Source organism: Camponotus floridanus, unplaced genomic scaffold (genome assembly GCF_003227725.1).
Source record: "Camponotus floridanus strain SB8 unplaced genomic scaffold, Cflo_v7.5 scaffold63, whole genome shotgun sequence".
In the NCBI taxonomy this organism is placed as follows: Eukaryota; Metazoa; Arthropoda; class Insecta; order Hymenoptera; family Formicidae; genus Camponotus; species Camponotus floridanus.
Genome location: NW_020229803.1, coordinates 358,249 through 481,010, shown reverse-complemented (window position 1 = coordinate 481,010; position 122,762 = coordinate 358,249). Strand labels below are relative to the sequence as shown.

At 30.7% G+C, this 122,762-nt stretch overlaps 2 protein-coding genes across 3 annotated transcripts in view; one reads left to right on the top strand and one right to left on the bottom strand.

The window, feature by feature from the left end:
- Positions 1-6,570: 6,570 nt before the first annotated feature.
- LOC105248897 (serine/threonine-protein kinase tricorner) lies at positions 6,571-69,176 on the top strand. The gene is made up of 10 exons (XM_011253959.3): positions 6,571-7,252; positions 56,564-56,640; positions 59,017-59,250; positions 60,441-60,648; positions 60,727-60,844; positions 61,354-61,493; positions 61,575-61,775; positions 62,098-62,250; positions 62,352-62,510; positions 63,588-69,176. The coding sequence occupies exons 2-10, from the start codon at positions 56,575-56,577 to the stop codon at positions 63,701-63,703; spliced, it is 1,395 nt and encodes a 464-aa protein (XP_011252261.2). The 5' UTR covers positions 6,571-7,252; positions 56,564-56,574; the 3' UTR covers positions 63,704-69,176.
- A 20,203-nt stretch (positions 69,177-89,379) lies between these two features.
- LOC105255912 (steroid receptor seven-up, isoforms B/C) overlaps positions 89,380-122,762 on the bottom strand; it is a 186,641-nt gene continuing 153,258 nt past the window's right edge. The window contains exon 4 of one of the 2 annotated variants that reach the window (XM_025413234.1): positions 89,380-91,110. In XM_025413234.1, the coding sequence (XP_025269019.1) occupies positions 90,833-91,110 (278 nt within the window). In that variant the 3' untranslated portion in view covers positions 89,380-90,832. The remainder of the gene's footprint in view (positions 91,111-122,762) is intronic. The other variant, XM_025413235.1, reaches the window with a different exon arrangement.

Sequence of the window (122,762 nt, the reverse complement as noted above, 5' to 3'; positions counted from 1 at the left end):
CCAATATACAATGCGTCGTTTCTTCTATATTTTGAAGTTTTTTTCGTTACAAAAACTAATCTCAAGAAAGATAGAAAAAGAAATATTTATTTTTAGATTGAAATACGCACTGAGAAAAAATCTCTAGTTGCATTAATTAGAATTCTGATAGATTCAACCAGTATGTCTGTTAGAAAGTGGACGAATCAGAATTCTTATAAGAATTACTAGATGAATATGATTAATTTTTCCTGTTAAATTTATCAAATTTTCTCGTTAATAATACTAAACTCGCCAGCACCAAGTCGTCTAAAATTTTTCCATCTAATTTCAAAAGTCTATTTAATATTCTCTAAATTCCAACAAGATTATTAGATAAATTCAATCCAGATTATTGAATAAATTATTTTAAATTCAGGTTGTTAGAAATTAAACTGATAAACAGTGCACTGAGAAAAAAATCTGGTTGCATTAATTAGAATTCTGGTATATTCAACCAATATGTCTGTTGGAAAGAATCAGAATTCTTGTAAGAATTACCAGATGAATATGATTAATTTTTTCCTGTTAAATTTACCAAATTTTCTCGTTAATAATACTAAACTCGCCAGCACCAAGTCGTCTAAAATTTTTTCCATCTAATTTCAAAAGTCTGTTTAATATTCTCTAAATTCCAACAAGATTATTAGATAAATTCAATCCAGATTATTGAATAAATTATTTTAAATTCAGGTTGTTAGAAATTAAACTGATAAACAGTGCACTGAGAAAAAAATCTGGTTGCATTAATTAGAATTCTGGTATATTCAACCAATATGTCTGTTGGAAAGAATCAGAATTCTTGTAAGAATTACCAGATGAATATGATTAATTTTTTCCTGTTAAATTTACCAAATTTTCTCGTTAATAATACTAAACTCGCCAGCACCAAGTCGTCTAAAATTTTTTCCATCTAATCTCAAAAGTCTGTTTAATATTCTCTAAATTCCAACAAGATTATTAGATAAATTCAATCCAGATTATTGAATAAATTATTTTAAATTCAGGTTGTTAGAAATTAAACTGATAAACAGTGCACTGAGAAAAAAATCTGGTTGCATTAATTAGAATTCTGGTATATTCAACCAATATGTCTGTTGGAAAGAATCAGAATTCTTGTAGGAATTACCTGATGAATATGATTAATTTTTTCCTGTTAAATTTACCAAATTTTCTCGTTAATAATACTAAACTCGCCAGCACCAAGTCATCTAAAATTTTTTCCATCTAATCTCAAAAGTCTGTTTAATATTCTCTAAATTCTAACAAGATTATTAGATAAATTCAATCCAGATTATTGAATAAATTATTTTAAATTCAGGTTGTTAGAAATTAAACTGATAAACAGTGCACTGAGAAAAAAATCTGGTTGCATTAATTAGAATTCTGGTATATTCAACCAATATGTCTGTTGGAAAGAATCAGAATTCTTGTAGGAATTACCTGATGAATATGATTAATTTCTTCCTGTTAAATTTACCAAATTTTCTCTTTAATAATACTAAACTCGCCAGCATCAAGTTGTCTAAAATTTTTTCCATCTAATTTCAAAGTTTTTAATATTCTGAAGTTCAACAAGATTATTCGATAAATTCAATTCAGATTATTGAATAAATTATTTTAAATTCAGTTGGTTAGAAATTAAACTGATAAACAGTGCACTGCTAAAAAAAATGGTTGCATTAATTAGAATTCTGGTAGATTCAACCATTATGTCTGCTGGAAAATGGACGGACCAGAATTCTTGTAGGAATTACCAGATGAATCTGATTAATTTCTTCTTGTTAAATTTACCAAATATTTTCGTTAATAATACTAAACTCATTAGTATTATTAACCAATTGTCATTTCTTCCATCTAATTTCAAAAGTCTGTTTAATATTCTGAATTCCAACAAGATTATTGGATAAATTTAATCCAAATTATTGAATAAATTATTTTAAATTCAGTTTGTTAGAAATTAAACCAATAAACAGTGATGCAAGAAGAGGATGCAGCTCAAACACACACAATCAGAGAGCCAGCGTCCTCTTTCTGGCACTACTGCTCATAAGAGAAAGAAATATACTTTGGATTTAATGTTAATACTAGTAGTTCTTTATATACATTTTATGGCAAATACGAGTTAAGTTAAAAGTGTCTTCTGCCTAACGGCAAGCAAAGAAGTTAATGTAACAAGAAATTTTATAGATTCACTCAGAAAATACTAATCATATCCTTATAGTAAAATCTGTTAAACATTTTAGTTATAAAAAATCGAGTCTTATCATGATAACTAGAAATTCTTGTTTGATGTAACCAAAATGCCTTCAATCATATACGTCTTGTTGATACAATCAAACGATTTTTCTCATTGTAGTATCCACGATAGATGGGGGAATAGATAAGCGAATGTATTTCACTCTGTCGAAGTAACGGACGTTAATCCGCGTTAAGATATTACACGCAATCCAACGGACTCTGACATCTTGGATTTATACAAGAAGAATTTATAATTTTTCATTAATTCCGCCAATTCATTTTTTGTCCTTTCCAGAAGAGAAAAATTTTGAAAATTACCCGGTTTTAACGAAAATTATTACCCGGTTTGTCGAAAATTATATTCGTTTCCTTTACGTTGATGAGAATTTTAAGATTATTAATGTGATATTTTGCACTTTATTATGCAATAAAAATTGCAATGTGTATTGATTATTTCTCTGTCTTCAGTTGATTTCATTAACATCCGGACGCGAGATTCTAATTTCAGGAAACCGATAGCGGTTGCTACGAAGAACACGATAATTTCTTTTTATCTGCTTATTCAAGCAGGGCGTGAAAAGTTTGCGGTATTCCTTATCTCGTCGCTATATTAGACGACCACGTGGTCATTGATAATGCGATCAAACGTGTATTTCAGAGAACGAAAGCGTACGTTTCCTATAAGATATAATTGATAAATTGTTTTCCACAAAGCAAATCCTTGCGCTGTTCGATAGAGAAAATAAACAAAATTATTTGCGTAAATCTGATCGAGATTGATTCATCCAAACATATGTTCAAACTTCAAAGTACCATACATCTGTTCTCTCTTAAATGTCTATAATCGCAGATTATGATCAAATAATGATGTATTCCTAGAAATGTGGAGATTGTAAAAATAGAATAGAGATATACTTGTTCCCACAGCACTAATTTACATTTTATGATCCTGTTCAACATACACATACATACATTCTCCAATAATATAAATAAAGAGAAAAATTGACTTCTAAATACATAATTATATTAAATACATAAAAATTGATTTTTAAATATATAATTAAGTTTATCTTATTAAGTAATATTTTAATTATTTTAAATATATAATTAAATATATTAATTTAAATATATTTTTAAATATCGTATATGCACATATAATTTCAAAAATATTCGTCGATTATACAAGTCTAATATTTACCAAATCATTTATAAAATAATTTGTCGACTTGCTACACTTTTAATACTCATCACGTAATTATCAATGAATAATAACGCTTATTAGCTATCTCTGAAACGTGTATCTCTAAAAAAAGGTTTATCCAAAATTACTCTGTCCAACGATCTTTCCCAAATCGCACATATTGTTCACAAATGTGGATCGATCGATCAATGAACAATGGCTATTATTTATCGTATCTGGGAAACGCATAGTGTTTATCCGAAATAATTCCGGTCTCGATAATCGGCATCGCTACTAATGATCGTCACCTTTCCCGGGTCCCGGATGCACGTATCGTTTGCAAGCATGGATCGATCCATGCGTATGCTATATACGCGTACACGTGAGAATATTGATTCCACCGTGTCAGCTGCTTGCTTGCTTCCTCGTCTGCTATCTGCTTATGCCCGTCGTGGCTCGGTTACCCTACCGCATTCTAACCCACATTCACGTGCTCCGCCACGCGACCGCGCACAAGTAACCGGACTAGGATATCGCTGTTCCGGAGTGCCTGATACTTTCCAGTGTATCGGATTTACCAAAGAGACGGATATCGCAATTCCGATACTCCCAATCGCACGATCGCGATTTAATCCTTTCAAACGCGAAATTTCAGCCACGTTTTTCCGTCAAGGGATATCGCAAAATTGTCGCGGGATATAATTTTTCTCCATCGCCACTGAGAAAAATCGTTTGATAGTACCAACAAGATATATGATTGAAGGCATTTTGGTTAAATCAAACAATTTCTATCATGATAAGACTCGATTTTTTATAACTAGAACGTTTAACAGACTTTACTATAAGGATTTGGTTAGTATTTTTTTTTAGTTGAATTCTATAAAATTTCTTGTTGCATTAACTTTTTTGCTTGCCACTTTTAACTTAACTCGTATTCAATATTTGCCATGCAAAGTATATAAAGAACTAGTATTAACATTAAATCCAAAGTATATTTTTTTTCTCCTACGAGCAGTAGTGCCAGAAAGAGGATGCTGGCTCTTTGATTGTGTGTTTGAGCTGCATCCCTCTTTTTGCATCACTGTTTATCAGTTTAATTTCTAACCAACTGAATTTAAAATAATTTCTTCAATAATCTGAATTGAATTTATCCAATAATCTTGTTGGAATTCAGAATATTAAACAGACTTTTGAAATTAAATGGAAAGAATTTTAGACGACTTGGTACTGGTGAGTTTAGTATTATTAACGAGAAAATTTGATAAATTTAACAGGAAGAAATTAATCATAATCATCTGGTAATTCCTACAAGAATTCTGATTCGTTCACTTTCCAACAGACTGGTTGAATCTACCAAAATTCTAATTAATGCAACAATTTTTTTCTCAGTGCACTAGTTATCAGTTTAATTTCTAACAAACTGAATTTAAAATAATTTCTTCAATAATCTGGATTGAATTTATCCAATAATCTTGTTGGAATTCAGAATATTGAACAGACTTTTGAAATTAGATGGAAGAAATTTTAGATGACTTGGTGCTGGCGAGTTTAGTATTATTAACGAGAAAATTTGGTAAATTTAACAGGAAAAAATTAATCATATTCATCAGGTAATTTCTATGAGAATTCTGATTCGTCCACTTTCCAACAGACATACTGGCTTAATCTACCAGAACTCTAATTAATGCCACCAGATTTTTTTCTCAGTGCACTGTTTATCAATTTAATTTCTAACAACCTGAATTTAAAATAATAAATAATCTTGTTGGAATTTAGAATATTAAACAGACTATTGAGATTAGATGGAAAAAATTTTAGACGACTTGATGCTAGTGAGTTTAGTATTGTTAACGAGAAAATTTAGTAAATTTAACAGGAAAAAATTAATCAAATTCATCTGGTAGTTCCTACAAGAATTCTGATTCGTCCACTTTCCAACAGACATACTGGTTGAATTTACCAGAATTCTAATTAATGCAACCAGATTTTTTTCTCAGTGCACTGTTTATCAGTTTAATTTCTAACAAACTGAATTTAAAATAATTTCTTCAATAATCTGGATTGAATTTATCCAATAATCTTCTTGGAATTCAGAATATTAAACAGATTTTTGAAATTAGATGGAAAAAATTTGGTGCTAGTAAGTTTAGTATTGTTAACAAGAAAATTTAGTAAATTTTACAGGAAGAAATTAATCATATTCATCTGGTAATTCCTATAAGACTTCTGATTCGTCCACTTTCCAACAGACTTACTGATTGAATCTACCAGAATTCTAATTAACGCAATCCGATTTTTCTCAGTGTATCCCACTTATATTTCGTCGCGCATCGAAACAGCCGATTGATAAATCCCCTCGATCAAGTAGGCGCACCCGCCTGCCATCGGAGCTGCGCTAATTTTTAGAAAGCGCGACGAGAAAGGCTGGATCCTTCGCGTTTGACCCCCTTCGCATTTGACTCGTTAACGTGGCATTCGCGTATATACAGTTCCCCATCGTAAATCGCGCTGTGTCCCGGATCCTTAAGCGCGCTTACTTTCAAATCTCGACCGGCCAGAAAGCGGGAGGAGGAGACGGACAGAAACATAGAAAAGAACAAGGTACTCGCCTCAACGAAAGAGAGCGAAGCGAAGCGAAACCCGACGCGACCTGACGCCTGGATGATGCGTTATCGGGATACTCGCGCCATCGCGCGCGCCGCGCATAGGTGTCCGTCCGTCCGCGCCCCGCCATTGGACCGCGACCGGCGGGAGTGGGGGACGACGGCGCGGGCCGATTGGCGGCGCGCGTTGGCGCCGACGGAAATAAGCGCGAGAGGATCGCTCGCGTGAGACCAGGTCGCGCATCGGCGCTCGACTCAGATGCCCGAGGACCGTGCATCCCGTTGCGTCGCGTCTTCGATTCGCTCTCCTCTTCCACTCCAGCGTCCTTTCGATCATCGGAAACGCAACACCGTCCCGGCTCTTCAAGTTGAACGAACGCGACGTCCGACTCGACAACGCCACGTGGTTGTGCGCGGAAGCTTCCAGAGAACGTGCCCTACTACACCAAGTGCAACGAAGATAGAGAGAGAGAGAAAGAGAGAGAAAGAGAGAGAGAGAGAAAGAGAGAGAGAGAGAAAGAGAGAGAGAGGATTAGGAGAAGGAAGAGCGACGCGCGCGCGCGCGCGTGCGATCAGGTGACGCGGTCGTCGGACGTTTTCGGGTCTCCTCGTCTCCCCTCGGGGAGGGCCCCCCCCCCTTTACCGTACGCGCCGAAGAAATCGGAATAGTCGGCGCTTGGCATTCGCGCGGGTCGTTTCGTTTGTACGTGTGTGAGTGTGTGAGCGTGCGTGTATGTGTAAGTGTCTCTACGCGCGCACGGACAAGCTCCATCTCCTCGCCTCGAAGCTAACGGACACTTTCGGATTCCTCGTCTTAAGATATACAGATGTATACCGTGGCGCGAAGAATACTTTCCAGTGTCTCTCCGATCTGTCGTAAGTGACGTAAGATACGATATCGAACGAAAGGAAGGAAGGAAGGAAGGAAGGAAGGAAGAGACGCTGCGAGTGACGTGTTGATGAAAGGGTAGAGGTAAAGAGAGGATCGAGAGCAACAGCATCTTCTTGAGACGAGGGGCGACTTGAGACGAGTCGGTGCGCATCGCGCGAGTTATTTCGACAAGAGTGCGTGCTATCTGACACTGACTTGCGCCGAGAGAGTCGCGCTAAAATTGGATATCTTGGTCGCGCCGAGTTTTCGTGCAGCTGACCGCGCCAACCGGACGACGATGCACCACGTCGTGAGGTCTCTCCGCGGACGATAACGAAGGTACGCACATTTGCATTGGCTCTCGCAAACGAGGGAAATACACCGACGATGCTAATTAAGGATGTTTTGTATGTACAATCCCAGGAAAAAATAGCTGAAAATCAATATTGAATATATCCACTTTTGGTGTATTTTGAGTAAGAAATTGCGTGGATATTACAATTTGATACAATTAGCTACAGTGCAGAGATGTATTTTTTAATATTTATTGAATAGTAATATTGAATAGGAATAAGTATTCCGAATTTTGTTAATCGAAATGATTAACTTTTGGCAGAGAATTTCGCCTTGTGACAGATACATGGCTAACTTCATTGAGTTATATTTAATATTTTTTTAACCAGTTAGTACTTGTATAATATTATTTAACCAAATATTTCCTCCATCTAAACTTTTGCAAATTTTAAACAAATTCTGAATATTATTTCCATGTGTTTTTGTCATTTGAATCAACGTGGTTATACGTTTCCCATAAGAACACGTGTTAATTCGGTGCAAATTAAAATTCTTATAACTTATCAACGCTTTAGTGAATCGATTTAAAAATTGTACTGAAGATTCTAAATATATGTAAGGACATTCTGTACAATTTTCATTAAATTCTCAATATTTTGAAAATAGGTACAAAACATCCTTAAAATAATTTTATTCATCTTTGAGGAGATAAAAGATAAAATATTCATGTCGTATCTAAGAAGCTTATAAAAATTATTTATTATATTCTTTTATTATTTTTTAGAATCTTTTATTATTTATTATTGCTTTTCATAACATATAAGTATTTTTATTTGAAGTAGATCGATTTGAAAGAAAAAATGTATAACAAGATTCAATTACATTTGATCATTAATAATTTGCATTTCGTTTTAAGGATGTTTTGTGTGTACAATCCCAACAAAAAGTAGCTGAAAATCAATATTGACGAATATATCCACTTTTTTTTTTGAGTATGAGAAATTGCGTGGAATATTACAATTTGATCTTAGCTACTCTGTAAAAAAGTTTTTGTATAAATTTACAATTATTAAAAATCAACTATTAAAGGTGTATATTTACATATATTAGTAAATTTACATTTCATAGATAAAATTATTATCTTAAATGATGAGTAAGCATCTTGTACTAATAAATTTACATGTTAGAAGTAAATTTCTAGAAATGTTTATGTAATAATACATTTTGTATATGTATTTATTTATACAATTTCACATATTAAATTTAATTTAAAATTAAAAAATTACATAATTACATACATGTTAATTCGATGCAAATTAAAATCCTTATAATTTGTCAACGCTTCAGTGAATCGATTTAAAAATTGTACTGAAGATTCTAAACATATGTAAGGACGTTCCGTACAATTTTCATTAAATTCTCAATATTTTGAAAATAGGTACAAAACATCCTTGAAGGTGACCGACGCTTCGTTCGCGAGACAAAAAACACGCTTATGAAAGCTCGTATAAACGTGAATATGTCGATCTTTGTAGATATAATATTGAAATACTATAATATTGAAATATTTAATGTGTGATAGTACTGTACGTGAGCGTGAATAAAAAACATACTGTAGTAAACAGTTTTTTTTCCACCTGAGAATGAGATTTTACGTCGTGAAATGACTTGAATTCTTTTCGAATAATTTACAACTGCTCTGCTTGTAATTCGAATAAATCACTTTATAAATATAATTTAATAATTGTTTAGATATTACAGAAAATCTTGTGTAAATAATTGCTATTTTTGTTTCAAATTAACTGTTGTAATAATACTTGTCTAATAATATTTTTTTAGATTATGTGGTATCACGTAAATAATAATTTTTTTTTTATTTTCCTCTTCGTAAATGACTATTTTTAATTCAATTATCTTAATATTCACGCAATTTAACATGAAAATATTTAATATCTATCACGGGTACTTATCATGATAATTATTACTAGATTAATTCATTATGAATAATCTATTATCACAGATATTCTTTCGTTCTCTCTCATATGAATAACCTATTATCTCACACGTATTGTAAAATATAATAATTAGTGCCTAATTATTATACCATAAAACATTAATTTATTTTAAATCGTCTTCATTGTAGCTCTTAATTGGCTTAATTTAATGAAATGTCTCGTTAAAATTCCTAATTCGAAGACTCTTAACGCAAATGGTAAATTATTACACAATGTTACAGCTATATTATTATATCTATTCTTATATCTATATTATATAAAAAAGTGATTTACTTGAGACTCATTCGTACTAACGACTTAACACGTGTGCACGTAGAAAAGCTGATACACCTGGCGTACATTATAGTCCTCGGTTTCACAAGCAATGCAATGGCTCGATCACAAGTGACATAAGATATTCTGCTTATGGCAAGTTGGAAAGAGAGCCAATGTTAACGTATACATACATTAAAGAGTTTCAAATGAACGAAATTAAATGTATTATATCCATTACGTGAATCTAAATATCTATAGATCTACAGGGTGGTCCCGAACGTTCCAGCCAGACTTTGAGATCTTATAGGAAATTTAATTTCGAATAAAAAATTTCCCATAAACATGGGTCGAAAAATGCTTCCTTAAGAAGTTATCGCTCAAAAACCTCTGATGAAGGAAGAGCAAAAGGTGAAAAGAAAATGAAATGAAAAGAAAATGAAACTAAATAAATTTCTTGAAAAAATCGATAAAAATAAAAAATAAACATCTTTTTCTTTTATGAAAATAAAATAATTTTTTTTTTAAACTAATATTTTAGTAATAGCACGTAATAGTAGAAAATGAATAAAGACGTTTTTCAAGAAATTTATTTAGTTATAATTTCTTAAGGAAGCATTTTTCGACCCATGTTTATAGGAAATTTTTTGTTCAGAATTAAATTTCCTATAAGATCTCAAAGTCTGGCTGGAACGTTTGGGGCCTTGTTCGGGGCCACCCTGTATATGTAATATCATGAGTATTCCTGAAGCTATGTTAGATCTATAGATATTGTTATGTATTTCTTCATCATACTATTTCCGGGAAGTACGTATCTCTAATTATATAAAACGTTAGTGATTTATTATTATCAATGATAATGATAAAAAAAATTTATCATCAGAGAAATATTCAAAGAAGTAATTCGAGAAAACTATTCTTGAAAATATCGATTTATTCTATTATATATATATTAATTATTTAATACTTAAATATCATTATAATCGTATTATTAATTATTAATATGAAATTAATTATTAATAACTTGAAAGAAAATTAGAGAAGTATAAATTAATAATAACATATTATTAATTAAGATATTATAAATAATTAAATACTTAAATACTTATTAATAGATATTATTAATGTATAATATATTATATAATTTTAAATAAATTTAATTAATAATAAAATTATATTATATTATATATTATACAGGGTGACCCATTTTAACTTAGGCAGCCAAATAACTCGAAAAATAAGCACACTACGAAAAAATGGTTGGAATCAAAATTTCGTCATTTCGAGGGGGACGTACAATGACGTTAAAATCAGCCCCCCCACCCTTCCTCCTGGGCGGTGAGGGGGGGCAAGTTTGAAATCTTAAATGGAACCCCCTATTTTTCATTGCATATTCTTGTAGCTTATCTCGAGAGCTTTCCAAAACACTATAATTAAGTACCTTTTTATTAAGTACTTTTTGAGTTATAAGGCTTGAAATAATTTCTTAATTTTACATAAACCATAAAATATCTAGTAAACCATTCATTTTTCGATTATCTTACCTTCATACTTTTATGTACAAAATAATGAGAGGAATCAATTGGTGTAAAGAAAACACATAGTTGTTTCTAAGAAAAAATATGTAATTTGCAATTAACAATTCCATATTTTTTCTTAAAAACAACTGTATGTTTTCTTTACACCAATTGATTCCTCTCATTATTTTGTACATAAAAATATGAAGGTAAGATAATCGAAAAATGAATGGTTTACTAGATATTTTATGGTTTATGTAAAATGAAGAAATTATTCTAAGCCTTATAACTCAAAAAGTACTTAATAAAAAGGTACTTAATTATAGTGTTTTGGAAAGCTCTCGAGATAAGCTACAAGAATATGCAATGAAAAATAGGGGGTTCCATTTAAGATTTCAAACTTGCCCCCCCTCACCGCCCAGGGGGAGGGGGGGGGCTGATTTTAACGTCATTGTACGTCCCCCTCGAAATGACGAAATTTTGATTCTAATCATTTTTTCGTAGTGTGCTTATTTTTCGAGTTATTTGGCTGCCTAAGTTAAAATGGGTCACCCTGTATATTATAGACGATGGAAAAACTTATATTTCTTTTTTATTACTAAATTCAATGAAGCATGTCAGATATTTATATGTGAAACTTTTACACGAGAAGCATAAGAAACTTTTTAATATATGTGTATCATGAATGTATTTCTCCTCCAGATGATAGACTTAAATCGTGTCGATTCTCGGTGTAAAGAAAACGTTTCTAAATCACGATTCAATCTGCGCGGAAACATGAATTTCCACGATTCAATTGCCAAATACTTTGTTTATCTCGGCCGCACGCCAAGATCTCGCGCGCTTTCGTCGATTTGCAAAATGCTTATGTATCTGCGATCATCATACGGTCTGATTTCTCTCTCCCAAGCGACATCGGTTTCCCTTCGTCGCGATACGCGCTTTCCCATAGAATAGAGAGCGATTTCTGAACGAACGTCGTGCATTCTTTGCGACTATAATAATAGAAAAACGCGTGTAAAGAGCCCCTCACAGCTTCGTGATTTAGCAAGCAATCGAAAGATACACTGAGGAAAAAATTATGTTGAAATAAAAAAATTTTAGTTAACTCAAGAAAGCTACTTATTCGGTGGGTGTCAATCACGTATTTACTTGTATTCAAAACGTCTGTTTGCTTAAGTTAAGTATTTATTTACATATGTTTAAAAAAATATATATACTTAAAAAAATATAATTTTTAATTCAATATTTTTATTTTAATTTTACAAAATATTTATTAAAATGCATCTTTTATTCCCAAACATTTTTAATTTTTCAATTTAAAAAAATAATATATTTAATTTAATAAATTATAGTATATATTTTACGAAAATAATATTTAAATATAAAAAATATATAAATGAAAATAATGTACTTAATATAACATGTATATTTAATTAAAGTTAAATGCTTTTGCTTAAATGAAATAAATAATATCTTCCATTTAAAGCAAAAGTTTCAAGAAAACAAATTTATTTGATTTAAAAAAATTTTTCCCTCAGTGTATTAACCCTTTCAAATCAAATTTTTAATTTAAGAGAACACATTTTATGTTAGTATTTATATTCTAGTTTAAAAAAATCGTGATCGAAAAATTCTTCGTTAAAAAAAATATTGCGTAATATAATTAATATTACGTATTAATCGAAAACGTTCGGCTAAATTTGAAAGGATTAAACAAATATACACGTATTTCTGTTTTATACAATTTAATTAAATTAGAGAAAATATTTCTGGTTTAATTAAATTGAGTGAAAATAAATCTGTATCGATCGACATCTGATCGATACGATTGGTATTCAATTTTTAAGCTTTTTATTAGTTTATTTGTAGATCATAAATAAGATGAATCCCAGTATCGACCATGTGAAACGCAGGTCACGCACTCGATGACTGCGAAGTAGGCATTATTGTCGACCGGGACCGGCGTTCCTTTCCTCTGTGCCAGTCGGCGGGAATTGTCGCTTCGAGATTTTAAAGCCGTTAGCATAGAGGTTCCCAAACCGCTCGATTTCACATTCTTTTTGATACTCTGACTTTTGCGTGATTAAATATTTAATTGTCTGTAGAATCAAAAATTTTCGTTGTAGATACTCATTATAATAAAAAAGAAATAAAAATAAAAATAAAAAATTCAAATTTTCAAAAAATATATTATGTTGTTTTCCTGCATTACTTGGGATATAAATACATACAGGGTGAGGAAAAAGTATGGAAACCCCTAAATTTTTCGAAAACTATGCATTTTAGAAACAAATGTTTCAGACAAAAGTTGTAAGGTTTCAAGTAATGCATTACGTAGCAATATCAGTATAACCTTGAACAGCATCGTCAAGGTCACATAAAAATCACTTTGAATTTTTTAAATGGAACCCTCTATTTTTTATTATATATTCTTGTAGCTTGTTTCAAGAGCTTTCCAAAACACTATAATAAAGTATTTTTTCAGTGAGTACTTTTCAAGTTATATGGGTCGAAATAATTTCTTAATTTTACATAAACCATAAACAATAAAAAATTTTTTCTTCAAAACTATATTTTTTCTTTACACCAATTGATTCTTCACATTATCTTATGCATAAAAGTTTGAAGGTGAGATAATAAAAAAATGAATATTTTATTAAATATTTTATGGTTTATGTAAAATTAAGAAATAATTTCAAGCCTCATAACTCGAAAAGTACTCAATGAAAAAACACTTTAATATAGTGTTTTGGAAAGCTCTTGAAACAAGCTATAAGAATGTGTAATAAAAAATAGGGGGTTCCATTTAAAAAATTCGAACTGACTTTTATGTGACCTTGATGGTGTTGTTCAAGATCGTACTGATATTACTACATAATGCGTTACTTGAAACCCTACAACTTTTATCTGAAACATTTGTTTCTAAAATGCATAATTTTCGAAAAATTCAAAAGTTTCCATCTTTTCCTCACCCTGTATGTATTTATATCCCAAGTAATGCAGGAAAACAACATAATTTATTTTTTGAAAATTTGAATTTTTTATTTACCCTACAACTTTTGTCTGAAACATTTGTTTCTAAAATACATAATTTTCGAAAAATTCAAAAGTTTCCATCTTTTCCTCACCCTGTATAATAGATTTTATTTTTCGACATACATTTTATATGTCGTTGGAAAATTTAGTTTTTAAATGAAAAAAAAAATAAAAAAATAAAATTGTTCGAACTTTTCCTTCATTTTGAACATCTTTATTTTACATCTGTGCGTTCAGTTTGGGAACCGATATGTTAGGTGAAAGATCACAATGCAGAGCGACTGGTCGAGCGAACGAGCGAACCCGAGTGACTCAGAGTTGGAGTATCCGTGGCACAGAAACTCGTGACGGCCATTGTGATCACCTTTCTTTCATCGAGCTTCGCAATCTATTCGTGGAATTCCTAATATCGATCGCGACGTACGAGTTTGCCGTTATGACGTTAGGAATGAGACAATCTCGTCGTCGATGCAGCTTATGCGAGATCGTTGCTGAATCACATTCGATTGCTCGGAAATATTTTGCGCGATTCCTGTACATTTAGGATGGTATATTAGCTGGCGATTTATTCGAAATTCTTTAAATTGACAAAATCTCTATCTTTTCCGAAGCATCGAATAACAATCGGAATTTTTTGGAACATCCTACAGAGATCCTTCTTCTGTCCTCGTTACACGAAGTATTCCCCAAAGTGTTTCCCCTCTCGACCTAAATAACGATTCTGAACTTAGAAAAGGGAGAACGATGAGCATAACGATAGAGAATCTTTTCAAACGTCATCCCTCGCAGAGTTTCGCTCTGGTTTTCTCTACATACGAGGATTACGTTTGACCTAAATACAGAATTATGCCTGTCTCGCTGTCGGAAGTACTATGCAGCGATATCGCTATCAGGAAGATGTCGTCGTGACGATACAAAAGACAGGAATATCGATAACGCTGTCAGACTATTCGCCCGAGTAACATAGTGTAAGTGCCTCTTCCATTTTCATCGGCTTTTTCAGTGTGTGCGAGTGTATAAACGTCTAGAATAATGATAACGTCGCTATAGCACAGACTTGATTGCTACCGTGTGAAAATAGCACGAAGAATATAAATAAGTAACAAGGATATAGCATCCTAAAAAAAGATTGCTTTTTAATATATATGGAATTGTAATTCAAAGCATATTTTTTGGTAAATCGAAGAATTGACACAATTTTTATTTAATAGATCTTACAGATGATAACTTTTATTTACTCTGCATATGAATATTTTCATAGATTTAATATTGTGAAAACAGCACAAATATATTTATCAACAAATTAAATATTTCAAAAATTGTTAGCAGTTGTTAAATCGTAAAAAAAATTGCAGAGGAAAGAGAAAGAAATTTTGACGTTAAGAAAATTCCATAAATTCTGTCTAAATTATTTCATGAAAATTCTACCGCGCAATGATTTCTTTTCGCAACAATGCTTTCGAAAAATTGATATGTAATAGATTTTACAGATGATAACTTTTATTTACTCTGCATATGAATATTTTCATAGATTTAATATTGTGAAAACAGCACAAATATATTTATCAACAAATTAAATATTTCAAAAATTGTTAGCAGTTGTTAAATCGTAAAAAAAAATTGCAGAGGAAAGAGAAAGAAATTTTGACGTTAAGAAAATTCCATAAATTCTGTCTAAATTATTTCATGAAAATTCTACCGCGCAATGATTTCTTTTCGCAACAATGCTTTCGAAAAATTGATATAATCGATATGTAATAGATCTTACAGATGATAAATTTTATTTACTCTGCATATGAATATTTTCATAGATAATATTGTGAAAACAGCACAAATATATTTATCAACAAATTAAATATTTCAAAAATTGTTAGCAGTTGTTAAATCGTAAAAAAATTGCAGAGAAAAGAGAAAGAGATTTTGACGTTAAGAAAATTTCATAAATTTTGTCTAAATTATTTCATGAAAATTCCACCGCGCAATGATTTCTTTTCGCAACAATGCTTTCGAAAAATTGATATGTAATAGATCTTACAGATGATAACTTTTATTTACTCTGCATATGAATATTTTCATAGATTTAATATTGTGAAAACAGCATAAATATATTTATCAACAAATTAAATATTTCAAAAATTGTTAGCAATTGTTAAATCGCAAAAAAAATTACAGAGGAAAGAGAAAGAAATTTTGACGTTAAGAAAATTCCATAAATTCTGTCTAAATTATTTCACGAAAATTCTACCGCGCAGTGGTTTCTTTTCGCAACAATGCTTTCGAAGACGATCGATATGAAGTTCTTAAGTTAGCAATATTATAATACGTGAGAATAATTTTGGTTAATAGAAATATACCGCGAATTTTAAAGCGCATAACGCGAAAGCTACAAACTGGCATGGAAACCGTAGATGGAGAAAGAACCTTGCCCTTTCTCCTTCCCTTGACGCTCGTAAATTTTTCGACGGAACGCAGCAGTCGGACTTATTTATTGAAGAATTTTGTGACTACCGGGCAGAATATGATCAGATAAAATGGTTTTTTATAGCAATATTTTTTATTTGCCTTTTAGAGAATATAGGATATTTTTTTATATTTATTCATGCTAGATTAACGATTATATATTTTTTTGTTGCAGTTGCAAAAGAGATAATAACATTTAATAATAACAATATTAGAATTTAATAAATTAATAAATTGATGAAGAATTAGGCTCTTAATATTAGAATTATTAAATAATAATTTTATTGTACATACTATTATTATTATTATTATTATTATTATTATTATTATTATTATTATAATATATATATATATATATATATATATATATATATATATAATTTATTAATGTAATTTAATATAATATGAAGTATAACACAGCTATTATATCATTAGGCTATTGAATGATATTTATATTACATTAAAATTAAGAAATAATGAAAACGTCAAAGATGAGACGCGATATATTATAAGCTAAGAATAATCTACAAAAACAAAGCAAAAAGAAAATTTCTATGTCTATTTCTATTTCGCGACATTTACGTAACATCAGTGAGATGAAATTTTTATCTTTGTAATTTTTATTTAGTCAATTTTCTTTCACCAAGTTTCGTTTATCAAAGGCAAAGCGAGATTCTTTGGCATTATAAACTGGCGCCTCGAAAACAGGTAAAGCACGTAAACAGGTTCTCCGTTGATTTTACACGCAATGGCGTGAAAATGCGAACGGCTTGGTCGTAAAATTGGACATCTCGATACGACTATTCCACGAAACGATCGCGTCTAAAAATACATTGACTCCCAATTGGTTTATTATATGAGCTGCGAGAAAAAATGTCCAATCAGATAAAAAACACAGTCTGATCTATTTCCTAATACAATAGTTTCCACTTGCGTGTCTATCTATTAATTCTTAGATAGAAGTGATATTTTTAATTATATGTACACATTAATTATAATTATATTAATAATTAATTTGTCAATTTCATATTAATTATAATATTAATTATAATATTATATATTATATTATTTATGAATAATTTTTTATTAACTTAAATCAACAAATGACTGACTTATTTATTTTTTCGTTTTTTTATTTTACGCGTAGAAATTTTCAAAAATGTCGACTATCATGTATGTGCATACATTTCTATCAATTGCTTTCATCAGATACCAATAAAGTTTCACATATTGCGTTGCATATATTATGAGAATCGAAATTAAAATCGGTTTTCAAATGTAAGTAAATGTTACATATCACGTGTCATTTTAATATGTATTCACATTAGTTAAGTTGAGTATGCGAACTCGGGGATATTATAAAAGTCAAACAAACAGCTGACTTTTATTTTGATGTTGACACGGGATATGCTGTGAAAGCCGTTCCATCAAATTAAACATCATTACGTAACAGATCATCGATTACATCGGAAACAAGTCTTTTTCTCTAGAAATTTCGAAAAAGGATAATAGATAATATTTATGATCTATTTTTAAAACATTGCTTTCATGTTTTTGGCATTATTTTTAATGGACAATTTTTATTTATACTAAACATGTTACTCTATATATTTTATATATTAAATATAATAGTATTATAGTATTATTATTTTTTTCACACAAAATTATATTTATTATTTTTATATTTATTATTAAATTATTATTAAATTATTAAATTATTATTAAATTATTTATTATTATTATTTTTTTTTGTTATTATAAGTTAGAATTATTCGTCAATATTTATATATACTCAGATCTATTAGAATCTACATATGAGGAGAAATAACAGTTTAACAAAATAATTTTTAAAAAATTTTTAAGTACATATTCAAAATGTACAATATAATTTCGAAACTGTAGCGAATTAAAATTAATTCTAATTCGGTAAAAAATTTTCGTTGAAGTTAAATTTATGAAGTTATACATCATTTATTCCTTACACATTTGAAATCGTTAGCTTTATTGTACGCAAAATTTTTTATCCTGTAGAAGTTTCGTTTGCTAAATCTAATTTTACGCGTTATTTTCTTTCACGAAAAATATGTAAAGGTTAAAGCGTTGAAACAAATATTCAGAGTGTCGATATTTGAAACGTATGTATATGTCACTTTGCGAAATGTTCGGCGAAAATTTTGGTCATAATTAACATTCTGCCAACTGGACTTCATCCTCCTTTTTTCATCTGCAATTTGTTGAGGCATAAATTATATATCGTCGACGGTGAAATGAACGATGACAGAGTTATTACTGTCAGAATTTCGTTATGGAGAATAAAATTACCATGCACGCTTTCGCTTTATCTCGTAATAATATATTAATATGCTTAAAGTGGTAGTTTTCATAAACGTTATTTATATTTTTTTAAATTTTATATTTTTTATAATTTTTATAATAAATTTTATTATTAATGAAACAATAGAGAGAGTTGCAATATAACTTGAAGAAAAATTTTATAAATTTTATAAATAATATATTCTTCTTAAATCTCACACATGTTTAAATAATTTATATATGTATATATATAAATTCTTTCGAAAGTTTTTAGAAATAAGTATGTTATGTTTGATAGAAATCATAAAAGGTAGATTTAAAATTTTATTTAGCATTATGATATTAATTTTTAATGCAGTGGAAACGATATTGATACATTATTATTTGCAATATATTTTTATTTATTACACATTTATTTTGCACACTGTTTACTCCACTAATTCATATTGTATGTCTTTGTATAATTCCATAATTATTTTTTCTAATTATATTATACTCTTTTATTGATCTTAAAAATTTTCTAAAAAATGTTACAAGTAGTCGATTTGTTTAAATTGTTTAAATTTTGATTTGATCAAATAAATACGATGATTACAATTTGATAGTTTTTAGTCAAAGAATATTAGTTCAAGCATTCGAAAGTTTTTAGAAATAAGTATGTTATGTTTGATAGAAATCAACAGCAGATTTAAAATTTTATTTAGTATTATGATATTAATTTTTAATGCAGTGGAAATGATATTGATACCTTATTATTTGCAATATATTTTTATTTATTACAAATTTATTTCGCACACTGTTTATTCCACTAATTCATGTTGTATGTCTTTGTGTAATTCCATAATTATTTTTTCTAATTATATTATACTCTTTTATTGATCTTAAAAATTTTCTAAAAAATGTTACAAGTAGTCGATTTATTTAAATTGTTTAAATTTGATTTTGATTTGATCAAATAAATACGATGATTACAATTTGATAGTTTTTAGTCAAAGAATATTAGTTGAAGCCGTGAATCATACGAATGGCTATCGAAGTGCCGATACATGTACCCTTTTTCATGTAACTTTTGGCACTTGGCCAAAAGCTTCCGATATTAGAAACTTTATCATTTAGTTTCTCCACAAAGGACAAAGCGGCCATTTGTCGAATGGAAACTCTTCGCTTCCACGCTCACCACGTATCGACTATTACCGTTCGAAAAACTTTTTCAATTATTTCGCGTGCCATTTGAAGGAATGCGGTCTTTTGATCGATGGCAACTACATCGTATCTGATATTATTGAGCATCGTAAAATTATCCAATGTATTATACGTTTTATATGTGACATAATAATTTCCGTAATTTAATTTAAAATTTAATTCAACGGATGCAATCGAGTCGTCGAACTATTGTAGAAATTAATTATTCAATGGCATTGGTTAACATGGCAGATCGATAGCATCTCGCTGAGCCAACTGAAAACGCCATGTATACGATTGTTCGTCTGACACAACATGTCAAGCTCGCCTGTGATATGGAAACAATCAATAGTTTATCAAATAAGCTTCGGAGAAAGCAGTAGAATATTCCTATCGACTAATTTAATACATTTGTAAATAATGATGTGCAACATTATTTGTTTTGCCTATAATTAATGCATTTCGCAAAAGTTTTGCTCGAAAAGAGAAACATGGATTTGAAAAATGTTTAAAGAAAAATTTTTAATTAAATTATATGCAGAGTGAATTAAATATCACTTTTTGATTTCTTTTCAATTTATCATATTTTCAGTAGATGATTTATAAAAGTTTATATTTCTTAATTTTTATTTAGCTATTATATTAAATAATTGTTAAATAAATCATTAAATTTCGATATTTATAATAGAAAAAAATCTCTAAATTTAATCTAGAGTTTCACTTCTTTTTACTCAACCTGTATGCAATTGTTCGAAACTTCGTAATGCATTTTTTGCAAGATAGAACGTGTTTTACTTAAGTGGAGACCGCACGAGCATTCTCCCTGTTTGGAGGTAGTTATAGTTTAAGTAAGATGCCAGTCGTAAAATCTTTCTACAGAGAATATCGTGTACTGATGTATTTACATCTCCAAAGGATGAGCCACGTCGGAATCGCTCACGAAGAGACCACCAAGCGAGTGAGAGCATTTTTCTCATAAACTCTTAAAGCGAATTTATATAGTTTACTCACAATTATTGTCGTGAATGAATCTGCCAAATTTGTTAATTTTAGTTGACTTTTTAAATAAAGGAATTTTCGCGTGTATATATTTATTATAAAAATAAAAATGTTATTAAGTAAAAAGAAGAGAAATAAAAATACGAAAAAAAATATATATGTAAATGAGAAATTAAACTTTTCATTTTTATTTAATTTTATATTTGATTTTTATATGTTTTATTAAAAAGTTTTTAGAGACTACTTTTTATGAAATTTTTAAAAAGAAAAAAATCCACTCGTAAAAATTATTACATAAAGAGTTTGGGTCTGATATATACATATATATGAGATCTCAGATTACATTATAAAATAATTTAATATTTATATTTAATAATTACATTATATTTAATATTTAAATATTATATTTAATATTTATATTTAATAATTTAATAATAATTTAATATTATATATAGATTATTTCACATTATCCTTAAAAGTTTAATTAGTACATTCGTGTAATTTTTCTGAGAATTACACATTATTTACATATTCTATCCGGAAGCATGGTGGATGTTTATCGAAAGTGTGAAAACGAAAGTATATTTTGAGTTCTTTTAACGCCGATGAGAGATTATTTTTGTGAAAACATTCATTTATCTTTCATCCGCTTTGAACGTTTCATTCAAGATATCGTCAAAAGTGAACCAAAAGTGCAAATTCGCCTTTACCTTGTATTTTCCATTTCGCGCTCTCTACCTTTGCCCTCTCTCGTGGATCTTGAACGCGGATCCTGCGATCCGTGAGAAAATCAAACAAGACCGAATGCCAAGACCTATTCCACGTCGAGTCGATCCGACAGGGCTCGAAGATCGATCGTGACCTTCGACTTTCTTATCAAAGAAAAGTAATCCGACAGGTATACACACCGTTACGTAAGGCGACTTTTATTCCGTTTTACGTCACATCCGGACTGAATTTGGTACTCTTGCAATGCGAATATTTTTCCGAGATAAATTTAAAGTAAAACTTGCGAATGTGTTTTATTATTTTATTATTTTATTGTGATATTTCACAGCAAAACAAATTGCAGTTTGCAGATTTATTTCAATTGCATTATTATATGTAAATATTAAAATTATGGAATAAAATAAATTAATAATAATTTAAATAATTATTAAAAGTAATTATTATTATTTTATTTTTAAATAATTACTTTAAAAATAAAATAATAATAATTACTTTTAATAATAATAAATGATAGCTTGCAATAGAGATGAAGACGGTCATGTTACACGTAATCATATCATGATTATAATTATGAATATTGAGTCTTAAAAATCATATTCATTTTCTATTGTTAATTTTATAAAATTTAATAAACTGACATTATGGTTAAATATTTACAACGCAAAGTATTGATTATAAGCATTATCTTTAACTTTATTATCTATTATTATTATTATTATTTTTTTCATATTTTATTCTCTGTTTACGAATTTCAAACAAGAAGCATAAGATAAAATAATTAATATATATCCTGAATAAAAATGTGCGACAAATTTTTCAAATGACGTATGTAAAGTAGCACATATTGAATATTAAATAAATTAATAAAATAATTTATTAAATAAAATAATTAAAAAAATAATAAAATAAAATAAATTAATAAAATAATTTATTAAATAAAATAATAAAAAAATAATAAAATAATAAATTAATAAAATAATTTATTAAATAAAATAATATTATAAATTATTAATACATACACATGACTCAGATAATTAAAATATCCAACATAGGACGTAAAATTTAAAAACCTTCACAATTACGATTACTATTAATTTTTTATTAAACGAAATGTGTACGTAATTTCATATTTTTCAAACAACACGTCATTAAAATTTATTTCTACAAGATAAAATCGGGTAATGAATATTTAAATTCCAAACACATTTTTCAGAGTAAAATTTTGCGAGGATATCTTGTATCGAAGAGGGTGCGTATACTTTCTTATCAAATATTTCTTCCGTGCTCATATCAGCCGCGATATGTCACGTTTTCTTTAAAAGCATGGGGGAGAAGTGATATTTACGATGTCTACGTTATTTATGCCTACTTGCTTTCGTTTTATCAATCTTTTTCTAGTACTACCGAAAGAAACTATGTCAAAGGATGCATACTTCTAGCACTTTCATTGGTACGATCGACGAGATTTGCACAAAAACATGTGAGAGCGAAAAGTTTTCAATAGACGTCCACTTTTCCCAGCGGGTCGACCGCTTCGGTCGGTTGGTACTTGGAGCTGCAGTTAATGGAAATCGCTTTTAACGATAAACGTCCATTATAATGGCCGTCTGCCTTTCCCTCCTCTCCTCCTCAATCGGTTAAGTTAAGGGGAAAGTGAAAACTGGGGATTGGTCGCGCTAGTAAAAACAAGAAGAATGTTCCATCCGAACAAACAACGCGAACTCCATTATCGACGTAGGGGACGAAAAGTTAATTAATGTCTTCAAATTAGTGTCTCGTGTGTGTGTGTGTGTGTGTGTGTGAGAGAGAAAGAGAGAGAGGAGAGGAGAGGAGAGAAATTAAATGCATTAGAGTAGCCTCGCAAGAGCATCCGCCTCGTTACCAGCGAAACTGTCTATTAATTATAATCGGGGATCGTAATGTCGGTGATAATAAAATGAGATAATAGCACTAATCGCAGCGCGTAATATTAATGGCGCAACGAACGTGACGGATGTGAATTAAATGCATCACTGCTTCGCGTTAGCTCGGAGATATTTAAACAATAGGCATTAATTAACCTATATTTTCGTTGCAAGGTGCATTGTATTATATCGCGATGCTCGCGACGTATGTAATACGTCTTTTATATCTATTGTTATCCTTTATTACTCTATTGCACTGAAAAAAAAATCTGGTTGTATCAATTAGAATTTTGGTAGATTCAACTAGTATATCTATTGGAAAATGGACGAACCAGAATTTTTGGAATTTATGGGATTTAGGAATTGTCCAGATAATTTATTATTATGGAATTTAGAAATTACCAGATGAATATAATTAATTTCTTCCTGTTGAATTTATCAAATTTTCTCCTTAATAATACTAAACTCACTAGCACTAAGTCGTCTAAAATTTCTTCCATCTAATTTCAAAAGTCTGTTTAATATTTTGAATTCCAATAAGATTATTGGATAAATTCAATCCAGGTTATTGAATAAATTATTTTAAATTTAGTTTGTTAGAAATTAAACTGATAAACAGTGCACTGAAAAAAAATGGTTGCATTAATTAGAATTCTGGTAGATTCAACTAGTATGTCTGTTAAAAAATGGACGAACCAGAATTCTTGTAGGAATTACCAGATGAATTTGATTAATTTCTCCCTGTTAAATTTACCAAATTTTCTCGTTAATAATACTAAATTTACCAGCATCAAATCGTCTAAAATTTTTTCCATCTAATCTCAAAAGTCTGTTTAATATTCTGAATTCCAACAAGATTATTGGATAAATTCAATCCAGATTATTGAATAAATTATTTTAAATTCAGTTTTGTTAGAAATTAAACTGATAAACAGTGATGCAAGAAGAGGATGCAGCTTAAACACACATAATCAGAGAGCTAGTGTCCTCTTTCTGGCACTACTGCTTGTAAGAGAAAAAAATATACTTTGGATTTAACGTTAATACTAGTTCTTTATATACATTTATATTATTATATATTTTATATACATTTCATGGTAAATATTGAATACGAGTTAAGTTAAGAGTAGCTAACGGCAAGCAAGGAAATTAATGCAACAAGAAATTTTATAGATCCAACCAGAAAATATTAATCAAATCCTTATAGAATCCTTACAAAATCTATTAAACGTTTTAGTTATAAAAAATCGAGTCTTATCATGATAACTAGAAATTCTTGTTTGATCTAAAATGCCTTGAATCATATACGTCTTGTTGGTACAATCAAACGATTTTTCTCAGTGTGATTTACGTCCCAGGTTTTTTATTGCTCCTCATCGCTGCGTAACGATGCCCGCAAAATTGCGTTACTGTATCTTTGCTGCGCCAGTAACTGGAAAATTCATTGTGCGGAGCGATGTAGCATTCATTTAGTGACTTTTATTCGGGAACTGAATGAGATTGATAAAATGGCGAAATGGAGCGAATGGGGAGAGAAATAATAGATCAGAAAGAGATGCGATTAAAAAAAGAAAAGACTCGATTCGCGCGTACCATTTTTTCATTCTATTTGACAAGATGATCGAAGAACTGCTGAACAAATGGAGGCAAAGCTCTTATTCAGACAGATCGCGCTATTCTCAACTTCCGACGATTTAGAGGCAGAGATTTATCTCGCTGTAGCCTCTCGCGTAATTAGTTGGTCCATTGAACATTTTGTTTGCCTTTCAAAAGGAAAATCGAGTGATTTCTAGCGTCAAATATTATATCATCACGTAAATTACGAGAAGATTAAATAGTATTAAAAATTTCTTCGAAAGTGTAGAACTTCAAATATATATTATTAAGGCTGCAGAGAGAGTTTTGTTAGCATCAATTATCTCGAATGTTTAATCGAGAATTTTTTTCCCTTTATTTACAAGAATTTTTCATTTTTTCTTTTTATATTACAATCATAAAAATATTCATATTGCGATTTGAAATAAATAGAAAATTAATTAAATATGTAAGAAATATAAAAATTTATTAATATTAATGAAATGAATAATATAAACTACATGAAGTTAAAAATATTTTTCCGTCATTTTTAAAATTTAGTTTTTTATAAAATTTTCAATAGCTTCTAATTGAAAAATTCATAAAACATTCAATGTATAGGTATAATTAGAAACTATAGAAAGGTCGAGTTTTAGGAAATTTTGTATGGAATAATTTTATTAATCCACTAATATTCACTTATAATTTTGTTTTAATTCACTTCTCAGAGTCAACGAAATTTGAAGTAAATGATACCTTTTGATATCTCACAGATTCGAGTGCAAGACTTATGATCAAATTCATCAAGTTTCTTCAAGCAGATAACGGCCGTTTCATCAACGTCCACTGACGATTGTTGAAGTCGTTTTAACGAGCCACTAAAAATCGAATTTAACCCTCGTTAACGAGAATTTAAGGGAGATTAATGAAATCAGTCCATAATTTTTATTCTTCGGAAGAAATCTCATTTCTCGCAGCAATCTGAAACCGATCCTTCTCTTATCACAATTTTACTATCTCCTGTATTAAATATTGCTTGTAACAGTCAGAAACATCTTTAATAAAGTAATAACTAATATAATAATCTTTAATAAAGTAATAACTAATATAATACATTATATTTAACATTGGAAGACCAATATAAATTTCTATTACTTGATCATCTTCTCGAAACTTACCTATAAGTTCCAGTAGTTAAAAGTGAGATTAATCTTTATTGATGGAGAAATAGATATCGATTATGTCAAAGAAAGTTTCTATCCTCTGATATTTTTTTATAGGATATTGATGTTACGTGCAAAGTAATCTCTCTTAAGCTGACAATTGCACCAATCTCGTAAATAATCGCTAAATGCAATTAACAATTTATATCCGCATGCGATGATTTAATACCATGTAATCGAGAATGCTAATCGCCCTCGAATATAATTTTCGATTGAGTCAATCGGTCGATTAAACTCGATATTTACGTTATTTAATCTACGGTTAAGACGCTAAATATGTGCCTCTCCTAGGGTTGCATGAAATACCAAGATTAGTCTTGATATTGTCTTGTCTTGTCTTGAATTTCAAGATTAAGATTAAGACAAGATCTTTAATTAATTATCAAGACAATACCAAGACTAAGACTGTCAAGATTATTAGTCTTGTCAAGATTATTGGTTCTCAAAAAAACTAAAATATTTATATTTGTAAATGAAAAAAAATCACTATATACGAATTTTAAAAAATTTTATTCAATAAAAACATTTATATTAATAAATTTAAAAACATTTAATATTAATACAATATAACATTTTTATAAATTAGAAATTAAACTTGCAAATTTTAGACATTAAAGAGCATTTCATTCAGAAATTGATGCTCATTAGTGCTTTTAAAGATTTACTTTGTAATTTGGTTCTATTTTTTGACATAATCAGAGTTCCTATTGAGAAAAATCTTTCTACTAGCACGGACAAGACAGTTGAACTTAAAATGTCTCAAACCATTTACAATTTATTTGACAATATGGGATAAATATGAACCTGATTTTTTTATCACTCCAAAATATTTATATCTGCACATTCCCTTGGAGCCTGTAAATAGTTATTAATTTCTGTTTTCCATGAAACAGTAAATGTTTTTTTATGTAAATAGACGTCATTTATATCGATTACATAGTAATAATTATAATTAAAATATAATACAATAGTAATAATTATTTCAAATTATATTACAAAAATTATGTTAAATATTATTTAAATAATTTTTTAATATTAGATAAAAAATTATTAATAAAATCGAGACAAGACAATACGAGATTTTTGTTACCAATATTCATTCAAGACCAAGACAAGATTTAAATTTTTCAAAATTTTCAATACCAATACAATATTTTTACGAATATTGTCTTGTCTTGGGTCTTGTGCAACCCTAGCCTCTCCCGAGGCTAACGCACTTGCGACATCGTATCGTTGTTTACTAAGCCATCGAACGAGTATAATCTCACGTAAAACGCACCGATAAAGATAATGGCATGACAGTTGTGGGTGGTGAATCATGCTGTTGCCATCGTCGCGAAGTGCAACGCAGGTGCGCTGCATCGTACGATCGATATACTGTAATATTCACTTGCGAATTTCTTACGTAAGAAAAGATTTATTATACGTCAGCGTGAAATCGCGCGACGATTGCTAAAATTCCGAGAAATAAATTTTCACTCAGTTGACTAACAGCATTTCCGTGCTGGAAGGCTTATTTAATATCGTTTCATCCATTATGAAGAAGACCTACATAGAAGAAGAGTATAGACTGTAATTTAAGAAGAGCATTACACAATTAAGTAAATGGTTTAATACTTGATTGGATTTTTTTAATAGATAATGGAGCGCAGGAAAAGACGAGTAAATATTTACAACTTTAATTCTTTTTTCAGATTTAATTAATTTGATGATCACGTGTGTTTATAATATTAAATACAATATTAAATATAATATTTTATAATATTAAATATAATTTAAAAAAAATTAAATGTTACACAAGTATATTTTGCTTATAAATTGAGAGATATAATTTCAGCAGAGCATATTATGTAGGGCGTTTTTTTCTCACGTTTGATTTATGTTCACTTATATAAGTATCGATATCGCAGCAATAAAATAGAAAACCCGAGAAGCCTTCTCAAGTGTATCTCTCTCCACAGCTTTACGGATTATCCTCGTAGAAAATCGTTACAACGGCAACTGTGGATTAAAAATATCTTTTCATTCATAAATTTATTACACTCCCGTCTCGTCTTCCAATGCATGCTGCAAAATAAACTACCTGCGCGATGATAAGCAAAAAATGCATAAAAATAGATTTGTGCTTACTTAAGGATGTTTCCTACCTATTTTCAAAATATTGAGAATTTAATGAAAATTGTACAGAATGTCCTTACATATGTTTATAGAATCTTCAGTACAATTTTTAAATCGATTCACTAAAGCGTTCTCTCTCTCTCTCTCTCTCTCTCTCTCTCTCTCCCTCTCTCTCTCTCTCTCCCCCCTCCCTCCCTCTCTCTCTCCCTCTCTCTCCCTCCCTCTCTCTCTCCCCCTCTCTCTCTCTCCCTCTCTCTCTCTCTCTCTCTCTCTCTCTCTCTCTCACGTTATAAGGATTTTAATTTGCACCGAATCAACATGTGTTCTTATGGGAAACGTATAACTACATCGATTCAAATAACAGAAACACATGGAAATAATATTCAGAATTTGTTTAAAATTTGCAAAAGTTTAGATACAGAGGAAATATTTGGTCAAATAATATTATACATGTACTAACTGGTTAAAAAGATGTTAAATATAATTCAATGGAATTAGCCATGTGTCACAAGGCGAAATTCTCTGCCAAAAGTTAATCATTTCGATTAACAAAATTCGGAATATTTCATTAAAAACGCAATAAATATTAAAAAATATATCTCTGCACTGTAGCTAAGATCAAATTGTAAATATTCCACACAATCTCTTACTCAAAATACATCAAAAGTATATTCGTCAATATTGATTTTCAGCTACTTTTTACTGAAATTATACATACAAAACATCCTTAAATGCACTCGTGTGCGATTGCACCATCAGTCGAATTTGTCATTAGCTTTTCTATTGTCTGAGAACAATGAGAAACGCATCGAAGCGTTATTTAACGTGAGAATAGATTTAATTTTCGATGAGTCGTCGTTTTATTTGTTCTGCAATGACGGAAGATATAAAATTGGTTTTTTTACTTTTAATTATTTAATTTTTGCATGATGTTGCAGAAGTGCGTATGAACAATTCGATTATCATTTTAAAATTTGCTGTGTCAAAATTGAATTTTTATTTGAAATTCTAGTTGATACTTTAACTTTCAAATAAGGTACTATGTGAATAATGCATGCTAGAAATAAGTTATCCACATAGATACAGATGCATGATCCGCAGGAGTCGCGCTTCTTAGCGAAATTTTAAGTAAAAAATGTTTCGACGAAAATTTCAATTAATTGTTAGCTTTTCTCTCTCTTTTACAATTTTCCTGCAATTTTTATTTTTAATATTAAACACATTAATATATATACAGGGTGTCCCAAAAATCCCGGACCGGTCGAATATTTCATAAACTATGCATTTTAGAAAAAAATGTTTCAGACAAAAGTTGTATGGCTTGAAGGGGGCATCAGATAGTGGCAATGATTTGACATGGAAGAGTCATTTGAAAGTCACGTGAAGATCACTATCAATTTCTTAAATGGAACCCCCTATTTTTTATTACATATTCATGTAGCTTATCTCGAGAGCTTTCTAAAACTATAATAAAGTATTTCTTCATTGAGTACTTTTCGAGTTATAAGGCTTGAAATTATTTCTTAATTTTGCATAGACTTTTCAAGTCATACAACTTTTGTCTGAAACATTTCTTTCTAAAGTGCATAGTTTATGAAATATTCGACCGGTCCGGAACTTCTGGGACACCCTGTATATATAAACTGATGCAGACTAAAATTATATAATATTATAAATTATATAACATTATAAATTCGAATTTTCTTAAAATTAATTGACAGATAGTTTCGCTTATTCTGCAATTATAAATCTCCAACGAGCGATTTTTTAAATATCTTTTTTCATATTTTATTATCATTTTATTTTTATATCATTATTATTTTTATATCATTATTATTTTTATATCATTTTTATGTTTTATATTGTTTATTTATAGATTTCCGTTACACACATATGTTATTATATTCAATATAATTATAGCTCGTCTTCGTCGAACAAGAAATAGATATCCATCTCTCTCTCTCTTCATTTTGCGTCTCTCGCGCTTCTATGTTGCTTTTTTATATTTGTAACCATAAATCATTTCCTTGTCAAAACCTGCTCCGATCATCCGCGATCGCACGGAGATGCGTCTTTGCGTTACGTGGCTTCGATGTCGAAACGAGACTCGCGCGCGCGCGCACGCGCGCGCGCACGCGCGCGCGCGAGTCTCGTTTCTAATTCAAGCGGGCATTAATCATAGGGACACTATCGCGCTCACCGCCATTACGTTGTTCCTGGCATCGAGATATAGTACATCAGTAATATCTCTACGTGCAATTACGGCCGCATCGTTGTCTTGCGATGTATCTCGATGTCCATCACCTTTTCTCAGCCGGTTGGATAAGACCTTGTCGCTACATATGTGTACGTCCGCTAGGATAATGTGGCACGCTCACGAATGATGACGTAAAATCTGATATAATCGTAGAAACATCTTTGTGTCGGCGAACCTCAAACATTATTTCATTCGAATTTCATTTGATTTTTGTTCGATTTTTTCAGGATGAAATTAAAGTTTCTTGTAAGTCAGTGTCAAGATATTTATGTGAAATATGATTTGATCTTATCTTTGCAATTTATAATTTTGAGAAATTTTAATTTTTTATACAACTCTTTTTATTTTCTTTTCTCTCTATCTTTGAAATTTTTGGATATTGTATTTTTTAATCTTGTGTTCAAAAAAATTGTTTGATTGTATCAACAAGACGTACATGATTGAAGGCATTTTGGTTAAATCAAACAAGAATTTCTAGTTATCATGATAAGATTCGATTTTTTATAACTAGAACGTTTATAATTGATTTTACTATAAGGATTTGGTTAGTATTTTCTAGTTGAATCTATAACATTTCTTGTTATATTAACTTTGTTCCTTGCTTTTAGGCGGCGAGCTACTCTTAACTTAACTCGTTATTCAATATTTGTCATGAAATTTATATAAAGAATTAGTATTAACATTAAATCCAAAGTATTTTTTTTTCTTTTACGAGCAGAAAGAGGACGCTAGTTTTCTGATTGTGTGTTTGAGCTGCATCCTCTTCTTGCATCACTGTTTATCAGTTTAATTTCTAACAAACTGAATTTAAAATAATTTATTCAATAATCTCGATTGAATTTATCTAATAATCTTGTTGGGATTTAGAATATTAAACAGACTTTTGAGATTAGATGGAAAAAATTTTAGACGATTTGATGCTGGTGAGTTTAATATTATTAACGAGAAAATTTGATAAATTTAACAGGAAGAAATTAATCATATTCATGTATTAATTCTTACAAAAATTCTAATTTGTCCATTTTCCAACAGACATACTGGTTAAATCTACCAGAATTCTAATTAATGCAACCAAATTTTTTCTCTGTGTGGAAAAAAAGAAAAATTATATGTTTATTAATTACTTTTTCTTTCAAGTGATGTATCTTCTATCAGTTCTGGAATTTTATGTTGCTTGAATTTCTCAAGCCGTTAATGTCGAATGATTTCAATTTCCCGTTTTGATATTAATAAGTGTCCCTTATGCACATGCGAAGAAGTCGATATCACATGCTCACGCATTACATAAAACGCGCTGCTGAAAATATAGCGCAAAAGGTGCAAAATAAGATTTTCGAGGTTGCGACGCGTGTCTATTTATTTCCACCGCTGTAATTCGATGCAGATCTTCCTTCCCTCTCTCCTCGGTGATTTCGAACATTTGCATTTATTGCCGTCTGCCTATTTCCCCCCTCCCCTCCACCTATCTTTCCTCCTTCCCCTTTTTCCGCGTCTATTCATACTGTCTCTTATACAAGTCGTTGGAACGTGATCAAACCGAGGTTTCACTTTCACACGATTTCTCGTCGAAGTTCAATGAGTCGTCATCCGCGTATCCGCGTTGCATTCAAGGTGCATCTACCGCACGTTCACAATGAACGTAATTGTGAACGATATACTTCCGGTACGCTTAGCGTGTAGTATCTGGGCTGTGAATGTATCGACTACACTGAGGGAAAAATTTGTTTGAATCAAATAAATTTGTTTTCTTGAAACTTTTGCCCTAAATGGAAGGGATAATTGTTTATTTCATTTAAGCAAAAGCATTTAATTTTAATTAAATATGCATGTTATATTAAGTACATTATTTTCATTTATATATTTTTTATATTTAAATACTATCTTCGTAAAATATATACTATAATTTATTAAATTAAATATATTATTTTTAAAAATTAAAAAATTAAAACTTTTGGGAATAAAAAATATATTTTAATAAATATTTTGTAAAATTAAAATAAAAATACTTAATTAAAAATTATATTTTTTTAAGCATATATATTTTTTTAAACATATATAAATAAATACTTAACTTAAGCAAACAGACGTTTTGAATACAAGTAAATACGTGATTGACACCCACCGAATAAATAGCTTTTTTGAGTTAACTAAAATTTTTTTATTTCAAGATAATTTTTTCCTCAGTGCACGCTGCTTCTTCTCTCGTATGAACGAGAAAGAGAGATTGGTCGGGCTCCAACTTTCTGCACTCGACATAACGTGCGTTGCCGTTTGCGATATTAATTAAGATGGCGTCGCGAATGCGACAAACAAATTTCGCCGACTGAAATTAAATGGCCGACGACAGAAATACATTTGCTTCGATCGATACGACTGAGCGCAGCATCCGGTGATTAATATTCATACCCACATTTGATGCCGTATTTAGCTCCGGCTAATTTCCGACTCCGAGTCTTTCTACATTATCTATTAAGGATGTATTGGACGGACCGTCTGTCTCAAAAAGTTAATCCAAAGTACCAAAAAATTAAAGTTGGGCAGAATACGAATTCTAATTGATCAAAAATTTTTTAAAAATCACGAGATTATACTTCAGAATATTCTTTCATATAAATAGGTCTTAATTTCCAAGAAAATGTTGCCACGTTTTATCATCAATATTGCGTCAAATTGATAATCACAGTTATTTTTTAATAATAATTTCAAAACGAGCAAGTAAATCGTTTTAAAACTTTGTGGGAACATTTTTACATGTATGAAGAATATAATATTACAAAATGAAATTTTTATCATTGTTTTTTTATAGTTTGTGAATAATTTATTACCTGTCTCTTGAACGTTTACATAAGATTCTATGTTAAAATCGCAAAATTCAAAAATTAATAACTTTTAAAGGAGCAAGTAAAAAAATTTGAAATAATTCATGACGATTTAGAATGTTATTAAGAATGTTAAATTAAAAATTCACGGCGCTCTCATTGATCGTAATATATCTCCAATACATCCTTAATTTTATCCTACGGACCTTTATTTCATTATAATAATTTTGATATCTCCAATACATTCTTAATTACTCTGCGTTATTTTTTTTCGTTCCTTTTTCCGCAAAATTAAGCTGTTAGTTGCGTATAAAATAAACAGTCGGCAAATTTTTCATGCTGATCCTTTAAATCTAATTGCAAGAGGCTTGATCGCCGAAATATTTAATTAAAAAAAAATTTCCACGTAAAAATCTGTGTTATTAGCAAATTTTACGTCAAAAATATGGAATGTATGTTTGGGGGAAAAATATTCGGTGCTTCGAAAAATTTAATTTCATGAAAACACATTTTTCTCTTTCGCTCAAATACCTTTAGCTGCGTAATCTTATGTAAACGTAGCAAATTTTTCGTTAATCTTGTTGAGAAGGTATACTTTTGTATATCACGCCTTTTGCTAATTTAATAAGCTTTAATTTAATTAATTAGTATCTAACAGTTAATACCAAGTGGTCGCGACGCTATCCTCGGCTTCTTTCATCATCGTCGAATGTATTCACGATTAGCATCGTCGTCGTCGGCCAGTGTCTATTTTCGCATGCTCCACCGGTCGATAGTAGACTAGATCCAATTACCGGTTGCCTCGCACGTGGCTACGTTCATCAAGTATAACCACGCGTGTAGTTACACACACACACACACACACGTGTGTGTGTGTGCGTGCGTGCGTGCGTGCGTGCGTGCGTTGGACTCACGTGGCAAACGCAACACTCGCGAGTTATTAAACAACTAATTATCATAATTAATAGTTACATTGTACATCACGAAATATATTAAATCGCGCACAGTGTTTTCTGTTATTAAATAATTTGTAGGAAAACACGAAACCGATGAAATTAATTCGATGAGCAATTATTGTAGAAATGTACAGTCTTTTTTATTATTTTGACTTAAGGATGTTTTGGATGTTTTGTTTGTAATCGATTTAAAAATTGTACCGAAGATTCTAAACATATGTAAGGACATTCTGTACAATTTTCATTAAATTCTCAATATTTTGAAAATAGGTACAAAACATCCTTAAAATAATTTTATTCATCTTTGAGGAGATAAAAGATAAAATATTCATGTCGTATCTAACAAGCCTATAAAAATTATTTATTATATTCTTTTATTATTTTTCACAATCTTTTATTTATTATTGCTTTTCATAACATATAAGTATTTTTATTTGAAGTAGATGGACTTGAAAGAAAAAATGTATAACAAGATTCAATTACATTTGATCATTAATAATTTGCATTTCGTTTTAAGGATGTTTTGTATGTACTATCACAGTAAAAAGTAGCTGAAAATCAATATTGACGAATATATCCACTTTTGGTGTATTTTGAGTAAGAAATTGCGTGGAATTACAATTTGATCTTAGCTACAGTGCAGAGATGTATTTTTTAATATTTATTGTGTTTTTAATGAAATATACCGAATTTTGTTAATCGAAATGATTAACGTTTGGCAGAGAATTTTGTCTTGTGACAGATACATGGCTAACTTCATTGAATTATATTTAATATCTTTTTAACCAGTTAGTACTTGTATAATATTATTTGTCTAAATATTTCCTCTGTATCTAAACTTTTGCAAATTTTAATCAAATTCTGAATATTATTTTCATGTTTTTGTCATTTGAATCGACGTGGTTATACGTTTCGCATAAGAACACATGTGAATTCGATGCAAATTAAAATCCTTAACTTGTCAACGCTTTAGTGAATCGATTTAAAAATTGTACCGAAGATTCTAAACATATGAAAGGACATTCTGTACAATTTTTATTAAATTCTCAATATTTTAAAAATAGATACAAAACATCCTTAATTAAAAAACGCACATTTGTGCGCGATATATCTATTCACAATTAAATACTTCTTCATGAATTATGTAATGATTGTTTGACTTTTCTCTCTAATCACAAATTAGATTTCTCTATTTCACTGAACTTCCTTGATTCCGTTAGCACAATCAGCTCAATTCTAATAATATTATCACTTACACCGTGAATCCATTTCTCCGACGCGGTATATCGATGTTTAACAAGATTAGTTTCACATTTTCCGCTTTCAAATTAAATTACTTATATCCAATCCATTTCACTTATCTTGTTTATTTCCATGTGCGTGTAAGCGATCCGGAAGAACACGGGAACGCGTTTCTTCATGGTCAGTTTTCATTTCATCGCAGTTTGATCGACACTATTTGTGCACACCGTAGCGGAAGGGATATGTTTTTACTATGTACACCTAGTCCCTCGTATTTCGCACGTGAGCGCTCTTTTTTGTCTGCTCAAAGCGAAAGCACGAACGATATTTATCGATGCTCGCGAGATCTGACGCGATCTAGTCTCTTTATTCCTTTTTTCTCGTATCACTCTATATCCTCCTCTCTTTCTTTTTTTCCTTTCGTTCTCCCCGCATTTTTGTTCTTCTCTCACCTCAATTGCAGGTATCGATGTCGCCGGCTATTATCTGCTTCTGCGATGGAATGTGAAATGTTCCACGGAAATAGACTGCCGCGGAATTCGTATGCACGCATTAAAACGCGAAAATAGTACCTGGCTTTTCTCACAATAATCGCGCCAGCAATATGCTTAGCCATTTCATTTTTTTTTTCCATTTCTTTTTTCAGCTTCGATTTATCAATGAGATGTCGCTTGTCCAGATTTGCATTATCTTCTAATTCTGTAAACATGATTTTAATTATGAACATGATTATTTAATTGAATAAATAATCAATAATGTAATCAATTTTTAATTGTCGTGTAATTTCCATTATATTCGGAGAAAAATCTGTTACTTTGGAAAAGATATTTTATTTTGAGAAATAATTTTTGTCTCCCTTTTTTTTATGCGATACGGTTCGATTAAACAAGTGAAAATTTCCAATATTAAATTGGGATAGCTATATATTTGCTCGTGGAAAGAGATATTTAACGATATTCGCGCTGTTCAATATATAAAGCCAGCCATTCCGCTGGAAGAAAACTATTGAACATTTTACTGCAGCTTGTACAAATAGTATTACGCAGTCCAAATGCTCGCCGAGAGTCGTGATAAACATAGACTCACGTGCCTGCGAACTAATTAAGCCGGTTCCTCTCGTTGGCTGCAAATAAAATAAACTAAAGTTTGTAACATGCGGTATATTTCGGTGATCGTCTCTACGAAATAATGTGTACGTTATTCAAAATTAGTTCGATTTTTGGAATTAACACTATCAGTACTTTGTAGGATTGCATGAGATACTAAGATTAGTCTTGATATTGTCTTGTCTTGTCTTGAATTTCAAGACAAGATCAAGACAAAATTTTTAATTAGTTATCAAGATAATACCAAGACTAAGACTGTCAAGATTATTAGTCTTGTCAAGATTATTGGTTCTCATAAAAATTAAAATATTTATATTCGTAAATGAAAAAAATTATATATATGAATTTAAAAAAATTTTATTCAATAAAAACATTTAGATTGATAAATTTAAAAACATTTAATACTAATACAATATAACATTTTTATAAATTAGAAATTAAACTCGCAAATTTTAGATATTAAAGAGCATTTCACTCAGGAATTGATGCACATTAGTGCTTTTAAAGATTTACTTTGTAATCTGGTTTTATTTTTTGACATAGTCAAAGTTTTTATTGAGAAAATCCTCTTTCTACTGCACGGACGAGGCAGTTGAACTTAAAATGTCTCGAGCCATTTTTGTCAATGTGGGATAAATATGAACCTGATTTTTTTACCACTCCAAAATATTTATATCTGCACATTTTCTTGGAGCCTGTAAATAGTTATTAATTTCTGTTTTCCATGAAACAGTAAATGTTTTTTTATGTAAATAAATGACATTTATATCGATTACATTATAATAATGATAATTAAAATATAATACAATAGTAATAATTAGTTCAAATAATATTACAAAAATTATGTTAAATATTATTTAAATAATTTTTTAATATTAGATAAAAAATTGTTAATAAAATCGAGACAAGACAATACAAGACGAGATTTTTGCTATCGATATTCACTCAAGACCAAGACAAGATTTAAATTTTTCAAAATTTTCAATACCTATACAATATTTTTACGAATATTGTCTTGTCTTGGGTCATGTAAATGTAAATTAAAATTATAATAATCTGCAAAAATTTAGGAATCGTGGTTGATATTTAAAGTAAATTTGCAGTAGAAATAATAATTTCATTTAGTAGTAGAATTAATTTTTTAATGATCTGATGCTCTCATGTACTCTTGCACGTGCTTCTTCAAAGTACGAAGCGTATTTCTCATTTCAATGATGGAATTTGATTGCGACTATTGATTAAGTCATTGTCACGTTATCGAGTGTATTCTGTCTTCATGAATGGCCGTGCAGAAATAATCTTGTTGCTTCTCGAGTGTGTGCAAAGTATTCTCAGTGGAACTCGAATTGTATTATTCTTCCTAGTGTCTACTAGTAGTGTCGTCTATAATATGATAGACAAATGACCATAGTACTGACAAAAAGCATTATGTTGTGAACAACGTAATTTAATAAGAATCTCACGAAATATACCTCGATTTAAATATCTTTTTTTTTTTTGATGATAATTATAAAAATATTTTTTATTAATATAATTATATAAAAAGTATATATAATTGTATTAATAAAAAATATTAAAAATATTTTTATCGTTATAATTTATAAAAATAGATTAAATATATTTAAATACAAATCTTAATTTCATGGAAAATAAATATCTATTTATAGATAATTTTGTTATTATATTAACATTGAGATTTATATACTCTATTTTTAATAAAAAGTATTTTTATTGTTATAATTTATAAAAATAGATTGAATATATTTAAATACAAATCTTAATTTTATGGAAAATAACTATCTATAAATAGATAATTAATATATTAATATATTAATATATTAAATATTTATAGATAATTTGATTATTATATTAACATTGAGATTTAAATACTCTTTTTTTGAACGTAATACATGCTTTATAATTTGGACCAATTTTAGATATATATTATATCTTGCAACTTAAAAAAGAAGTCCATTGCATTTCTTAAGATTTAACAAGATCTCCTTATAAAAAATTTATTCTATAAAAGAAAAATTAATTCTTCCCTCTACTTTTTATTAAACGCTCCTATAAAAAAAAATGATGAAGATCAGGCTTGCGATTGTTTCGTCGATTGCACGGCGATTTCGATGATTTAAGCGAGATCTCTCGCGAAGAATTTTCCATCGTAATCGTATGATTCCCACGGCGGTTTTTATGGAGTACCGACATTTCGTGACGAGAGGTCTAACCGAGAACGGCAGGGTTAAGATGCTGTCATAAGAAAGGGAAAAGAAATAGAAAATGAGAAAAGAGAGTAAAAAGGCGGGACACGCATCAATGCTCCTTGTCTGCCCCGTGCTCTCTCTCCCTTTCTTTCCCGTTCCCTCTCTTTCTTCTCCTCGTGTTATCCATTGTTCCTCGAGATGGATGGTGGTAGTCGCGCCATCATGTCGCACTCTCGGCTCTCGCCAAAGATTCGCGTTCGTATACTCGGCAAATTAAACTTCAACTCAACCCGAAGTGTTCCTCGCTAGCCTGCCTAGTGAGACGCTCGCAAACCTGCACTCAATTTATTCGCGTAATAACCAAAGTTTCTCCGTTACCGAAGAATTCGGCGTTTTCGAAGCAGATCTGATGAGATACAATCCGCGGTATTAATTCTGGAATAACGAGAGAAACGCAACATTGCCCCTCATTGAAATATTGCCGAATAATAATATATTATCGATATTAAATCGGTGTTGAACATTAATTTAATTACGATTCTAACATAATTATAAATACTTGATCTTAAGAAGAATAAAATATTGATAAATTTTAAAAGAATGAAATATTGATAAATAATTTACATATAAGTTGTAAATACTTGATCTTAATAAGAATAAAATATTGATAAATAATTTTAAAATAATAAAATATTGATAAATAATTTTAAAAGAAAAAATATTGATAAATAATTTACATATAAATTCTAAATACTTGATCTTAATAAGAATAAAATATTGATAAATAATTTACGTATAAATTGTAAATACTTGATCTTAATAAAAATAAAATATTGATAAATAATTTACATATAAATTATAAATACTTGATCTTAATAAGAATAAAATATTGATAAATAATTTTAAAAGAATAAAATATTGATAAATAATTTACGTATTTAAAAAAAGGAATGCACATCAAACAGCAGAACTGGAAGAGAAAAATGAAGACTATTAAAATAGTAAAAATTAATTTAACGATGCTTTATATAAATGTCAGCCGCATATACGAAATTATTTTCCATAAAAGTAAATTTAACATCGACTGAAATGTTAGTTGTTTTATGAATAAAATTCTTTTCCATAAAATGTTCGAGTGATTAAATAGATTGTATTAAATATATATATATATATATATATATATATATATATATATATAAATCTGAATATATAAAATTAAATTAATTTCTATTTTATGCTCGAAATATAAAAATAAATGCCGTATCTGCAGCGTTATTCTATAAAACGCAAGTGTTTGCTATTTTTACAGTTGCAGCTCTACGATTTCTTCAGCTCGATTACAATTCTCAATATAATTTGATAGAGTTCTCGGGAAGTAATTAATCGAGCTAAATCATTCATCGATGAATCCACGCAATCTATTTTTACATCCATCCATCAGGGAATACTATTATTCGAAAACAATGAATTGAAAGCGTTCCTTGGAAAGATAAATATGCGAATTATTTTCACTAATTAAAATAATCCAACACAATTTTCACAGTTATAATTTTAACTCGCATTGTTGTAGCAATTACTGCAATGAAACAACATGGAATAACATGTAACAGTTTTCCAATGGAACTTTACAAAAACATTGAGTGAGGGAACAATTTCCCTAGTGCAGAAAAAATTATATTGTATTTTAATTATATATTTTTCCTCGCATTTGTTCAACATACACGAGATATTCTGCACCTAATTAGTGACGTACAAATAGTTCTTTAACTTCGTGAATTGAATCTAAATAATATCGTATGTAATCATATACAGGGTGATCCCGAACGTTCCAGCCAGACTTTGAGATCTTATAGGAAATTTAATTCTGAACAAAGAATTTCCTATAAAAAAATTTCCTATAAATAAAATGGGTCGACGAAAAATGCTTCCTTAAGAAGTTATCGCTCAAAAACCTCTGATGAAGGAAGAGCAAAAGATGAAAAGAAAATGAAATTAAATAAATTTCTTGAAATAAAAAACGATAAAAATAAAAAATAAAAATCTTTTTCTTTTATGAAAATAAAATAATTTTTTTTAACTAACTTTTATTTTATTTTCATAAAAGAACAAGATTTTTATTTTTTATTTTTTTCAAGAAATTTATTTAGTTTCATTTTCTTTTTATCTCATTTTCTTTTCACCTTTTGCTCTTCCTTCATCAGAGATTTATGAGCGATAACTTCTTAAGGAAGCATTTTTCGACCCATGTTTATAGAAAATTTTTTGTTCGGAATTAAATTTTCTATAAGATCTCAAAGTCTGGCTGGAACGTTCGGGGCCAGCCTGTATATTCACGTATAATCGTAGATATTCATCTCATTAGGTAGTGGAAAACATATCTATGCATATATCAGGAAGTAAAAAGCTTTTTCCATTTTGTTAATGTACACTAGTTAATTAAATATCTCTTGCACTCTACTATTTTTTTTTCCAGTCGTTACGTTTGCATTCGTCTGTGGAACTTAACACCAGCGCGATCGTGTATTATGTAACGGATGTCGCAGAGAAGCCCTGCTTCGGTGTTAACCAATAGAGAGAAAGCTAGTACTTTTGCGCGTATGTGTGTATATATGTACACGGTGGCGATTTCTACCGGCCTTGGTATTATTTGTTCGATAATCGTGTTACAACATGTCCAAACTAACCGCGTTACATCATTGACACGAAAATATTTCAGTGTGAATGCACTTCTAGAAAATTGTTAAAACGCAAACGATGTGAAATTTTAAGTGGCCAATCAATAATTCAAGAATTTTTTGTTGAATTAGCTTTGAAATATTGAAATTTTAAAATCGTGTAGACCGTATTTCCTTCGTTTTTATCTGCTTTTTAAGAGTTTTCGTTTCTTCTCTTTTCAAAAATAGATCTATTCATTTGTGATATAATTACTCCCTTTTTTCAATTTCTTTTCTATCACACACGCACATACGCTTTTTTTGTTTATTTTCAAAAATTTATTAATTTATTTTTAATTTATTTTTAAAAAGGATAATTAATTTATTTTTAAAAAGGATTAATTTATATTTAAAAAGGATAATTTATTTTATTTATTTATTTATTTTTAAAGAAGATAATTAATTTATTTTTAAAAAGGATTAATTTATTTTTAAAAAGGATAATTTATTTTTAAAAAGGATTAATTTATTTTTAAAAAGGATAATTTTAAAAAGGATTATTTTAATTTAAATAATTAATTTTTGAATAATATTTTAAATCATTAATTCCTTTAATACTTCTTTTTTGATATAATAATATTTTATATATATAATTTATTTTTATTGTAAATTCAAAATACTTTAGATATACATCTATGTCCGAATGAATTGATTCTCGACAAAACCGCACTCATCCTTATTTCTCTTTATATAGTTCTGTTATTCCGATGTTCTTGAATGTCACTCCGCTGAAAATAGACGAGAGACAAGCAAAGGATCCGTGATCCTCTTCGTCTCTCGTGCATCCACCGATTTGTCCGACCGATCCGGCAAGAAGTGTTGTGACCGTTATTTACGGTTATCCTCGCTCCGAGCAAGTAGGTTGATCGTGTGCATAATGCGCACGCGATATGCGAGGGATCGTCTTTTTGCACCATAAAATCGATTTTCCGTATCTTTCTTTCTCTCCCCCTCTCTCTCTTTCTTTTTATCCCTCTCTTTATCACGAAGAAGAAATCACCACCGCGTGAGAATCGTCACGTTGCATGGTGAACTGACGATTAACGAAATGTGGGTTAACATACCCTTAAGCAAATTCTGAGAAAAAAATCTGGTTGCATTAATTAGAATTCTGATAGATTCAACCAGTATGTTTGTTGGAAAATGGACGAACCAGAATTCTTATAAGAATTATCAGATGAATCTGATTAATTTCTTTCTGTTAAATTTATCAAATTTTCTGGTTAATAATACTAAACTCACCAGCACTAAGTCGTCTAAAATTCTTTCCATCTAATTTTAAAAGTCTGTTTAATATTCTGAATTCCAACAAGATTATTGGATAAATTCAATCCAGATTATTGAATAAATTATTTTAAGTTTAGTTTGTTAGAAATTAAACTGATAAACAGTGCACTGAGAACAAATCTGATTGCATTAATTAGAATTTTGGTAGATTCGACCAATATGTCTGTTGGAAAATGAAATGAACCAAAATTCTTACAAGAATTACCAGATGAATCTGATTAATTTCTTTCTGTTAAATTTATCAAATTTTCTGGTTAATAATACTAAACTCACCAGCACTAAGTCGTCTAAAATTCTTTCCATCTAATTTTAAAAGTCTGTTTAATATTCTGAATTCCAACAAGATTATTGGATAAATTCAATCCAGATTATTGAATAAATTATTTTAAGTTTAGTTTGTTAGAAATTAAACTGATAAACAGTGCACTGAGAAAAATCTGATTGCATTAATTAGAATTTTGGTAGATTCGACCAATATGTCTGGTGGAAAATGAAATGAACCAAAATTCTTACAAGAATTACAGATGAATCTGATTAATTTCTTTCTGTTAAATTTATCAAATTTTCTGGTTAATAATACTAAACTCACCAGCATCAAGTCGTCTAAAATTTTTTCCATCTAATTTCAAAAGTCTGTATAATATTCTGAACAAGATTTTGGATAAATTCATCCAATTATTGAATAAATTATTTTAAGTTTAGTTTGTTAGAAATTAAACTGATAAACAGTGCACTGAGAAAAAATCTGATTGCATTAATTAGAATTTTGGTAGATTCGACCAATATGTCTGTTGGAAAATGAAACGAACCAAAATTCTTACAAGAATTACCAGATGAATCTGATTAATTTCTTTCTGTTAAATTTATCAAATTTTCTGGTTAATAATACTAAACTCACCAGCATCAAGTCGTCTAAAATTTTTTCCATCTAATTTCAAAAGTCTGTATAATATTCTGAACAAGATTGTTGGATAAATTCAGTCCAAATTATTGAATAAATTATTTTAAATTCAGTTTGTTAGAAATTAAACTGATAAACAGTGCACTGAGAAAAAATCATTGCATTAATTAGAATTTTGGTAGATTCGACCAATATGTCTGTTGGAAAATGAAACGAACCAAAATTCTTACAAGAATTACCAGATGAATCTGATTAATTTCTTTCTGTTAAATTTATCAAATTTTCTGGTTAATAATACTAAACTCACCAGCACCAAGTCGTCTAAAATTCTTTCCATCTAATTTCAAAAGTCTGTTTAATATTCTGAATTCCAATAAGATTTTTGGATAAATTCAATCCAGATTATTGAATAAATTATTTTAAATTGAGTTTGTTAGAAATTAAATTGATAAACAGTGATGCAAGAAGAGAATGCAGCTCAAACACACACAACAAGAGAGCCTAGCATCCTCTTTCTGGCAATAGTGCTCGTAAGAGAAAAAAAATATACTTTAGATTTAATGTTAATACTATAATAGTTCTTTATATATATTTCATGGCAAATATTGAATACGAGTAAGTTAAGAGTGGCAAGCAAAGAAATTAATGTAACAAGAAATTTTATAGATTCAATCAGAAAATACCAACCAAATCCTTATAGTAAAATCTATTAAACGTTCTAGTTATAAAAAATCGAGTCTTATCATGATGAACTAGAAATTCTTGTTTAATTTAACCAAAATGCCTTCAATCATATACGTCTTGTTGATACAATCAAATGATTTTTCTCATTGCGGAAACAAGATTGTGTCTTATCGTAAATAAAGTTGAATAGAACGTACGACGTTCGGTAAATTGATATCGAATTATTAAGAACATCGAAGAAATACATGCAAGAGATATACAGATATATTTTACATCTTCTTCGCGATCGCTTTTATACAAGGGTAGAACAGCGGAGTATTATTCAAACGAATAATAGATTATCCATTTCATATGTTATGTCTCCGTAAAAGAACCATTATACGTGGATTCTAAAGGAAGCGATTTTAAACTTTCACGCCACTTTTGTTCGACTTGAATTCTTTTATCTTCCAAAGTTAAAAAAGTATGACGTGGACCAGTGTTCTGCGTAAAATTCGCTGCTTTATTCATTCGTTTCGAGCAAGAGAGCGCTTATCTACACGTGCATTCATTTTTATTTAACGATATACTTTACGAAGATGATGAACCTACCGTTTTCTTTCTCGTGCCATTCTTATCGCGACTTTTTCATGATGTCCCTTCTCGCGCACGCACGCAATAAATAGAGCAAATAGACATGTATCTTCTGGGGCTGCGGCTTTAATGTAATTCGTAATGTAATCGCGTTATAATACATTGTTGCATGCCAAACGAATTGGCAAATGTCACGGGAGTTTCGGTCCAAAAATTGCGGGATGGAAATAGCGAAATTTTAACGGTGCAAAATTTTAGGGTTACACGAGATACCAAGATTAGTCTTGATATTGTCTTGTTTTGTCTTGAATTTCAAGACAAGATCAAGACAAGATTTTTAATTAGTTATCAAGACAATACCAAGACTAAGACTGTCAAGATTATTAATCTTGTTAAGAATATTGATTCTCAAAAAAATTAAAATATTTATATTTGTAAAAAAAAAATCACTATATACGAATTTAAAAAAATTTTATTCGATAAAAACATTTATATTGATAAATTTAAAAACATTTAATACTAATACAATATAACATTTTTATAAATTAGAAATCAAACTCGCAAATTCTAGACATTAAAGAGCATTTCACCCAATTGATGCACATTAGTACTTTTAAAGATTTACTTTGTAATCTGGTTCTATTTTTTGACATAGTCAGAGTTCCTATTGAGAAAAGTCTTTCTATTGACACGGACGAGGCAGTTGAGCTTAAAATGTCTCGAGCCATTTTTGACAATGTGGGATAAATATGAACCTGACTTTTTTACCACTCCAAAATATTTATATCTGCACATTCCCTTAGAGTCTGTAAATAGTTATTAATTTCTGTTTTTCATGAAACAGTAAACGGTTTTTTATGTAAATAGACGGCATTTATATCGATTACATAGTAATAATTATAATTAAAATATAATACAATAGTAATAATTATTTCAAATTATATTACAAAAATTATGTTAAATATTATTTAAATAATTTTTTAATATTAGATAAAAAATTGTTAATAAAATCGAGACAAGACAATACAAGACGAGATTTTTGCTACCAATATTCACTCATGACCAAGACAAGATTTAAATTTTTCAAAATTTTCAATACCAATACAATATTTTTACGAATATTGTCTTGTCTTGGGTCTTGTGCAACGGTGCATTACATCATCAGAATTGCCACGCGAATCTGTAAAATTGCGCGGAATCTATAAAATTGGAGATTGAACGGCGGGAGGGGGGGGTGGAATAAATTCATTCTATTGTTGCGAAATAAAATTGCAAAAAACAATGAGAAAAGCTCTCTTTAAATTAACAAAAATTAGAAATTCGGTAGGAAATAGAGAGCATGATTAACCATGCTCCCTATTGCCTATCGAATTTCTAATTTTTGTTAAAATTGCAAAAGTTTCGCGATTTGCGTCGACGCGACAATTATCGTTTGAACACGTGTTTCAAAATAACACTACCGCGTGACGTTTTATGAAGGATAACTACCACTATCGACGGAGTGTTATTTTCCGAGTGCACAGCTGCACAGGCAGCTTTAATCGCGCGCTGACGTCGACGTTTTACGGCGGCAATTATTTGCATGAGTCCGCGACACGAAAAAAAAAAGTCGGTGCAATGCGAAACGCCTCGCGTCCGCATAAATATCGGACTGTCGTCGTTATTTAATGAGCATCAAGGCTAAACATCACGGCGTAAATGTGCGGCATTGTTGCATGCGACTCCGGTCAAATGCTGTTGTCCCTGTGATTCACCCACGCTTCGTTGCCATTTAAGGACTGGAGACTCGCTTTACGGTTCCTACGTTCTACTTTGGAGGCACACATATGATTCTTTCTCTCCTGAAACGTGACCCGCTGAAACGTGTCTCCCTGAAATTATTGTGACGTGACGTCTCGGTTTACTCTGCTTCGATAACGGAACGCTCCGTCATATCCTGCTAAAAGAATTCGCGCATTCCGCATATATCTTTATTATATACATTCGTTATTCAGTATACAAAGAGTGTTTGCCAGGAAAGCGAAAAAATATCTCCTTTCAAAATAGATATGAATACATTAGATAATTATCAGAGAAGTTAGGATATTTTTTTAATAAATTATTTTGAATGATTATTAATTTTGTAATAATAATAATAATAATAATAATAAAGAGAAGAATGTGCGAATATATATTACGAAATAATATTTTCTAATATTTCAAATTCAGTTCTCAGATTCTTTTTTTTTATAAGATTTTTAATATTTCAAATTCATTTTTCAAATTCTTTTTTTGTAGAAATTTAATGATTTTTTACAACTTTTTCATTTGATTAAAATTTTCAATCTTTGCAGACTTAATTAATGAAATCTTTTAATTTTTAAGTAATTTTATAATTAAGCTTCTTAAGGATGTTTTGTATGTACAATCCCAGCAAAAAGTAGCTGAAAATAAATATTGACGAATATATCCACTTTTGGTGTATTTTGAGTAAGAAATTGTGTGGAATTTTACAATTTGATCTTAGCTACAGTGCAGAGATATATTTTTTAATATTTATTGCGTTTTTACTGAAATATTCCGAATTTTGTTAATCGAAATGATTAACTTTTGGCAGAGAATTTCGCCTTGTGACAGATACATGGCTAATTTTATTGAATTATATTTAATCTCTTTTTAACCAGTTAGTACTTGTATAATCTTATTTGACCAAATATTTCCTCCGTATCTAAACTTTTGCAAATTTTAAACAAATTCTGAATATTATTTTATGTTTTTGTCATTTGAATCGACGTGGTTATACGTTTCCCATAAGAACACATGTTATTCGATGCAAATTAAAATTCTTGTAACTTGTGAACGCTTTAATCGATTTAAAAATTGTATTGAATCGATTTAAAAATATTATTGAAGATTCTAAACATATGTAAGGACATTCTGTACAATTTTCAATAAAATTCTCAATATTTTAAAAATAGGTACATAACATCCTTAATCTATATTTATTGCGAAAAAATAAAATAAATGAAATCCCTCGATAAAATTTAAATCTGTAACGAGCTACATTTGATATCCTCGACATTGTTTATAAAAACTTTTGCACTCATTGACTCATGACGGATTGGAAATGAATAAGCGTATTATAGTTTACATGATAAAGCGGAACATACGTGCCTTTATAACTTGCTTTTATCATTCGATAACATTTCTTTCTCGCTGTTGAATATTTTCGTATATTATTCGACATTTGTCAATCTTTAATAATTCGTCGATATTTTTAGAATACCAATAAAATAAATAATTCTGCAATAATTTATAGCAACTAAGATCGCGCAATCTTGATTAATTCTCGATACATGATAGCATATGAAGATGATGTATACACAATCCACACTATGCACATATGTGCTTCACGTCATCGAATTTGTTTACACGTTCTATAATCTCATGTTACTCGCGTGATGGCAATTAATAGACATTTATCCCATCATTTATAATGAATTACGCCCACGTGATAGACGCAAGGAGCCTTCTTGAAAACGTATATAAAATTTGTAAGAACCTGTTGACTTCCAGCAGATCCATAGATCTTTCTCGTGAAACGCAAGGATCTTATGCTATTTTTAATTCACTTAAACACGCCATCATTTATATCACACGTATGTTTAAATGTATATATCAAAACATTTAGTTACTGACTAATTTTATTTCAGATTCGTTATCGATAGCAGTAGATAAAAATAGATAAAAATAGAGAAATATGATAAAAATGAAGAATAAGATCGTGTATAATCTAACTAATTTTCTAAATCACATAAAGTTCAATATTAATATTAATAAACTATTAATTAAATTTAATATTAATATTACTAAACTATTAATGAATTTTAATATTAATATTACTAAACAAATTTTATCAAACTAATTTTAATATTAAACTTTATTGTTTCGCAAATATTTTGTATTTTTATATCTTATATTTAAAATATATATAAAATTTGAAAAACATCGAGAAAAAATATAATGGTAATGTTATAAATAATGTTAATGTAATAAATAAAAATATAAATAAATGAAGTATTTTCAATTTGGCTGTCACATGAACGTTCTTTTCGAATTTGTCGATATATAAAAGTGTCTGCGAAACCGGAGCAATCAATATCATTCTGAAAGGACAAATGTCATACGTCCACGTATATGATATTAATCAATCCACCTACAGATCCCAACGAAACATATTCTGAATATACAAGGTGTCCCAAAAGTCCCGGACCGGTCAAATATTTTATAAACAAAAGTTGTATAGCTTGAAGGGGGCTATCAAATAGTGGAAAATGATTTGACATGGGAGAGTCATTTGAAAGTCACGTGAAGATCACCGTCAATTTCTTAAATGGAACTCCCAATTTTTTATTACATATTCGTGTAGCTTACCTCGAGAGCTTTCCAAAACACTTTAATAAAGTATTTCTTCATTGAGTATTTTTCGAGTTATGAGGCTTGAAATTATTTCTTAATTTTGCATAAACCATATAATATCTAGTAAAATATTCATTTTTCGATTATCTTACCTTAATACTTTTATGTACAAAATAATGAAAGGAATCAATTGGTGTAAAGAAAACACATAGTTGTTTTTAAAAAAAATATGCAATTGTTAATTGCAAATTACAAATTTTTTTCTTCAAAACAACTATGTTTTTTCTTTACACCAATTGATTCCTCCCATTATTTTGTACATAAAAGTATTAAGGTAAGATAATTGAAAAATGAATATTTTACAAGATATTTTACGGTTTATGTAAAATTAAGAAATGATTTAAAGCCTCATAATTCAGAAAATACTTAATGAAAACTAACTTAATTATAGTGTTTTGGAAAGCGCTCGACGTGAGCTACCAGAATATTTAATAAAAAATAGGGAGTTCCATTTAAAAAATTGACGGTGATCTTCACGTGACTTTCAAATGACTCTCCCATATCAAATCATTGCCACTATCTGATGGCCCCCCCCCCCCCCTTCAAGCCATGCAACTTTTGTCTGAAACATTTCTTTCTAAAGTGCATAGTTTATGAAATATTCGACCAGTCCGAGACTTTTGGGACACTCTGTATAATATACATGTAATGTATAACATCATGTGACTATCTTTCAAAAGTTTCTCGTTAATACGAAGCGGCAACGGTTGTTTTAGATTTATTTTTTGCTACAAAAGTCAGAAATGAAACGCGTCGAATTAACCGGGAAACAAGCGTCCGCTTTTAGTTGAACGCATTGTTTCCCGGGCATGTATCATATAATTAATACGATGTCCGAGATAATTAACGTCTGGTATAGTTATAATAGCGCGATATTCCTGACACGAACGCGTCTAATCAACGCTCATAAAGTAAACCGCAAGGGGAAACTCTCGTATCGGGGTCCACCAGGTTGCACCTCGGGCCATCGAATCTTTCTCTACTGCATTGCAGATGAAATTATGTATTAATGCCGAAATGTGGCAATTTCTATTAATTTCTCTGCTGGTTTATCTCGATATTTTAAGGATCTTTTTGAATTTAAAAACTTCAAAGAATGTTAATTGCAAATTACATATTTTTTCTTAAAAATAACTATGTGTTTTCTTTACACCAATTGATTCCTCGCATTATTTTGTACATAAAAGTATTAAGGCAAGATAATCGAAAAGTGAATATTTTATTAGATATATTACGGTTTATGTAAAATTAAGGAATGATTTCAAGTCTCATAACTCGGAAAGTATTTAATGAAAACTAACTTAATTATAGTGTTTTGGAAAGCTCTCGAGATGAACTATAAGAACATGCAAAAGCATATAGGGTGTCCCATTTAAAAAGTTGGATGTGACCTTCACGTGACCTTCAGGTGACTCTTCAATGTCGAATTAATGACACCATCTTATGTCCCCCTTCAAGCCGTATAACTTTTGTCGGAAACATTTTTTCTACAATCAAAATTAAAAAAGTTATGAGGGTGGAACTTTTAAAATCGGACATCCTGTATATTACACAAATATTAATGATATTACATCACGTTTTAGTTGCACATCGACTATATAATCTTCTCGTACGTAGAACTATGTGTATTAATTGGCAATTATTTCGCGATAACGTTAGTGGGATCAATACTGCTTGCTAAGTATCACTGATCCTATTGAACCAAGAGTCCCGAAATAGATACACGGCAAATTAACGCAAATTAGTGTACTTTGTCGTTAAACTAACAGAGTTGGTGTGTTATAGCCATTAAATCAATGCACAGAGTTTCTTTTATTATTAAAAAAAAGACTTAGCCAAGATACGGGGTGTTTCTAAAAAATCAGTATTTGTCTAGTTTCATGAATATTTATACGAATCAAATTTTTTGGCAAGTGCGTCAAAGCACATTTACGGAAGCGTAAAATATTGTCGTGTTTACGCAAAAGAAATATACACTGAGGAAAAAATTATCTTGAAATAAAAAAATTTTAGTTAACTCAAGAAAGCTATTTATTCAGTGGGTCACGTATTTACTAATCACGTATTTACTTGTATTCAAAACATCTGTTTGCTTAAGTTAAGTATTTATTTACATATGTTTAAAAAAATATATATGCTTAAAAAAATATAATTTTTAATTCAATATTTTTATTTTAATTTTACAAAATATTTATTAAAATGCATTTTTTATTCCCAAAAATTTTAAATTTTTCAATTTAAAAAAATAATATATTTAATTTAATAAATTATAGTATATATTTTACGAAAATAATATTTAAATATAAAAAATATATAAATGAAAATAATGTACTTAATATAACATGCATATTTAATTAAAATTAAATGTTTTTGCTTAAATGAAATAAACAATTCCTTGCATTTAAAGCAAAAGTTTCAAGAAAACAAATTTATTTGATTTAAAAAAATTTTTTTCTCAGTGTACGATATTATTTAACAAAACGGATCTCCTTGTAACTCATTTATATATTTGTAATATCTGCAACGTACATGTGTGTGCGCGTGTTATGCGTGATTGCGTAATAATGATTCATTCGATGACACCACGCGATGTCCTCGAAATAAGTGTCCCTCGCGAAGAACCATCGTTTACGTTATGGTAAACATACTTGGCATGTGATTATGAGATATGTCATTCTTTTAAGCCGGACGAGAGATTTGTCGCTCCATCAATTCGACTGATAACGTAATGACACTTCCGTTGTTGCTTTAAGTGTATCCAGCAAGGACTCACTTTGTACAGCATCAAGAATTCGTGCAGCTCCGCCAGGCTTTTATATAAATATAATTTATATGATATAATTATATAAAATATTATATAAAATATAATTAAATTATAAAAATTATATAAATTATATAAATTATATAAATATAAAATTATATAAATTATATAAATTATAATTAAAAATTAAATTATATAAAATATAATTTAATATAATTATTTATAACATGATGTGTTCACGCATTTATTTCTTACTGCATAATTTTATTGTGCACTCTTTTTTAGCTACATTTTATTCATTATTATTTTTTAAAACTAATCTTTATTTCTCTCTTTTTTAAAAAATGCAGAAGCTCAATTCAGAGAGTATATAATTTGATTAAGATTGCTAATAATTAATAAGAATTAAGGGAATATTTTATGACAAGATAAAACATCACGCATGTATAATGTAATGATTATTATTTTATTAGCTACATTATTAGTATTATACCTCTTTTATTCACTCTAAAAGCGATTGTTCTAAATATAACTATATACATATTTTAATTATTTACAACCACAAAACTGCGAAGATAACGAGTTAGGATAATAGCTTCGCGCAACACAATTGTGAATTAACATCTGTTGTAAAGCTTCACGGTTGGCGTCATTAACTTAAAAATTTAACATGAAGTCATAAGCAGATCCCTGCTTATTATATAATATTATGAAACACGCAATTAACAAAAGATCTCTTTGAATTGCGACAAACCTGTTCTGTCGAGCATTAAATCGTAATTAGGTCATTTTGAGCACCTGTCATGAGCCACTTAATTCTGAATTGCACTCTAGTGTCAAAGGAAAGCGAGCTAGTGTAGAAACAATGTCGCGATATATCAGATTGAATCACAAGGAAATATATTCCATTAACTCCCTTTACTTTTCTGTTAATGAAAAGGATGTATTCACTTGAAGTATTCAATAATAGGTTTTTCAATGAAAAAGAATAGAAAGTATAATACGAGAGTATCTTGTTTATTTTCATGAAATTCCAATTTTTTATTCAATTTCTTATACATTAATAATGACATAAATATTAAATATTAATAGAATTATTTTGATATCATACTTTTTGTGTAGTATAATTTTGTAACTTGCCTTATATATAAAATAAATGTGAATATGACGTGTTTGTGTGAAATGATGATTGATTTTTGGGATAGATTTTGGGGTAGTTAAGAATAGTCAAATATAAATCGACTCTCTTTAACTAGTATAATACGAGAGTATCTTGTTTATTTTCATGAAATTCCAATTTTTTAGTTAATTTCTTATACATTAATAATGACAAATATTAAATATCAATAGAATTATTTTGATATCATACTTTTTGTGTAGCATAATTTTGTAATTTGCCTTATATATAAAATAAATATGAATATGACATGTTTGTGTGAAATTATGATTGATTTTTGGGGTAGATTTTGGGGTAGTTAAGAATAGTCAGATATAAATCGACTCTCTTTAACTAGTATAATGCGAGAGTATCTTGTTTATTTTCATGAAATTCCAATTTTTTAGTCAATTTCTTATACATTAATAAAAATGACATAAATATTAAATATCAATAGAATTATTTTGATATCATACTTTTTGTGTAGCATAATTTTGTAATTTGCTTTATATATAAAATAAATATGAATATGACATGTTTGTGTGAAATGATGATTGATTTTTGGGGTAGATTTTGGGGTAGTTAAGAATAGTCAGATATAAATCGACTCTCTTTAACTAGTATAATGCGAGAGTATCTTGTTTATTTTCATGAAATTCCAATTTTTTAGTCAATTTCTTATACATTAATAATGACATAAATATTAAATATCAATAGAATTATTTTGATATCATACTTTTTGTGTAGCATAATTTTGTAATTTGCTTTATATATAAAATAAATATGAATATGACATGTTTGTGTGAAATGATGATTGATTTTTGGGGTAGATTTTGGGGTAGTTAAGAATAGTCAGATATAAATCGACTCTCTTTAACCAGTTCACTGGTACACTCGAAATCAACGTTTTGTGCCAAAACTGGTGAGAGCAATTTTATCAAATTTATAAAGCACACTCAGTTTTTTGATCGTAGATAACGGATTAATTCAAGACATTCAAACTTGAACATATCGAATTGGAATCTTCTCTAATGGAATAACAAATATAATAATAGAATAACAAAATTAATTCACCATACTAAATCCGCCATTTTGAATTTTAAAATTTCGATCCCAAATTTGTCATCAGCGACCTGAAAAATGTGGGCATATGAAGTTTCATGCAAATCCGTTGAAAATTGGCAAAGTTATTCATAGTGGACATATATGGGCCACTTTTTTTTTTAGCCATATATGGACATTACCAGTAAACTGGTTAATTCATCCTAGATTTTTATTGATCCTTCACAAAGCTAAGTCTCAAAATTAAAAAGTTATTAATGTATATTCTCTCATAAAAAATCACTATCCGATAATTATTCCAAATCAGTTAATGAATATTCGGAATTTATATAAAAAGAAATTAATTTATAAAAGCACTATTATGATAAATCTACATCCAAGGATGATTAGAAAACTTTTTACAATTCCATCTGTTAAAATACTTATAGAGACATAAAATACATTAATACATATAATATAAAAATAAAATATAAAAAGATAATAAAATATATAATAAACATAATAAAATATAAATATCAAATATAAAATAAAATATAATATATAAATAAAATATAATATAGATATAATAAAAATAATAAAATATAATATAAATATCAGTTAATTCCAAATATATCAGTCATATCGAATGTTGACGTCACAAATTTATTTTGTCATAGCATATAAAAAATAGTGTTGTAAGGAGTGGAATTTTTTTAAATCCCTTCACAATTATATGACGTTCTTCTTTTTCCCACATTCGAATATAAACGTGCGATCCAAGCCTATAATCGCCTCAGGACAATTTGCTCACTATTCGCATTCATAATGTTCCGTCATCATTCATGGATGTGTAATTCTTCATCGGTTTTTCTTTTCTCTGAAAAAGTAGTAATGTTCACACGCAGTCATACGTTATCATATAAAGCGCAATATACGATAAATCCTTTGTCTAAAGTTTACTTTTCCAAGCGCGAATATAGAAGATGAATATAGATTATCTTAGATGCGTCCCTCATAAATTTTCCAAATAAACGCTGATAACGATTATAATTTTGCTGAATTTTTTCTGAATATTCGGAAAATATTATTTTTATATAAAAAGAAATTAATTTATAAAAGCACTATTATGATAAATCTATATCCAAGGATGAAACTTTTAGAAAACTTTTTATAATTCCATCGGTTAAAATATTTACAGAGACATAAAATACATTAATACATATAATATAAAAATAAAATATAAGAAGATAATATAATAAAAATAATAAAAATAACAAAATATAATATAATAAAAAATAATAAAAATAAATATAATAATAAATATAATAAGTATAATAAATATAATAAAATATAATAAAAATAAAAAAGATAATATAATAAAAAAATGTAATATAAAAAGAGAAAATAGAAATATATAATTTAAAATGATAGAGATGTTGAGATAAATTCGCTTTTTCTCTGAGAACTTTAAATATAAAATTTTTAATGTATTACAGTTCGTGTATTTATATTACTAGAAATATAAAACCCCTGAGCTAAATTCGTTAAATTTTAAATGTCTACTTTTATTAAAAAATGTAACGAATATTTTATCTTTCTACCTTCTCTTTTCTATAAATGGAAAAATAAATACATGAAATAGTTTGAATATATACAGTCATTTTGACAGGACTATTTTATAATTAGTACGGAAATAACTGATATCATCTGGCACGATATTTCGTTCAACGAGTTGATGTCATTCATCTTCTACCGCTCTCATTCGATATTTTATCGGCAATATGTATAGAAGATTGCGTTAAGATTCAAAGTTGTTAATTCTTGAAGTTTCCAAACATGCAATGACCTTCTTTTCTTGTTTGTTTCAGGGGTGCTGGAGATGGCGGCCACCGAGAGCACGATCCGATTTAGTGGCCACACGTTGGACAAGGCGACCAAGGCCAAGGTGAGTTTGAATTTAATTTTATCATCAATCCATTTCGCGATAGATGATTCTGTAGGATAAAAATTATAGAAAAATTGACATGATTACAACAACATGGCTTTCGTTGATTAATTTTGCAGATATTATTCTGCAAAGATAATTTGATTAAACAAAATTTAACATTTAATAACTCATAATGGTTGATTATTTTTTTTATTTGAGATTAAGCGAAAAATAAAACCTTATTTCTTTTAATTTTTAATTATACATAAAGAGAGAATATTTTTACAATAAATAATACTGTAAACATAACAACTTAATAATTTAATTCTATAATTTGAGATCTTGTGTCGTTAAAAGATAATCGATTATTAAAAGGATTATTGCAATATAACTGATAATTTAATTATATTCGAGTTCTTAATCGTTTCTGCTCTGCGAAGAACCTTGAGAATATCCAGGTACATTTATATAAGCAAGAGAAATGTAGGTCAACATCAGGACAACCCAACCGTCGTATGTAGAGGCAATATCGACGAGCTATGTTGCTAATTAATGGTCGCCGTTTTTCAACAAGATAAATATTGCAATGTTCTAGATATCCACATAATTAAATTTAATCCATCAGGATTACCACTTAGGATTATGATTAATAACGTGATAAATTCGCGATTTCACTTGTTTAGTGTATGATTATAAATAAAATTATAATTAATGTAGAGTAGTTTCTATTCATAATATTTTCGCAAGTCTCGTAAAATATTTGAATACTTTGTAAAATATAAATTTACATTTAAAAACATTATTTCTCTTAATAATATTTATATCTGAATTTGTGTAGATGTTTAATGTTGCCGTACAAAAATTTATATTGTATTGGTTGAAGTTTTCTTGCGAATTTAATTAGAAAAAAAATAAAATGTAATATTGGTTACATTTCGCGAGTTAATGTTTTTTGATGAATCACATATTGCCTGCTGAATTGCGAAATTTTCCGCTTTAATCTGATATACTTGGCAGTTAATAACTGCTTACGTTTTTCTGGAAAAATTGCTAAAAATTGCTCAACTCTTTCATTGTTACTCATCGATTGCTCAACAATTGCAACATTTATTAATTATTGCCGAAGACGATAACTTTGTTGATAATAAGCATTGACCATCGCAGAAAGCAATTTCTTATCAGATATTAGCGTATTGCGCGATACGGAGAAAGTTGGCAAAAGTTTCCGGAAAATGTCAGAAAATTAGAAATATTTGAGAAAAATTCCTTTTTCTGTATTTGCCTTCATTTTATTTCTCTCTTTTTGAATTTCAATTTGAATTACAATATTAGATATTTACATTAATGAACGGAGCTAGAAATTTAGTTAAAATAAGATTTTTAATTGACAATTGATTATTTTAATTTGGAAAATTTCAAGAATGACACTCTAGAAAATTTGAAATATTTTGTAAAAAACTTATGGAGTTTGCTGCTTCGATGATGTAGAATTCAAATAATATCTCATTTAATCAACAATAATCATTAAAGTATCCGTATATTGCAAACATTATTATAAATATTATTTTAAAGATAATATAAGAAATTAATCAAATATTTGTCTCCTTTTTCTGTATTTGCCTTCATTTCGCTCTTTTTGAATTTCAATTTGAATTACAATATTAGATATTTACATTAATGAACGGAGCTAGAAATTTAGTTAAAATAAGATTTTTAATTGACAATTGATTATTTTAATTTGGAAAATTTCAAGAATGACACTCTAGAAAATTTGAAATATTTTGTAAAAAACTTATGGAGTTTGCTGCTTCGATGATGTAGAATTTAAATAATATCTCATTTAATCAACAATAATCATTAAAGTGTCCGTATATTGCAAACATTATTATAAATATTATTTTAAAGATAAGATATAAGAAATATAATAAAATATTTTTCTCCTTTTTCTATATTTGCCTTCATTTTATTTCGCTCTTTTTGAATTTCAATTTGAATTACAATATTAAATATTTACTTTAATGAACGAAGCTAGAAATTTAATTAAAATAAGATTTTTAATTGATTATTTTAATTTGGAAAAATTCAAGAATGACACTCTAGAAAATTTGAAATATTTTGCAAGTTTTATTCTCTACGGCTTCTGACGAAAAATAACATTGGCACCAAAGTGTTTCGCGATGGTGAATGCAAACTTGATCTCGGAAAGCGTAATAATCGCACCAGCTGTGGCCAGCGGAAGTGGTTTTGTTGCACAAGATAAAACGTTATCGATCGCGTTACGTCGAGTTCTCGTGACGAGAGGAGAAGGAGGAAAATGATGATGATATCATGCGGGTTTGATACAATGATAATCGGAGCATTGCATGTAAATATATTGCATTTTGTCTTTTGCAGGTAACGTTGGAGAACTATTACAGCAATCTGATAGCGCAACATATCGAGCGGAAGCAGAGGCTGGCGAAGCTCGAGGAGTCCCTCAAGGATGAGGGCCTTTCGGAGCAGCAGAAGCAGGAAAAGAGGCTGCAGCATGCCCAAAAAGAGACCGAGTTCCTTCGACTCAAGCGGTCCAGGCTCGGCGTCGAGGATTTCGAGCCCCTCAAAGTCATCGGTAGAGGTGCCTTTGGCGAGGTAAAGAAGAATCGATGATGCATAATGATGCTAATGAGCGAGCGAGTGTCGGGAAGTCTGGTATTAGTTTAATTGCCAAATTGGCTACAGTTTGAGATATGAGTAATTTCAAAGCGAAATTCCTCTGCGAGGAAACAGGGATGAAATCTGATAGATGTAATATCGTGCGTATAATTAATGTAATTAATGTAAATTAATGTAATTTATGTAATTAATTTTAAGTAATTTAATTTATTTAATTGTAAGCGATTTAATTTATTCACAGTTCGTACTTTTAAGTAATTTGAAAAAATGAGAAGAATTTGAATTTAATTCTATTATTTTCCAAGTTAGATATGTCTTTCATACATTGCACAGAAAAAAAAATAAGTATCAAATCAAAACTTATATACTTAAACTAACGTGTTCATTGTACAATTTATAATCTTTATAATCTTCTTAGCAGAATTTAATAATTTTAAATTTCAACAATATTATAGTCTTATTTTAATATTGTAATTGTCACCTCAAGAATATATAATTATTTAATTCTACTTTAAGAAAATTATAATCTTTGATTTAAAAATGTTATTTTCTATCTAACTTTGTTTCTTTTTTATTCGAGAAAATTAAATCTTAAATCATAAGAATATATTTTTCTTGATTGAAACATATAAAGTGGCTTTATTCAAGTAAGCAATTATTCAAGCAATTATATTTTTCTTTAATTAACGCAATATAATATCATTTCAAGATTTCCATATTAAAACTAAATATATTTCTAAAACAAGAATGTCCCTTTTTTTGTGCAGTTTGTGATATTCATTGATACTTCTTGATGATTTAAATGACATCTTAAATTATATATTCATCGTATAAATAATATATTTATCGTATGCATGTATACATAAATTACTCGCAATTTACATGACATTTTGAGTACATTAGAGACGAAGATTGAGCTTCGCTTGTAGTTAGAAGAATTATAATAATAACGGAAATATGAAGCCTCTCACAAGCAGTGATCACGTTCACGAGAGAGCGAAATTATCTCATTATTTCTCAAGAAAAGTAGTACTTCTCCTCGCTTCGCGAAGCAAGTGGAATCCCTTTCACACAAAGATCTGAAATTAGAGAATGCTTTTAATCGTTCGCGACAGGAATCTTTTCGGAATTTTCACTTGAAACTCTTTTCTTTATGAAATAAACAGGTGAGACTCGTGCAAAAGAAGGACACGGGACACGTGTACGCGATGAAGATCCTCCGGAAAGCGGATATGCTTGAGAAGGAGCAAGTCGCGCACGTCAGAGCGGAGAGAGATGTTCTCGTGGAAGCGGATCATCAGTGGGTCGTAAAAATGTACTACAGTTTCCAGGATCCTATAAATCTCTATCTGATAATGGAGTTTCTGCCCGGCGGTAAGTCATTATTAATCGTCGACGATGAAAGCAAAGGTGTTACCCTTGAACGGATATTTAAACTGAGATAAATTACAGGTGATATGATGACGCTGCTCATGAAGAAGGATACGCTTTCCGAGGAATGCACGCAATTTTATATTTCCGAAACGGCGTTAGCGATCGATTCCATACACAAATTAGGTTTTATTCATAGGTACGTTCGTTGAATATTTGCTACAACTGTAAGAAAATAATTTTATGAGATTAAATCAAATCGCTTATGAATTGTTGATTTAAATCTTTCAAAACTGTTCTACACAAATATGACTGTCGTGGATTTTTAAAGTCCATGATTATTATTCTTCAACATTTATTTGTAATAATTTATTATAGAGCATTACAAAGATTTTTAAAATATATTTTTATTGTAATTTATGAAATTAAATAAAATCGCTTATGAATTGTTGATTTAAATCTTTCAAAACTGTTCTACACAAATATGACTGTCGGTGGATTTTTAAAGTCCATGATTATTATTTTTCAACATTTATTTGTAATAATTAATTAAAGAGCGTACAAACCTTTTTAAAATATATTTTTATTGTAATCATAATTTTATTTTTGTTTATTTAAGCATACTTTGTTTATATTTGGTTTAAGTATGTATAATACTTTTACGCAAATTGAAGAAATCATTTATATTAATTTAACTATACTTTACAGAGACATCAAGCCAGACAACCTGTTGCTGGATGCACGGGGCCATATAAAACTCTCTGATTTTGGGCTGTGCACGGGTCTGAAGAAGTCGCACAGAACTGATTTCTACCGAGACCTGAGTCAAGCGAAACCTTCCGATTTCAGTAAGTTGATCGCGTCAAACGGAGATATTTACGTAGCATCAATGATGATGATTTAACTAATATCTCGCCTGTGTTTCGTAGTGACATCATGTGGGAGTGGAAGCGGCGGTGCAATGGACAGCAAAAGAAGAGCCGAGAGTTGGAAAAGAAACAGGAGAGCTCTGGCTTACAGTACGGTTGGCACTCCAGATTACATCGCACCGGAAGTATTCCTGCAAACAGGTTATGGACCGGCTTGCGACTGTTGGTCCCTGGGAGTTATTATGTACGAGATGCTTATAGGTATGTCTTTGGTATTTTCCGTTTTTAAATGCATTTTGACTAGTGAATTATTGAGAAAAATAATCAGTGAATTATTGAGATAAATAATGTTAATTTATCTATATTAATTAATCTGTGAAAATTTTGTCGTTAAATATTAGTATGTAAAATTAAATATTACACTTCGTATAAATTGCATTGTAATAATGATTATAACGTAATATTGATAATTAATAATTATAACGTTATGTCGAGTGTAAGATAAATATAAAGAATAAACTGTAATCAATTCCGAATGTTGAAAAACTGATCTATATCCATTCTGATAACGCGATTTTTTCAGGCTATCCGCCGTTCTGTAGCGAAAATCCACAGGAGACGTATAGAAAAGTAATGAACTGGCGAGAAACGCTCGTATTCCCGCCGGAAGTTCCCATTAGCGAAGAAGCTAAAGACACCATTATCAGATTTTGCTGCGAAGCCGACAGAAGATTAGGTAAATTACTGGATTTTCATTTTGGAATTATTAAAATTCTTCCCACGCGGGAGGATAGGTCTTCTTATAAAACTAATCTCTTCATTGTGATTATTCTTTAGGGGCGCAACGAGGCATTGAGGAGCTCAAATTGGCACCTTTCTTCCGTGGTGTCGATTGGGAGCACATCAGGGAAAGACCGGCCGCCATACCGGTCGAGGTGCGATCCATCGACGACACGTCCAACTTCGACGAGTTTCCAGACGTGAAACTGGAAATACGTATGTGCTTTTCCCATCACGTCATTACACTTAAAGGAAAAATTATAGTTGAAATTATCGTAATTTCACTATAATTTATAGTATCTTAAGCATATATAATAGTGCATTTTACTATAAAAAATATAGTTTATATATTATATTAAAAAATATACGCAGCACCAAGTCGTTTAAAAGTTTTTTCCGTCTATAATTTCAAATAATCTGTTTAATATTCTGAATCTTAACAAGGAATTGAATCTTAACAAGGAATTGAATCTAGATTATTAAATAATTTATTTTAAATATGAATAGTAAAATTATATGTATCATTCTTTCTTTCATATTTTACTTATATGATATTTGAAATTATTATAAATTATAGTAAAAAATTTCATTGTTTATCGGTAGTTTATATTACCAGTATTATAGTAAAATTTACTATAAAAATGAGTGCCCTAGCTATAATTTTTTTACCATGCAATTATAGTCAATTTTATCATCGATTTTTTTTATCAGTGCACATACAATTATTCCAAATAATAAGTTTGATGTTGTTAAATGTGCTATTCATCAAGTTCCACGTACTATTTAGATATAGCTGTTATTATAATTTTTTTCATTTATTATTACTATATTAATATCTAAACGACAGATAATAATATAATAATATTTACCATTATTAATGTTACAATGACTATATGAATAGAAATATAAAATTATATGTATCATTCCTTTCTTTCATTTTTTTACTTATATGATATTTGAAATTATTATAATTATTAATATTTAATTATTATATATATTAATTATTAAATTAATTATTATATATATTAATTATTAAATATTATATTAATTATAATTATTAATATTATTATAATTATAGTAAAATTATAGACATTACCAGTATTATAGTGAAATTATATAAAGTATTAGTTATAATATTATAGTAAAGTTTACTAAAAATGAGTGTTCAAACTATAATTTTTGTACCATGCAATTATAGTGAATTTTCTCATCGATTTTTTTATCAGTGTACATTCAATCCTCGTAGAGAATGACACACCTTTAATTACGGTCTTCAATTTTCTCTCGTTATAGCGTCCGCGCCAATGCCACAGGACGGCGAGGTAATATACAAGGACTGGGTATTCATCAATTACACTTTCAAGCGCTTCGAGGGTCTGACGCAACGGGGCACACCGACCAAGAAATAGCAACCCCTCACTTCCTGCTCGATCATCAGCACCGTCGCCAATCAGCAGCCGGCTGATATGATCGAAATTCCGGCCTTGGTACATCATCCTCATCCGCCGTCGTCGACGGCAACGGTGTCGCGCTTGGCGGACGGTTGACCTGTCTCGCTCTCGAGCGCGGTTTGCGAGTCATTCTTGTATATACGTGATGATCACGGATTAAATGGACGCAACGTTATCACGAATATCAATGATTGCGACGACAGCGAGCGATCACGAACAGCTCGATCAGCCAGACAGAGAGATGAACGGTGAAACACACAAATATCGCACGCCTTATGCGTCAATAACGGTGCGACGCGCGATAAAGCGACGTAAACGAAGTCTTTCGTTGTGTAACTTACGGTCATTTTCACAGAAATATTCGTCGAGGATCATTATTCCTCACTTTTATCGTGCCGCGGAGAAGGCGTTTTGTGCAAAGTGTAGCATAATAAGCTCTCTGTGGTAATGGTATTAAATGAAAAGGATCAGAGGGAGCCTCGGTACCGTAGTCTCCTCACAGCTTCACGTACTTCTTATTTATCTCCACGACGTGCATCGGAATAGTATTTTATTGAGGGAAATGTATACTCGTTAAAAGTAACGTCTGGCTAAGCTCTCGAATCAAGCTCTCTTTTTTTTCTCCTCTCTCTCTTTCTCTCTCTCTTTCTCTCTGTTTGAATGTTGTATTTATAATTAACTTTCTGTGATATATAAAGTTGTTGAAAATCTCTGCTTTGGACTTTTGTGTCTGTTAGCGGATGCTGCTACGCTTTTATCGATGTTGTATATATATATGAGCAATTGTATTTTGATTTATCCGGAAAATTTCAGAGTTGTTGGGATGTAAGTTGCGGTGGAATTTTATGTTATATATATACGTTTTCGCGCTACTTTTGAGAGCTTTGTTCGTTTACGGAATCAAGAAGTTTAAGCAATCGACATGAGGTTTTTCTAAAAGGTTTCTGATATGTTTTACACATTTTATCGTTAAGTGATTTTAATATTATATAATAGTACTCTTCGGGTACCGAGTCTCTCTCTCTCTCTCTTTCTCTCTCTCTCTCTCTCTCTCTCTCTCTCTCTCTTTCTCTATCTCTCTTTTTCTTGTAAGGCAATAATAAACATTTTTAGTCGTGTTTTGAATACACGATAAAGGATGCTAGGCTTTAAAAGATACCATAAAAAGGCGTAAAAAGGGAGGAAGAAAAATACACTTGTAAGATTCAGGGCTCCTTCGTTGCCTTATTAAGGTTCCTAAGACAGACAGCCCAACAAACCCGTACGTTTAAACGTGAAAGAGATGAGCCAGACAAGCCACTTTTCCGAAAAATGGAAAATGATAAGAAAACGGAATCGCAGTGTGTTGCGACGATTTGTAGAAAATCGCAGACACACACATACATATACATACACAACCGACACATCCGTGTGTTTTAACACTCTGTGAAACCGGATACCTTTCCTTTCGCTTGCACTGTGAACAATTTTACGATTTACATTTCGTAGTTTTGCTGACATAGCCAGGGCACCTTGGTAATAAAATAGCATAAAATAACGTTAAAGACTAGGTAACACTTAAGATAACAAACATACATACATACACACACAGAAGTACCTATACACTGAAAGAAAGGAAATGCACGCGTGCGCGCTCGAAACGTAATTAAATTGTGGATAATATAGTACATGTATAAAAAGAAAAACTCTCGACGCTCTTTCCTCGTAACGTTCCGGCGTGTTTTTACTTAATAATCACGCTGCGTTGTACATTCGACGAAGAGATTAGTTTCGTATGACTCTACTCCACCTGCGTATACATATATATATCTCCACGCCATTTACAAAGCGAAGTCTTCAGATAGTCTAATAAAGCAGAGAGCGCCTAGATTACATCGTACTACCAGTTAAGCCAGTGATTTAAACGAAGAGAAAAAAAAGAAACAGAAAATTAGCCACGAAGAAAACTTAGTAAAAAAAGAGAAAGGTAAAAACTATTTTCTGCTAATTATGCTAGGAGTTAAATTGACGAGTGTCACGTAAGCGGGGAAAGTTTGGGAATTATGGAATACCCTTATAGAGTCTCTCCTTGTTGCCGTTGAGTACAGATAAGCTCTGACGTCCATGCTACTAAGTAAAAAGAGAAAAAAAAACGAAGAAATATGATGACGCAATTTATTTATTTAAAGAGAAAGTCTAAATAAATGATACAACAATAGCCACGAGATGCCTTTGACGCAACAAGTTTCGGGTGCCCTGGAACACAGTGCATATATATGTATAGAGGATATTCCAAAACTGTCGAATGTCTTTTTAAGAACAGTTCTCGCTTCTGGAGGCGATTTTCTCTTGGCGAAAGTGTTGAAGTAACGAATCATTCGAGTTATAACTTTGTTCAAAAACAGGATTTTTTGCAAATTAAATTTCATGGAATTAAAAGATTAATCAATTTGTATTTTTTTATTTTAAATTTACTTTTATAGAATTTAAATTTGAAGCTTAATTACGAAGATATATGATGAGCAGAATTGTAAAAAGCGATAATCTCCCTCAATTTTCGCTAAGAAAAAATCGCCTCCAATTGAAAGGATCACTTATTAAAAGGACACTCGGTAGTTTTGAAACAACCTATATAAGTATATATATGTAAAAAAAAAATATATATATATACATAGATATCTTTTAGCAAAGAAAGAGAAGTGTGTAATAAATAATATGCGCTAAATTTAGATATTAAATTAGATGTGCGCTGATTCGAAGTCAAGATGGGTGTAGATTTTCTTTTCTTTTTTTTTTTTTTTCGAAGACGAAAAAAAAACGTACGTATTATGATATAACGGATGATGACGAGATGTATGTACGCACGTATCGAGCTACTACACATTCGATGTAATTCTGGAGGACATGCGAGAGGGAAATCTCCAAGTAGACTTAACGATATTGATTATCGATGTACACTGTAAATATACGAGGCAACTAAATGTTATTAAGACAAGGCAAGGCAGTTTTGAGCTCCGGTGTTTAATTGGTTACCGTTGTACTGCCATCTTCGACTCTTTATTGTCGTATATCGCGCATGATGAATCATATTACGGGTGTGTTAAACGTACGGTATATCATCCAATTTCACGTTTTTGCTCGTGTTTATGCTAGTGTTCTTTTATCATTGTACGCGACTACTGATTAGTTGTTAATTTACGGTTAATTTAAATGAAAGAACCGCGATAGATCTCTCCTAGCTAATTTTTAATACTAATTAAGCGTTAAGTCATTTTTTTTCTCTCGGCAAAGAGTTTTTTCCTTTCCATTTCTTTTTTTTTTTTTTTTTTTTTTTTTCCGTCGAACAGGAATCGCTTCCTAGACGACTTTCGACGATTCCGATTACGTCTGGAGCTTTTGTTTCTCACGTTCGCTTCCCACTTCTCTCTCTCTCTCTCTTTTTCTTATAGCTGTCATTATTTTCAAGTCCAATCACGCGATTCCTTTCTGTCGCGATAGGATTCTCGATCATGTAATATCATGCATACACGATTAATCACATGCACACGTACGTATATCGATCGCGTGTGGCAAGGCGGAACAATCATCTCTTCGCGTTCGAATATCGCTGTTGTTCTTCCGAATATTCAATCGATACACTTTACGCCTGGATGAGTAATATCTTGAGATCATGAATGCTAAAATGTCGATTAAAAAGATATATCCAGATACACAAAAGTTGATCATTGACTCTCTTCTCACTAAGGATAAAAAATAAATATTATATTGCCTTTAATAGATTTTAATGCGAAAATCATTTCTCGAATAAGTTTATCATTGATTGCATTCTATGTATTATTACTTATCCAGGGTCAAAGGGGATCGTATTGCGTGTGATGAGGATCTCCCGATCGCCTCATGTGCGAAATAACGATTTGCGCAAAATATTCTTGGACAAACATTTTGTAATAAACGAAATTTGTGTAATTGTACATTTGTAATATTTATTATTTTACAACGAAAGATGACGCGCGAGGGCTGAGACGTGGCAAAATTTAGAAGAATAAGATGGGTTTTTCGTGATTTATATTAATACTGAGAAAATACATAGATCTGTCATAGTATCTAAATTATAAAGATACGTAGAATCATTGTAAATAAGTGTAAAATTTCTCTTGACTTTTCAAAGGATGTCTAAGGAAAATGTCTAGACAATTTTTTTCTCGTCTCTTATATCATCTTATTGTTACATTTTATTGTCTCAATCCCACTTTACACTGATGCGCAAATCGTTGAATCGCACATGAGTCACTCGATGTGCATTAGCCGAGAAATCGCAATAATACCAGCGTTTTCGCTTGAACATAACGGAAGCAGACGCGTGTTACGATATGCGAACCAAATGAATTTTTTTATCGAAGATACGAGTGTTATCTGTCACTGTAACTGCACTAATGTTCCGTAGCAGCGCGGCTTAATTCATTTCGTTTTCACCGTTCGTTTTGTACAGTGATTTAGCTGAATTTTATATAAGCCAGATTTAGGAGATAGCATTATTATAGGTAGAAATTCTTCACGATTAATCCCACTCACAAGCGTAGCGATAACAGATTCTCTTATTGTTAGATATGGCCAGTTTCGCGCGTCGTTAGTCTACGGTGACTAGATAACATGGTACAAACGAGTGCAATGATGCTGCGACGCTTATTTTATTCCTAAGTAGACGATCTTAATATTAAAGAGTCGAGTACAGTTTCTGAAAATGTTTCGGGAGCCCGCGTATGCCTTGTGGAAATATATCTGATTTGTAAAATAATTAATTTATAAATATTCAAGTTCCACCTATCCTTTAGAAAATAGAGAGCAAATAAAATAAATCGCCAGCTATTAGACATTCTTTAAAAAAAAAAAAAGGAAAAAAGAAACGAAAAAAATAGACATAGATAAAAAATTAACTAAATAGTTAAATATTAATAAGAGTTGTTTTAGATCATTGCTATAAATTAGATGAAATATTAGCACATTATTTTCTTTACGGAAAACTTTAGAAATCCGATGTAAGCTTAGGAGTCACGATATAAAAATGTAAACGCGATTGCATTATTGCACTCGATTGTGCGGAGACAGATTTTTCGTCGAGTAAATTTGTACAACGCGATATCCGGCCGTTCCGTTGTTTGCGACTTGCCGTGGAACGTTCGCGCTTATTTTAAAAGCGTCTACACGCAAAACGAAAAATCGTCGCAATTGTTTTCGAGGATGAAAGGAGAAGGAGGACGTATCACACATGCGGCGGATGAGATATATCGAGTTGCGGATATTTTATAGTAGGCTTGTGATTATAAATTGAGGAATTATTGTCGAACGGTCCGAGATAAAATAAAAAATGATGTATAAAGAGAAAAAATATTGCTTTCCACACGCAGAATATACTATTGTAATTATGTCGTTAATAAATTGTTTTTTATTTTAACTCTCTCGTAAGAGAGCGTTTGTGCATGTCCCCCGATTATGATCCCGATATTATGATAGATGGCTAGGATTCTTAGCATGAAATCCCATTGAGGAAGATGCAGACCCGAAGATAATTTGCACAATTTAGTTTGATAGTTGAGCACGATAACTCTCTATGAATAACATTTACTGTAAATTGGAGAGAATAGGTTTATAACTCGAATGATGAAGAAGAGGATACGTATTTTCGGATCCTAAATCGAAACATCCCTTAATTTCATATTGCATAGTACAATGCAATTTAAGCATAATTGGAAATACATATAATCGAATTTAAAATTATAAAAATTTAAGACTCCTAAATTGTCAAAAATTTCACATGTAAAACCTTAATATAATTTTCCTGAAATTACAATTGTACAAGTTTACATTTCTTTTAATCTTAACTTAAATTCAATAAAAGTCGACTCGAAAAGGTAAATTAATTATTTGACGAGACACGTAACAATTTCCAATCGCTTTTAATGTGTAAGTTGGAAAATCTAAAACTTAAGAAATTGTCATTTTTGGAAAGTTTATATAGAAAATATATATTAATATTATATATTAATATATTAATATATATTAATTTATTAATATTTATTTTAGTTTTCAATTGTCTTTCTAAAATAATTGATTTAATTATGACGTATCAGTTTTATTCGGTGGATAAAATCTTTTAGCTTAATAAATTATACAATCTAATATATAATCAGCAATTTTTATGGAAAATGAAAAATAATTTATCAAATTAACTCGATTTGAGAAATTCAAACTCGGATCTTGATTAACATTTTTTTTGTGTTTTAATATTTTTTATGCAAATTATCAAGATTTGCAACATATAGTATGCAAGCGCTTTATGTAGCAACAATTGCATCCTCGTTCGCTACTGACCTCTTCAATTTGATTTTGGCTTCTAGTTCATCATAAATGACCGAGATGATGGCGTTAGTAGCTCGGATTTGAATCGTCCATGAATAATTTTATATTATTAATATTTTCTGATCAATTTTGTCGAACTCTTGCAGCAACGAACTATCGATTCCATTTTTATTAAATATATATAATATATAGTAAGTTCAATTTTTTATTATATCATATCATTATAATATCTCATTTCGATTATTAATCTCACAATTTAGTATTTCACGTTGTTATTTGATTTCAGAAATATTATAAATAATTTTAATTAGAATTATATAAGAAGAAATATATCACAAAGTTGATTGTAACTACTATTTTAATTGACAGTGTAGAAAATGAGTGAAATTGGAATTATTATCTTGTTAATTATTAATCACAATATCTGAATTCTTATTTTAATTATTTCAAATATCATATGTATTTTTACTCTCTTCTTTCAAAGATATATCAATTAAATTATCTTATTAAGAAACATTTTAAATTACACTAAAATTTTTAGATAGTGAACGCAAAGTCTCAGTACAAAACACAGAAAAAACAACACAATATTTTAATCTATATAACATTAAAATACATTATATGTGAATTTAAAATAATATGATATGAAAAAATATGTTTAAAAATATATGTAAATGATATTTTTTCACTATATACATAAAATTTTGAAATAAATTTTGAAATTTTAGTCACTTTTTTTATTAAAAAAATTATTTTTGAGTTATGCAAAATGCTCCGAGTATCATTGCTTAAAATGCGATCACACTGTATCTTTTATATGCACGAAGAGATGCTTGATAATGGAATTTGATTTGTCACATGAAATAAGGGAAAGTCGTTCGAAACGATGAAAACTCTTGAGGTCTCGTTTCGATGACTGCTTCGTTGAGAAACCCTACGTCTTGGGGTAGGCAACCCAGCGACACGTACAAATCGTATGATTATGCGAGTCGTGACACCGCGCACGGCAGTTGACTCTTAGAAAATGCGATTGGATTGATCCCGGTGATATATCGCCGTCCATTTTCGTGTTTTCCCTCACTCTCGCAAATTTCCTATGCGATCGCAAGAAAATTTACATTCGTTGCGTCTGTAGTTACATCTATCTTTACAGGACTGAACACACTTAGAATATATTTGACAAATATGTACACTTTAATTAAAACAGCATGTAATGCCATTAGAGGATATAATCGAACTGTGTCTTTAATTAAATTAATTTTCTGGCTATTTCAAGAAAAATGAAATATCAATATCAAAAAGTTTAAAATTCAACAGAATATTTTAACTTTATTTAACTTATATGAAATAAAAGTTTCTACAAAAGAAAGCTGTCCTAAAAAAAATCTAAATTTTAAAAATTTATGTTAAATATTAAAATTATTTAGAAAACTGTTATAATTAATATTTAAATTATTAAATTTATTTTCAATTTTTTCTAATCACTGAATTGCAATATAATTTGAGGTGTTCGAGAGAAAACTCAAAGATTAGAAAGACCACAAATTTCAAAAGAAGGAGATGATTTAAATATGCAAGGGAAAAAATTTAAATTTTTAACACAATAATATTCTAATAATATGATCTGAGAAATTAAAACTCTAAAAATATCCAAAAAAATAAAAATATTCGATAATTTACAAGCAAAAATTAAGGGATCAAAACATTCAAACATCAGAGAAATTCAATCTTAAATTCTAGAATGCTATTCTAGAATTCTAGAATTCTAGAATTCTAATAATGCTTGCATTATTGGATTTTTAAATCATGAAGCCTTTCCATTCTTTAGAATTCCGGAATTTAGAATTGAAGCTTTCACAGATGTTTAAATTTTTTTATCCTTTTTAATTTTTATAAATTATTTAGAAAACTATTATAATTAATATTTAAATTATTAAATTTATTTTCAATTTTTTACTAATCACTGAATTTTCAATTATTTAAATATTATCAATTCTAAACTTATATAAGATCTGAAATTCATATAGTCGTATACTTAAATATCTGATTATCAATTTTATTGTACTACAATGAAGGGCAAAGCTTCATATTCGATAGATAAAATTATCAATCGGACAAGCACGTTTAACGTCAGATGCGGCGCCAACTAGATAGCGAGAAGACGACAACCCTTATCGGATAGCTGCAATCAATGGCAAGCAAACGCGACAGCCCCGGAACGGAGTCATCAATAATCAATCAAATCTCCGATTCGGATTGAGACTGAATTTCCGGCGCGGCGGACCTGATCTCTAGCGTTTGCGTTTTCCTCGCAAAAGTTGGTAGATCTTGGCAGATGCAAACTCAATCCTTCTCTCTCCCTCTCTGAAAATCGCGAGGCCCGATGGGATACGCCCGACAGCAACGAGAGGAATAATTAGTTTTGCAACTATGACGCACGCGTAAAAACGCTCGCGTTCACATACGCGCACGCACACCAGGCACGCATGCACGCACGCATCTGCAAGACGCATGGCAGGAGAGTGGTTATCACGCGGCTGTGATTGGTATTGCCCTATGACCTCCGCTGAGGCACGGCTCCGCCTCTCACTTACGCACCGACACGCACGCATTAAAAGCGGACCTTTGCGTATGTAAGCGAGCGAGCGAGCGAGTTGCTGGCCTGCCGTTCGTCGCATCATTCCAGCATCATGATGGCGACCGCGCTTTCCGCGAGCCAAGATACCACCAATTGAGAGCCCGGGGGGGAAAGAGCGAATTAAAACACTCTTTCGCTACTTTGTGACGTCATCACTCGTAGCATCAAAATACGACGAAATCTCCTGTCTTTTTGCTAGGGTTGCACAAGACCCAAGACAAGACAATATTCGTAAGAATATTATATTGGCATTGAAAATTTTCAAAAATTTAAATCTTGTCTTGGTCTTGAGTGAATATTGATAGCAAAAATCTCGTTCTGAATTGTCTTGTCTCGATTTTATTAACAATTTTTATTCTAATATTAAAAAATTATTTAAATAATATTTAACATAATTTTTGTAATATAATTTGAAATAATTGTTATTATTGTATTATATTTTAATTATAATTATTACTATGAAATTGATATAAATGCTGTCCATTTACATAAAAAAACATTTACTGTTTCATGGAAAACAGAAATTAATAACTATTTACAGGCTCCAAGGGAATGTGCAGATATAAATATTTTGGAGTGGTAAAAAAATCAGATTCATATTTAGTACACATTGTCAAAAATGGCTCGAGACATTTTAAGTTCAAAGTGCCTCGTCCGTACCAATAGAAAGACTTTTCTCGATAGGAATTTTGACTATGTCAAAAAATAAAACCAGATTACAAAGTAAATCTTTAAAAGCACTAATGTGCATCAATTCCTGAGTGAAATGCTCTTTAATGTCTAAAACTTGCGAGTTTAATTTCTAATTTATGAAAATGTTATATTGTATTAGTATTAAATGTTTTTAAATTTATCAATCTAAATGTTTTTATTGAATACAATTTTTTTAAATTCGTATATATGATTTTTTTCATTTACAAATATAAATATTTTAGTTTTTTTGAAAACCAATAATCTTGACAAGACTAATAATCTTGACAGTTTTAGTCTTGGTATTGTCTTGATAACTAATTAAAAATCTTGTCTTGTTCTTATCTTGAAATTCAAGACAAGACAAGACAATATCAAGACTAATCTTGGTATCTCGTGCAACCCTACTTTTTGCATTGAAAAAATAATCCTAAAAATGTTAGATTTCAGAAGCAATTTTTTATTTTATATCCACAAAAATAGTATAAAACATATTACTTTAAAAATGTTAAAAAAAACTATTTTAAGCCTACATTCTTTATCTTTTTTTCCAGATATCCGAAATACGCGAAATCACCTCGATTGGAAATTATTATCTCGAGTCCTCCTTTAATAATTAAAGACATCGACATCCTTTAATAATTAAAGACACCGACGACTGATATGTTTCATAATGCAAGAGTTGTAACGGGAATTATTAGCGTTCCAGCACTTATTAGTGTTGGTTCTCTTTCATCGACCTCGTTAATTAAGTCGGGCTAAAAGTCTCGTGGACTCTAAACGAGCTATGACAATCGCTCGATTTGGTATTTTGATTCTCGCATGATTCACCGTACGCTTATAGCCGCTAAGGGTTTAATTGAGAGCTTGACAGATGAAAATTATACTCTTTGTGTATTAGTTCGTTACTTAAGTCTCTCCTACTGCTCATCCAATATGATGCTTTCTTGCGTTCGATTATGTAAAAGTTGAAGCAAATATATCACATCGATTCAAAGATTCTGCTATATAATTTGAGATGATCGAGAAAAAACTCACAGATTAGAAAGAGCACAAATTTAAAAGAAAAAGGATAGTTTAAATGCAAGGGAAAAAATTTAAATTTCTAACACAATAATATTCTAATAATGTGATCTAAGAAATTAAAATTCTAAAAATATAAAAAAAATAAAAATATTCGATAATTTACAAAAATTAAGGAATCAAAAAATGCAAACATTTGAAAAATTCAATCTTAAATTCCAGAATTCTAATAATGCTTGCATTATTGGATTTTTAAATCATGAAGCCTTTTCGTTCTTTAAAATTCTAGAATTTAGAATTGAAACTTTCTCAGATGTTTAAATTTTTTTATCCCTTTTAATTTTTGCTTATAAATTATCGAAAATCTTCATTTGTTGAATATTTTTAAAATTTTAATTTCTTAGATCGCATTATTAGAATATTTTTATCATATTATTAGAATTTTTTTATCCCTTTTAATTTTTGCTTGTAAATTATCGAAAATCTTCATTTTTTGGATATTTTTAAAATTTTAATTTCTTAGATCACATTATTAGAATATTATATAAATTTAAAGATTCAGAGAAATTTAATGATACGCTAAGATTGGCAAAATTTTTGTCGCAACTTACACTGAGAGAAAAATTTTTTTAAATCAAATAAATTTGTTTTGCTGAAACTTTTGCTTTAAATGCAAGGAATTGTTTATTTCATTTAAGCAAAAGCATTTAATTTTAATTAAATATGCATGTTATATTAAGTACATTATTTTCATTTATATATTTTTTATATTTAAATACTATTTTCGTAAAATATATACTATAATTTATTAAATTAAATATATTATTTTTTTAAATTAAAAAATTTTAAATTTTTTGGGAATGAAAAATGCATTTTAATAAATATTTTATAAAAATTATAATAAAAATATTTAATTAAAAATTATAGTTTTGCAAACAGACGTTTTGAATACAAGTAAATACGTGAGTAGTACTCACCAAATAAATAGCTTTCTTGAGTTAACTAAAATTTTTTTATTTCAAGATAATTTTTTCCTCCAGTGTAACAAAAAGTGTTGTATCTAACGCGCTCGTTGATTATAATTTACCGCTATCTAACGTGATACATTTATCATATTAATGTATTAACAATTTTCCATCGGGAAGCTGCGCGGAATTTCGTGAAAAATGACTTTGGCGAGAAATTTGGATATGACTCGCTCGCATAGTTAAAGGGTTAATCGAGGTCAGCGCGATCGATTCTTGCTCGTGCAATTTATTTCTCGGGAGTTACGCAACGGTATCCTCCCCCTTTCCCCGCCGCCGATGCTTTTCGCTCGCGATCGATGAAGAATCGAATACGTGCTACGCCCTCCATCATACGTCCTTATGGATGAGAAGAAGGGGATTATCGTTTCTCTGTGCAACATTGCGGATATTAACTTACCGCGCGCATCGACTATAATTTGCGATCGTTCCGTTATCGTGATGATTATTTCGCGATTTCCTGCGAAAAGCTTTAAATTTGCGTCATCACGATCTTGCGCCAGCGATCTCACGATCGAACCCATTTTGACTTCTATCGCTCATACGTTACTTCCGATTGCATGTGATTTTCGTTTAATCATGATAAATTACGACATTACTCGACTTATCGTGATACGTTCTATCTAGGGCAATAACATCCGGCTTTTGAATATATTCAGAATAGACTATAGATTTATGTTCTCAAGCCCGCGCGTATCTAATATATATTTAACATTTGAAAAAATAAACGCGATGTATATACTATATACTATATAAGTGTGAAAAAATATGTATATTTAAAAATGTTCAGTTCATCAAATTGATCGATTAATTTTCTTGTATCATTAGAACTAAGATATATTTCAACTAATCTTAAATAATAATTAGAATTGTACTATTGACCAAAAAAAATTTTTTCAACTAATTATCATTTTTTAATATTGGTGCAGTAGTAATCAAAAACTTATTAATTTTCCAGCTATATTAAAAAAAATTATGATAGTATTTAATGTAGCGTCTGTATTAAATAATATGAAGAAAGAAATTCTTTTGTGAAAAGCGACATTATTTCGATGATTTCAATTTTTTAGCATAGAAATATAGAAAAATTTTAATCAATTGTCGCGAGTGAAGGTAGAGATCGTTATTTCTTAAAGTAGCCGAATCTAATATTACTAAAATTGTACTGTAATATTTATTTTAAAATTCGATAAAAATATCGAAAGAAAAAGGGTGTGTATCTTCAAAAGAGGGGTTTCAAATAAATTAGCGAGACAATCAAAAAATGATTGGACGATTCAATGAAAGTCGAGGATGATTGATGCGTGGGTGGCCAAACGGCAATTGAAACATAATAAATGCGTATTACTTCGTCAAGAAACGGAAGGTAGAAGTCGCAGTTCCACCGTAGACTTCCTTTTGAGCCTTTGACTCTTGCGCGATGATATATATCGGATACTATCATTAAATTTTTACTGTATCTTCATTCGTATTCGGATTAATTTTTATTCTAAAGAGAACTATTTTTCCGCACAAAAATTTTCCAGTACATATACTACATATTTCGGAGCCTTATTTTTAAATAGAAATAACATCTATTTGATATTTAATTACTATGTTTAAATTAAAGATGCATCGATTGGGATCGTGAAAATTATTATTAAAAATCAACATTTAATATTTACTCATTACATCTTTATTATTTTTATTTCTAATTTAAAAAATCTGTTCTATAAAATATCTATTGAAATTGAAACATGCTTTCAAATTTTTAAGATTTATTATAAATTATATTTTATTATATATATATTTATCTCTCCCTCCGAATTGATTATTATTCGTATTTTTATAAGTGACATTCTAGGAATATTAAAAGAAAAACTTGAATAAAAAAGTCCTCAGAAGAATTTCTACACACTGTGTAATTTTATAAAGTTGTTTCCTTAATTTTATCAAATCGAGACTGATTACCATTTATCAAACAGTTTCTTGATTCTCGTTTATTAAGGAAACATCATGATATCAACTACTGATTCTGCAGCCGCGAATCCAATCAAAAGAGCGTCGTAATCGTTGTTTTGAATAATTGTTATCTCAAAGCGATTAGACGATATACATAAAAACGGCTGTTTACTCCGCATCGTTACCAGTGATGCAATATTAGGTCACGCTATGCCACACCAACAATATTCTATACAATGACGAACGTATCATATTTATGAGCGAGTATCTTAATTTATAAATTCGTGGAATAGATCTCGATCCGTGGATCTTCGTTTGCGCAATACGCGGAAACTGTATTATACTGTATTGAGATCGATAAATTGTCGAGTTCTGGTAGTGTCTATAAAGACAGAGAGATGCATAAATCTCTCAATTTATATACATCTCCGTAGAATTTCATTCTCGTTTTACCAGCAATATGTTAAATTTGGAACTGGATCAATGTAATAACTTCTCTTTCTCTCTTCCTCGAGCAGTAGAACTTGCGAAAATACAATACAATACAACTGTCATTATCCAAACTAATAAGAAAACACGAGTAATCGAATAAACAAATTGTCAGACAGTAGAACACAATCGCTCTTTTCTGATATAGAAAATTAAAGTTTCATTTATTTCAGCAGTATTAGAAGCTTATAAAATTGACAATATAATACATTTAAAAAATTGCGTGATATTATATTAATTTATTTCACTTGAAATCTACCTTAATTCAAAGTTACTCGAGAAGTATTTTCAAATTAAATGACAGTTGAACAATTAATGCGTACAATTCCCATTGATTGTTCCTCAACATTGCGTAATCCTAAATTTCCTATATTTTAAGAATACTATTAATTTGCATGAATTTTTTAATATACATATAATTCCTTATTTAAAAAATTGCGTGATACGATATTAATTTATTTCACTTGAAATCTACCTTAATTCAAAATTGCTCGAGAAAGTTACTCGAGTATTTTCACTCAAATTAAATGACAATTAAATAATTTAAATAATGAGTCTCATTGATTGTTCTTTACCATTCGGTAAATTTCTTGTATTTGGAAAAATTTCTTATATTTTGTAAAACGAATTTTGAGAATACGGAAACCACTCTTCTAGCACCATTGAGGAGCGCGATTTCGTTCTCTCGGTTTCGCGGGAAACGCGCGATAGGGTCCTCGATTTCATTCATGGGGAAATATTCATTGACTCGCGGCCTCGATTGTCCCATCAGATGCACCGGCCGCGTACAGCCGCCGGTTTCCAGGAAATTCATTATCTCTTGCGCGAGTCTTCGCTCCCTTGCTCTTTCGGCGACCAAACGAGAGAAGCATGGAGCGCCTCGCCGTTAAAATTATATCGGCGAGGAAGAGCTCTCCGCCCCCCGTTCCCCCGCCTCGCGAGATATAATAAGGTCAGACGCCGGGGTTATCGCTGGGGTTGACCGTATCTCTTTCTCTCTCCTCGGGAAACGATAAAACGGGAATAATATATAGAGGAATAATGTATATATAGAGAACGCGCGGCTGGAGTCGCTCCAAATCTCCGCATCCTCTTCCGTTTCATCCTTTCGAGGTTTTCGCTGTTTCTCCCTTTTGCCTCTGCTAACTTGACCAGTTGAACTAATTTTCTGTTTGACATTCGATAAACGCAATTATCTCTTGATCTGTAGAATTAATTTATATTTTTTATTTTATTATATTTTTTAGAATATTAATATATTTCTCTTTTTTATTTTTTACACATTTTTTTTGTTTTCTACATCGAAATTTTTAAATTACAAAAGATATATTCGGTTGCATTATTATTTTTTCATCGAGCAGAAATATATTTATTATTAAATCTCTCTTTTTCATGATGTGCTACTTTTACATACACACATTCGGGTCATTAGCTTATTATCTAAATCATTAATTTGTTAGTGTTACAAAAATATTTAAATTATAATACTAAATTTTTATTAAAATTCAATTAATTCCGTAAGATCAGGAAGTATATTTGACTTAAGCTTTTTCCAATCACATTAATTTCCTTCCTTAAAGAGATGGGTAGATTTCTTTTAATTTATATTATATATTTATATTATAATTTATATTATATTATATTATTTTATATTATTATATTAATTTATATTATATTATATTTATATTATATATTTATATTATATATTACTATTTTAAAAAAAATTATTCCTAGAAAATGGATTATTGTACAACCGTATTAATACAAGATACATAATTGTGATAATGAAGAGTAATTTCGAAGAGAGTAAATGCGGAACCGTTATCTGGTCGCACTTTGATAATGAGCACGATGAGAAACGGATTCTGAATGAAGCGTTGTGTTCGACATGGCGCACAAATCGTTGGCTGTGCAAGCATCGGGCATTAAAAACTAGCGCATGCCTAATCAGAGATTCTCCGCATTTCCGCGATCAATCAAAACCATTTTATCAATCGTTATTCTTTATAATCGCGCGATTAGCGAGATCGGGACTTCGCAGATGCAACGCCTTCTTGTTTAATGAAGTGAAACGAGATTTATCAGCACTTTTCTTTTCTAATCCTTTTATCAAGATGTAGCAAAGTAGAAAAATACGCTTGTTTATTATCGATATCAGAAATTTAACTCTCATATGAAAAGAAAAATATATTTATATATATTACTGATTTTTATAAACTGTTAATTATCAGTGAAGAATTTTTAAATATCAAAAACAATTTTTTAATACAAATAATCTAATGAAAAGAAAGAAGAAAAAGAAGAAGTTTTGACATTTTCTTATGTATAAAGAAAAAAACACTTAATCTTAATTTGAATTTGTGTAATAATAAAATTTATTAATATAAATATCTCTCAAATATATATTAAATTTTTATTGTGCAGATATTTTTGTATATACAATTAAATTCTTTAAAATATGTTTAGAATAGAAATTGCATATAATTTTCTTTTTGATAACAATGATATCATTTTCTTAATAAATTCGCAAAGAATTTATTAAGAAAATGATAAAGAGATAATTTTTATTTTCTTAATAAAATTATTGAAAATATTTTAATATCATTATAGAAAATTAAATCCGATGAAGTATATATGTTCAAAATATTACCAATGATCTGACGATGTCCCGACGATAATAAAATTCCGTGAAATGCTAAAAGGATGGACGTGTCCTGCCATCGCAATAATTCATTCGCGACTGTCGCGTCGTCGCATGTACATCTTGCGTTTAGAAAGCGGAACGATTAATTTCGATCGAGCCAGGGTGCTCTCTGCATGAAAAGTACCGCGTGCCTGTCAACTTGAGTTCGCAAGAGCGCTTTGTTTACGAGAAATGCGACTTTTGGAAACGCGCCAATCCAGTAACCCGCTCTCGAAAGAGATTTGCCTTTATCATTCTCTTGCCGTCTCTTTCTCAGCTTACTTTATTTTTATCTTTAGGGTTCACAAGATATTATTCGAGATGTATTTGTTTATGTAATTTTTATTAAAAGAAAAGAAGAAATATATTTAAGGATGTATTGGACGGACCGTCTGTCTCAAAAGTTAATCCAAAGTATCAAAAAATTAAAGTTGGGCAGAATACGAATTCTAATTAATCAAAAATTTTTTAAAAATCACGAAATCATATTTCAAAGTATTCTTTAATATAAATAGGTCTTAATTTTCAAGAAAATGTTGCCACGTTTTATCATCAATATTGCGCCAAACCGATAATCACAGTTATTTTTTAATAATAATTTCAAAACGAGCAAGTAAATCGTTTAAAACTTTGTGAGAACATTTTTACATGTATGAAGAATATAATATTATAAAATGAAATTTTTATCATTGTTTCTTTATAGTTTGTGAATAATTTATTACCTGTCTCTTGAACGTTTACATAAGATCCTATGTTAAAATCGCAAAATTCAAAAATTAATAACTTTTAAAGGAGCAAATAAAAAAATTTGAAATAATTCATGACGATTTAGAATGTTATTAAGAATGTTAAATTAAAAATTCATGGCGATCTCATTGATTGTAATATATCCAATATATCCTTAAGAATATAAAATTAATATTTATGTGAATAACATGTAGACAGAAATAAATACGTATAAATTATTCAAAAATATATTTAAAGATATATTAATATTGATATGTATCTGAGTATATTTATAAAATAATAATCAGGTCAATATTAAGTTTGAATATATATTAATACAATTAAATATAGATTAACATAGATAAGTTTTGTTTGACATTTTATCAAAATTTAAAATTTTTATGATTATCATTTAAAATATATAATTTGCGAATCGTTTCGTTCGAATAATTTGCGAGATAATTTTTTACAAATCTTTATATCCTTCATAAACAAGATTGCTTTTAAAGAGCAGGGACTTCTGTCTTACGTGTCCTGGAAAACGTCTTTTACGACGGCTTCCAGGTCATCTCCGATTCTGTCCGTTCCCGACTTCCTAGATTTATCGAAATCCTAAGCATTCGGCGCGACACGTTGCCATAAGATTACCAGAGCGTTCGTTTGTAAACCCGAACCGAGCCATCGTTTTTGCCTTTCCGTTCATGCGTCCCAACGAGAGTCCAAACCGTCCGCTCCATGATTTATTCGGGATTTATGTATGCCTCCATAGACTCCGACAGGACGTCTCTTCTCGTGGAAAGGACGCTTCAGAAGCTCTATTCGACTTGATTTGTCGTTAATTCTCGATGCATGAACGCTGCATTACGTCACCTCGTTTGTTATCTATTACTATGTGTCGGGAATATCAGGAAAGATTTGTCCGTCAATTATTTTTTATTCTACTCTCGAACTACTGTTTCTGATTTATTTTTAAAAATGCGAAACTCGAAACCAATAGATTAGATTAATCTATTATTTTTCACATTGCATAAGAAAATTATTCTTATCGAAAATTATTATTTCATATTGCACAAGAAAATTATTATTATATTATTATTATTATTTATTTAATTATATAATTATTATTATTTAATATAATTATTTTTATATAATAATTATATATTTTATATTATATTTTTAAAAATGCGAAACTTGAAACCAATATTAGATTAATCTATTATTTTTCATATTGCATAAGAAAATTATTATTATCGAAAATTATTATTTCATATTATTATCGAAAATTATTATTTCATAAGAAAATTATTATTACATTATTATTATTTAATTATATAATTATTATTATTTAATATAATTTTTATATAATAATTATATAATAATTATAAATTTTATATAATAATTATATATGATAATAATTATATATTTTATATTATATTTAAAAAAATGCGAAACTCGAAACCAATATTAGATTAATCTATTATTTTTCATATTACATAAGAAAATTATTATTATCGAAAATTATTATTATATTATTATTATTTAATTATATAATTATTATTATTTAATATAATTATTTTTATATAATAATTATATAATAATAATTAATAATTAATAATTATTATATAATAAATATTATATAATAATTATTATTAATAAAATTATTTGCTCTGAAATAAAATTATGTTCCTTCCATCATCATATTTCTTTTTTAAGAGTCTCATTACACATAAAATAGCATACTATTTCATATAATGTTACTCTCGATTAAGATACATTTCAATAGTCAAATATAGACTGCGCATTTTGCGTTCAACGTGATGATGTCGTGGACATTCGAAGAGTCGCGCGAGGATTCTATCCTGAAATAGGGGGTCGTTCTCGTCCACTTTCGTCGCGCCAGTAGGACGAAGGCGAAGAATTTGGCGAGCGAAAAAAAGCGGATGCTGCGCTCTCGGCTTCTTTTTCGAATACCACGCGAACGGCACGCACCTCGATCCCCTTCCCCCGTTCTCATCCCTCATTCTTGAATACCCCGGCGCACTTATCGTGCCCCGCCGTGCATTCCTGCACGAGCGTATTTCAATATAAACAATTGGCGGGCGAATTTTCCCCGGATCCGCGCGCGAGTGATTTCTGGCCGACGTGAGACGGCGATGCTTCTGTCTGCGATCGCGACCTCTCGGCGGCCTCTCGACGGCGAAGGCACTCCGCAAATCCTTTTCTCCTTTTTCCACTTCCCGTTGCCTTTCTTCTCGCTGCTCCTCTCCCCTCCGCGTATCCCAAGCTTCCTCTCGCTTTCCTCTTCTCTTTCTCTTTCTCTCTGGACTTTTAACATTTTATAAATTCTTACTTTGCACCGCGTAGGGTTGCACAAGACCCAAGACAAGATAATATTCGTAAAAATATTGGTAAAAGTATTGGTATTGAAAATTTTCAAAAATTTAAATCTTGTCTTGGTCTTGAATGAATATTGGTAGCAAAAATCTCGTCTTGTATTGTCTTGGCTCGATTTTATTAACAATTTTTTATCTAATATTAAAAAATTATTTAAATAATATTTAACATAATTTTTGTAATATAATTTAAAATAATTGTTACTATTGTATTATATTTTAATTATAATTATTACTATGTAATCGATATAAATGCCGTCTATTTACATAAAAAAACATTTACTGTTTCATGGAAAACAGAAATTAATAACTATTTACAGGCTCCAAGGGATTGTGCAGATATAAATATTTTGGAATGGTAAAAAAATCATGTTCATATTTATCCCACATTGTCAAAATTGGCTCGAGACATTTTATGTTCAACTGCCTCGTCCGTGCCAGTACAAAGACTTTTCTCAATAGGAACTCTGACTATGTCAAAAAATAAAACCAGATTACAAAGTAAATCTTTAAAAGCACTAATGTGCATCAATTTCTGGGTGAAATACTCTTTAATGTCTAAAATTTGCGAGTTTGATTTCTAATTTATAAAAATGTTATATTGTATTAATATTAAATGTTTTTAAATTTATTAATATAAATGTTTTTATTGAACAAAATTTTTTAAAATTCGTATATAGTGATTTTTTTTTATTTACAAATATAAATATTTTAGTTTTTTTGGGAACCAATATTCTTGACAAGACTAATAATCTTGACAGTCTTAGTTTTAGTATTGTCTTGATAACTAATTAAAAATCTTATCTTGATCTTGTCTTGAAATTCAAGACAAGACAAGACAATATCAAGACTAATCTTGGTATCTCGTGCAATCCTAGCACCGCGTTAAAATTAATCTTGAGAATCCAATGTAAAAAATCATATGATGAAAATCACATCATATCATATATAATTAAGTAGATAAATTGTGAGTGTAAATAATCAGATAAAACTTTGACAGTTTATCGAGAGTTTAAAATAAAAAAATTGTGAAATATTTTTTTTATATGAAAAAAGGAAATTTTATAGAATAATAATCTTTTTATTATTTATACGAGATATATTTAATAATTTAATACTTACATTTGTTTCTAATCAGCGTGATGCTCTCCTTTGTCAAACAAATAAATATTAAAACTGTAGATTAATTATAATTTCCATAGAAATTATAAATTTTCAAACTAAAAACAAATTTAAACGAGGATAAGAAACATTGACATAAATTATCGACTGCATTTATAAAAAAAATAATTAGTCTGTGAATATTTTACTGGAAAAATATAATATTACATTAATTATGATTAACTATGTTCGAAAGCTTGAACAATGTATCTGCAATTTAGTTTCGCCACCGTACGTGATGAAAATTGCAGATCCGAGGTCTGCGTCCTCATAAGTGCTACGTACACAAGGGTCAGAATAATGAGTACACCGGTTATATTTTGTTGTGTAACGTGATATTTTCTTATTATAACATCTGCAAAAAAGACCAGTCGCGTTACATCTACAACTCGTACATATCGCCGTTATGCGTCTCGACACTGGTTACATCATCAATAATGCTTTTATTACTTGTCGTAGTAATATCCTACGCGACAATACAATATGTATGTGTGTGTGTCTATATATATATATATATATATATATATATATATATCTTTGCATTTTATTTATTTATATATATATATTTATATTCATATATTTTCATATTTATATATTTATATATGCATTCATATTTTTGTATATTCTTTATATTTATATTTATATATATTAATTATTTACACGTTTTTTTATACAAAAATGTTCACGACTTTATACATAATATGTATAAGAACGTCATTCGCGCCCCGACGTACGTACATTTGTCGATATAATACATTTTTGAGTTTCGTGAGCAACCGCATCTTCATCGGCGAGAACCTCGAGAGGGATCCACGTCGCGCGAATGCGATATCAAAAAAATTTATGCATACCTAAAAGGATGTTATACTTGAATTTTAATTCTTGGAATAGCGATTTAAATAAATAAAAATAAAAGTTCGATATGTAATATTCTGCATAATTATTTTAGAATATATGTTATTAATCTTGATTATTATTTTAAAAAGTTAGCATAAAATGTTGAATTCTTTTTTTCATTAGGGAAAAGATAATTTATAACACTAGTTGTCCATTAATTGATTTATTTAATTAAAAAAGATTTCTTCGGTATATTCTAGCAATCAGAATTGAAAAATAAAAAACTAAAAAACGAAGACAAATAAATGTGATATTACATATTACTCGGCACTAAATATTTAAGTACTCGATATAATAGTTATCGTCTTTTGTTTCGAATCGATATATTTTTTTGTATCTCGTATTTTTTATTTTTCTAAAATAAAACATGATTTTTTTTAAAAAAGTTGTGCTTAGAATTTTCAGTATCTCTGGATTTCAATAAGAAAAAAGACGGAACTCTCTATATTGAATTATACATGAAGTGTAAAGTTCGGTCATGGAACTCAAAAAACAATAAATTAGTGAAGATAATGTCATATCTATTTCAAGAAAATTATTAAAGTGTACACTAATTTTGGAATACATAAATACTCACACATATTCGCGCGAACAAACCAATTTTGACTGGATCCCGCTCGAGGAAACCCAATCGCAGAATTTCCTGTAAGGAATGACCGCTGCTTAAAAATATTAGAAATATCCCATATACCCTTAAAAAAAAGTGTTCCACTAAGTAACTAGCTCGACATTGCCACATTTTTACTATAACGTAGTATTCAAATATTTCTTCTTAATATCATTAAACAACCCTATACAACGCGCCGAGTTGTGTATACAATATATTGTACAATATTTATAAGATAGAAAAAGCACCGTTTTTCGAAAAATCGGATTTTAATTTTGACATACATATATCACATTATTTTGCGACCTCTCTCTTTTTCTCTCACACGCTCATTCTTTTTTCACTCGCTTATTTTTCCATACGCATAAAACACGCACACGAACGTACACACATTGAAATACACATGCACATCTCGCCGCGCCGTTCGTATATATTCAACTCATAGTTACTTTTATCTTTATTTATTGAAAACTCCAAACGACGCATACACGAACAATATCGAATATTCTTCATATTTTAATAAAAAATATATCTCGATATATCTCGCATCATTGTGTTCCGACTTTAACTCGTTCCATCCCAAACTCAAATATTTCTCGAGTTAAGTCAAGAGGTTCGGAAAAATGTGTGTTTTCTACTTATTCTCATATACGTAGAATAATAAAAAATAATAAGTTTCATAAAATATCTTTGGAAAGATTAAAAAAGAAACATTATCATATATTTATATTAATCATATTACATTAATTTTGCCTCAAAAATTAATAATAGTGGATTTACCGAAAGTATCGCAAGACATAAAAATTCTTTTTTAAAAGTTACATTAATTTAATTACAAAAATAACAAATAATAATATACAATTTATATAATTAAAAAAAAATAAATATATTAATATAAAATAAAATTAATAATTAATAATTTATATTTTTAGGATTCTCTCGAGCCGAAATTTTAATAGCATTTTACATGATGCTATGAGTATAACTTAAATATATTATTCGTACATATTAATTCTATATTTTTACCATTTTCGTTGTACACATTCAACTTAAACAAATTTGTGTCTAATAACGTATTATAAACCGGAGGGGAACGAGTCAAACTGTCGCTCTTTTTTTTTATACAATCCAACAAATCTTCTCGTATCATCTCGTTGAAGTTTTTTTAGCTATCAACAATCACGATTTCATAACTCGACGTGTGACTTTGCAAATAGTAACAATATAAATTTTAGCGCAGTTTACTCGCGATCGGAAGAGGGCCAGTGTTTGCTGTAGATAATTTCAAAATTATCTAGATAAAGAAAGATAAAAATCCGTAATTTATCTTAGATGAGATCAAGATGATTTTGCTTTTACTTAATCTAGGTGAAAGATGAGATATTATTGCGATAATCTAGATAATTATCTAGATATTTTTGTTTATTTTAGAAGACTAAATATTTGTAAAGACTAAATATTTGTAAAAAATGTGATGCAGATTATAAATGGGATATTAAAATCATAAACACATATTCCTTCTCTTTTCCTAAAGAATATTTAAATAATAGTAAAAAGGTATATAAATGATATGACAAATATTTATTTATTAATTTATATTTATAATATATTTATAATATATTAATAATACAATAATAATATATTTATAATATACTAATAATAATAATACAAAAAATATATTTTAGATATTTTAGATAGATTTTTAGAAGCTTGCCCGGAAAACTTCTTTGCATAATGAAAACGTCATCTTAGACAATTTTTAGATAAGACGACATATATTTTTCATCTAAGGTAAAGATAAAGATACTTTGTATTTCTTCATCTAGTTAAAGATGATCCATTTCTTTATCTAGATGATTATCTAGATAATTTTATCTAGATACCAGCAAACACTGAAGAGGGCTCATGTAGACCATCTCGATGCAACAAAATAGCCTCGACTTACCTCTTCGCGGCGTGTTTCCTCTGGAAACCTGGTGGGCATTTTCGCCTCCACCGGGCCCCGAGTATCGATCGGGATTAATTGCAACGCGATGACGCGAATGGCACTGGCATACAGAGACGACTCTCGCACTCTCGAGTTATTTCGTCACGTACACGCTTTTAAGTAACCCAAGGTAAAAATATCATATTTACAAGCTATATAATATTGGCTATTTTCGTGTGTGTATGTGTATGTATGTATATGTGTGATATCGCGCGATATTGTCATTCAAATTGAGCGTCGCGTGTGGGGTCTCGCTGTCGCTCGTTGCTTTCCTCTCTCGAAACTTTCTCCTCGAAGATGATCGCGTTAAAACGAGACGAACGAAATTACCGCCGTAAGCCTAGTACGATATACAAGTAAACATTATCGTCCGCATTAAACGCTACTCGCGCAAAACGCCGCCGCTACAAATGTATCACCGCGAACGCAAAGGTTAATTTATTCCGCACGGATCTCGTAAGTTTCCTTCCTCGTGAATTTCACGCCTTAAAAACGCAAACGCCTAGTTCTTTACATTCTATATATACTTACAATAAACAATTGTTTTCTTTTATATCAATAAAGTCGATTCGCGCTAAAATACCGGGTATGCCGATGAAGCCCGATTCTCCTCGATCCTATCTAAGTACTATAAGTAAGAGAGAGAATTTGTACAATATATTTATCTTTAAATAGAGAGAGATATATGTATAAACTTCGATAACGTACCGTGTACCGTGGCCTTTGCAAGAGTTTCACTTTTAAGAATAAAACGATATGAATCGCTCGAGGAACTCCCAAAGTACAATAAATGGCTTATCACAATAATATAAGAGTGATGGGATTACATCGTGTACACGTATTCAATCGTGAGCGGATATAAAAAGGAAAGGGACGCAAAATATCGAGGAAAGAAAACGAATAATTCTCAATAGCCGACGTCCAAAATCATTTTCGTATATTAAACATTAGTACGCTAATTTAAAAAATAATTTTTTGTCAACTTAATCAATAATAAAATTTCAATAAAAGAGATACATATGGGGGTATAGATAATTTTTAGATTATCACATTTCATTTATTATTAAAATATTAGAATTCTACAAAAACTGTTCAGCGATATCTTTCTCACGAAAAATGAGAATTGTCACTTTAAAGCGCATAATAATCGGGGAAAAGATTGATATAAATAATAAAAAAAAAAAAATCAAATATTTGGAATTCTAAGAAAGACTCCCACGTACATAATTTAAGAATAAAGAAGAACCAAGCAAAACTTGCCTGCTATAATTCTCGAAAGTCACAAAAGAGTTCGACGAAAGCGACGAAAGTGTCGTGGGATCTGCGATGCACGTGCAAGAGTTAGCGTCGTCCCCGACCGAAAGGGATATTTCCGAAAGAATGTTTCACGGGCTACGGGACTTGGAGAGTGCAGCCTCGTAGAAGAGGCGTCAAGACGAATGACTAAGGCCTATGGCATGACTCGACTAATAGCGAGTACTCGACGCGAAGATTGATTCGAGATAGCGATGGGAGATCCGTCAGCTCTCTCTCCCCCCATCGTTGATTATAAATGCTAATTTATGACTTCTTCACGCCACGTTCGTCTCCCTTCTTCCTCCCTCTCTTCCTTCGACTTCATATTCCTTGCTATATAACAAAACACTTATCTATCTATCTATTTCCCCTCTCTTCCTCTATCTTTTCTTTACCTCTTTCGATCTCTCTCTCTCTCTCTCTCTCTCTCTCTCTCTCTCTCTCTGGCTCTCTCTCTCTCTCTCTCACTCGCTCTCTTTCACCCTCTCACTCACGCACACGCGCACGCAACAACTAACAAGCTCCTTACACGTAGAAAATCTCTCCCTCGACCACTTTAGCGAGCACCAAGTTTTAACGCCCAGTGGACGTTCCTGGACGCTGTCGGGCTACTCGGCGCCTCCATGATTCTCTGAATGAGCAACGTCTTTATTACGCCTTTCCTCCGTATTCTTTCCTTCTCACTTTTCCCTACCCGTCTCCGAGACCCCTTATCTCGAGAACAAGACGACATCTCCGTCCGTCTACCCTTCTCTCGCGCATTATTCTACCATCCTCGGTCGAACTTCATTAATGACTGCGCTTAATTCCCCCGAGTGTCTCTCTCTCTTTTTTCTCCTTTCGTGATCCTTCCTTCTTCATTCTTCGTTTCGCGTACAAAAGCCCTTAGTCCTGACTGGATGTCACGATTTCTCACCGAATTAACGAAACGTGAGTACAACAGACACAACGAGAGTTCGCGGTCAAAGTTGGAATATCACGAATACGTAACCGGATTAGTAACGTTTGCGAACCTCGCAGATTTGCAATCTCTTCAATCTCGACCAACGATAGAGTGATCAAAGTCAGGATTCGCAGCGTCGTTCGATCATCTCTACTCGCGCGCGAGTCGGGCCTGTGGATCGTCGAAGGGCGCCGGGACGTCACCGCTCGAGCTGTAATATTATGCGGAAGCTAGCTGCCGCCAGATAGAGTGTCACATTGTAGACGGCATGTAGGGCCAGTTGAAGCTGTTGCCGCTCAGCAGCATGTCCCTGATGAGCGTCTCGATCGGCGTCTTACCTACCAGCCGCACGAAGAAGAGCTGCTCGATCACCTGCGACGAGACCGTCCGCAGGGATGGTAGTCGTAGCAGCAACTTGCCGAACCTCGTCGGCTGATTCGGATACTGGGTCCGGCAGTACTCTTCTAGCGCGCATTGCGACTTCTCCTGGAGAGACTCGATGTGCGCCACGTCTGAAAGACCGCAAGCGTCTGCAAGAAAAAATGAAGAGCAAGGATGTTTAGTTACATTGTATTTATAAGAGAAATTATTATTTTTGATTATCGCACTGAGAAAAATAGTTTGATTACACCAACAAGACGTATATAATTGAAGGCATTTTGGTTAAAAACAAGAATTTCTAGTTATCATGATAAGATATTTTATAGGTTTAATAGATTTTACTATAAGGATTTGGTTAGTATTTTGGTTGAATCTATAAAATTTCTTGTTACATTAACCTTTTTCCTTGTCGTTAGGCAGCGAGCCACCATTAATTTAAAGAAGTTTTATACTTATTTTCAAAATATTGAGAATTTAATGAAAATTGTATAGAATGTCCTTACATATGTTTAGAATCTTCAGTACAATTTTTAAATCGATTAACTAAAGCGTTCAAAAGTTATAAGGATTTTAATTTGCATCGAATTAACTTGTGTTCTTATGGAAAACATATAACCACGTCGATTCAAATAACAAAAACACATGGAAATAATATTCAGAATTTGTTTAAAATTTGCAAAAATTTAGATACAGAGGAAATATTTGATCAAATAATATTATACAAGTACTAACTGGTTAAAAAGATATTAAATATAATTCAATAAAGTTAGCCATGTATCTGTCACAAGGCGAAATTCTCTGCCAAAAGTTAATCATTTCGATTAACACAATTAGGAATATTTCAGTAAAAACGCAATAAATATTAAAAAATACATCTCTGCACTGTAGCTAAGATCAAATCGTAATTCTACACAATTTCTTACTCAAAATACATCAAAAGTGGATATATTCGTCAACATTGATTTTCAGCTATTTTTTTCTGGGATTGTACGTACAAAACATCCTTAACTCATATTCAATATTTGCCATGAAATATAGATAAAGAACTAGTATTAACATTAAATCTAAAGTATATTTTTTTTTCTTATGAGCAGAAGTGTCAGAAAGAGGACGCTAGCTCTCTGATTATGTGTTTGAGCTGCATTTTCTTCTTGCATCATTGTTTATCAGTTTAATTTTTAACAAAGTGAATTTAAAATAATTTCTTCAATAATCTGGATTGAATTTATCCAATAATTTTGTTGGAATTAGAATATTAAACTTTTGAAATTAGATAGAAGAAATTTTAGACGACTTGGTGCACTGAGAAAAATATCCGGTGAAAAGGTAACGAACGGATATTATACCGATCACTTTAATCGGAAAAAAAAGAAACCGGTCAGATATCCAATCAGAAAATATCGATCGATCGGATATCTGATCAGAAAGTTCAAAATTCGGAACTTTCCGATCAGATATCCGATTAAAATGATCGGTAATATCCGTTCGTTACCTTTTCATCGGATATTTTTTTCAGTATAATAAGTTTAGTATTATTAACAAGAAAATTTGATAAATTTAACAAGAAGAAATTAATCGGAATCATCTGGTAATTTCTACAAGAATTCTAGTTCGTCCATTTTCAGACATACTAGTTGAATCTACTAAAATCCTAATTAATGCAACCAGATTTTTTTCTCTGTTCATCAGTCATTAATTTCTAACAAACTGAATTTAAAATAATTTATTCAATAATCTGAATTGAATTTATTCAATAATCCTGTTGGAATTCAGAATATTAAACAGATTTTTGAAATTAGATGGAAAAAATTTTAGACGACTTGGTGCTGGTGAGTTTAGTATTATTAACGAGAAAATTTGGTAAATTTAACAGGAAGAAATTAATCATATTCATCTGGAAATTTCTACAAGAATTCTGATTCGTCCATTTTTCAACAGACATACTAGTTGAATCTACTAGAATTCTAATTAATGCAACGAGATTTTTTCTCAGTGCGGTTAGTAACTTCTAATAATAAGCATCCTCTTCAGCTTCCACGTGATATGATATTAATAAAATATCTTTGATTAATCTTCAATGTTTGATCGTCCAAGAATTATAATTAGATTTATATTTTTTTTATTACGATATATCTTATATTATACTGAACTTGAGATGTTATAAATAAATAGACAAAAACAGAAACATAGCCGTGAGATATTATTGAAAAGAAACTGAAGCAAAAAGATGAATCAAAGTTCTGAAGCAAAATTATTAATGTCGGTGAACATTGAACTAGCCTGCAGGTATATGTCATAAGAAACTTAGCACATTTTCACGTGCCTTGACCTTAATCTCTCGCTCGTGTTCGCGGACGATGGTAGAAAATCTCTGTTTTTCCGCTCCGAACGTTCTCTTCATTTGGCGAGACGCGTTTCTCGATACGCGCGGCAGGCGATAACTGTTGCCGTTTAATCTACGCGCAAAGAAGAAGCGTCTATGCTTTATTATCGGACTAATTATCGTTGTTGCCCATTAGCCAAGGCATGATTAGCGAGCCGGAGAGTTCCTCTCTAGCGATGTAGGATAGAACGGCCTATGAGGGAACGGAAGCAGAGGCGAGAGGATGAGAAAAAAAAAAGAAGAAATTAAACGTAACCTACCGCAAAGATGATGGGCGAACGGACGGAAATCGAGCGGAAGTGTTTTTGCGAAGGCAATCATGAAATGGTGGTTTTTATGCGCTGCATCGAATTTATCTGCATAATCGTGCCTGTCAAGATTGGCTACGTGATTTTACACATTTCTTTAGAATTAAATTCTTCGGCATTATTAACGTTCTAATTAAATAAGTCTAATGAGAAAAAATGTAGGAATATTCTTATTTTGGTCAGCTTCAAGCGCGACTTATTCGATTGTTTATCTTCTATTAGGGAGAATTTAATTAATTATGATCGGCTGGTTGACAAATTCTTAAAATATGATTGTTAGCAATTTTGAATTTTATTATGCGAATAAGAACAATTTAGGGATCAATGTTGACAGATTATCACTTGAATCATACTACAAATTCTAAATTTTGAAAATTAAGGCCCTCATAAAGTTGCAGTAAAATGTCGCCTTTAGGCAAATGAAACGAAAATCCACATTGAAATGCATGTGCCAAGCAGATAGGGAGATAGTGCAAATGTCAGACTAATCACCTGGGCCATCTGCTCTTCGATGCTATTCGTGAAACTGCGCCATTGTTGAAAATTCAGTCTCTTATTCCTACAGAGGGAAAAAGAAATCGTGTGTGTTTGCCCAAGTATATCGGGTGTACAACGAAAATAATACCTCAGTCTAAATCCAATTCTAATCTAGGTAAAATTTCTTAATCTGGATCATGCACTGAGAAAAAACGTTTAATTGTACCAAACAATACGTATATGATTGAAGGCATTTTGGTTAAATCAAACAAGAATTTCTAGTTATCATGATAAGATTTAACTTTTTATAACTAGAACATTTAATAGATTTTACTATAAGGATCTGGTTAATATTTTCCGGTTGAATAAAATATCTTGTTACGCATTAACTTCTTTGTTTGCCTCTAGACGGCGAGTCACTCTTAACTTAATTCGTATTCAATATTTGCCACGAAATATATATAAAGAACTAGTATTAACTAGTATTAAAGGTATATTTTTTTTCTCTTACGAGCAGTAATGTCAGAAAGAGGGCGCTAGCTCTCTGATTGTGTGTGTTTAAGTTGCATCCTCTTCTTGCATCACTGTTTTATCAGTTTAATTTCTAACAAACTAAATTTAAAATAATTTATTCAATAATCTGGATTGAATTTATCCAATAATCTTGTTGGAATTCAGAATATTAAACAGACTTTTAAAATTAGATGGAAAAATTTTAAACGATTTGGTGCTGGTGAGTTTAGTATTATTAACCAGAAAATTTGATAAATTTAACAGAAAGAAATTAATCAGATTCATCTGGTAATTCTTGTAAGAATTTTGGTTCGTTTCATTTTCCAACAGACATATTGGTCGAATCTACCAAAATTCTAATTAATGCAACCAGATTTTTTCTCAGTGCACTGTTTATCAGTTTCATTTCTAACAAACTAAATTTAAAATAATTTATTCAACAATCTGGATTGAATTTATCCAACAATTTTATTCAGATTATTAAACAGACTTTTGAAATTAGATGGAAAAAATTTTAGACGACTTAGTGCTGGTGAGTTTAGTATTATTAACCAGAAAATTTGATAAATTTAACAGAAAGAAATCAGATTCATCTAGTAATTCTTATAAGAATTTTGGTTCGCCCATTTTCCAATAGACATAGTGGTTGAATCTATCAGAATTCTAATTAATGCAATCAGATTTTTTCTCAGTGCACTGTTTATCAGTTTAATTTCTAACAAACTGAATTTAAAAATTTCTTCAATAATGGATTGAATTTATCCAATAATCTTGTTGGAATTCGGAATATTAAACAGACTTTTGAAAATAGATGGAAAAATGTTAAACGATTTAGGCTGGTGAGTTTAATATTATTAACAAGAAAATTTGGTAAATTTGACAGGAAGAAATTAATCAGAATCATCTGATAATTTCTACAAGAATTCTGGTTCGTCCATTTTCCAACAGACATACTAGTTGAATCTCCCAGAATTCTAATTAATGCAACCAGATTTTTTTCTCACTGTGCAATTATCTATAAAAGAAATTCTAAATTACATTGATTAGCAGCTCGAAATGCTCGTCCCACACGTTTCATCATTTGCCTATTTCCGTGAAACGAGTATTGCTAGGACGAATCGAGAGGCGTGTTCACGCGTGAAGAATCGTATCTGTCCACGCGCAAATAAATCGACGGGGTACGACGATGGAAAAGCCAGGCGTGTGCCGAGGGGGTCGGGAATTCTTTTTGCGATCTATACGACTGGAGGAGATACATTGTCGTTTCTCGTTACACAGGATCCTCGACACGGCATGGCACGACACGCGGCGCGTACATAAACGTGTCGCAGACGTCGGATTCCTTTGTGGCGTGGCCCACGTGCGCATAATGGGCTATTACGCGTACGTAGGGAAATAATGCGATTCTCGCATTTGCATTTCCGATGTTTGCGACGACGTCTGCGCGGCGACGATGCGGAAACGATGTGCGGAACGAACGAAATTACTCCGCGACCGAAACCGCAAAGTTTGCCAATTATTGGAATAGATAGGTACATGCAGTGAACGACCGGACACTGCCAGTGAATAACTCTACAATTGATTCTACAACTACCTCTGTTCATGTATGTGTACATCGCGTGACGAATGATGATAATAATAATTATATTTCTGAAAGATAGAATAAAGCGATGCACATCTCGATATTTTTAATTATTTTTTAATTACAAGTTTAAATTATGCTATTTATTGAGAGGTGGAAAGCTAATTATTAATGAATTGTAAATTATTTATATATTAACTTGGTCACAAATTTATTAAATTGATCAATTCGATAAGCTAGATTAAAAGATAATGCTCATCTAATTGAAAAAGATTGTATATTTATCGAAGATGAATATTTCATCTTTCTTCCGGAATCCATTAAAAAATCGAACTTATGATAAAGTTATTTGATAAAGAATATAACTCATACTTATTATTATAAGACAATATTTAATAATTTGGATAGATGATGGTTCACTTATTTAATTTTAACGCATATGAATGCACAGTATATCTAATGCACCCATTCATTCATATACTTTGCTATTTGTGCTTACGACACACTTGTTTGCATATTATTGCCAAGCACTCGAGGGAATTTTATCAAGATCTTGACAGATCTATCATTATAATTTTCTCAAAAAAACAGTTTGTCCGCGATTATTTATTACAATTATTAATGCAACTATAATGCAACTATCAATTTATAAATATACATGAACTGTTTTTTTCGAAAGATTGATCATGCGAATCCGTCATTCATATAAATTATTCGATAAGTTGTTCTCTCGTCACATCATGTAATTAAAGAATGCATTTATAAAAATATCAGATTATGGATAATAAAATCTCAAGATAATATATGACAATTGTTACAGACTAGATGATCATTAAATCTCAAGATAATATATGACAATTGTTACGGACTAGATGATCATTAAAACCACGATTTAATGGATAAATAAGAAATAAATAATTCAACTAAGGTTGCACAAGACCCAATACAAGACAATATTTGTAAAAATATTGTATTGGTATTGAAAATTTTTAAAAATTTAAATCTTGTCTTGGCCTTGAGTGAATATTGGTAGCAAAAATCTTGTCTTGTATTGTCTTGTCTCGATTTTATTAACAATTTTTTATCTAATATTAAAAAATTATTTAAATAATATTTAACATAATTTTTTAAATATAATTTGAAATAATTCTTACTATTGTATTATATTTTAATTATAATTATTACTATGTAATCGATATAAATGCCGTCTATTTACATAAAAAAACATTTACTGTTTCATGGAAAACAGAAATTAATAACTGTTTACAGGCTCCAAGGGAATGTGCAGATATAAATATTTTGGAATGGTAAAAAAATCATGTTCATATTTATCCCACATTGTCAAAATTGGCTCGAGACATTTTAAGTTCAACTGTCTCGTCCATGCCAGTAGAAAGACTTTTCTCAATAGAAACTCTGACTATGTCAAAAAATAGAACCAGATTACAAAGTAAATCTTTAAAAGCACTAATGTGCATCAATTCCTGGGTGAAATGCTCTTTAATGTCTAAAATTTGCGAGTTTAATTTCTAATTTATAAAAATGTATATTGTATTAATATTAAATGTTTTTAAATTTATCAATATAAATGTTTTTATTAAATAAAATTTTTTAAAATTCGTATATAATGATTTTTTTTTCATTTACAAATATAAATATTTTAGTCTTTTTAAGAACCAATAATCTTGACAAGACTAATAAGCTTGACAGTTTTAGTCTTGGTATTATCTTGATAACTAATTAAAAATCTTGTCTTAATCTTGTCTTGAAATTCAAGATAAGACAAGACAATATCAAGATTAATCTTGGTATCTCGTGCAACCCTAAATTCAACAAATATTTCGGTCCATCAAGGTCCAACTTTTCAGTTTAGAAACTGTCGAAAATGTGTTAAAATAATCAAAGAAGAATTTTTTTCCTCATCGTAAATGTTGCTGGTCGATGAAATCCGAACGCGAGCTACTGTGTACCCGTATCAGTCTCGATCGACGAGCACTCAATTAAACGGGAGAGACCGCGAGGAATCCGCCAACGCCAATAAACAAACTGTCGGATTGGCTCTGCACGATGTCGTCAGAGCCAATTCACCACATCAGTTCGAATAATGCCGTGCTGAGTGGCATCTCTGGTTTCCTTCTCGTGTCGTCCTTCTCCTCTTTCTATCTCTCTCGTTGCACGCGTTAACCGCTAAATGCTGTGGCGCCTCGTTGACCGAGCACCATCAACCGTAAATTGTGACCAATCTTCCGCGGTGGGTCTCCCATTGCCATCTTATACATGTCATCGTTGAAGACGTACGCCCTCGAAACCCCCTCACTTCCCCCACGTTGCTTTCGATTGATTGAAATTTGACGGCCAGCGATTTATCGATATTGCGAGCCTTGTGTATCGCAAGCGTGATATTGAATCAATTACTGGTAACTTTGCAATGGTTTTGCAAGATATGCCAGATAGAATCTCGAATAGAAAGACACATGGAATTTAATGCAAATCAGCTGTTCGTAAAATTGATAAAATTGCGGATTGACCTTTTTTGCATTTCTTCTCGACTGTTTAAGAATGCTTTGTGTGTACAATCTTAGCAAAAAGTAGCTGAAAATCAATATTGACGAATATATCCACTTTTAATGTACGTTTCAGTATGAGAAATTGCGTGGAATATTACAATTTGATCTTAAGCTACAGTGCAGAGATGTATTTTTTAATATTTATTGCGTTTTTACTGAAATATTCCGAATTATTTTAATCGAAATGATTAACTTTTGACAGAGAATTTCGCGTTGAGACAGATACATGGCTAACTTCATTGAATTATATTTAATATCTTTTTAACCAGTTAGTACTTGTATAATATTATTTGATCAAATATTTCCTCTGTATCTAAACTTTTGCAAATTTTAAACAAATTCTGAATATTATTTCCATGTGTTTTTGTCATTTAAATCGACGTGATTATACGTTTCCCATAAGAACTTATGTTAATTCGGTGCAAATTAAAATCCTTATAACTTGTGAACGCTTTAGTGAATCGATTTAAAAATTGTACTGAAGATTCTAAACATATGTAATGACATTCTGCACAATTTTCATTAAATTCTCAATATTTTGAAAATAGGTACAAAACATCTTTAAAATAATTTTACTCATCTTTGAGGAGATAAAAGATAAAATATTCATGTCGTATCTAACAAGCCTATAAAAATTATTTATTATATTCTTTTTATTATTTTTCACAATCTTTTATTATTTATTATTGCTTTTCATAACATATAAGTATTTTTATTTGAAGTAGGTCGATTTGAAAGAAAAAATGTATAACCAGATTCAATTACATTTGATCATTAATAATTTATATTTCCCATAAGAACACATGTTAATTCGATGCAAATTAAAATCCTTATAACTTGTGAACGCTTTAATGAATCGATTTAAAAATTCTACTGAAGATTCTAAAAATATGTAAGGATATTCTGTACAATTTTCATTAAATTCTCAATATTTTGAAAATAAGTACAAAACATTCTTAATGCATTTTTTATCATTTTCTGTCACGCGATCATTGTTCTTTTCCTCGAAACTAATATCAGACACTCAAGTTCCACTATTTTCCAGTACGTACCAGCTAGATCCAGCATCGTTTCTTGCCTTATTAATCTCAATTTCGTCGGGGACACACTTGATGTCGTCAGCCGCTTTATGATTCTAGTACTTTTGTTATAATTGCGGCGTGTCTATATGATTATTATAAATTATCTTATAAGTTCCTGAAGAATTAAAAAATGTGCAATTTAATATTTTATTTTTTACATATTATTTATATATTATTTATTTTTATATTTATTTGTTATATATTTTATTTTATTTTTTATATTTTATTTTATTTTTTATTATTTCTTGAATTAATATAATAATATTTTGAAAAGAAATTATTTTCTATTAGTTTTAATTTTAAAAAATTGATTTCCTTATATTATAATTAATTTATTTTTCCTTATTTTATAATTTTTCGACATTTTTAAATATTAGATATTGATGTAATTCCGAAACAAACGACTTTTAATTAATTGATATTAATACTTGATTTTCTATTTTTAAAATTTGAGATAGTCGAGAGAACCATTTTTGCTCGCATCTAGATCTTAAGCTTCCAGATAGTTTGATTCATAAGATTGGGCTGATGTCCCGATATTACAACCGAGATGGAAATGATCGCCGATCGGATAATCCCGAGGATACGTATATACTATATATATTTGTGGTTGTAATCCACTCCAGCGGGAGCAAATTGTCGAGAGAATAAGGGTGACCGCGGGAAGAAGGGTACGTAAGACGGCGAGAAATCGCTCGTTCAGCAAAAGTCCTCGGCATTGACGCGCTTTTCTTGCAGGAATATACATATCGATATGCGCGACGAAATCTTCTCTTTCTCCTCTTCTCTCGCGCAAAAGTCGCGTCGCGTAGAATCACGGATCTTCCTTCTCCTTCTACTGCCTCTTCCTCTCTGCACGCGCGTACAAATAAGGCGTCCGGAGACAAATGACGCGGAGAGGGATCAGCGTAGCCCGACACAAAGCATCCCCTGAACACCCTTCCCGGAGTCGGAGGTGACGTCACTGACAATGGAAGGTCGAGCTGTGATTAAAGATCGAGAGACTCCGTAAAAACTCCTTCAAAAGTACCGATGACGGGGGAGATGACGCTGGGAGGTGAGGCCCACGAGAGGGGGGACGAGTCGCGAGGGGGGACCGGGGGGACCTACCGGCGTGAAATATTGCCTCCGCGGCATCCGACAGCTATATGACATTTCCGAAGGGCATGGAAGAATCCCCGCGAAGCCTCTCTTCAACCTTACTTGCTCTCTCTTGCTCTTCCGATTGCCGTCTTGTATACAGTGTCCAGTTCTTACCGAGACTGACTGTGAAAAAAAGTGTGTAATCCGTGTATTGCAATCTTAATACGGCACACAAGTATGTTTTGAGGTAGAGAAATTAAGTAAATGTTTTTTTAAAATAATTATTTTTTTTCAATACTTTCAAAAATCATTTATTTAATATTTTTTATATCTTTAATTATAAATTTTATATAAAAGTTCAGTATTATATAACTCGCGTAAAAAGGCTTGAAATATATATGTATGCTTTTAAATTTAGTTTAACACTCCTGTCGACAATAATTATTTCTGAATCCTTTTGTTGAATATTTTTCTCAGGTCTACGCAAAGTTTTATTAAAATTGAAATTTTACAAGATTTTATTGACAGTTCGAAAGCGGTAGAAACTAGACACCTTATATATGTCGGTCGACCATGATCTGTTTCCGTTCTACTACATGTTTCTTCGTCTCTCCCGATCATGATCTTTGTTCTTTTACTAACTGAAGACTTTTCGTTATTATTTTTATCTCCGATTCTCTGCAAAGGACGATTCTTGATTAAAAATGATTCCAACATCCGTTAGAAAGGGCAAACATGCTTTAGAACGTATAATGCACATAACTTTCAGAGATAATCGCAAAAAATCAAGAGAGATTAATATCTATCTTCCAACTTTTATATTTTATATATGGCAAACTACATTCTCATTTCTTTCTCATAGTGAACTATAAATGTCAAATTTTGGACGGCAAATAATTTTATGCTAGGATCCAGGCAGTAAAATAAACAGATCTTTAAAACCATATAAACAGCAAAATACTCTCTAAAAGTGAATCAGCGTATTATCACTGAAAAATAGTAAATAGTCACTGATTACAGCAGTTATAAGTACAACACTGTAAATCATATATATGATATTTTATTGAAAGAATCAGTTAATAATTTTGACTGTTTCAATCAGTAATATTTCTCAATATCAGGAATATTTCTTTCGTTTATGTCAGTAATATTAAATTACAATTCATCTCCTATCTATTTCATATAAAATTAAAAATTTTATTTGTATTTACTAAATATTTATATTAAAAATTTTATTTTACTTATATTATATGCATATTGAACTTGTTATTTTAAATAGATAACGAACGAATAATTCGCCAGACATTTATTTGTCCGACTTATAAGATCGGTTTAATATCTGAAGCCTCTCTATTGAGATTGTATCAGAAATTAAATCGAAGTAATACTTGCAATTTTATCTATCGCTTTTATCTATCTTTGCAAACTTTATATAATTCTTGACTAAAACTAAATATGAGAGAGATAGCGATTGTAGCGATAAATGAACTAGCAATTACCGGTTTTACAGTAAAATTTACTGGTTATACAGTGAATTTTATTTTAACTGACCATAATCAGTGAGATATAAGATAAAATAACAAAAAAATAAGCGTTTCCACTGAAAATCAGTAAAATACTCATTGATTCTCAGTGAAAGCTTATTTTACTGTTTAAATTAATGATATTTTCACTGATTCACTCTTAGAGAGTATACAGGGTGGCCCCGAACGTTCCAGCCAGACTTTAGGAGGATTTCTTATAGGAAATTTAATTCTGAAGAAAAAATTTCCTATAAACATGAGTCGAAAAATGCTTCCTTAAGAAGTTATCGCTCAAAAACCTCTGATGAAGGAAGAGCAAAAGGTGAAAAGAAAATGAAATAAAAAGAAAATGAAACTAAATAAATTTCTTGAAAAACGTCTTTATTCATTTTCTACTATTATGTGCTATTACTAAAATATTAGTTAAAAAAGAAAAAGATTTTTATTTTTTATTTTTATCGTTTTTTTTCAAGAAATTTATTTAGTTTCATTTTCTTTTCACCTTTTGCTCTTCCTTCAGAGGTTTTTGTGCGATAACTTCTTAAGGAAGCATTTTTCGATCCATGTTTATAGGAAATTTTTTCTTCAGATTAAATTTCCTATACGATCTCAATGTCTGGCTAGAACGTTCGGGGCCACCTTGTATAATGACTAAAATAGAAATAATAATAATAATAATAATAATAATATAAGAACGTAAAATCACGAATATGATTAAGAGACATCAAGTTCTGTTCAGAGTGATAGATAAAATATCTACGACATTTCTTTTTATCCCGTGCAATTATTTTCTTTCATGCATAATCGTTTAATTTTCCACAAGAATGATCTTGATAGATAATGGAGAAACGAGGCGCGTCGCGATGATAATAAACTAGAAGGACGCGACAGCCAGAGGAGGTTCATTACGATCGTTGCGTACTCGATAACTTCTCCGCGATTACGGCAAGATAGGGAATACGAGCGCGTGTGCGACGTGACACAACATATAATTTACCGCGCTTAATTCCGCGCGTCTTGTAACAGGTGACTTACATTAATGGCTTCTATCTCGCGGTCGCGACGCAGAAGAAAAGCCGGTCGCTTTATCGCGCTGCGAGTTGCGGAATCGCACGCGAAAGGCTCTTTTCTCTCTCTGTCTCTCCGTCTCGTGCAGCGAGTTGCATTACGAGGTTGCGATTCTCGCGCAAATTGTGAGCATAAATCCTTTACGCGCGATCCAACGCGCGGATGATTAAGAGTCGTCGTGAAATCAGCGCGAAGGCGAATTCTGCGAGATGTTATAAAGGATCAAAGATTAGAAATCGTTTGAAAAAGTTATTACACGTCCTGGTCGCAAATGGTTAACGGATAGACAAGAATCTCAATAGGATAAAGTTAACTAGAAATGGAATGTTGCATAATTTACGTTTAATTATTATATATTGCTATTAATGATTAATTAATTAATATATATAAATTAATAAATATAAATATAATAATTATAATAATAAATATAATATAAATATAATAATTAATAAATATAATATAAATGTAAAATTAATAAATATTAATTATTATATATTGCTATAAATATTAATTATTATATGTTGCTATAACTTTATTCTTATAATAATTATATTATTTCCATATTTTATACAATATTGCATTTTTTTGTTATATGAAACTATAATTATAACTAGAAATTCTAAGATTATTATGTAATTGTTATTTTTATCATAATTTTTTGTATTTTAAGTATCAGATTTAAATGCTTGAATGAATCATGTATTTTACGATAAGATTTTATGCTTACTAATATTATATAAAAAATAGGTACTTTTTGCTCTACTTTATATGGATACTTTTAAAGCATCTTATTATATTTATTGCAAAACAAATTATTTATGTATTATTATCCTATTCGCATCGATGTTTATTTTTTCCAGCACTGAATAAGCACTCGACAGCCAGACCTTTTCAGCACCTTCAGCACCTCGCATTACGTTCGAGTGTTCGTTCGCGTTTTCTCGGACGCGTGCGGCGACAGGCCAAGATAAGATGTAACGAAGAAAAGCGCCAGAAGGAAGGATGCGAAGAGGCGATAATTATACGGTCGGCTAATCGAGCGAAAGAGAGGCCCCATGGACGGGTGCTAACAGACGCGTTAATAAACACGCCTAAAAGGAGCGTTTCGACGTTCCAACCAGCGCGAAATCTTAATGACGCTCGTCAATTCTTTAAGATTCACTGATCGGTCGTGTCGCATGCAATGACACTTGCGACTTGCGGCTGCATCTCGAATAAGGATCGCGAATTATTAAGATTGTATATCCGAATTATATTCCATGATCGATGATTGGCGTCCTTAATTCGCACCATTGATGCTTTATTGCACTTAAGAGGATCTTAAAGTCGTCTGTTTTATCGACAAAAACGCCGTAATTTTCGAAAATGTGCCATTTTTTATTGCCTGTATAGAATTAAAAATTCTTCTCCAGAATTTAAGTGAAAACACGTGAAAACTCTATACAGTATGAGATTTTATATTGAGAAAGAAAATAAGTATAAAATTATATTTTTATTTATTGACTTCTTAAATAAACATGGCGTCAGAGCTGTCAACTTGTACAAATATTAACTTCTTATAAAAGTTTTATAGCTTTTATGCATAAAACAGTAGCTTTCATGATTGTGTACTATAAAACACTGTCGAACTATAAAAACTGACTTTAATTGCTTAATTAATAAATGGCATTCTTTGATACGGGATGAGGATTAGGTGAGAGCGTTGTAATCGTGTAAGAGTTCGCCGTTCAGTTTAGTTAACTTCCGCTTAAGCAGCGTTTTGCTTCTCAATATTCGGGCTTTGAACAATCGAAGCTAATCGTTTTCGGGCGGTCGCGTTTCATGACTTATTCGGATAGGGCATTGACGGAATCATCGTCTGTAAAAGTGTTTCTACGATGGTAATATTGTGCTTTTGATGTACATCGCGGCGCCTCGCGTTTCCTCCTAAAGACTGCTCAAGGTAATAGATGACGGACGGGATATCGAGGGAGGGCATAAAGGGACGGCTAGACTTGACGGAAGAAGGGAGGAAGGCCATTTCGCTCGTGACGGAATCGAAAATGTCGTAATTACGCGACGCAAACGGCTAATTAAGTCTCGCCCTTCATCGCTTGTGATTGTCGGTCGCTTGGCGCGATATGCCCGAGACATCTCGTCATAACATCCAATCTACTTCCTTTCGGTGGTTGTCTACTACTCGCTTTCTACACTCGTATAATAATCGAAAATGTATGTCTAAATGAAATGTCAAAACTGTATTAAGGATGTTTTGTATGTACAATCCCAGCAAAAAATAGCTGAAAATCGATATTGACGAATATATCCACTTTTGGTGTATTTTGAGTATAAGAAATTGTGTGAAATTTTACAATTTGATCTTAGCTACAGTGTAGAGATGTATTTTTTAATATTTATTGCGTTTTTATTGAAATATTCCGAATTTTGTTAATCGAAATGATGAACTTTTGGCAGAGAATTTCACCTTGAGACAGATACATGGCTAACTTCATTGAATTATATTTAATATCTTTTTAACCAGTTAGTGCTTGTATAATATATTATTTGACCAAATATTTCCTCTGTATCTAAACTTTTGCAAATTTTAAACAAATTCTGAATATTATTTCCATGTATTTTTGTCATTTGAATCGACGTTGTTATAAGTTTCCCATAAGAACACATGTTAATTCGGTGCAAATTAAAATCCTTATACTTGTGAACGCTTTAGTGAATCGATTTAAAAATTGTACTGAGGATTCTAAACATATGTAAGAACATTCTGTACAATTTTCATTAAATTTTCAATATTTTGAAAATAGGTACAAAATATCCTTAAGATTTAATTTTTTTGAATGGAAAGGATACAATGTCAAGTAGAAAATAACATTTTTAAATCAAAAATTATATAATTTTCCTAAAATAGAATTAAATAATTATATATATTTATTATATATTTATTATTTATTATATATTTATTATATATTTATTATATATATTTATTATTATATACTCTTGAGATGACAATTATATTGAAATAAGATTATAATATCGTTAAAATTTAAAATTATTAAATTTCTCTAAGAAGATTATAAATTGTTGCGTATATATAAAATAATAAATTAATTTAAGTATATAAGTTTTATATACTTAAAATAAATTTTATATTTAAGTATATAAGTATATATGTTAATATTCGGTGCAAATTAAAATCCTTATAATTTGTGAACTCTTTAATAAACCGATTTAAAAATTGTACTAAAAATTCTAAACACATCTAAGGACATTCTGTACAATTTTCATTAAATTCTCAATTCTGAAAACAGGTACAAAACATCCTTAAATTATTGAGTTTGAAACCTTTGAATTCGATAAATTTTCATCAATTTTAAGATTCGTGTGATCATTTCAAAGGATATATTTATAGCCGAGTATTGATACTTTATAAATCAGCGATTCCTAAAAATACTATTTTAAAAATAGATACAAAACATCCTTAAAAGTCTACCTTAGTTTTTTGGATTCTAAAAATTAATCTTTTCAAATTCTTAAAAAAATATACATTGATTCGTTTCGCTGAATTTGTCAGTTCCATATTTTCGAAACAATTCTTTAGGGATTGTTTTCTTAAAGATGTCAATCTACGTAAGCGCATGTGTGATTGAAATTTGCAAACACAAACAACGATAATTATACGCTTGAAACCTTCCTTGATTAATAAGAAATTGACATGTAAAAGGTGATATCGAAATACATTATAGTTATCAAGAATACCCCTTACAATCCAAGCTCGGTGAAACGCATACACCGTCTTTTTGCGAACCTACGGGAGTAAAAATATGCGTTTTTCAAGTAGCTGATACAGTCTTGAACCGTCGTAAACATGAAACTTCAGATCGACAATGCCGATGAACGGAAGTGTCATAGCACACTCGGTTCCCTGCGCGTATCGGATATCACAATATTGTGAGGAGGCGCCTCCTCGTGCATAATGAGCGCCGGCAGGACCGTGCGATAATTATCATAACAACACCGTGCGTATTTAGAGACGGCTCTCTCTCTCTCTCTCTCTCTTCAGTCCCTATCGGTGCTACGCATCGGGGACAACACGCATTTAACCGGAATACACACCCCATAGGTGGCCCGTACGTACGTACAAGCGTCCCGTTTAGGAGCCGCATTGTCATGTTAATGGCCGACAATGCCAATCCCATTACGCCATTCGGGTAGCCGCGGGCCCTTTCGGGGCTTTCGCGCGCCGATCTCCCCCCCGAGGGGTTCCGTCTCCCCCCCCCCCCCGCGCGCGCGCGTTTCACGATTCGCACAGGCAGGTAGATCCCCGGCAGGCAGGTGCTACGAAGGTCAACTTTTTTCCCATCGATGCTCCTTCTCTCGCGAAAGTTGCGCCGGATTGCGGCGTGTCGTCTCGTTCCGGGTGTCTACAAAGGCTCCCTTCTCCCTTCGTCCCTTCCCAGGTCGCGCACCGGAGATCGCGGACCGGTTTCGAGAGCGCCCGGGGCTAAATGTCAACAACAGGCATAACGGCCTGGTTAGAGGATTACCACCGTCCGGGCGAGGCCGGAGAGGGTAGCGCCAGACTACAAAAGGTCGTGAACTTTCTACGTGTCATAATCCGTCTGAGAGAGGATTCGCGGCCTCCGATCTCGCTCTTTCGCGCCCCCCCCCCCACATTCCCCCTGCACATTCGCTCCTTCTCCTTTCCTTTTCGTTATTTTCAGCGAGGGGCAACCTGTTATCGTGTCCGCCGTTTATAAGATTATATACACCGAGGGAGAAATTTGTTTAAATCAAATAAATTTGTTTTCTTGATACTTTTGCTTTAAACGCAAGGAATTGTTTATTTTCATTTCAGCAAAAGTATTTAATTTGAATTAAATATGCATGTTATATTTAAGTACATTATTTTCGTTTATATATTTTTTTATATTTAAATACTATTTTCGTAAAATATATACTATAATTTATTAAATTAATATATATTATTATATATAAAAATAATTAATATATAAAAATATATTATTTTTTAAAATTAAAAAATTTGAAATTTTTGAGAATAAAAACTGCATTTTAATAAATATTTTGTAAAATTAAAATAAAAATATTTAATTAAAAATTATATTTTCTAAACATATATATTTTTTTAAACATATGTAAATAAATACTTAACTTAAGCAAACAGACGTTATGAATACAAGTGAATACGTGATTAGTATCCACCGAATAAATAGCTTTCTTGAGTTAACTAAAATTTTTTTATTTCAAGATAATTTTTTCCTCAGTGTACTTATTGGATTTATAAAAACAACAACGAGAAGATTTGATCCTCATTTTGACGTTTATAGTAATATATTTTTTGATCATTTTTATCATTTAATCTTTAGTTTTTTTTCTAATACTCTGCTATTATTTTTAAATACCTTATAAAATATATTGTTTCTTTTATATGAGAAAATAAAGTATCTTTTTTTTTAAACTTAGAAAAAAATTAAAAAATGTAAAATTGAAAAAAAAAACATTTCTTTCGAAATATAATTACATATATCAAATTTGTAAATGTCAAATGTAATTTCTCTGTTTTAAAAATAGACTATTTTACCGACCAGAGGAAAATGCATTTTACGTTTAGATCGTTTCAGAGATTAAAAATCATGATTAAATCATAACTTACAATATTGTACAAACGTGCGATTCTTTTCATGTGTTGAATAATTTATATTTATATAATGTCTATATCTGTGTTCTTCTTGTTAATTAATTCCCACAATTGCAGAAGTTATTTCTAAAGCCAAGACACCCGTTATGCCATTCTATTCTATTCAAGGATGCGGAGAACCACTGTCTGATTAAATCCCGAACACGAGGGTCGCCGACAAAGATAGGGATTAGCGGAAGGTCGCTTTTCTCACGTATTTTGCGTAAGGTCGACCACAACGACGACGATTAGCGCGACGTCAATTCCAATGTCGGCATTACATAATTCTAAACCCGTGGGATGACAAGAAAGGATTGTACATTTATTTATGCATAGCTCTGTCCAATTCTAATTTATATTGAGATAACATACGTACATTAATCATACGAAGAATATGCTTAGTTTGAAATAATCATATCTAATACCAAAGATATAAATATGGATCAACTTCAATGCGAGAGATATATCGATTGATTTTGACATCGACAAATTAATATAATAAATAAATTATATCGTACAATTTTTAACGATATAAAAAATCAATCAGATAAAATCTTCAAAATTATGTGAGTTTTATTACTCAGAAAATTTCTAACATACACGCAAATAATAAAATTTATACAATTCTTATCAGCAATTAAAACCATCATAATTTCGGTGAATTCAATTTTCAACGCTAGAGACATAAATTAACTGTCATCTTCCACTAGGATTGCACAAAACCCAAGACAAGACGATATTCGTAAAAATATTGTATTGTGGTATTGAAAATGTTCAAAAATTTAAATCTTCTCTTGGTCTTCAATGAATATTGGTAGCAAAAATCTCGTCTTGTATTCTCCTGTCTCGATTTTATTAATAATTTTTTATCTAATATTAAAAAATTATTTAAATAATATTTAACATAATTTTTGTAATATAATTGTTACTATGTATTGAAATAATTGTTACTATATAATTGTTACTATGTATTGAAATAATTGTATTATATTTTAATTATAATTATTACTATGCAATCGATATAAATGCCGTTTATTTATATAAAAAAACATTTACTGTTTCATGGAAAACAGAAATTAATAACTATTTACAGGCTCCAAGGGAATGTGCAGATATAAATATTTTGGAGTGGTAAAAAAATCAGGTTCATATTTATCCCACATTGTCAAAAATGACTCGAGATATTTTAAGTTCAACTGCCTCGTCCATGCCAGTAGAAAGACTTTTCTCAATAGAAACTCTGACTATGTCAAAAAATAGAACCAGATTACAAAGTAAATCTTTAAAAGCACTAATGTGCATCAATTCCTGGGCGAAATGCTCTTTAATGTCTAAAATTTGAGTTTGATTTCTAATTTATAAAAATGTTATATTGTATTAATATTAAATGTTTTTAAATTTATCAATATAAATGTTTTTATTGAATAAAATTTTTTTAAATTCGTATATAGCGATTTTTTTTTCATTTACAAATATAAATATTTTAGTTTTTTTGAGAACCAATAATTTTGACAAGACTAATAATCTTGACAGTCTTAGTCTTGGTATTGTCTTGATAACTAATTAAAAATCTTGTCTTGATCTTATCTTGAAATTCAAGACAAGACAATATCAAGACTAATCTTGGTATCTCGTGCAACCCTATCTTCCACCATATTTCTATCGAAGAATATTCACGAATAAATATCGAACTTACGTTATTGCAAATAATAAATCGATATTAAAATTCAGCAAAATTGAATTGGTCTCTAGACGAGCGATTCGTGGATGCCTGAAAGCGGCTGCCTGGCGGCAGCGAAAGGCGAGGGTGGACGCCGGGCAGAATGCCGGGCCGCGTACGACAGTATACACAGAGGAAACTATTGATAAATTCAGTGGGCAACGTAAACAATGCGGCAACAATGTCAATTATGCGCCGATCGCCGGCCGCTGCAATTAATCGGGTGGTGCGCGCGCGACTTTACGTAATTAATTGCGCCGCGTGGCGTGCATGCGTGTCGGCGCGTTTACCGGCGTTGGCCCGCAACATTGCACTTTCGGCCCCGGCCCGGTAGTAGTGGTGGAGCAAACCGACCGATACGAAGCCGCCTCGACCTCGCTCGACCTCGGCAACTTTGCGTCGACTACCTTCCAACAGAGTTTTACTCGGCTTCTACCTTGCGGAGCCTCAAACGCGACCTTACATGCGCGTTTGGCTCTTGCCACGAGCGTTCATTTTCAATTGGGTCGCTTTAATTAAAGTGATTTATTCGGGGAACATGTAGTTTCGATTTTGCAACATGGTTTATTGCGGAGTAAATATAATTTCCATCAATTTTTCATGTCGCAATATTTTATGTATAAGCAAATATTATAAGCATCTATTAAGTATCTTTGATGAAGATTTTTTAATATTTTAAAAAATATAAAAATTAATATTATAATATTATAAAAAATATAGAATATAATATTATATAGTATATATAATATTATATTATATAATATTATAAAAAATATAATTTAAAAAAAGATAAAAGAATTATGGTTTTAATTAAACTTATTTAATTTGATTTAATTTTCAATTTGAAAATTTTATGCAAATTATGATTAAAGTGATAACGAAAATTCTTCCTTTTACTATTATTCTTATAATACATCTTAACTCTTAAAAGTCGCATATTGATTCATTTAGATTCTATCGATATTTTAACACGAAATTTCCAGAACCTTAATCAATAAAAAGAATGTTTAAAATTTATTTTTTAATTTTTATTATACATTATTTTCTAAATGTTTAGGAATATGTATAAATTCTTTTAGATTTTTCGTAAGTATTTTGAGATAACTAAAACCGCGACAAGATGTGGATCATTTAGATCCTATCGATATTTTAACGCGAAATTCCCAGGACCTTAATCAATAAAAAGAATGTTTAAAATTTATTTTTTAATTTTTATTATACATTATTTTCTAAATGTTTAGGAACATGTATAAATTGTTTTAGATTTTTCACAAGTATTTTAAGACAGCTAAAACCGCGGCAAAATATGGATCATTTAGATTCTATCGATATTTTAACGCGAAATTCCCAGGACCTTAATCAATAAAAAGAATGTTTAAAATTTAGTTTTTAATTTTTATTATACATTATTTTCTAAATGTTTAGGAATATGTATAAATTGTACAAGATATTGTGATCAAGAACAGAGCAAACAAGTGTGCGCCCAAGGGTTAATAATGAGATTATTCGTAATTAATACAGAGATACATATTTCTTTCCACATCTGCTGGTTAGACTCATTGCTCCGATCTTCGCTTCGTGGAAAACATTTCGTCCTCCGAGCTTCTCTCGCGAAGATCCATCAAAATAAACGCGAGGTATAACGCGCCGAGGTAAATCGCGCATCGGTTTCAATCCAACCGTCGAAGTTTACGGCGGCGCGACGTTATGCATTATCCATGCGCATGTTCATCGACACGCTCGACGTACTCATCGCGCCTCGATCGCGGATATCGATAGCCTGCCCGAGCGACGTCGGCGAGGTCGGCGAGATACTCTCTCTCGTCGTCGGAGAGCCGCGTGCCAGGCGATCGCGTGGGCGCGTAATGTATTCTTGGGATAGACAATGTGGCGGGCACGTGGGCTATAGAAGCCAACTCGACCGGACTCGGTTCTGTCCCCCTCCCCCCCCTCATCCCCCTCCCCGCCTCGGTCGGCTCTGTTGGCCCTCCCCGGGCCCCATAATGAAGCGTTGACGCGGGCATAAAACGAGCGCGCTGGCCGAAGACAATGGAGTGATTGAGCGCGGGCAACGCCAAAGGGTTGCCCGCCGTCAACCCCGGGGTGAAAATGTCAGTAACCAAATGTCAGATCTTGCCTCGGGTCTTCCCTATACCGGGGGTTTTCTACGCGTACCCCCTCCCCCCCTTCCCCCCTCCCACGCGATTTTCCGCCCTCGCATCCCTTTCTTCTCTCGAGAGCCTCGGGGAGATTTTTCTCCGCGCCCTCTCACGAAGCTAAATTATATTTTTGTATAAATTTATAATTAATATAATGGGTAATATCGAGAACAACTGTTAAAGGTGTATATTTACATACATTAGTAAATTATTATTTTAAATGGTAAGTAAGCATCTGGTACTGAATAAGTTTACATGTTAGAAGTAGATTTCTAGAAATGTTTGTGTAATAATACATTCTGTATATGTATTTATAGAATTTAATTTAATAGAATTTTAATTATTTTAATTATTTATAGAATTTAATTTTACGTATTAAATTTAATTTAAAATTACGTACATAATTAGTGTAACAATTACGCTATTTATAACGAAAATATATAAATTCATGTACTTTTACAAAAATTAGTTATTTTACTCTTTATTGTGTAAATATTTGTTTATTAAGTGTAATTTATAAATGTTACTGTAAATGTTAATGTAAATGTTAATGTAAAAAATTGTACATTTACATAAAATCCAAAAATTACACTTTTAACCTTGTAATTTCTCATCAAATATAAACGAATATTTACACAATAAAGAGTAAAAAAATGAATTTTTGTAAAAGTACATGAATTTATATATTTCCGTTATAAATAGCGTAATTACACTGATTATATGTGTAATTTTACATACTTTTTTTATAGTGTACGAAATAAAATGATGGAGAAAATGTAATGCAATTCGAGATTTTATTCTTGATGATGTATACCACGAGCGAAATGATAGTTAATGTATGATTTGAAGCGAGAACGTGATTTGTGAAATCTATCTTTTATTGTCGGCTTCTTTCAAGGATTGCAATCTTATTTGTCGCAACAGCTTTCTTTTTCTTCGTGAATCGATGTGCTCGAATTTTCTTATACATAAAATTGTAGTCTTCATTATTACTCTAAATTTTTTATTATTTTTTATTATTATTAATTCTTCTTATTATTTATTATTTTTTTAATTTATTATTATTATTAGGAACTTTAAAATTTAATTAAATATAAGCCGATAAATTAATTTCGTCGTCGTCGAGAAGAGAACACCAGCTATAAATTCGCGAGCAACGTGGCGAATGCAAAGTCAAGATTACCGCGAATCGACGAGAGAAAACTACATACCGGCCTTAAAACCACTCTCGTCTCTTCCGGCGAGAGCGTCTACGAGGTGATCACTTTTGGGGGGAGGTGTGGGATATTTCGACGCGCGAAAAAGGGTCGACGACGACGGGACGCGGTAAAAGCGGATCCTCCTTCCGGCATATTTTATATCCGCGGACGTCCTCCTTCCGAGAGCGTCGGCGACGGCAGAGATTGCTTTCTCGCCGGTGTCGTAATGCGATTTTCGGCCGACGAGATTGACGCTACCGAGAGACGAGGGCTGCCTCCTTTGTTCCAAGGGAACGGGTTAAGTGGACGCGCCACGAAATTGGTTTTATCATTTTATTGCCGTTTCGTCTCTTATAATGTACGCGTCACTCTTTGAGTCGCGAGCGGAGTCAAACAAGGTCCGAAATTTCTCCCAGACAAAATTTTAAATTGAAGAGGGTGAAGTTAAAAGACACAGCAAGAGGCACGTCAGTGTAAATAATGCAATCCATAGAACCGACGTAGATTTTCTTATTAATATAATTTATCATTCTTCTTTCGAATTTTATTATCGATCGACAATTATATTCACTTCAATGCGAATGATCTTCAAGCTCCTCAATTCAATCTAAAGAGCTAAAAAATTAAGGATGTTTTGTACCTATTTTCAAAATATTGAGAATTTAATGAAAATTGTATAGAATGTCCTTACATATGTTTATAATCTTCAGTACAATCGATTTTTAAATCGATTCACTAAAGCGTTCACAAGTTATAAGGATTTTAATTTGCACCAAATTAACATATATACTTATATATTTAAATATAAAATTTATTTTAATTTAAGTATATAAAACTTATATACTTAAATTAATTTATTGTTTTATATATACGCAACAATCTATAATCTTCTTTTAGAGAAATTTAATAATTTTAAATTTTAACGATATTATAATCTTATTTCAATATAGTTGTCACCTCAAGAATATATAATAATAAATATATATAATAAATAATAAATATATAACAAATATATGTAATAAATATATAATAAATATATATAATAAATATATAATAAATAATAAATATATAATAAATATATATAATAAATATATAATAAATGTATAATAAATATATATAATTATTTAATTCTACTTTAGGAAAATTATATAATCTTCGATTTAAAAATGTTACTTTCTACCTGACATTGTTTCCTTTCCATTCAAGAAAATTATTGTATATCTTAAGGATGTTGCACCTATTTTCAAAATATTGAGAATTTAATGAAAATTGTACAGAATGTCCTTATGTTTAGAATCTTCGGTACAATTTTTTAATCGATACATTAAGGAGTTCACAAGTTATAAGGATTTTAATTTGCACCGAATTAATATGTGTTCTTATGGGAAACGTATAACCATGTCGATTCAAATGACAAAAACACATGGAAATAATATTCGGAATTTGTTTAAAATTTGCAAAAGTTTAGATACAGAGGAAATATTTGGTCAAATAATATTATACAAGTATTAACTGGTTGAGAAGATATTAAATATAATTCAATGAAGTTAGCCATGTATCTGTCACAAGGCGAAATTCTCTGCCAAAAGTTAATCATTTCGATTAACAAAATTCGGAATATTTCAATAAAAACGCAATAAATATTAAAAAATACATTTCTGCACTGTAGCTAAGATCAAATTGTAATTCACGCAATTTCTTACTCAACATCCTTAAGAAAATGTTATATAAATCTTGTGACAATATATCTCGATCGGATTTTATTTATTAATCGTTATCTGCGAAAAATTGGAACACTTGTCTCCCTTTGTCGCAATTCGACACGATATTAACGCGCCGGATAATAATGCATTGTCGCGAGATCACTCTCGTAAGACCGAGAGATTTCTTAATTTGACAGTTAACACGTTCCAGACATTCCGTTTTCAATTATCCATCCTGTATTCCAGCGAGCGTTGCACGCTGTTGCGTTCGTGGAGTCGCGACATGGAAGGCGGGATGAGAGATTGCGGGTGCGAGAGGAAAATGAACAAAACGACTTTCTTTGAAGTCTTTTTCGAGACGGAGCGAGACAGAGAGAACCGCTCTCGCGGATTCCCGCGGTGAGCGTTAATGGAGCTGTCGCTTGCGTTCGCGATAGGTGACTCTCCTCTTCTCTCTCTCTCTCTCTCTCTCTCTCTCTCTCTCTCTCTCTCTCTCTCTCCTTCTCTTCTTGGCTGGCGTGTTTCCGGCCGGATCAACGTCAAGCTGAGCGCAGAAACTCTGGCAACACATTGTAACTGGGTACGAAAGGGAGTTTTGGACCGAACAGCCACGCCGGACACTCGGGTTAGATATCCAAGAACGAACGAGTGAGAGAGAGAGAGAGTTGCCTGGCATTACTTCGATTCCAATTAAAACGTCGGTCGCCCTTTGTTAACCTGACACCTCTCTCTCTCTCTCTCTCTTCTTCTCTTTGCGCGCCGCTATCCTGTTTTCATAATAAATTTCGCCCGGAATATTTAAGAGCACCGCTGGATTTTACATACTTAATTTCGGGTATACGAGTGTGTTCTCGCGAGAGAGACGACGAGGGAGACTGTTGACTTAGCCGTCATGTGATCCTCTTAGGGCGTACTGGAGCATATTTTAAAGAATCTTCACCGGCTAGCAAAATGTCCAATTTTATCCACTTCTCAGTCAGATGCTTCATCCCAACTTGGTTTACGGAGATATTATGCATAATCCTTATTCGTTATATAATAAAATAACAACTATCGTTGTAATTTAATTTTTTAATCAATTTAATTATAAAATTATTTATTAATTAAAAAAAATTATTTATTAAAATTATTTATTAATTAAAATAAATAAATTAATATTTACGAATAAAATTATTTATTCGTAAATATTAATTTATTTATTTTAATTAATAAATATTAATTTATTTATTAATTAAAATATTATTTATTTGTAAATAAATAATTTTATGAAAATAAATGATAAAAATTTCTCAGTAAAAATAATCAAATATAATAATCAAATATAAAAATAATCATGTGTAATCGATTGAGGTCTCTCATGTTTAAATTATGTCAGAATTTGATCGATATAAAGATATAACAAATCTCAGTTCAAACACACCTATTGCGATAATCCATGTGCTTCTTGTTTCTCAACAATTAAACAAATTCTCATCGCTAAAGGATTAAGGATGTATTGGACCGTCTGTCTCAAAAGTTAATCCAAAGTACCAAAAAATTAAAGTTGGGCAGAATACGAATTCTAATTGATCAAAAATTTTTTAAAAATCACGAAATCTTCAAAGTATTCTTTAATATAAATAGATCTTAATTTCCAAGAAAATGTTGCCACGTTTTATCATCAATATTGCGTCAAACCGATAATCATAGTTATTTTTTCATAATAATTTCAAAACGAGCAAGTAAATCGTTTTAAAACTTTGTGGGAACATTTTTACACGTATGAAGAATATAATATTGTAAAATGAAATTTTTATCATTGTTTTTTTATAGTTTGTGAATAATTTATTACCTGTCTCTTGAACGTTTACATAAGATCCTATGTTAAAATCGCAAAATTCAAAAATTAATAACTTTTAAAGGAGCAAGTAAAAAAATTGGAAATAATTCATGACGATTTAGAAATGTTATTAAGAATGTTAAATTAAAAATTCACGGCGATCTCATTGATTATAATATATCTCCAATACATCCTTAAGTGAAAGCGCGCATGTGAATACATAATTTGTTGAATTTTACTGTTTGATATCCAACAAATAGCGATCAGTCTCCATTAGACTAATATTGAAAAGAGCTCGATGATCGAGCGATTCCCTACATAATAATCCTTACGCTCCGCGAGACTTTTCCGCCGAATCGCCACGGGTGATTTCGTCATGAAATTGCTATAATTATCTCGATTCGCACTCATTCGCAATCGACGCGCGTCGACCGAGTCAAACGGCGCCGATCGGGGATAATCGATCGGCGCTAGATGTGCACGTGCCGGCACATTATTATCCGAGAGCACGCTCTCCGCTCTTATTACAAGCTTGCGTTGGACGCAAAGCGTTAAAGCGGTGAACTCTTTAATCGTCGAAAGCATCTGGATCGCCGACCTGACTCGCGGTGCCTTTTTATCGCGAAGGAAAATGATTGCTTGCATACGGGATAATGAGATCGTGCGCTTTTCCTGCGCGATTCTTGCGAAACCGACATAACGCGATCGCACGGTTCTCTCTCTCTCTCTTTCCGTTTCTCTTTTTCCTTTTTTTTCACGCATAATCATTTACTCGAGACACGCGTAAGCTTACGCAAGCGAGAGCGCGCAGGTTCATTCAATTTCATTTTGTCGCAAGTTTCACGCTCCGCTAATGCCCGTCGAGAGTTCGATCGATCGCTCTATCAAACAATCGTTTCTCGCCGAACATTTCAATTAATTCGGAATGGAATAGAAGAAGTTGACAAATATATTTAACTTATAAGAAGTTGACAAGTATATTTAATTTATAAGAGATTGACAAATATATTTAATTTATAAATCCGAAAGGAGGAAGACATTTAAAGACAAATACGTGCATAATTGAAATTCTACTGCACATAATATAAATAAATAAAGGGCTACTTTTGAATTATATACTGAGAAAAATCGTTTGATTGTACCAACAAGACCAAGTATATGATTGAAGGCATTTTGATTAAATCAAACAAGAATTTCTAGTTATCATGATAAGACTTGATTTTTTATAACTAGAGCGTTTAATAGATTTTACTATAAGAATTTAGTTCGTATTTTCTGGTTGAATCTATAAAATTTCTTGATACATTATCTTCTTTGCTTGTCGTTAGGAGGCGAACCACTTTTAACTTAACTCGTATTCAATATTTGCCATGAAATGTATATAAAGAACTAGTATTAATATTAAATCCAAAGTATATTTTTTTTTCTTACGAGCAGTAGTGCCAGAAAGAAGACACTAGCTCTTTGATTGTGTGTGTTTGAGCTGCATCCTCTTCTTGCATCACTGTTTACCAGTTTAATTTCTAACAAACTGAATTTAAAATAATTTATTCAATAATCTAGTTTGAATTTCCAATAATCTTATTGGAATTCAGAATATTAAACAGACTTTTGAGATTAGATGGAAATAATTTTAGACGACTTGGTACTACGAGTTTAGTATTATTAACCAGAAAATTTGGTAAATTTAACAGAAAAAAATTAATCATATTCATATGGTAATTTCTACAAGAATTATGGTTCGTCCATTTTCCAACAGACATACTGGTTGAATCTACCAGAATTCTAATTAATGCAACCAGATTTTTTTCTCAGTGCACTGTTTATCAGTTTAATTTCTAACAAACTGAATTTAAAATATTTTATTCGATAATCTGAATTGAATTTATCCAATAATCTTGTTGGAATTCAGAATATTAAACAGACTTTTGAAATTAGATGGAAAAAATTTTAGACGACTTAGTGCTAGTGAGTTTAATATTATTAATGAGAAAATATGGTAAATTTAATAGGAAGAAATTAATCATATTCATTTAATAATTCCTACAAGAATTCTGGTTCGTCCATTTTCAAGACATTACTGGTTGAATCTACCAGAATTCTAATTAATGCAATCAGATTTTTTCTCAGTTAGAAATACGCTTTGTGGAATAAACAGATTATAAATCTGCTGCATATTGTTGACACCTCGAGGTAGTCTGCTGATTCATTATCGCGTACGTGAAAAACAAAACGCAAGACGCAAAAATCGCAACCCATGACACGTACAATACCAAAGCTGCGATACATGCCCTCAGATATTGGATAAGAAATGATACATCCCACGTGTGTTTCGTAACATTTTCATCCGTGTTCCTATTCAATAATTTATTCAATCAGCTTTGTTCGCAGAGCTATTATTAGTTTACGCCCGGCGCGCAGACAATTCTTTCAGAGACGGGCAACCCCGAGGCTTTTCTAACGGCGAGAGCGATGCGAGATAGTTGATACGCCCGTATTATATACGCGCGTGCGTGCTCGCCGATTTCTGCCGTAAACGCAATATCCCGCTGGTGCGTTTATGCGAAACGTGACGGCGGGTCGCGAGTAATGGCTAGAAAACCAGTTCCTAACCCACGAAGCATTGCCGCCCCGAAGTGTCCGAATGGTAAATCGTAATCTACCATCTTCCGAGAGATCGTAATAGGATTGAGAATAGGCGAGAAGCGCGAGTATATCGGAGGTAGGTCTACGCGATCATTAGAGTGGGTTTTCATTTGACACTTGACGCTCATTTTTAGCGTCAAAAGATATCATGTGATCAAAAAATGACGAATTGATATCTTTATTTTTAATCACGTGATGTTTTTTGACGCTAGAAAACGAGCGTCGAGCGTCAAGTGAAAACTCACTCTTAGACAGACGTTTATTGGGGAAGGCGCCAAAATGGATCTCGAATCTCCCGGTGCAGTGTTTGCGCGACCTTGTTAGAAATATCATTGATAATGTCGTATGCACGTAGTATGTGAGACAAGTCAGTGATATTGGAGCGCGTAGGATGATATCATTAATAATGAGGACCGTAAGTGTCGGATTAAAAGATACTGACGCAACCGAGGTGACATTTAAATGTGCATAAAAATATATGAAGTATCGCACATCAATAATATTGCGTATCAAATGTAATTAAATTATTCAAAAGTAGGGAGATATCAAGATTAATCTTGATATTGTCTTGTCTTGTCTTGAATTTCAAGACAAGATCAAGACAAGATTTTTAATTAGTTATCAAGACAATAACAAGACTAAGACTGTCAAGATTATTAGTCTTGTCAAGATTATTGGTTTTCAAAAAAACTTAAATATTTATATTTGTAAAAATATATTTGAAAAAAAATCACTATATACGAATTTAAAAAAATTTTATTGAATAAAAACATTTATATGGATAAATTTAAAAACATTTAATATTAATACAATATAACATTTTTATAAATTAGAAATCAAACTCGTAAATTTTAGACATTAAAGAGCATTTCACCCAGGAATTTATGCACATTAGTGCTTTTAAAGATTTACTTTGTAATCTGGTTCTATTTTTTGACATAGTCAGAGTTTCCATTGAGAAAAGTCTTTCTATTGGCATGGACGAGTTGAACTTAAAATGTCTCGTGCCATTTTTGACAATGTGAGATAAATATGAACATGATTTTTTTACCACTCCAAAATATTTATATCTGCACATTGGAGCCTATAAATAGTTATTAATTTCTGTTTTCCATGAAACAGTAAATATTTTTTTAAATAAATAGACGGCATTTATATCGATTACATAATAATAATTATAATTAAAATATAATACAATAGTAATAATTATTTCAAATTATATTACAAAAATTATGTTAAATATTATTTAAATAATTTTTTAATATTAGATAAAAAATCGAGACAAGACAATACAAGACGAGATTTTTGCTACCAATATTCACTCAAGACCAAGACAAGATTTAAATTTTTGAAAATTTTCAATACCAATACAATATTTTTACGAATATTGTCTTGGGTCTTGTGCAACCCTAACATATTGTTATTTTATAATCCTTTTTTAAATCACATTTAATTCCAATTGATGTTATCGTTACCGTGACTCTCTCAAGGAATAAATTGGAATCGCATATCCTCTAACGGAGCGCATATCTTCGCTCTAGCGCGTTCCAATCTCATGTTGTCGTGGGGCAAGGAGGCCGGCCGGTGTTATAATTACTGAATGCCTTCTGTGCCGGAAGTTCGAAGGCGTTGCACACGGCGGAGGTAGGTAGATGGTGTCACGCATCGCTCGCAAGCGTGGCATGCGAGATGCATCGCGCGCGCGCGTTAATGCGCGCAATTCTCAAGGATACGTTCGCCCCTCCATGGCCCTTTCACGCGCCAGCCCCTTTACCGCGATTACCCCTTATCGATTCCACCGCCTCGGGATCTAATTTCGCATTAAATCGCAATCCGCGAGAGATCAACAACGAAATTGCATAAAAAGGGTCCTTTATAATGTACTCTCTAAAAGTGAATCATTTATTGTAATTATACTTTGTATTATACTTTGATGCTAGTAAAAATTAATCTTGACATCTCAAACTAATTCTAAAATGATATATAACTCCAAAATTACTTCGATAAAATCAATTTTCTATTGTGAAATCAATATAACGACAAATTGAATAATCATTAATATTTCCTATAATAATTTGATCGCTAAATGCGATCACCTGATTTTGAATTTTTTCATCAAGCATACTCTCTAAAAGTGAATCAGCGTATTATCACTGAAAAATAGTAAATAGTCACTGATTACAGCAGTTATAAGTACAACACTGTAAATCAGTGATATTTTATTGGAAGAATCAGTTAATAATTTTGACTGTTTCAATCAGTAATATTTTTCAATAT

Bases quoted from the DNA above. Each gene is read 5' to 3' on its own strand.
- LOC105248897 (XM_011253959.3), top strand. From the start codon at position 56,575: ATGGCGGCCACCGAGAGCACGATCCGATTTAGTGGCCACACGTTGGAC. The intron at 56,641-59,016 runs GTGAGTTTGAAT...TGTCTTTTGCAG, and splicing joins ACAAGGCGACCAAGGCCAAG to GTAACGTTGGAGAACTATTA. The intron at 61,776-62,097 runs GTATGTCTTTGG...CGATTTTTTCAG, and splicing joins TATGTACGAGATGCTTATAG to GCTATCCGCCGTTCTGTAGC.